This window comes from Ixodes scapularis, unplaced genomic scaffold (genome assembly GCF_016920785.2).
Source record: "Ixodes scapularis isolate PalLabHiFi unplaced genomic scaffold, ASM1692078v2 ptg000312l_1___fragment_3__unscaffolded, whole genome shotgun sequence".
NCBI classification, from domain to species: Eukaryota; Metazoa; Arthropoda; class Arachnida; order Ixodida; family Ixodidae; genus Ixodes; species Ixodes scapularis.
In genome coordinates this window covers 471,568-615,746 of record NW_024609958.1, presented here as the reverse complement: position 1 = coordinate 615,746, position 144,179 = coordinate 471,568, and the positions used below count along the sequence as shown (strand labels likewise).

At 46.3% G+C, this 144,179-nt stretch overlaps 3 protein-coding genes and 2 long non-coding RNA genes across 5 annotated transcripts in view; 2 read left to right on the top strand and 3 right to left on the bottom strand.

Moving 5' to 3' along the window:
• LOC115311866 overlaps positions 1-2,055 on the bottom strand; it is a 2,637-nt gene extending 582 nt beyond the window's left edge. The window contains exon 1 of the mRNA XM_029970730.3: positions 1,202-2,055. Coding sequence (XP_029826590.3) covers positions 1,202-1,992 — 791 coding nt within the window. The 5' untranslated portion in view covers positions 1,993-2,055. The remainder of the gene's footprint in view (positions 1-1,201) is intronic.
• A 44,746-nt stretch (positions 2,056-46,801) lies between these two features.
• Positions 46,802-47,796, top strand: LOC115329186. Its single transcript, XM_029990699.4, has 3 exons — positions 46,802-47,434; positions 47,498-47,604; positions 47,728-47,796. The coding sequence occupies exons 1-2, from the start codon at positions 46,989-46,991 to the stop codon at positions 47,595-47,597; spliced, it is 546 nt and encodes a 181-aa protein (XP_029846559.2). The 5' UTR covers positions 46,802-46,988; the 3' UTR covers positions 47,598-47,604; positions 47,728-47,796.
• A 2,523-nt stretch (positions 47,797-50,319) lies between these two features.
• Positions 50,320-51,981, bottom strand: LOC120850897. The gene is made up of 2 exons (XR_005718230.3): positions 51,935-51,981; positions 50,320-50,664 (listed from the first exon to the last, which is right to left on the bottom strand). It is a non-coding gene; the product is annotated as an uncharacterized LOC120850897 (long non-coding RNA).
• A 10,578-nt stretch (positions 51,982-62,559) lies between these two features.
• On the bottom strand, positions 62,560-111,858 carry LOC120850892. The gene is made up of 4 exons (XM_040223581.1): positions 111,789-111,858; positions 106,044-106,135; positions 85,862-85,957; positions 62,560-62,661 (listed from the first exon to the last, which is right to left on the bottom strand). Exons 1-4 carry the CDS (start codon positions 111,856-111,858, stop codon positions 62,560-62,562), a joined length of 360 nt encoding a protein of 119 aa, XP_040079515.1.
• LOC121834047 lies at positions 105,244-105,605 on the top strand. Its single transcript, XR_006077031.1, has 3 exons — positions 105,244-105,269; positions 105,391-105,447; positions 105,583-105,605. It is a non-coding gene; the product is annotated as an uncharacterized LOC121834047 (long non-coding RNA).
• Positions 111,859-144,179: the final 32,321 nt, after the last annotated feature.

Below are 144,179 nucleotides of genomic sequence, written 5' to 3'. Positions count from 1 at the left end.
TCTCGTGTCGGGCAAAAAAAAAAAACAAAAAAAACAACAACCGCATCTCCACGTGGTGAACGATGTTGATTGGGGCGAAGCTCTGGTGGTGCTTGTCTGCGTCGACGCTGAGCCGCAGGATGCCGAGCCTTCCGTTCGTTTTCATCCATGTCAGAAAGAGAATGTGTGGTATGGAACGTGGTTATATACGCATTTGAGCATTTGACCGCAGCGTGACATGGAGGAGAACGAACGAAAGGCTCGGCATGCTGCAGCTCAGCGTCTACGCAGACCAGCACCACCAGAGCTTCGCTCCAACCAACATCATTCACCACGTGGAGATGCGGTTGTTTTTTTTTTAGTGAAGAGCGTACCTATACTTCAAAGTGTCCGTTTTTTATGCCTTGTGTAGGTGCAATCTTCTAGATATTCTATCTAAAACTTTTGTTTTGGGGGTTTACGGCGACACCAGGGCCCGTTTGCTTGAAGCGCTAACCGCGGCTAAACTTAGCCGCAGTACCTAGGAGAGGGACTTTGAAATCACGTGACTGGCTTGGTCGGGATGGAGGAAACATGCATGGCGGTGCCCCAGTGAGTGAGCGCCGCTCGCTTTGGAACTAATACGTCGTTGTAGCTGCAATACTGAGCGCGTTAGTCAGCAACGAATGGTGCAGGAGGCTTGCGCTTTGCTTTACCTCACTTAAATCGCAAAGCATGAGCAATGACCTCGCCGCATTTTTTTAGATAGTCTTCTATTCTGGCCATTCCTAAGCCTAAATGAACGCGATAATTGTTGGCATGGCAACGTCTTTGGAAAGTGGATTGTCTTGACTCAGTCGGCCGGGTATTCATAGCACATAAAAGCAGACAGCGTCCCAAGAGACCTTTTTCTAAATTTCCCAAGCACCGAGGTGCATGCTACGAGTGTAGTTACACGCGTTGCACGTGCTGGCGTCTGCAGTAGTGATTGTTCTGAAGCAAAAATTATAAAACAAATTTTGCCTTCAAAGCGCGTTCGTCAAAGCCTTATTGTGATTATTTACTTCGAATCTTTTATAAGAGGAAGGCCAGCGCGCGCGGACCGTAGGATTACACTTCCAGCGTTCTCCTCGAGGAGGAGGAGGAGGAAACTTTATTATTCTTCCGGGATCAGGTATTGGGGGTGGCGGAGGCCCAGAGGGCCGCCGCGATCGCCAGGGCCCGGGAGGTGGTCAGGACTTGGGCTGACTCCTCCGGGTCGCGCAACATCTGCTCCCAGAGGTGAGGGGAGGGAAGAGGGGGGTATGGGTCTGCGGGGCATTCGCAAAGGGAATGGTAATGAGTGTCGAATGCCCCGCAGGCAGGACAGGCGGGGCTGGTAAAGAGGTGTGGGTGAGTGTGTATTAGTTGTGTTCGGGGGGGGAAAGTGTGTGTTTGTAAGAGGCGCAGCATGTGTGCTTCCTCTTGGGAGAGGTGGGGGTGCGGAGGTGGGTATTGGCGGCGGAGGAGGCGGTAGTGTAGGGTAATATCCCTGTATTGCAGGAGGGAGGTAGGCTTGCCTGCAGGGGCATCGCGTGTAGGCGCAGTTGAAATGGCGGCTCGGTCGATAAGTTCGCGAGCACGATCGTGCACCATCTCATTAGCGCCTACGCCTGTGTGGGCTGGTGTCCACAGCAGGGTCACGGTGTCGGATGGAGGGTTGTTGGTGAGAATTTGGAAGGCCATGGGGGAGATATTGCCGCGAATAAAATTGCGGATGGCCTGCTGAGAATCAGATAGGACGAATTGGGGGGTGGGGCTCTGGGCGAGCGCAAGGGCAATGGCCGCTTCCTCCGCCGTGGTTGTGTTTGTAGTGAGGATGGTGGCCGCCGTGACGTTTGGTGGTGGATGTTGGCCGAGAACAGCTACACAGTGTGCAGGTTTGTGAGGGTAGGGTGTGGCATCAGTGTATAGTGTGCATGGTGATGGTGGGTATAGTTTGGCGTGGATGTTGGCTCGTGCTAGTCGCCGGGCTTTATGGAAAGTTGGGTGCATGTGGCGAGGGATTGGGTGGACTCGAATGCGGTTACGTATGTGCGGTGGAATGGGGAGTGGGGGGATTGGGATGGTGGGGGCGAGTATGTTTATAGTGTTAAGAATGTAGTGCCCTGTGGGTGAGGATGCGAGGCGGGTGAGTTGGGACATGTGGTGGGCGTCTAGGTGTTCGCGTATTGTGTTGTGTATGCCGAGGTCGAGCAGGCGGTGCGTTGGGGCGTGAGGGGGGAGTAGGAGAGCATGTCTATATGTCTTCCTGAGGAGCGCATCAAGGGAGTCGAGTTGGGTGGGTGTAAGGTTAAGGTAGGGTAGCTGATATAGGATACGGTTGAGTAGAAAACTGTGGACGAGTCGGAGGCGGTCCTGTTCCTTGATGCCGTGGTGTTTAGTGGCGATCCTTCTAATGAGGTGTGAGGTTTGGGTAACTTATTTCTTTACGTATTGGAGGGTGGGTGCGGGTGATCTGTTGTGTGTGAGGGTGAGGCCTAAAAGTCGAACTTGTTGTGTGTGTGGTATTGGGTCAGAGTGTATAAAAAGTTGGATGGGGGGGGTTTTGGAGGGGTTTGTGACGAGGCGGCGTAAAGGTAAGGAGAGCGGATTTGTGTGGGGAGCATTGGAGCTCCAAAGGTTCGATGTGATGTAGGACTTGGTTGAGGCCATGTTGAAGTGTTGCTTCAATGTGTTGGTCGGAGCCAGAGTGGACCCAAAGGGCAACGTCGTCTGCGTACAGTGTGCTGCGTAGTGTGGGGATAGTGAGGAGAGTACGGGCAAGTGGGATTAGGGTGAGGTTAAAGAGCATGGGCGAGAGGACCGCTCCTTGTGGCGTTCCGCGGTCTGGCATGTGGAAAGAATCAGACTGGACATGGCCGAAACGGATGGTAGCGGTACGTTTTGCGAGAAAGTTATAGATATAGTGGTAGAAGTGTAGGCCTAGGTTTTGGGATGAGATTGCCTGAAGGATGCTATGGTGTGAGATATTGTCAAAGGCTTTTTGGAGGTCTAATGAGAGTATAGAGGTGTGATCTCGTTGCGGGGGGTGTTGGTGGAAATCATGATGATACTGTATAAGGGCGTCTTGCGTGGATAAGTTGGGTCGAAAGCCGATCATATTAGGTGGGTAGGTTTGTGTGTATTCAAGGTGCGCATTGACGCGATTCTGCAGGACGTGTTCGAGAAGTTTGCCGAGACAGGAGGTGAGTGAGATGGGGCGAAGGTTGTGTATGGAGGGTGTTTTTCCAGGTTTGGGGATAAGGGTGATGTCAGAGTGTTTCCAGGTGGAGGGAAGGGTGTGGTTAAGCCAATGTTGGTTGAAGAGCTGTACAAGGTGTTCTAGGACCTCCTCATTGAGGTGACGTAAGAGGGTGTTTGTGATGTTGTCATGTCCTGGTGTGGTGTTGCGTTTGAGGGCTTGCACCGCCGCTTGTAGTTCTGCAAAGGTGATGGGGGCGTCGAGCTCTGGGTTGGGGTTGCCAGTGTATTGTGGAGGACCAACAGGGTGTGATGATGGAGGTGGAATGTATATGGAGCGGAGGGTGTCGCATAGGGCGGTGGGTGAGAGCTGAGTTTTCGCTATAATTTGTGTGGTTTGGTGGCGAGATTGCGTCTTAGTAGTGCGCGGGTCGAGTAGGGCACGGAGGATGTGCCAAACCTTCATAGTGGAGAGCTGGCCTCGCATTTCGTCGCAAATATTGTTCCAGTTGTTTCTGGCTAATGTGAGTGCGTACGTCTCGATCTTAGTGCGGAGAGTTTGTAGTTTGAGGCGAAGGTTGCGTCGGTGTTTATGTTTCCGCCAGCGCTGCTCTAGGCTGGTGTAGGCCTCCCAGAGGTTACGGAGGTGGGTATCTACATATTCCGCTGGGGGAGGAGGATCGATAGTTTTGGTTGCAATCTGTTTAGCTGAGAGAAGGTGGGTCGTCCATTGTTCTAGGTCGGAATCACAGGTGGTGGTGGGTGGGAGTGGGCATTCGGTACGGAATAGATCCCAATCTGTGTGTGTTGGTGGTGGAAGTGGGGGGCTTGTGGAGATGCCTTTGAGGGTAAGACACGTGCTGATGATGTAGTGATCGCTGCCAAGTGTGTGTGGTGTTGTGGATGTGTGAAGGGTGAGTCGTCCGGTGCTAAAGGTGAGGTCGGGAGTGGTATCGCGCTGGGCACTGTTGCCAATGCGTGTGGGGGAGGAAGGGTCGGTGTGAAGGGTGAGGTTCAGGGAATGGGTGAGTTCAGAGAGTAGGCGGCCTTTGCGGGTGGTATAAGAGTAGCCCCACTCTATGTTAGGGGCGTTGAAGTCACCTACAATTAGGAGAGGGTCACGTTTAGTGAAAGCGAGTGCCTGCTGGAAGATGTATTTGAAGGATATGTGTTTGGATTTAGGGGGGCTATAGATATTAAGAACATGCAGGCGTGTGACAAGGGATTTGGGAAGGTGGAGTGTGGTGAGTATATGTGGGATCGGTGAGGCGAAAGTTACGTGCTGGGTGGCAATATTGCGATGTACAAGGGTGGCTATCTGGGGGAAATCCGATGGGGAGTGAGATGCATAGTCTTTGAGTTTGGGTGAGTGGTATGTTTCCTGTAGTGCTATGAGGATGGGGGGGTTGGGTATGGATGCAATGTGTGCTTGGAGGTTGGCTCTTTTAGTTCGAAAACCGCGGCAGTTCCATTGCCAGATGTATTGTGTGTTAGAGGTCCGGGTCATTTTCGTGGGTTATAGGTAAGGGTGTGGTAGCTGGGGCGGCAAGGTGCATCCATTGTAGGACTTCTTGATGTAGGGAATGTACCGATTCCTGGATTGCATTGATTTGGGCAGAGGTGTGTTGGCGGTGGTTATCGAAAGCCGTTTCTATTTCGGCGCGTAGGGTGGCTATTTCTGCGTTGCCTGAGGATGTGGGGGGAGGGTCAGTATTGGGGGGCAGTGCCCGTTTCTTATTCGGGGGGCAGGCGGTTAGCTGATCGGGTGACGGGGCTGGAGGGTTGTGGGAGGTTTGGAGTTGCTGTTTAAGGAGACGGTTTTCCGCTTATAGACGCTCATTGTCTGCGCGAAGGAGGGTGATAGTGTTACGCAGTTGCTGCATTTCTTGGCGCATTTGGCGCATTTCGTTTTGCCATGTGGAGGGCGGGGGTGGGGGTGGGTGAATTGGGGGATTTGGGAGCAGAGCTGCGCGCACCTGGCCCTGAGCGGCTTGGCTGTAGGTGAGTCCGGGTGTGGTGAAGGTCGTGGTGTTGCGGTCAGGTCCGGTCTCGGGGGTGAAGGGGGGTATGTTGGGTAGGGTTTTCGGTAGGGTGCGGCGAGGCTGGAAGCGTTTAGGGCATCCCGCTGCACCTGTCAGGTGATCTTGTCCACAGAGGATGCAGCGAGGCTGGCATGGGTGATTTTGTGTGGGGCCCGGTGTACCACAAATTGTACAGTGGGGTTTCGGTGAGGGTTTGGGGCAGACGTCTCGCCTGTGGCCAGCTGACCAACAGGCCATGCATGCTTCGGTTTTCCTCTTGTAGGGGTAGCAACGAAGAATAACCGCACGGTACCGCACCCAGAAGGGTACATGCGGCCCCAAAAAGAGGACTTGCACGATGCCCGTGTCTTTGATGCGACGGGCGTCGAGGACTGTTATGGTGGGGTTATGACGCGTAAGGCTTTCCATGATTAGTGGTTCGGAGTCTTCAGCTGGGATCTGGAATATTGCTCCTGGCGTGGTGGTGCTGGGTGGGGGTATGTGGCTTTGGACGGGGTAGTGGGTAGCGTTCCAAGTGATTGCATTGAGGTCCATGTATTGTTGGGCTCTGCGTTCATCGGGGGTACTTACTACGATGAAGTTTGAACGGGTGTTTATGCGTACTTGGTCTTGAGCAAAGTCTGTTATCTTGGCTTGGTGGAAGATGCAGTCGGCTAGCTGGGCTGCATTAGTTGTGCTGAGGTCCAGACCGCCCTGAGGACGAATGACAACCTTGAAGTCATCAGGGGGGAGCGGGTCTTCTGGGGGGGTGGTAGGTTTCTTGCGATGTTGTCGGCGTTTTTGTTGGGGCTTGGTGGGTTCAGCAGCGGATGTGGTGGTGGCTGAAGTAGCGGTTGTTGCTGCGATGCGGGAGCGAATTGTCTTCCATCCAGGTTCACGTAGGATGTCGGGATCGATTTCGTCCCCTTCAACCATGTATTCGACACGCGTTGGCGTGATTAGAATGGCGGTGTTAGTCGGAGAAGTTGGGAGCTGCTGCGGCGGCGAGTTGGTGGTAGGCGGCGGCGGAGAGTTTGAAGTTCCCGCGTCGGCAGCTGGTTGGGAGGCGCTCATGTCGGTGCGTTGAGTGGAGCGAACCGCACGTGCGCAGGTGGCTGCTGCCTCTGTCGCTAAGGGCTGACGTCAAGCCAAGGGCTGACGCACGTGAAGCCGGCGGCCGCCTCGCCAAGCGAAGGCGACGTTAGGCTTAGCGAAGAGTGCCGGCGTGGCTGGTCATAATTCGGTGGTGATTCACGTACCCGGTATCGATGGGCGAAGTTGTTGGTACCGATGTGGTCCTGGTGACGTTAGGAACACTTTGGTATCAATTCGACTGGTGTGCTTGCGATGATACAAAGCTATAACCAGGTGGAAGCGGAGCCCATGCGGAGTAACGTCCAGCCGGGGCGCGAATCTTTTCTTCTTTTCCTTCTCCTCGATGCTTGGGTAAATTAAAAAAAAGGCCTACTGACAACCTTACATACTTGTTTTCCTTGAGTTCCAAGCCAATCCGGACATTTCGGTCGAACTTGGTTTTATCAGAGGTTGTTTATTTGAGCTTTTTCTAAAATAAATATTCAGTTGAGATTCAGCGCTCGTCCTGTTTGCCTTCCTTTTGTATCCTTATCTATCGTTAGCCTTTTTAATTTTATAGGCACAAGAAACCTAAAAAACGAAGGCAACGTTACTAAAACACACAGTTGGGAAACTCGCCGTCAAAACCTGGGCCGCTGGCGTCCACCGAGGCCGAGCTGAATACGACAACAGCGCCACTCTTTATTATCTGTCTGCACTGTGCTCACCTTGAGCTTTTACAAAGCATGTTTTTGCGTAAAAACAAACCGAAAAGACACTTTTTGTATGAAATTCGTTACAGTTTAGTACAAAATGGAGGGCGCGTGATGTTTTTATAATCTTTAGTTGGCAAGGTTTAGCGGCACAATTAATATTGTTTTTATGTAACCATGCCTCAGCGGTGCTTTCAGGTAGCGCGTCCCAACCTAGGTGCATTTTAACTTCGGTAGTAAGACGCGGCGCGTCCGCTGGGGAGACGGGGTGGCACCCCTGTAACCCCTTCCGCTGTATTTGTTTGGGCGCCAAAATGGCCGATTAAAGCCAAAGAAACGTCACCTGCAGTTCCTCGAGTATCCGCTGCGGGAGAAATGGCGGCGTTGTGTTCGCCGTTAGCTCGGTGCTCGAGGACAGATCGGGGACACTTTTTCAGAGCAGTCTCTGTGGCAGTTTACCAACTGAGTGGTTCTAATAACGTTGACGAAGGTGACATCAGGGCTCAAGGTTGCTCGATAAGCAGCCGAACCGCTGAATGCCCTCGGAGAAGCTTGTGGTAGCATTTTTAATATCGGTTTTGGAGTGGATCCCGGTTTTTTATTAGTGTAACATTTTGGCAGTGGTCATATTTTGAATCCGTAAATCGATGCCATTCATCTAATTTGAATCGACGGTTGACCAGAGTTACGCCCTTTAATTTAGGAGGGGTGTTTCACAAACGTTTCTTCCTGGGCTGTCCTTTTTTATTCGGTGTTGGAATTGAGTGATGTTACACTCACATGCTAGTTTGGAATCTCCTCTTTTCCAGGAGTGCACAACCTTTCGATCAACTCTCAACCAGCGGCGATTCAGTTCCGTTGCCGGTGCACTAGTCTATTTATGCCGTTCTAGAAGAATGAGGTCGGCTGTGGGACGAGACCAACGACGCGCTGAAAGAGCTGCAGTTCCTAGGCGTTTTGCGTCACCAACTTTACGGCCAAAACTTCGCGCCATCAGACTATTCTTCAAGATGAGAAAACATTTGAAGAAAACACGGTTTTCGTCTGACGACGAGGTTACCGCGATGTAGTGCGCCATTGATGTCAAGAGCCGCTCCAGCTCCGGAGTTCTTGTTTACCTGGTCTTGCTTGTTGGCTTACCACGGTATAGGCTTCTTATTCTACATAAAACATGCCCCCCCCCCCCCCCCACCAAAAAATAAAATAATTACACGAATACACCTAAGACTGCTTACGTGTAGGAAGGCCAAAGGAATCATAGTTTCGCGTTTCGGAAATGTTTTCCAGTAATGCTTCTGCATGGTATTAAAGTTTAGGACGACCTCTAGGACCACGTCGAGGACGAACTCAAGGATGGCGTCTAGGACGACGTCTCGAACAACCTCAAAGGCGGCGTCTAGGACGACCTTAAGGAACGTCGAGGAAGACGTCGAGGACGACGCCTAGAGAACGACGTTTAGGACGATGTAGAGAACGACGCCTAGAAGACGACGTCTAGAACGACCTCTAGGACGACGTCAAGAATGACGTTTAGGACGACCTCTAGGATGACGTCAAGAACGACGTCTAAGACGACTTCTAGGACGACCTCAAGGACGGCCTTAAGGACGACGTCGAGAGCGATGCCTAGAGGACAACGTCTAGGACGGCGTCGAGAACGACGTCTAGAGGTGGATACTTAAGGAGGCCGCGGCGTATTTCCGTGACCGGCTGGCTACGTTTGCCTGCGGAAGCCGCCGTAGATGTAGAGGCTGCTGCTGATGTTGAGGCCGTGGATGTTGACGTAGTCGCCTTACAGTCCATCGCACGAAGCACACAACGAGCACAGATGAAGTCCGAAGCGCACATTTTGCACGCGGTGCTCTTGCGGTGTCATCACGCTCCCGCACTTGAGCGTGAGCGTGAGCGGCGTGTGCTTGATGAAGTCATTTTTATCCTTCGTGCACATCGGTGCAGCTTTATCGCGTAATGAGACAAGTAATGTCGTCCTAGAGGTCTAGGACAAGTGGAGGACCTCAAGGACGACGCCAGGAACAGCATCGTCCTAAGCATACGATTGAGCGGCGCGTAACGCTCAATCGTATTAGTGCCCAAAATAAGTGGCGCACGTTCTTTCCACGAGCCAGCAGCCGACGGTGTGCGCGAGCACGCGCAACAAAAATGACGTCAAAGACCTCCATTAAAATGTATGGGCTTCGGGCCAAAGGACAATAAAGACAGGTTTTTCATCTACACAGTGGTATCTGGTGTAAAAGGTCAGCGATTAATTGGTCTAACAAGCACGTAGCTTTCACTTGTGGAGATGAAAAGCTTGTCTTTATTCTCATTTGGGTCGAAGTCCGTGCATTTCACTGTCCTCTTAAGCGCGAATGGAGGTTTTTGACGTCATTTTCGTTGCGTGTGCTCGCGCACACCGGCGGCTGCTGGCTCGTGGAAAGAACGTGCGCCACTTATTTTGGGCACTAAATTCTTATGCAGTCCGAGACCTACATGGTCTGGACATCGCATACTGACCACATCCTACTTCTCCTTTTAATAAAGTTTTCACTCACTCACTCACTTGGTTCAGTATCCCTTTAATATTGCGTTGTATCAACGATGTATCCATATTTTGCAGAGAGTATTGTGCATGCGTCTACTTAATCTGACAAAAATGATCACATCAGACCTTAAGAACTCGCAATAGCATTGGTAATACATAAAAATACGTACCGCTGCAAAATGGATGAAACTAATCACGTCGCCGCGGCGTGCCGTGACTAGACGGTTAGACACCGGGCGATGGTCAAGGCGTATCATAGTTGGACTTGGACACTCGTATTTCTGGCCTTACTGGGTATGCGCAAACTTCCCTAGGCAGTGGCAAGGCTGAGAAGCATGTACAGAAAGCCGTGCGCTCCGTTGTTCGTATTTCAATGTATCGCTATTGTACTCTTTTGTACACAGAAAAGGAAATTCTGAAGAAAACTCTGTCATGTCTAAACGACCGACCATTTACGACGTCCAAAATATTAGCGGCCTGGGACCCTCCACTTAAAGAGGAAAAGGCCGCGCAAACGTTCTCCTATGTTTTTATTTGCAGCTCGCCTTAAGTTCTGTTTGAAAAGAAGTGTTACATTAGCCGTTATTCCTGCTCGAGTAGAAGACTGCCAGTTATATCATTCCGGAGGGGGGGGGGGGGGGGGGGGGGGCGCACACGAGAGCGTACGACACGAGAGCGTACGACACGAGAGCGCACGACAGCAGAGCTCCGCGATGCGAGATAGCGTGTCATTAAAGCGTGCGTCACGAGACCGCTGAAAAACAGCTGCGCTCCCTAAACTGCCTTTTCCCTTAGCAGTCAAGTACCGAATCCCCTTCTGTCGTAACTGGACTGTCATAGATTGAATTAACTGACACGCGACAGCCAGCACTGCACGATGTGTGACTGCAATTATATCTTATGCAATCTTGTACGCAGCAAGGACTAGGAAAAAAGAAGAGAACAGGACACAACAAGGCGCCTTGTTGTGCCCTGTTTTCTTCTTTTGTCCTGGTCCTTGCTGCGCACAAGATTGTATAAGGTGTCAAACCAACTCGCCCAAACAACCACTCTTCTTGCAATTTTATATTTCTTCATTAATAGTGTAAACGTACGGATCGATTTCTAGCGTGCTCCAAATTCGACGTTTTCTCGACGTACGCCAGCAATAAACATGGTAATGATGTGACATCTGAGCGCACAGTGCTTCTGCACCCTACCGTGCGCTCCTATGCATTCCAATATCTGGCGGATGTACTCCGTAGAGAGCCTCAAAGGAGCAGCAAGGCCACCTACGTCTGCGTAGCAAAGAATCTGAGCAATATAGTCGAAGGGTACGACGAAAGGTGCATGCTAGACATCCTCCACGGCGTTTCAGTCATTCAATGTTTTTTTTTCTTTATATATAATGAAACTAATAAAAGAACACTATATTTCGGAAACTCTGCTCTTAATTCTCCATTTCAAGTTTGCGACAATTTTATTTTTTAGGCTCCTCACAGGTCTGGGCCCTCATCCAATTAAATTAAATCAAGCGTTTGTTGTCAAAAATTAAGATCCACGATAAAATGTATTTTAAGATCCAAATATCGATCCTTCCCAAGGCGTGCAGACGCGCTCTCGTGACGCACGCTCTAATGACACGCGCTCTCAAGTCGCGGCGCTCACCTGTCGCGCTCTCTCCCTGGGAGCTCTAGTGTCGTGCGCTCTTGTGTTATACCCGTGTCCCACTAGAGCGACATACAGAAACAAAAGACAACAACAAGCCTCAAACCAGGGTCTTTCGCCATTTGAGAGGCTTTGTAGAGTAAAGGAGGCTATGCTCAAACACGAGCATCATGCACGTGAAGGTATCTTTGGCAGGCTTGGAATCGCTCGTGCGCACTTCGCGAGCACCGAACGACTGAACGCCTGCCAAAGGTGCCATTGCGAGCATGCTGCATGGTTTTGAGGCTTGTCGCTGTCTTTTGTCTCTTTCTGTCGCTCTAGTGGGACACGGGCATTACACAGCCAAATAATTATTTTAAGCACGTTAACTGAACTTCACGCTGGTGCAGATAGCTCTCGTACTTTAGACGAACATTTGTACCATGCAAACAACGTAGTTTCAGTGCTTTGAGTTTTTGTGCCATTTCGATAGTACGACTGTCATGATTCTTTGCCCACACGATACTGCGCTTATTGTTAACGCGTGTATTGGCTAGACCCAGTCATGTCTCCTCTCCTGTCTTCCTTTCCTCCTACTTTCATTTCTCCACCCCCTTCCCCACCTCAGAATAGCCAACCGAGGCAGACCTCGTAGCTTACTGTCTGTTTTCTCCTCCTGCTTTTATCTTCTTCTTCATTTTATTTAGGACGGCATTCGGAGACTAGTGCACCGGTAGTGGAAGTGCATCGCCGCAGGTGCCGATCTTTACTGAAAAGTTATGTGCTTCTGGAAAAAGGATTTTCCAATGTTTGGTTTAAATGTTATATATCAGATTTATCACTGAATAAAAAATTGTACAGCCTAGGAGGCAAAACTTGTGATCACTCTTAGTATATCTTTCGGACTATTTTAAGTAAAGTAGCAATTATCACCAGAGTGCCTCGACTGACCCCAGTGCGCGTTCAAAAAAAGGGTTACTCTATTTTATTATTATTTGCCTCCACGTTAACTATGATATGTAAAACGACATTTTGATGGGAATATAAACGTTCCTGTCAAGAATTCTGATTAACATGAGTTAACATTGACTTAGGGTGATAAAAACAAATATTTTAAACAGAAGATTTCCAAACTGGTACATCTGTATAAACTATCTGATGATGTCGATAAGTGTCATCGCTTCTTTCTGAAGTATCTCGGAAGTATCTGAAGTATCTTGAACTAGCAAGGACACACTAAAATGAGATTACTAGAGTTTTGCCTATCCGCTGATTACCCCCGAATCGTCCGTAGAAATCTGCAGTCAACTGGTGGATGCGGATAAAATTGAATCAGATTGGTCGGATTACGGATCGGATACGGGTACCAAAGGCTGTGGATGCTGATCGGATGTGGATATCCGCTAATCCGTATCAACATTTTTGCCAAGGCAGCCCATAAATACTGTGCAATCACAAAGTGTAGAGTGAATGAGTGAGTGATAGTAGGATGGGCATTCTCTAGTGTTGTGCAGGAGCAAGTTGATGTATTAGAAAAGAACGTACTAATCGGAGGGAAATTGTGTTTTGCGCCAAGACCTGGTCTCACCTAATTTGGCTTTAGAGCGTTCCATCTCGACAAAAGGGGTTTCCTTAAAAAAACTACCAATGCAGGGACATCGATCGTCCTGGCAAAGCATGTTCTTGTTTTGACGGGGAATGAGGGAAAAATGTTTTGGCGGCAACGAGAACCGCAAACGTACAAGCCACAAGGAAGTAGAAGCAGCCACTTTCCGCTTAGATTTCTTGATCTCATGGTGTAAACCGAATGTGCAAATTAAGGGTCAGATGTGGTTTCGAATTTTGAGGATGCGGTTCTGAAGCGGCTACAAAGACTGAGGATGCAGATTGGATCCGGATGATCAAACTGTTATGCGTGCGGTGATCTATAGAATTTCAAATACCCAACCTTCTAAAAAACCAAGCTCATATTATTGCCATTATAGGGATAAGTATGTCTGTACAAGTAGCAGAGACATAAAATTTGATTATTTTTTGGCGTTTTAAAAGGGACTGGTTAATTTCTTTCAATTTTTTTTGAGGCGCCACCCCTATTAACTTTTTTTTTTTGCGAGCTAAGAAAGAAGTAATTGTTTCTCTTTGTTTCATGGGCGAATGGCTGACTTTGAGTGTTATTCATTTGTAATCATTGTCCCGCGATTTCGCTTTCTCTGCCGTGTTTTACCGGTTGAAAGGAAGGAATGTGTGTTGTTTTGTCGCTTTGGGTGACTCTGGTTTTCATTTCCTTGATTTTGTCCATTTATTATTAGTTCTTTTATTGTGGATCTGAATTTATGATGTTTTGCTTGTCCGAGTCATCTGAGTTTCCTCTCTCTGTTGAACGTTCCTTTTGTCTAAGCTTGTTAGTTTTTGCCTGTTAGTTTTTCCTTGGTGTCTCTGGGTTAGGTTATGGCGTTTGTTAAACAACTAGCCTGCATAATTCGACGTGAGCGCGTTGAAGTTATATAAAAACAGAAAGAATAAACATAGGTGTTGTTCTGTTCGTCCCTGTTTATTATTTCTGTTTTTATTTAGCCTGCATACTTTTGTCTTTTGTATTTGTTCGATTTATATATATATATTTAAAATGAAACTTACCGCTTAGAAAAGACGGTAGAATAAGCACAACGGCGAGAACTACGAGCTGCATTTTGTTCAATGGCAACGTCCCACTGAAAGAGTAAAGATAATATATATATAGCCTCTAAACTCAACACCTTTTTTGCAAAGCGCTTAAGGTTGCTAAAGTAGTGCGTCGTATTACAAACGTATGCATAATTTGCGGAAAGCACGTGCATGCGTATACTTAATCTGACAAAAATGCCCATGTCATAAGCACTCGCAAAAACATTGCTAATGGATAAAATTAAGTACCATTGCAAAACGAATAAAACTTATTTGGGCAATTAAAACACTTGTAGAGTGCAGGGTGAAGCGAAAGTCAGGCGATACAATATTTCTATTGTGACACGGTATTCCTGGGTGAAAAAACACTTGTAGAGCTCAGGGTAGAGCGAAAGTCACGTGATACAAGATTTCTATTGTGACGCCGTATTCCCGGGTGAAAAAAAGTGAAAGCCGCTTACAACTCCCTGTAACGCCGAATTAGAGCGCAGCTCTTGAGGAGGAGGAGGGAAGGGCGCTGGGGGGGGGGGGTTAGACTAACCAGGGGGGGGGTCACGTGACCTTGGGGGTCACGTGACCTTGGGGGTCACGTGACCCCCAATGCCGATGATGTCATCACTGAGGTCACTGATGATGTCATCAGTGACGATGACGATGCGGGTACCGAAGACGTCATTAGTGACGTCACTGATGACTTCACTAGTGATGATGACGATGACGATGCGAATGTCGGTGACGTCATCAGTGACGTCGCTGACGACGTCATCAGTGATGATGACGATGACGATGCGGATGCCGGTGACGACATCAGTGACGTCACTGATGACGTCATCAGTGATGATGACGATGAAGATGCGGATGTCGCTAACGTCACCGGCATCCACATCGTCATCGTCATCATCACTGATGACGTCACCGGCATCCACATCGCCATCGTCATCATCACTGATGACGTCACCGGCATCCGCATCGTCATCGTCATCATCACTGATGACATCATCACTGATGACGTCACCGGCATCCACATCGTCATCGTCATCATCACTGATGACGTCACCGGCATCCACATCGTCATGGTCACTGATGACGTCATCATCATTGATGACGTCATCATCACTGATGACGTCACCGGCATCCACATCGTCATCGTCATCATCACTGATGACGTCACCGGCATCCACATCGTCATCGTCATCATCACTGATGACGTCATCACTGTCGATGACGTCATCGGGGGGTCACGCGACATCGGCGGGGGTCACGTGACCTCGAGGAGGGGGTCACGTGACCTGGGGGGGGTCACGTGCCCCCCCACGAAGTCACGTGACCCCGGTGGGGGGCTCGCGCGGTGCATTATCCTCCTGAGGCCCAGGACGATTTTACTGCAGCAGATTCTCATTAAACTTTCAAAATACCTTTTACATGGCCTAAGTACCACACTACAGCAGCTTTTACTTCCATTTGAATTGCCGGAATGGCTCAACACAGTGTCCAATATATTGGACATTGGGCCTACACATCTTGATTGTTTCAACGAGGCAATCTAGATTAAATAGATACTTGTGTGTATGGAAGCAAGCATTTGATTTGATCAAGTAAAATAAAGAAGCTTTTATTCATGCGAACTCAAAGATACATAAACATACAGATTATTCTTCCATACTCTGGACATCACAAATGTCGGCACTTAGTTTCTTTACTTCGTGTGAGCTTTCTCAAAGCACTGTCTTTCCTTGGTTATACAAAAGAACAACTTGCACTTGATGCAAAAAAATTTAGTTTTCATGTTACATCCCTCTAGCCTACAACGGGCCGCATTTGCTACATCCGCAAGTCTTGGCAGGTGCCCTAATGTTTTTGATCTAGCTTCGATTGGAGGCAACCTAGCCCGTTTTGCTGCAGGGGACCAATCTGTGTCACTGTCAGTGTCTGAAGGCTCCCTATGGCCTTCTGCGACAAGGGCCTCTCCTACTGACAGGCGAAACTCTAATGATTTGAGTACGCCCTTCTGTCGCCTCTGTTGGGCGCGCATGTCTTGGGTGTACAGAATCCAGGAATTGCTTAAGGCAATGTCAACAAGATGAAAGATACACAGTACAGTCCACTTTTTTACTCGCGCTTTCATCCGATAGTAGCTGATCATTCGATCAGCCATGTCAACCCCTCCCATGTTCGTGTTGTACAAGCGTACAATGTTTGGCCTGGGGACGTCTATGTGCCTCTTCTCTTTAGCTGACCATCTACGGCAGGTATCTTCTGGCTCTTTACCGTGAATTGACGAGAGGAATGTGATTGACTTGTTGTCGTACCAGCGAACTACTATTTGTTTGCTGTCATTCCTCACTTTCATCTCGGATGTTCCTCGCCCTTTGGCCTTAAGCTCTTTTTCAGTGGACAGTTTTGCACCCTTCGGGATGCGGTTATTCATTATCGTCCCTGTGCCGGCAATGCCCATCTCCGCAAGCTTATCGAGCAGCGCCCCAGAGGTGAAATACCTGTCAAAGAACAGCTTGGTTCCTGGAGTGAGTGTGTCTGTAAGCCTGAGCACAGCTGACTCGCCGATTCCAGAACTGCCTGGATGTAGGGTGGATTTCTTGCCTTGGTATATTTCGAAGTCAAGAATCAAGCCGCTTGGTGTCGCAAGTACAAAATTCTTAAGCCCTTCGGGGTTTGGTTTCCGTGGCACAAACTGCCTCAGCTGTGTTCTTCCGCTAAATGGTATCATTTGCTCATCAATACTTAGATACTCCTCGCGGGGAAGCTTCTGGCAACCTTTCAATACAGGCGACACCAGAGGTCTGATCCGCCAAAGCCTGTCTTGTTCTTTGACCTGCACGCTTACTTCCAGGTCATTCACAACTTTTAGTCGAGATCGCAGTTGAAAATATCGATTCCTAGAAATCCTGTTGGCAATGGAAGGCACCCTTGTACTATTCTGCCAGTACATCCTGATTTGTGGGTAGCCTAGGCAGGACATTGAAACCGAAATTCCAAAAAATACTTTCAACTCCTCCACAGATGTGTCAAGGCTTTTCCCGGTCTCAGCGACATGTTTCGTGTTCATTGCCAGTGCCATACTTTCGAAAACTTCATCAGTGATGTACTGCTGGAAGTACTCGTTGGGAGCCCAGCAAGTCCGTCCTTGCTGGCCGTCAGCGAAAGCAGAGAAATCTGCCATCCAAAACAAAATCGGCCTGCAAAAAAAAAAAAAAAAAAAAGAAGAGTAAAATAAGTCCTGCTTTTGGTTCAGATCTCGGAAAAGGCATGTAAGAATGGAAACATGTCCAGTCTTGATCCTTACCCTTGAGCGGCTTCCCATGACGGCATCCGTTTGGCTCTGCACGAGGTGGAAGGTTCTTCATCATCGCTGGGATCATCCTCGTCTGAACTAGGTGCATCAGGTAAAGCTGGTGCAGAAAAAGTGGCGTCTGCCACATCGTCATCACTGTCTGAGAGATCCATGTCCGACGTGTGGCCCCGCGCAATTCTTTCGAGGATTTCGTCAGCTGTTGCGTCACTGATACGCGGTCCGGCCCCTAAGGAAAATAAAACAATATAAAACTGAGTAAAAATGAAAAGCAAGCGGCCTCGCTTCATGAGGCGGCAACACGAAACAAAAAGTCGAACCAACTCGCGTAGCTTGGCAGGGTGAAGCGTAGAGTTCAGGGTACAGCGAAGGTCACGTTATAGAAAATGTCTATTGTGACACGGTATTCCCGGGTCAACAAACGCTTGTAGAGTGCAGGGTAGAGCGAAAGTCGCGTGATACAAGATTTCTATTGTGACACGGTATTCCCGGGTAAGCAAACACTTCTAGAGTTCAGGGTAGAGCGAAAGTCACTTGATACAAGATTTCTATTGTGACACTGTATTCTCGGGAGAAAAAACAGTTGTCGATTTCAGGGTAGAGCGAAAGTAACGTGATACAAGATGTCTATTGTGACACGGTATTCCCCGGTGAACAAACACTTGTAGAGTGCAGGGTAGAGCGAAAGACGCGTGATTCAAGATTTTTATTGTGACACGATATTTCCGGGTGACCAAACACTTGTAGAGTTCAGGGTAGAGCGAAAGTCACTTGATACAATATTTCTATTGTGACACGGTATTCCCGGGTGAACAAACACTTGTAGAGTGCAGGGCAGAGCGAAAGTCACTTGATACAAGACTTCTATTGTGACACGGTATTCCCGGGTGTACAAACACTTGTAGAGTTCAGGGTAGAGCGAAAGTCACTTGATACAATATTTCTATTGTGACACGGTATTCCCGGGTGAACAAACACTTGTAGAGTGCAGGGCAGAGCGAAAGTCGCGTGATACACGATTTCTATTGTGACACGGTATTCCCGGGTGTGCAAACACTTGTAGAGTTCAGGGTAGAGCGAAAGTCACTTGATACAAGATTTCTATTGTGACACGGTATTCCCGGGTGAACAAACACTTGTAGAGTGCAGGGCAGAGCCAAAGTCACTTGATACAAGATTTCTATTGTGACACGGTATTCCCGGGTGAACAAACACTTGTAGAGTGCAGGGCAGAGCGAAAGTCGCGTGATTCAAGATTTTTATTGTGACACGATATTTCCGGGTGACCCAACACTTGTAGAGTTCAGGGTAGAGCGAAAGTCACTTGATACAATATTTCTATTGTGACACGGTATTCCCGGGTGAACAAACACTTGTAGAGTGCAGGGCAGAGCGAAAGTCGCGTGACACACGATTTCTATTGTGACACGGTATTCCCGGGTGTACAAACACTTGTAGAGTTCAGGGTAGAGCGAAAGTCACTTGATACAAGATTTCTATTGTGACACGGTATTCCCGGGTGAACAAACACTTGTAAAGTGCAGGGCAGAGCGAAAGTCACTTGATACAAGATTTCTATTGTGACACGGTATTCCCGGGTGAACAAACACTTGTAGAGTGCAGGGTAGAGCGAAAGTCGCGTGATACAAGATTTCTATTGTGACACGGTATTCCCGGGTGAGCAAACACTTGTAGAGTTCAGGGTAGAGCGAAAGTCACTTGATACAAGATTTCTATTGTGACACGGTATTCCCGGGTGTACAAACACTTGTAGAGTGCAGGGTAGAGCGTAAGTCGCGTGATACACGATTTCTATTGTGACACGGTATTCCCGGGTGAACAAACACTTGTAGAGTGCAGGGTAGAGCGTAAGTCGCGTGATACAAGATTTGTATTGTGACACGGTATTCCCGGGTGAGCAAACACTTGTAGAGTGCAGGGCAGAGCGAAAGTCACTTGATACAAGATTTCTATTGTGACACGGTATTCCCGGATGAACAAACACTTGTAGAGTGCAGGGTAGAGCGAAAGTCGCGTGATACAAGATTTCTATTGTGACACGGTATTCCCGGGTGAGCAAACACTTGTAGAGTTCAGGGTAGAGCGAAAGTCACTTGATACAAGATTTCTATTGTGACACGGTATTCCCGGGTGAACAAACACTTGTAGAGTGCAGGGTAGAGCGAAAGTCACGTGATACAAGATTTCTATTGTGACACGGTATTCCCGGGTGTACAAACACTTGTAGAGTGCAGGGTAGAGCGAAAGTCGCGTGATACACGATTTCTATTGTGACACGGTATTCCCGGGTGAAAAAACGCTTGTAGAGTGCAGGGTACAGCGAAAGTCACGTGATACAAGATTTCTATTGTGACACGGTATTCCCGGATGAACAAACACTTGTAGAGTTCAAGGTAGAGCGAAAGTCACTTGATACAAGATTTCTATTGTGACACGGTATTCCCGGGTGAACAAACACTTGTAGAGTGCAGGGTAGAGCGAAAGTCACGTGATACAAGATTTCTATTGTGACACGGTATTCCCGGGTGAACAAACACTTGTAGAGTGCAGGGTAGAGCGAAAGTCGCGTGATACAAGATTTCTATTGTGACACGGTATTCCCGGGTGAACAAACACTTGTAGAGTGCAGGGTAGAGCGAAAGTCGCGTGATACAAGATTTCCATTGTGACACGGTATTCCCGGGTGAACAAACACTTGTAGAGTGCAGGGTAGAGCGAAAGTCACGTGATACAAGATTTCTATTGTGACACGGTATTCCCGGGTGAACAAACACTTGTAGAGTGCAGGGTAGAGCGAAAGTCACTTGATACAAGATTTCTATTGTGACACGGTATTCCCGGGTGAACAAACACTTGTAGAGTGCAGGGTAGAGCGAAAGTCACGTGATACAAGATTTCTATTGTGACACGGTATTCCCGGGTGAAAAAGCGCTTGTACAGTGCAGGGTACAGCGAAAGTCAGGTGATACAAGATTTCTATTGTGACACGGTATTCCCGGATGAACAAACACTTGTAGAGTTGAAGGTAGAGCGAAAATCACTTGATACAAGATTTCTATTGTGACACGGTATTCCCGGGTGAAAAAACGCTTGTAGAGTGCAGGGTACAGCGAAAGTCAGGTGATACAAGATTTCTATTGTGACACGGTATTCCCGGGTGAACAAACACTTGTAGAGTTCAGGGTAGAGCGAAAATCACGTGATACAAGATTTCTATTGTGACACGGTATTCCCGGTTGAACAAACACTTGTAGAGTTCAGGGTAGAGCGAAAATCACGTGATAGAAGATTTCTATTGTAACACGGTATTCCCGGGTGAACAAACACTTCTAGAGTTCAGGGTAGAGCGAAAGTCACGTGATACAAGATTTCTATTGTGACACGGTATTCTCGGGTGAACAAACACGTGTAGAGTGCAGGGTAGAGCGAAAGTCACGTGATACAAGATTTCTATTGTGACACGGTATTCTCGGGTGAACAAACACTTGTAGAGTTCAGGGTAGAGCGAAAGTCACGTGATACAAGATTTCTATTGTGACATGGTATTCCCGGGTGAACAAACACTTGTAGAGTTCAGGGTACAGCGAAAGTCGCGTGATACAAGATTTCTATTGTGACACGGTATTCCCGGGTGAACAAACACTTGTAGAGTTCAGGGTACAGCAAAGGTCACGTTATACAAGATTTCTATTGTGACACGGTATTCCCGGGTGAACAAACACTTGTGGAGTTCAGGGTAGAGCGAAAGTCACGTGATACAAGATTTCTATTGTGACACGGTATTCTCGGGTGAACAAACACGTGTAGAGTGCAGGGTAGAGCGAAAGTCACGTGATACAAGATTTCTATTGTGACACGGTATTCTCGGGTGAACAAACACTTGTAGAGTTCAGGGTAGAGCGAAAGTCACGTGATACAAGATTTCTATTGTGACATGGTATTCCCGGGTGAACAAACACTTGTAGAGTGCAGGGTAGAGCGAAAGTCGCGTGATACAAGATTTCTATTGTGACACGGTATTCCCGGGTAAGCAAACACTTGTAGAGTTCAGGGTAGAGCGAAAGTCACTTGATACAAGATTTCTATTGTGAGACGGTATTCCCGGGTGAACAAACACTTGTAGAGTTCAGGGTACAGCGAAGGTCACGTTATAGAAAATGTCTATTGTGACACGGTATTCCCGGGTCAACAAACGCTTGTAGAGTGCAGGGTAGAGCGAAAGTCGCGTGATACAAGATTTCTATTGTGACACGGTATTCCCGGGTAAGCAAACACTTCTAGAGTTCAGGGTAGAGCGAAAGTCACTTGATACAAGATTTCTATTGTGACACTGTATTCCCGGGTGAAAAAACAGTTGTCGATTTCAGGGTAGAGCGAAAGTAACGTGATACAAGATGTCTATTGTGACACGGTATTCCCCGGTGAACAAACACTTGTAGAGTGCAGGGTAGAGCGAAAGACGCGTGATTCAAGATTTTTATTGTGACACGATATTTCCGGGTGACCAAACACTTGTAGAGTTCAGGGTAGAGCGAAAGTCACTTGATACAATATTTCTATTGTGACACGGTATTCCCGGGTGAACAAACACTTGTAGAGTGCAGGGCAGAGCGAAAGTCACTTGATACAAGACTTCTATTGTGACACGGTATTCCCGGGTGTACAAACACTTGTAGAGTTCAGGGTAGAGCGAAAGTCACTTGATACAATATTTCTATTGTGACACGGTATTCCCGGGTGAACAAACACTTGTAGAGTGCAGGGCAGAGCGAAAGTCGCGTGATACACGATTTCTATTGTGACACGGTATTCCCGGGTGTGCAAACACTTGTAGAGTTCAGGGTAGAGCGAAAGTCACTTGATACAAGATTTCTATTGTGACACGGTATTCCCGGGTGAACAAACACTTGTAGAGTGCAGGGCAGAGCGAAAGTCACTTGATACAAGATTTCTATTGTGACACGGTATTCCCGGGTGAACAAACACTTGTAGAGTGCAGGGCAGAGCGAAAGTCGCGTGATTCAAGATTTTTATTGTGACACGATATTTCCGGGTGACCCAACACTTGTAGAGTTCAGGGTAGAGCGAAAGTCACTTGATACAATATTTCTATTGTGAAACGGTATTCCCGGGTGAACAAACACTTGTACAGTGCAGGGCAGAGCGAAAGTCGCGTGATACACGATTTCTATTGTGACACGGTATTCCCGGGTGTACAAACACTTGTAGAGTTCAGGGTAGAGCGAAAGTCACTTGATACAAGATTTCTATTGTGACACGGTATTCCCGGGTGAACAAACACTTGTAAAGTGCAGGGCAGAGCGAAAGTCACTTGATACAAGATTTCTATTGTGACACGGTATTCCCGGGTGAACAAACACTTGTAGAGTGCAGGGTAGAGCGAAAGTCGCGTGATACAAGATTTCTATTGTGACACGGTATTCCCGGGTGAGCAAACACTTGTAGAGTTCAGGGTAGAGCGAAAGTCACTTGATACAAGATTTCTATTGTGACACGGTATTCCCGGGTGTACAAACACTTGTAGAGTGCAGGGTAGAGCGTAAGTCGCGTGATACACGATTTCTATTGTGACACGGTATTCCCGGGTGAACAAACACTTGTAGAGTGCAGGGTAGAGCGTAAGTCGCGTGATACAAGATTTGTATTGTGACACGGTATTCCCGGGTGAGCAAACACTTGTAGAGTGCAGGGCAGAGCGAAAGTCACTTGATACAAGATTTCTATTGTGACACGGTATTCCCGGATGAACAAACACTTGTAGAGTGCAGGGTAGAGCGAAAGTCGCGTGATACAAGATTTCTATTGTGACACGGTATTCCCGGGTGAGCAAACACTTGTAGAGTTCAGGGTAGAGCGAAAGTCACTTGATACAAGATTTCTATTGTGACACGGTATTCCCGGGTGAACAAACACTTGTAGAGTGCAGGGTAGAGCGAAAGTCACGTGATACAAGATTTCTATTGTGACACGGTATTCCCGGGTGTACAAACACTTGTAGAGTGCAGGGTAGAGCGAAAGTCGCGTGATACACGATTTCTATTGTGACACGGTATTCCCGGGTGAAAAAACGCTTGTAGAGTGCAGGGTACAGCGAAAGTCACGTGATACAAGATTTCTATTGTGACACGGTATTCCCGGATGAACAAACACTTGTAGAGTTCAAGGTAGAGCGAAAGTCACTTGATACAAGATTTCTATTGTGACACGGTATTCCCGGGTGTACAAACACTTGTAGAGTTCAGGGTAGAGCGAAAGTCACGTGATACAAGATTTCTATTGCGACACGGTATTCTCGGGTGAACAAACACCTGTAGAGTGCAGGGTAGAGCGAAAGTCACTTGATACAAGATTTCTATTGTGACACGGTATTCCCGGGTGTACAAACACTTGTAGAGTGCAGGGTAGAGCGAAAGTCGCGTGATACAAGATTTCTATTGTGACACGGTATTCCCGGGTGAACAAACACTTGTAGAGTGCAGGGTAGAGCGAAAGTCACGTGATACAAGATTTCTATTGTGACACGGTATTCCCGGGTGAACAAACACTTGTAGAGTGCAGGGTAGAGCGAAAGTCGCGTGATACAAGATTTCTATTGTGACACGGTATTCCCGGGTGAACAAAAACTTGTAGAGTGCAGGGTAGAGCGAAAGTCGCGTGATACAAGATTTCTATTGTGACACTGTTTTCCCGGGTGAACAAACACTTGTAGAGTGCAGGGTAGAGCGAAAGTCGCGTGATACAAGATTTCTATTGTGACACGGTATTCCCGGGTGAACAAACACTTGTAGAGTGCAGGGTAGAGCGAAAGTCTCGTGATACAAGATTTCTATTGTGACACGGTATTCCCGGGTGAACAAACACTTGTAGAGTGCAGGGTAGAGCGAAAGTCACTTGATACAAGATTTCTATTGTGACACGGTATTCCCGGGTGTACAAACACTTGTAGAGTGCAGGGTAGAGCGTAAGTCGCGTGATACACGATTTCTATTGTGACACGGTATTCCCGGGTGAACAAACACTTGTAGAGTGCAGGGTAGAGCGTAAGTCGCGTGATACAAGATTTGTATTGTGACACGGTATTCCCGGGTGAGCAAACACTTGTAGAGTGCAGGGCAGAGCGAAAGTCACTTGATACAAGATTTCTATTGTGACACGGTATTCCCGGATGAACAAACACTTGTAGAGTGCAGGGTAGAGCGAAAGTCGCGTGATACAAGATTTCTATTGTGACACGGTATTCCCGGGTGAGCAAACACTTGTAGAGTTCAGGGTAGAGCGAAAGTCACTTGATACAAGATTTCTATTGTGACACGGTATTCCCGGGTGAACAAACACTTGTAGAGTGCAGGGTAGAGCGAAAGTCACGTGATACAAGATTTCTATTGTGACACGGTATTCCCGGGTGTACAAACACTTGTAGAGTGCAGGGTAGAGCGAAAGTCGCGTGATACACGATTTCTATTGTGACACGGTATTCCCGGGTGAAAAAACGCTTGTAGAGTGCAGGGTACAGCGAAAGTCACGTGATACAAGATTTCTATTGTGACACGGTATTCCCGGATGAACAAACACTTGTAGAGTTCAAGGTAGAGCGAAAGTCACTTGATACAAGATTTCTATTGTGACACGGTATTCCCGGGTGTACAAACACTTGTAGAGTTCAGGGTAGAGCGAAAGTCACGTGATACAAGATTTCTATTGCGACACGGTATTCTCGGGTGAACAAACACCTGTAGAGTGCAGGGTAGAGCGAAAGTCACTTGATACAAGATTTCTATTGTGACACGGTATTCCCGGGTGTACAAACACTTGTAGAGTGCAGGGTAGAGCGAAAGTCGCGTGATACAAGATTTCTATTGTGACACGGTATTCCCGGGTGAACAAACACTTGTAGAGTGCAGGGTAGAGCGAAAGTCACGTGATACAAGATTTCTATTGTGACACGGTATTCCCGGGTGAACAAACACTTGTAGAGTGCAGGGTAGAGCGAAAGTCGCGTGATACAAGATTTCTATTGTGACACGGTATTCCCGGGTGAACAAAAACTTGTAGAGTGCAGGGTAGAGCGAAAGTCGCGTGATACAAGATTTCTATTGTGACACTGTTTTCCCGGGTGAACAAACACTTGTAGAGTGCAGGGTAGAGCGAAAGTCGCGTGATACAAGATTTCTATTGTGACACGGTATTCCCGGGTGAACAAACACTTGTAGAGTGCAGGGTAGAGCGAAAGTCTCGTGATACAAGATTTCTATTGTGACACGGTATTCCCGGGTGAACAAACACTTGTAGAGTGCAGGGTAGAGCGAAAGTCACTTGATACAAGATTTCTATTGTGACACGGTATTCCCGGGTGTACAAACACTTGTAGAGTTCAGGGTAGAGCGAAAGTCACGTGATACAAGATTTCTATTGTGACACGGTATTCCCGGGTGAACAAACACTTGTAGAGTGCAGGGTAGAGCGAAAGTCGCGTGATACAAGATTTCTATTGTGACACGGTATTCCCGGGTGAACAAACACTTGTAGAGTGCAGGGTAGAGCGAAAGTCACGTGATACAAGATTTCTATTGTGACACGGTATTCCCGGGTGAAAAAAGCGCTTGTACAGTGCAGGGTACAGCGAAAGTCAGGTGATACAAGATTTCTATTGTGACACGGTATTCCCGGATGAACAAACACTTGTAGAGTTCAAGGTAGAGCGAAAGTCACTTGATACAAGATTTCTATTGTGACACGGTATTCCCGGGTGAAAAAACGCTTGTAGAGTGCAGGGTACAGCGAAAGTCAGGTGATACAAGATTTCTATTGTGACACGGTATTCCCGGGTGAACAAACACTTGTAGAGTTCAGGGTAGAGCGAAAATCACGTGATACAAGATTTCTATTGTGACACGGTATTGCCGGTTGAACAAACACTTGTAGAGTTCAGGGTAGAGCGAAAATCACGTGATAGAAGATTTCTATTGTAACACGGTATTCCCGGGTGAACAAACACTTGTAGAGTTCAGGGTAGAGCGAAAGTCACGTGATACAAGATTTCTATTGTGACACGGTATTCCCGGGTGAACAAACACGTGCAGAGTGCAGGGTAGAGCGAAAGTCACGTGATACAAGATTTCTATTGTGACAGGGTATTCCCGGGTGAACAGAAATGCAAGGCAGAAAAACGAAAATGTGCAATTTTTAACGCAGAATATTTCCTAGAATTGTAACCGCAATATGCAATCGATTGTTTTTTTACGTCAGAAAGAAAATAGTGAAATAATGAGCTGGGCCCAGTAAAATAAACATCGACAGATATTCCTGCCTTCAACGCGGAGTTTCCGCGGTTTCCAGATATTACTATCGTAATTATTTGTTCTTCAAGGGGTACACTGTAACATATATATCACATTTTGTATTTTCTCAAATATTTTAGAGAAAAAAAATAAAGAGATCTGGGGTGCAAGTAAGCAAACTTCTGTAGTAATCTTAAGTTATAATTATTATTTTTTTAGACTGTCCCAGCGAAACGGCGGTAATAATATTGCAACATATTTCCCTAGGCCCACCTTCACCAGTCCGTTATTTAAGAAAAGTTATTAGGAATACAATTTCGCGAACAGATTGTACTCTAGGCGCTTCTAAGAGAAGGGCATTGCAACAAAAACTGCGTTGCAATTCTATAGACAACTTACGTAGCGCTTTCTTGCTTCAAGAATCTTGAAGTGGCGATTGCCAGTGCGAGGTCTGGAAAGGTTGGTGGCTTATTTATATCCCCGATTGTAGGCGTATTATTCATATCGGGCGATTGCATCAGACATTTCCCGCCATATGGTAGCTTTGGAAGCCGGCGGGAGGAGACAAAAACTGCGCCTGCACACGTGGCACTCGATTCAAAGAGCATTGTGCCGAACTTAAGAGAAAAAATACAGCAATGGGCATCTGAAATTTTTTAAATATATTTTTACTGCATTTTGCAATCGCGGGAAGTTCTTGGACTGCGTTTAGTTCTTCAAATATTTTTCCGAATAAGCGTACTATGCACCTCTAAAACATAACAATCTAAGCTGTGGGCACCATGTAAAGGCGCCGACTATGCAAGGCTTTGTCTTACAGGGGCCCTAATCTGGACACTTGGCGGAAAAGTCTGCGAGAAATTCAGCGGCTATGCTTGGCAGGCGCCAAGGTCAAGTGTGGCGTTGGCCAATCGCGGCCGCCAATTTTCTCGCCGTCGTTCTCCCCAAGCGTCCAGCTTAGGGCCCCAGGACTGTGTCTCACACCCAGAAATGCCCAGGGTGGTCTTAAGATTAAACAGGGCAGTGTAGTCCGTTTCACTAAAAGTGCATCGTCACGGTGCTTACCCTTCGTACGGGTTTCTTATAACCAAAAAAAGCAATCAAGTAAATGCGCCGCATTGCTGCGTTTTTTTTTTTTTGCGCATGATTGATTTAGCCATTGATAGCAAACCCACGAAGACAACGAGCTCACGAGCTCAGTGTTCGTGCCCTTTTGTCGTTGCTTAATTGGCTACAATACTGTGGAAGGTTAGACGAGAAATAAAACGAAGGAAAACTAGATGAGGTACACACTCGAAGAGCTGGAACACATAAAAGAGCCCAGTGTAGAAGAAAGGAACTGCAATATGGCGGAATCGTAGCATTCGCTGCAGCCGAACTTAAAGTGAAATGGATATAGTGAACCCCACAATGACAAACAGTTTTGTGCTGCTGCCCGAAAGCTCCAAGCGGTGGGTGGAGCATGATCTGGAAGGGAAACAATTTGAGTTTCCTAGGAAGACGATACAAACGATTCCTTGGAGTGGTTACTCCGCCAGCTAAAAATTAATTTTTCACCCATGCACGCAGCTGCAAAGCTGTGCCTAAATTAATGTCGTGAAGGCTCGTAAAAGTTCGATTCAGCTCCGGGAAAAGTCCTTATTTTCATATAAATACATACGAGATATGCCGGGTCCGTGTAGTTTAGAAGCAATTTGTAACGATACTGCCGGTAGACATTTTGTGAAACAAAAATCGAAGAAGATTACTATTGAAAGGTTATGTCTGATGAAGTGATGTATCAGACGTATTATACCCTTAAAACCATTTACGGGTTTGCTGAGCCATTAAACGAGTGTAACATCGTCTAAAACACGAAAGCTACAGGTTTCATTTTGATCGAAACCGGGTTCTAATATAAATTATTGTTTTTCCTTTTACAATAGTTTTATGATGCACTCTTGCAATTTTTACACTATAGACCCCTTTTAAAAGACTGGCCTCTGTTGGCACCTGTAAAACCCCTGCACAATGGCGGACTGAAATCGCAACGTCACGGTACACTTTACGCGTTTAGTTGGAGTAGAAAAAAAAACATTAACAAAAAAGGCGATGAGCGCAGTGAAGTTGCACTTTCGACGCTGTTCGATTGGTTCCTCTGCTCCTAGCGTTGGCCACGCTGCGACGTTCACTATCTTATGGATTGACTTGGACCTTTCACGATGTCAGTTGTTCCGCCATTGGGCAGTGGTTCCGACCTTCTAATAGTCTGCCTGGGAATTTCGAAAGGGGTCTTTCGCGTTTTTAAACACGTTTGTTGGTTTATTCCTCGTCGCTCTCTCACCGACATAACGCTGACTTCTTGATATGCGTCAAAGAGGGCTGGTCAGAATGCGTATCTCTTCCGCTTGTTTTAGGAATAAAACGCGAGCCAGTAAATTGCCTCGGTAAGAAGCTATACTTATTCTCATAAAGATGCCGCACCCCCCCCCCCCTCCCCCGCAAAAACAAGAACAACAACAACATAAAACCCTACACAAGATTTGTAATAATTCAATCGTAACAGAGTTGAAAAAAAAAGTTCAATGTTCAATTTGTATCTTTTAAATTTTATTTTGCAGCTATGATAGGGCATAATAACAATAACAAATTACTAGAATTGCTAATGATTCAATCGTAACTGAGTTGCCAGAAACAGTTCAAAAGCTATTCTGCTTCTTTTTTTTCTTTTATATCACATTTACAATACAATCATCACAAATCTACTTGATTTTATCATAAGTGTATTTACACGACGATAAGTGTCTTTTCGTAACTGCCATTATATTCACTTGTTTCTATTCGCAAACCAAGCGGAAGATGTCTCCAGATTAGCATCCTTTTACGCCAGTCAAGCCACAGGCGTTTCTTTCGGTGGAGAAGCCATGGGTAGTGAACTGAAATCTTCGTTAAAGGCCCGGCAGCACCTAAAGTAAAAAAACAAAGTCTCAGTTTCTATGTGAATATGAATTAGAGCTTTCAGGACCGGTGAAAAGCTTGGCGCATCGCACCACTCGGCCGGAGGTTGCCAAATTACTTTTGCTTTCTAAATAAATAACAGTACTAATTACCTTGCCTGACACAACTAAAATGTAATTAAGTTATATTAAAAATTACCACAACAAACTGTGCTTCATCAGAATTACAAATTTCTCCCAAAGTAATTATTTGCATTCGACTTACTTTTTTTAAATTTCTTATACAAGAAACAATTATTACTTTCTTGCTACACTTTTATTTGTTTCATGAACACTTTATATATTTGTATAAGCCGCTGTTTTGCAGTCTGACACACCAGGCTCGAAGCATGGCTAAGCTTGTCGTAATAAATGTAGATATGTAATAAATGTCCTATCACCCTGTCTGACCTAAATTTTTTATCTGTTTGCTGCTCGGGGTATTTCCAGAAAATATGCAGATAGCTAAGGTCAGCGTTTTGTATAAAAAGGGTGACAAGAACAACATGACAAACTACAGGCCTATTTCTATGTTACCCGTGTTTTATTTCGGGATTTTGTTTTTGTTGTATGTTGAGTTATACAAAGAGTTCACAGCTCTACCCTTGCGCTCACCCGTCCAACGTATCGGTTATTTTTGTGAGCTATACTGTTGTAAGACTGTTAAGCACCAAGTCTATATAAGGACTCATTCCTACGCTTTTCGTACAAAACGTTAAGTCGAGTTCTGCATCTTTTCCGAGTTAAGGTAGAGACCCTGAAAGGGAAGTGGTCGAATTCAACGTGGAGTTAACTTTTCGCCCTTATATATGCGACAACGAACCGAGGCAGTACTTGCCAACTAGAGTTTTTGTGATGTACTTATTAGAGGCGGTTCAACAGGAAGATTATTAATAGTAAAACTTAAATGTTCACGCTTCCAGCCCAGTACTACCTTCATCGTTTAAGCTGTTGGGTGAAGCGCTAAAACACGAGCAATGATTATAGCAAAAACAATTACGGGTCCAAACACACAGAGTAGTAGATGCCAAACATTAAGTGACGTAAGCCTTGACGTAGATGCAGCCTACCGCATGTCATTGTTGCCTGCTATCTGACTTTCTTGGCCTGTCTTTTATTTCATATTGAAATAAAGGTTCTGAACACGACAAAATAATTTTTCAGCGGGAACTGTATTGCTCTTGAATAGATAAAATAACGCCTGTTTTCGCATCTTCATGGGAAACTCTACTCCTAGACCTCGCCGAGTGTTAGCTCGCTAGCATAAGATACTCAAATTATTGTACGCAGTCTACTGCGAAACTTTCTCTCTTCTATTGTGTTTTCGTTGCATAGTCACCTACTGCACTTTGAAAAGTAGACAGTTTTAATATAACAAAAATCAACTTTGGTTAACCGCTCTTTTGCTTGGCCAGAAGGGACGGGCTCTTGCTAAAGTTGCGTTGCGCAAATGTCTCACAGATGTGCCTGCCGAGGTTGCGTTAACTGTTCAAGCGCTGCGTAAGCTGACTCCCCCCATCTCCGTTTCTCCGTCCGTTCCGCTCCGTCTCCGTTTTCCACCGATGTGGCCAGCGGCAGCAAAAAAGGGGGCCGACACCTGTTATTGAGGATTCTCATGAACAGAACATTCAACACGCGTAGTCCACGAATCAGACGAAAGCGTGTGTTCCTCATTAAGCCACACATAAAATGTTTAATTTTTGCAGTCTCAATTTCATTACATGTAGAGTGATGCAAAGAGTTAACAACTCCACCCTTGATGTCTCTCTTACAACGTATCGGTAGATTTTGTGAGGTATACTGTTGTAAGACTGTTAAGCACAAGGTCTATTTATGACTCATTCCTATGCTTTCCCTGCACAACATTGGCTCGAGTACTGCAACCTTTGCTAGTTAAGCTAGAGCCCCTGAAACAAAAATGGCGTCGCCATCGACGTGGAGTTAAATTTTTCTCTTTTATATACGACTACAGACATTCGCAGTACTTGCCAACTAGATTTTTTGTGATCTTTTTTATTAGAGGAGGTTCAGGCAGGAACTTTATTATTAGTAAATCCTAAATGTTTGCGTTTTCTGCCCAGTACCACCTTGATTGTAAAAGCTCTCGGGCAAGGCGCCAAAACATGACGAATGATTATAACAAAAATATTTCCGGTACAAAAAAACACCGAGTAGCAGCTGCCAAACATGAAGTGCCGTAAGCATTGACGTAAATGCGGTGTACCGCATGACGTTGTTGCCTGCAATGAGTCTCTCATGGTCTGTCTATTATTTTATCTTGAAATAAGTTTTCTGCACAAAAACAAAATATTTTTTCAGCGGGACATGTATTGCTCTTTAATAGAAGAACCATGACTGTTTTCGAATCTTGTAGGGAAGATATTCAGAGTATCGTACGCAGTCTACTGCGAAACTTTCTTTCTTTCATCGTGTTCTTGTTGGATACTTTTATTGTACTTTGAAAGGTAGGCACTTTTAATATAACGAAAATCAACTTTGGTCAACTGTTATTTTGCTTAGCCAGAAGAGGAGGGCTTTAATGGCGCATTCACACCGGAAGCGGATCCGCGATCACTTCGTCCAAGGGGCACTCCAGCGCAAACACTTTTTTTCCAAACAGCCTCAATACAAAGCGCTGGTGAAAATATATTTTTCACGAAAATGTAAAGTATTTTGGAGCAATATTTACGGCGCGGAACGCAGTTTTAACGGGCGATCCTCCTCTCCACTTTTCTCTCTCGCATCTGTCTGCAGCAGCGGAGGACCTATGGTAATTGCAACTCGGAACCAATTGCACCGCGTACTAAAATGCGTCTTGCGCCGAAATTATTGCCCGAATTACAATATTTGTTTGTGGAAAATCCGCCTTTTGACTCGTGCTTCCTATCCAAGCTGCTCGTAAAAAAGTTTTTATGCTGGTGTGGCTTTGTAATTAAACGAGATCTCACATATGTGGGTTTGGAATGCGCTCACGCTGACCGTGTGATAATTTTAGAACCAGGGCAAGAATTGCGAGATTTTGCTGTGCAGGTAACCTTTTATGTGACGAAAATATTCGCAACTCCAACGCCCTATAGGTGGCGGGGCGGTAGTTCCAAGATGGCGGAAGAGACGGGGATAGATTCGCCAGGATATCCCGTGCGCCTACTCGCTGGCACTGTTCAGCGCACTAAAAATTATTCATTTGCCTACAAATGCGAAGCGGTTAAGGGGGGGGGGGGGGGGTCTATTACAGGGGACGGAGATGCTGATGCACGTTAGGAAAACGAGCATGCTGTTATTTAAAAGTTGCAGAAACCTCAAAGTGCGAAGCTTTGTTGTGAGCGAGCGCGTTTTAGGCACCGGCCATGTTACGGTTTGTGGCAGAATATTTTGGGGGGTAATAATATATTTGTGCTTTGCCTGGCCATTAGTGCTCTAAAAAGAGAGCCGCGAACGGTGACTGTCAAACTTCGGAACAGCAGCGTTCACAGTATTGGTGTCTTCGCGTCACAGCCTCACAACTCGCTGCTCACCGCCTCGGTTTTAGTGTATTCCAACACGTAATCAAACTGTTCTATGGTTATTGATAGAAAGTTTGTTACCGCGGGCTACCGTGCGGTGTAGCATTACAGCTGCAGGCATTGCACTGCGCCATTGAAGCACAATTTTCAGTGCGCGCCAGGAGCGTTCCCGTCCTCATCAATCTAAAAAAAAATATGTTGTTGTCCTTACACCTCTTGTCACACATACGACACTCCAAAACTTTATTCCGCCGTGCAGCCCTCCAACGTCAAACTGACGGCCCCAACGTTTACGAGAGGCTTGATGACGGCGCAATATAAGATATTAAACAGCTAAAGTACACATCAAAGAATACCGAAAAACAAAACAAAAAACACCGATTTTTTGCAGTAAAGCCAAGAAAACCCCGATTACTTTTTTTTACAGCCATTTACACTTACTTAAGCTATTTTAATAAGTTGTGCAACTCGGCTATCAAGCCGCTCGTGAAAGTTGGTAGCGCCGGTTGAACGTCAGTTCGCTGTACGTCCAACTGAAGTTCAGGAGTGTCGTACGCTATGAAAAAACTGCCTTTTAACATAATTGGCGTGTTTAGAGGTTTTATTTATTGCTCTATTAAGAATACATATTTTAATATACCGTACATTTGCTGTACCGTGTTATTTGCAACATTGCGGTCCCTCTGGCCAAAACTGCGCGTTCTAAGCTCTCGTCACAAACGGCTGGCTAACACAGACGCGCTTAAAATACTTCGAGTATTTCTTTATTTGCTTTTTAATTACCTGTAAGCAAGTGCGGGTATTCTGTATTTTTAAACTGCTTGGAATAAATGGTCATGTTCCTTGTAACGGCCTTAAAACGCGAACCCATTCCCGATTTGTATTGCTCGACATACCTTTGCGCGACGAGTTTGCTCCTACTTATGGCAAAGAATAGACTTTCCGTAGACCGTACTATAGAGCTCTACATTATTAGTGGGAGCTTTTGCCGCCGTCACGTTGAGCACAGATTGAGCTGGCGGCCAGGCACAATACCAGAAATCCGCAGCGTATGCGATACACGAAAAGTGCCTGATGAAATTAGACATCCTGGTCCTTCGTGCAAGGCTGTTGCATGGCGGAGCGCAAGAATTTCTTTTTTTAACGCGCCTACTTTTTCGTTAAAACGGCTTCACGCATCAAGGCCGACAGTCCCTGCCACCGCCGCTGCCGTCCCCGCTCCTCTGGTTCTCCGTTCGTCCGCGGGAGGGCGAGCGGCGCGCTGGAGTTGCGAATACATAATTCGCTCAATAACTGATTAGCATTTTATTATACAGTTCGGGAGCTCTGAGTGTTTGATTGTGGTCTTTATCATGCACCCTCCCCCTGGCTGCAGTAGACGCCAACATTAAATTTTTTTTTTGTGTGTTGACAAACTGACCTGGTTGAAAAACAACTACTTTCAACATTTAAGTTTTGTTTCTTTTTTAATCATCTCATTTAAGGTAATTAAGAAAGCGCTTGTTTCTTAATTTTTTGTTTTAAGTGTAAACTCTGTACACACCTTTTAGTTTACATAAGTGGTTGAGTGTGTTGTTTTTGTTAGTATGGAGTAGGTCAAGTCGAACACTGGGTTTAATTTAATAAATAGGCTTGTAACTATCTGAGTCGTTCTTGTTCTTCCTTGCGCGTGGGTGCTGGAAAGTGTAGAAACAGCCGGCTGAAGATAGGCTGCTTGTAGTGACTTGACATGTCACAACTATAAAGCCGTGAGAAAATGGATCTGGTGTCATGGCTGCATTGCCGTGACATTATGTCACGGCAATGCAGCCGTGACAGAAGATCCAACCTGTCACAGCTATGGACAATAATGTTACGGCAATACAGCCGTGACACCGAGATCAAACTTGTCATGGCTACATAGCCGTGACATAATGTCATGGCAATAAAGTCGTGACACAAGATCCAACTTGTCACAGTTATGGAGCCGTGACATGCTGTCATAGCTATACAGCCGTGACAAGTTGGCTCTCCCTTCTCACGGCTATAGGTGGCCCAATAGCCGGCCCCAGACTAAGAGTGGTCATAGGCGCTGCGAGCGAACGTTCTCCGCGCCTCCCTTTGTCTGACGCAGACGGCGGCAGCGCTTCGAGAGTTTCGGGTCTTCTCTCTCGCCGAACTGTCGGCCGGCGCTCGCCCGACGGTGACATTCGTGCTGCAGGCGCAAGCGTACTAACGCGCCCATCATTGCCCTACATGGGTACCCACTAACCTCGGCTTTGAATCTTCATATAATATAAAGCTGCTGACCCATTGCACTTTGGCTCGGCATCTGGATGCGCTTTGCACTGGTGTGCTTGCTGACAATACTTGGACAACTCGGATACGGCTTGCCCGCCGGAACTTTCCGATGCGCTCAACACTGGATGCTGTGCTTAAGCGTGCTGTGCGTGTGTTCCGTGCACCGTGTTTGGTGACGACGTCTGGACGATCGAGTGCGCCTCCGGAATTTCCTTTGCGCTCACCACTGGATTCTACAAAAGTATTTCGCGCGATGTTCTTAGCCGTTAAAAGCGAGAGATCGTCTTGATTTCAGACCCGGGATCTTCCACCCTGGTCTGAAATCGCGTCGATCTCGCTTGCAAGAGCTAAGGGCATCGCACGAAATACTTTTATAGGGTCCAGTGGTGAGCGCAGTGGGAATTCCGGCGGCGCACCACCTGGGTCTGAAATTGGGGCACCGGTTGGTACCACGCGGTACCAGTGGCTCTGCAGAACCACTGGAACCACCCGATTCCGCCTGGATCTAAAATTGGTGCACCAGTTTGGATCCTGTCTTTAAGTACGGTGTCTGGAACTGCGCGGTTCCAGGCTGGATACAGACTGGTGCCCCAATTTCGGGTCCAGGCGGAACCGGCATCTTCCATTTCGGTCTGTATCTGACATTTTCGTACGGGTCATCCCTCTGACTACGTCACAGCGCGCTTTCGTGCGCGTTCAGAAAGAAGTTGAAATTATTCAACTTTCTTATGCGCGCCCGGAAGGAGCAAAGAATCGGTGCGACGTCACGAAGTACGTCACATCCGGGGCGCGCATTACCTACACCCGCAAAAAGACGCGTTGGTTCGCATCGCGCTTTAGCGAGAGGCTGTCGCCGCCGTCCCCCATGTCCCAACGGCTTGGATTGACTCGAGTAGTGGCTGCTGAAGTGACTTCAGGTTAGTTTCGTTCTTTCATTAATTTTTTTCCCACTGGCCTTCTCTCCCAATTTGGAAGTGACGACACCGGATACAGTCTGGCGCCTGCTCGGCCGGCCGTTAGCAGCTCGGGCGGAAAAAGCGCCGGAAAGTTGCCGTTGCTTGCCGTAGAACCACCACCCGAACGGTGAGCGCCGGCCGGAAACTGACCACGCGAACACTATCACCGGCTTTCCGGCAAAATAAGTTGCCGGCGATTGACCACCTGAACCATAAAGTCATCATGCGCGCCAACTATGACTATTGCAGGAAACCAGGATAGTGGACAATAAGGAGTTTTCGTAGATCGCTCTAGCCGTGCCGCAACGCCCTCCGCAATCCGTTACGATACCCGGAACTCAGCAGCCAGGCCATTGGCGCGCAGGCACAGTAAGAAGTTCGTTGCGGAGGGCTTAGTGGAGGGGGAAACGCGGTCAACGAAAACTCCCTAATATTTTGTATTATTAAAGGGGCACTGACACCCCAAAGGTCGTATTTATTTTTATTGTCTAAAACGATGCACGTTGCAGTCATGGACACGCAAAAAAAACCGCATCGCGAAAAAAAATTTTCCCGCGCGCGCGGGCGCCTTTTTATTTTTGGCGTTTAATTTTCCCGCGTCTCGCCTCCTCGCTTCTTTTGATCGGTGACGTCAAAAATCAGGAAATTTAGAAGCTTTGTAGGCGACATTTCTATAACATTTAATTACGGCAATCCTAAAACATGTTTTTTAACGCAATTGCGAACGCACTACGGCCCTTCTTTTTGAAATACCAAAAATCGGGAGTTCGTTGTGGTGCCGCCTCCTGGATTTGTATCCTCCAACGGAAAACAGGGGACACCGCTCAAAACCGGTCCGCCGCAACGCCGGGCGCTCGCTCCTTTCCTCCTCGCTCTGGGTCGCCATGGCAACAGCAGGGAGTGGTGAAAGGAAGTCGACTCTCAGGTCTCCGCGATTTTTGACGTCAAGGCACCGGCGCCGATCGCGCGGGAACTTCGAATTCGGCATTTGGAAATTGTTTTTTTACTTCACGAATACTGAATTCCCAAATCTCAAATTTTGAGGGTAATGTCCCGGCATCGTTTTCAATCGTTTCGGATAATAAAAAAAAAATATGATTTTGATATGTCAGTGCCCCTTTAAGCGGGAGCGTGTGGCTTAAGCGGGAGCTGCATTAAGCGGGAGCGTGTGGCGTTTTTCGACGATCGCTTGACTGAGGGCATTCGCGGAAGAAAATCTCGTTACGTGGGGCAACTTAAAACAGACTGCCCGAGGGACTTGTTTTGCCCTCTCTATAGACCGGCGTGTGCTCTGTTCCGGGATATGGTCCATTCGTCACGTGCGCACTCGTCACATGACGATTGGTCACAGGACGATTCGTCACACAGGAACATTCGTCATGGGATGACTCGCCACGCGGCGAACCGGTCCTACAATAGTTCGTCCCCCCGAAAATCGATTGTTCAATTTCGTTCAGGCGGACAACGTGCCTCACCTCATATCTTAGTATGTCTTTGGCTTCTGAAAGGCGAACAATTTGTAACAAACGTTTTAGCTTCTGGTTCGGCCCAAACATTGAATGTTGGTTCGGCCTGACAATTTGTCTCACAAAGTGGGTCACCTCTTATCTTAGCATGTCGTTCGCTTCTCAAGGTCGAAGAATTTGTAACAGACGTTTTAGCTTCTGGGTTCGTCCCGAACGGTGAATGCGGACCCTACTGAAAAAAACCATTTGGCGCCCATATGAAAATAAACGGGTCCATACCGGTAACCGTTTAACCATACTGGTCACCAGTTTGTCAAAGGGGTCCCCCGTATGAGCCATAACGGTCACCTATTTGGCAAACGGGTCGCTCGTCTGGGCAAATGGGCGACTCGTTTGGGCAAAGTTGTCGCACGTTTGCTCAAACCGGCGACCATGTTGCAAACTGCACCGGTTTAATCAAACGGCTCTCCGGAGCCCGTTTGATATTGAACGTACAGATCGGCGGCGTGGGCACGCCTAGCGTTTCAGCCGTGGCAGTCAATGTTTTCCGGAAGGCTGGGAGCGCCGGGTCATCGATTTCAGATCGTCCGCGTAATGCAAGTAATTATATTTATATTTCAATAGCGCTGATTTTCGATTATACTGCAACTAAAACTAACACCTTTTTTTTTTGTTTTACGTAAACGCGCGACGTTGGTGAGCCGATATTTTTGACAGACCTTTAATACTTTGTCCATCTTTGTTGCCTCAATTTACTTATTCAGCTCGAATCTCTCTCGCAGAACACGCGACCGCGTGAAAGAATGTACGTCTAGACTCCGTTTCACTTTAATTCAAGACGCAGCGAAGGTAGCACGCGTACACGCGGCTGCAAGAACATCGAGCATTGCGAGAGCACGCCCGCCGTTGCAGCACTCAAACTACGAGCTTGCGCTGAGTACTTTCTTCGCTCGGGCGCAAGCCGAGCTTCTGGCTGCCCCGCCACCATTTCCAAAGTTCGAGCGCGCGCGTTTGTTCTTCGGGACTACAAAAACGCATCTCCCTGGAATGCCTGGGGAGAGGGAGAGGGGCTGTCCCGGTGGTCCCAGCGCCTTGACCTCGCCCCCTCCCTCCCCTCTTGTCACCCCTGTCACGTGACCCACAGCAGCGCGCGAGCTACACCGCTACACGCTGATAAGCATCGAGATCCGGAAGGGCGCGCCTTGCAGCCGCTTTTTTCTTTGTCTGCTTGTTGTCAGTTGCTGCTCGAAGTTCGCTCGTCCTACCTGCTTCAATCTGTCGCCTAACCCTGCGGTCTTATTGGGAAGTCTCTCGACAACGTATTGGATGTGCACCAAAGCTATCAGTGTTCGAAAAGACCCACGTGTATGTCGGCAACGAGCGATTCTTCAAAGAAGTCGCAAATTCTCGCGGTTTGGTTGGGTTCGGCAAATGACAGCTTGTGCGCCGCATCGTGTTGAAACTTCCAAGGAGCCGTTCCCTCTCGTTTGTGTTTGTGTGGTTGTCCTGCTTTGACCGTGTCGACAAATATCACGGATTACATCTTTCAAGTCCGCTATTGTTATGGTAAGTGCACTGCAACCTACGTGTTGGCAACGATTGACCGTTCTTCTACGCGTACTCTTCTAGATTATCTAAAGAATTATGCAGCGCCTATTCGCGCGGCCGCCAGGAGAATAATTTCCCCGAAAGTCTACCTGTATAGTGTTCACAGATTGCTTGCACGTTTGTACTTGTCTACAGAAGAGGTAATAAACTTCGAGGAGAATTGAAAACAATCTTTTGTGTCGGTTTTCCTGTCCACTTACAAGCACCTACGCGAGTGCATTTGTTCTACGTGTTTTCTCCATGTTATAAATACGTTTATGAGTTTCGGGACGTCTTAAATATGTTTAAGATAACCAACCTCCCAGACGATACCCATTTAGGGCTAGCGCATAATTTGCCAATTCGAATGGCACGTTCAAACGTGTGGTCACGTGCCATGTCGAGCGGGTACTCGTACCATACGGCACCCGTATCAAACGGGCACCTGTATCAAACGGTACCGTTTCGAACGGGTACCGTTTCCAAACGGGTACCCGTATCCCATAATCACGTTTGATCCAAACGGATCGACAAGTTTGATTCAAACGGGCGACCAGTTTGCCACCCGTTTGAATTTCAAATGGTTTTTTTCAGTAGGGGAGGCCATATAAAAGCGACTATTTTTGAACTCAGGCTACATTCAAAAGGATGGAGGTGATCGCAAAATAGAGAGGTGAGCCATGCAGCCGCACAAGGGATACTCGTACACATGCAGCAGAAAGACGGCAGCGACGCCGGGAAGTCACTGGTAGTGGGAGGTCCGTGCTTGCAGGGCATGTTCAATGTTTGTCGCTTCCGCGACGAATCCTTCGACTGTGATAGGCGGGGCTCGCAGAAGGCCTCCGAGGATGCTTCCCTGGACTCCTCGCGTCAAGATTCTCAGCTTCTTTGCTTTGGAGGCTTAAGATTCAGTGCGGTTGCTGAGTCGCGGGACATCTTCCACAAAGCTAACGACGCTCTCGTTAGGGCCTTGGATCTTCGCTTGAAAAAGCTCTTCGGCGCGTTCTCTCCGCTATTGGCTGGTGAAGGTACCTCGGAGCTCAGCCTTCAGTTGCTTCCAGGAGGTCATCGACGTTTCGTAGTTTTCAAGCCAATTCTGTGAGTTGCCTCCAAAGCGAAGTAAACGTTCTGAAGGCTCTGCTCCGGTGTCCATCCGCTCTGGCGGGTCACTCGTTCGTAGTGTTGCAGCCAACCTTCAATGTCCTCGTGAACCTCCCCGTGGGAAGGCGACGGAGTCCGGGGTGCTACGGGCAGGTATACGACGGCGGCGGCGGCGGCCGGGGTCTGCGACGACTGGTTGTCCATCGTCGGCCACGTTGATTGCATGGTCTTCGAAGTGCCGGGGGTAGCCCTTGGTTGCGGCGTCTTGATCGGGTCTTGGTAGTGTCTTCGTTGGGTCTTCGCTGGCTTGGTGTAACACTTGCACTGGAGGCCGTCCAGGGGCGGGTCCAGGACCTTTTTTGTTGTTTTTTTTGGGGGGGGAGGAGGGGCGGAAAATTTAAAACGATACTATTCTCCTATTCTTTCTTGTGCACCGGGGGGTTCACCCATGTCAAATTGTTTTCCAAGAAGGGAGGAGGGGAGGGGGAAAACTCTGTTTGTGAGGACGGCCGCCCCCGTCGCCCCCCCCCCCCCCCTTGGATCCTCTCCTGAGGGGTACGGTGCAGCAACAAGCGTTATCCCGCACCTCCACCAAAATGTCACGAATGACGAGGTGATGAAACAAAGAATAACTGAGAAAACTGAAACGTTTAATGGGGCGAAGTTGTGCCCAAAACTGAAAAGGAAACGTAGGATTACAACAGAGTGTCGCGGGCGTCGAAGTCAGCATAATAGTAGAATCGAACTGGGGCGATACTGGCAGCGGCTTGCCACGCGGAGCCCCCTTCGTACACGCGTGGGGTTCTAGAACAATCGAGAAGGTTCGGCGCGTAGAACATTCTCATTTCATTTCATTTCATTTATTCAACCCTTAAAGGCCCACTGGGCATTACATAAGGGGGGGCAAGGAATATAAAATCAAAAATACAGAACACCGCACGAAGCGAAAAAAAAAACAACAAAAAAACACATCAATTATACATTTGTACACGCTATAAAAATAGCAGGGAAAATCCACACAGAAACAAATGAGGTCAAAAATCACCAACATATCGTCTATGTAAGCACTCGACAAAAAAAAAAAAAAAATATATTAAAATAATAAACAAAATAAGAAATATATAATAAAATTTAAAAATAAGGTAGCCAACTATATGAAAACAATGTAGAAATCGCCTCACGGAACAGGCCGGTGTCACTAATGTCGACTATGGTGTTGGGAAGGTCGTTCCAATCGCGGATGCCTCGCGGGACAACGGAGTTAATAAACGCATTAGTTTTACCGGTTAGGTGCTTGAAACTTTTGCTATTAGTGGTTCGATGGGAAGATCTGTTAGGAGGCTCAAGAAAAGGTATATTATTGTCGTGATAGTAGAGCTTATGGATGAGGCACAGAAGAGCAATTTTACGGCGGTTTTCGAGTAGAGGGAGCGAACACTGATCTTTTAGAGTAGAAACACTTATGTTATACAAACAACTCGATGTTATAAAACGTGCCGCTCGATTTTGGACGGCTTCAATACGTTTGGTTAATTAGACTTGATGGGGGTTCCAGATTGGTGAAGCATAATCAAGTTTTGGGCGAACGTAAGTTTCGTAGGCTAGTTTACGGAGTTGAGGATGTGCTGCCTTGAGGTTACGCTTAATGTATCCGAGGGTTCGAGAAGCATTAGCAATTACATTGTTAACGTGGGTGATCCATGAGAGGTTAGAAGTGAGGTGAACTCCCAGATATTTGTAAGAAGAAGCAACGCTAACAGGCGTGTTACCAAGAGAATAGGGGAATGAGAGAATCTAGAATCAGCAACGCGGTTCTCAAATTTACCAGAACATCGCATTACAGAGTCAACAAAAATGTGTACCCGCGGCAATGAACCGAACCTTGGCTTTTTGCGTGGAAGGCAAAAGCGATAACCGTTCGGCCACGAGCGCGCTGCCCGCTTGGCCAGCTGCGCGCGCGGCAATATCACGAAAGATGACAATAATTATACTCAATGGCATGTCGAAAATAATAAATGGCTGAAAGAGCAGTTCACTATAGATAGGTAATTTGATTAAACATATGTTAGATTAACAAAATAGCATCTTTCTTCTGGTACATAGTCCTCAAAACCGCACGTGAACGTGTGCTGTATATTAGCCTAATAGTTCGCATTAAGAAAGTTTTCGTTCCCATAACGTTTTGTGTTCATCACTCTTGGAAGCTTGGTGGGTGGCTCCAGTCCGAACAAAATTTAAGAAACACAATGGGGCGTATTTGGTTTGCATGCTGGTTTACCTCGTCATGTTTTTGCCTCCGAAGTCGTCCCGGCAGATGACTGCCGGAGGGATTCATTTCTCGCGCATTAGTTTATCAAGGAATACTTGACTTGCATTGACGTTACGTCAGCCGCCATTGCTATGTACCCTGCTCCTGTTCCTCTTCCTTCTGTAGCATACATTTTGGCATCAGCACATCTGTTCTTCTTGGGAAGGCTTGTCAAAAACAAATTCAGTGGTATCTAATATATGCTGCAGAAGGTGCAGGCGCAGGAAAATGGTATGGTGCCATATGACATCGCATGCAAGGCATTTATAACAGCTGATATTTAGAATTTTAATACTATCCGTAGCTCTTTAATGTTGCTGACTGCTCCAGCTTTCGTCATCGACTACAACGCAAAATCAAGTAGTTAGAGCACATTGCTTCCACGCAATGCAAAGCAGGGTTTGGAGTCACCAGTATGGATTTCCGCTTTATTCTGAGCCAGATTTGTGACGTCTGCAGTTTACTATATCTACAATATTGTTTTATATTGCTTTTTTTTTCTAGGAGGAAGAAAAAACCCTCACGGGTATTGTGACATGTACGCCGGCCCCAGTTTCAAGGAGACTGACGCGCTTTTTTTTTTTTATAAGTGCGTTGGGAGGACACGGCTACTTTGGGTCATCGACACAAGGGAAGAAACTATATCACACAGCCGATTGACATCTTAACTCTAGGTACACAATAATGTAATTTAATATTTGCAAAATATTCGGACATCTTTTTTTAGGTGTTACTATTTCAAGACCTAAGTATATCGCAGCACGTTTTATTGAAACATACAAGGCATGATTTACAGCCAAAGTGCTGCATGTGCAGGAAGCAAAAATTAAATGAGGTCCAACTCTGTACTCCATTTCTGTGTTATATGCATGAGTGGACGCCGGCATGCAGCAACCACTTCGCGCACGTTTATTTTTTTATTTTTAAATATTCTCAAGAGCAAAAAAATATTTTTATTACTGGCATTACGATCGATACAGAAAAGCGTGGCTCATTCGCACATTTTCAGTTGACTTTGACCGACTACGTTACAACAGCTTTTTGCTGCTTATGATGAGACTGACACAGAATTCGCGCCATCTTTTGAGAAGTATTGGTACACTCGCGATCTGCATATCTTTGCTAATTACTCCGGGGGCATGAAATAAATTTTAAAATGTTACAAGAGACCTTCGCAGATTTGATCTTTTAAATACTACAAAACCTCCAGTCTGGTTATACGCGGGTCGGAAGTGTTCTAAGACTTTTTGATTGATGGCGTCAGTGCTTCTATCATAAGCAATCACAAGCGGTCCTAACACAGTCGTTCACAGCCAAACTTAACCAGCAGAGATATTCTTCAGCCTGGCGGAAAGTCCTCCTCGCCATCTTTTTTTCCCTTTCTCTCCTGTCTTGCAGCACGGCGAGGCGGGGGGAAGGGTCCCTTTTTGCGCCGGCTTCTTCTGAGAGGATAAGCCGAGAAAATCCTCATTCTGACCGACGGGCGATAGGTGTGGCAGCAGCGACTTCGTGACTTACGGGTACCTACAGCTCCTATAGCGTACTCTGACCTATTTTTTGGCGCTCGCCAAGCCTAGCCCCTCGGGGGCAGGTTTCACGGAGCTGCAAGGCTGCACCCTCCCAGTCACCGATTTTCAGCTGTCAAATTTTTTTGGCTGTAGCCCGTGTCAAAATAAACGCATACTTGGGAGCTGCGGTGCATCAACACACCCATTGAAGGTACGTTTCATAGATATTCTTGGTTGATCAAGGAGCTCAGAACACATGCGCGAGATGTGGTGACTTCAATATGTGAGGATAACTTACATATTCACAAAACATTCCATCTTCAAAAAACCGGCTTATTACGCTCAAACCTGCCGCAAATTGCTATGTACCAGGCGCGGGCATCTTGTAGCGGATCTCTATTTTCGTACAGCGGGCACAAATTATTGGAGAACTTTAGTATGTTTTCAGGCCACGCTATATTTAGCGAAAACTCGCGCTGCCACTTCGATGCATTCTCTGAAGCGCGCGTCTAAAGTGGTAGTGGGCCTTTGAAAACGATTTACTAGAATCTCCTGTTGTGTGTCTAACTCGCAGAACATGATGGCCTGCAAAATATATGAAATTCATATTTACACATTCTAACAACCATCTGAGGTGAGAGGGCATTTCTGGTGTGGATGTCAATATCAAAGTTTTAGTGGATCGCTTTTAGCACTTCGATGACCGTACGGCCCGTACCCCACAACGATATGTAAGCTAGACTCGCTGTGAACATCCTTTATCGAGTGCGGCTATGGAGTGGGAAACGCAATATTGGCGAGTCTAGCGGGTCGTATTATGGTTCAACTTTGCTTGTATTGGTACTATAGCACGGGCCGCGCGCCGCTTTGAAGTATTTGTTGTGTCTCAAATAAAGACTAAAGCAAAAGCAGACAATTTTTTTTAATGTGGCACAGAATTGTAATTTAACATTATAAAAACATTTTAGGCGCCTTACACCATACAGTTAGCACGAACAAACTATCGCCGGTCTTTCTCCTCCCCCCTATTTTTTTTTTTTTTTTGTTCTTAGAAAGGAATGATGTTTAGAAAGCTGTTAATACGAGTATCCAACCTAAGCGGTAGATTTTAGTGCGAGCCAATACATTGCTGTGGAAAATAGCAAAAAGCGCCGATGTTGTTCGCGCGAACAGTGTCGCGTAATGTACGCGTACCGCTACACAATCAACGGAAACGGAGTAAATCAGCAAAGTTAGGGAAAAAAAAGTGGTGTTAATTTTTTATAGTTGAAAAGTTGTTATTTTTATATAATCAATTCGGTAAGGAGTGCTTCCATTGGGCACCAACCTACGAGGCATCAGTTTGTTCTTGTATACTAAATTCTGCATGGCCCTTGAGTAGAAATGGCAATATTGTGTTCGTGCTTAGCGTGTCACGCACAAAAATAAGACCAGTTCATTGCTTGAACATTTAAACAAGGCCTTTTTTACATCAAATAGACATTTTGCGAGTACGCTCTATTACTGGTGGTTCATGAAATAATCTACGTTGTTTATTTAGAGGAAAGGAAGTGGGGTGGTGAGGGGAGGGGGAATTGAATACAAAAGGCTGCTCAGGGAACCTCAAATTTTGTAAATAGTTCGCTCAACCTATAATCTTCAGTTAATTAAATCACCTTTGCTTTGTTTGTTTCAGAACTTTAAACAGTCGCGCCAAAGGCCAAGATGAGCGAAAAGTCAGATTCCCCTGTTTACTTGAGCAAGAAGCGTATGCGAGATGGAACTGAAAAAGTATACGTGTGTAACCGTAGCAATCTCCGACGAAGCCTGAACCTCACTTTTTCTGAAACCTCGGAGATGACTGCTTTTGACGACTTGATAAAGCAAGCCAAAGCCGTTAATAGGTGTGACTCGTTGTCAGCTGTGATAATCAAGGCGCTGCGACGATTTCTTGAAACACGGAATTCAGAAGAACGATCGTCGAATGCTGTGTGCAACACACCGAAGCCGCTGCATCAAGAAGCGGAATCGCGGGCGATCACGCCTGACCCTGTAGGGGATCCATGCCTAGTTGTTTGCGACAAAGCCGCGCTATGGAATGTCATTCAGACATAGTTCAGAGTGCAAGGAAAGTCTTATTTTGGAGAAAGTGACCGCCTGGGGTTTTGCATCACCAATACATTGTAAGTGTATTAACCATTCACTGGTGCTCAACACAAGCACGGTTGTCGGTTCCGTCAGGGCTGTAGACTGTTTGCTGACGGTGGCGTATGCCTCCTCTGGAGTTCTGGCGACGCAGTTTGAAAAGTTTTGCAATTTTAGCAAATTGCCATACTCCCCTCGCACTGTGGAGAAATTGCTTGTAGATATCGAAGGTGCTGTAGAGTTGCTCAAGCTTGAAAGCCTGGCAGCCGCGCAAGAGGGCGAATCAAGGGCCACCGAGCAACATGACCCCACTTCGACAGCAATTAGTGTCGAGACTGATGCTCGGCACGCTTGCCGGAAGAAATCCACTCACACAGATGTCGTCGCGCTTGGCCAAATGACCCACAAAGTTGTAGGGATTGTTCACGTAAACAAAAAGGATGAACTATCTTCCCAAAAGCACGAAGCGTTCGGTACCAAAAAGCTGTACGAGTACTTCGATTCTAAAAAGATCTCCGTGCTAGATCACGCACACAACCGCAACACCACAGTCAATAAAATAATCAGAGAAAAAAACGGGCCATCCAACTCCAACGACCGCTGGCACGCTGCGAAGAGCCTCAAGAAAGGATTTCTTGCAATTTCATCTGGACCGAAGAGGAACGAGGGCAAGACATGGCACGTGGAGCTGTCCGACAAGTGCCAAGCGGTCCGTAACCACGCGTACTATGCTATGGCCGCTTGTGAGGGGAATCCAACCAAGCTAAGAGATATTTTCATAAACTGCGTAAACCATTTTGAAGGTAAACACGAGAAATGCAGCGAGGAATCAATTTGCAAAGAAAATGGACATGTCCCGACAACGCTGCTCGTGAAAGACCCGCTAGCGTCGGAACTTCTAACAAAGTTTCTGAAATCAACAACCATCTACAAGAACGCGGAAGATTACGTAAAGTCGAAGGATACATTCTATGTAGAGTCATTCAATAATACTATGCTAATTTACCTCCAGAAGAGGATTCATTACCAGGACAGAAGCTACAAACTGAGGCAGAGCTTGGCACACCTAGACTGGAATGAGCATGTTGGGCGAGGCTACACTTCACGTTACTCTATTGAGGACTGTCGTCATCCAGACCGGCAAGGCGGGAAAAGGAAGTACTTCAGGAAGACATACAGGTAGAATATTTTGAAGTGTACAGTGTTGCCATGGAATACTAATCCTCTATTCTTTTCCTCCAGCTTCGTTCAAAAGATTCGGGAGTTGGTGCTTCGGTCTGCTGCCCTGGGAGATGCCAGCACGGTGAATGACGACTCCCTTGTGAATGACGAGAGTGTATAACTTATAGGTATGCCTAATGTAAATTTAAACTAGTACCATTGACGTATAATAACAAGCAAGCTTATTTCATTAGAACAGTTGGGCAATTGTTGTGTGTACTTCTACATGTTTGTTTGTTTTTATTTCCAAGCTCGGGACATCACTGGACAAGGGACAGAAAAAGCCATTCCGCGGACTCAAAGATGTACCTGTAATTATTATGCAAATATACAATTTTCATGACAATCTTTTATCGTTGCCAAATACAGATGACACACAAGAGAAAGTGAACGCTAACCGGTACATACGATTGCGACAGAGCTTCAACCAGGGTGTGATCTTCCGAAGTACAAATTCCGAATAAACGCCCGTCGAGGGGTTTCAGAGTATATAAAGTGCTCACCCTTTTACACTTAGCGCATAAATAGATCAGAGCTCAGCATAATGTACATCACCTCTTGGCTGTGCCTCTCGTGAGTCTTGAACGAGATATTAATAATTTCGATAAAAAAATAGATTAGCTGAAGAGAAAAATTAATTTGATTGCAGTCGAGACTCACAAGAAAAACACAGCCTTTTACGCACAGTATATTGCGAGTATTTTCTGACGCACCGCGCGTGTTCTGGCATTGGCAATATTTGTTTCGGTGTTATACGTATATTTATCTAAGTTAGGCTCGATATCTGTCTGCTAGTGAGTGATACACTGTTTTTCCGTTCTCGTTTTTTCCAATTTTTTTTTAACAAACTAAGCTAGCAATTCCTCTGCGCACCATGCCTTATTTATTTTGAAAATAAATGTGCAATATAATTTTGCAATTTATGCACTTGCCTAAGAGGATTGAATATTTGTAGAATTATGCGGCTGGGTTCAAGACGGATCCGCACCAGAAATCGCGCTCTTGCACCGCGGTACCATAACCATGGCTTCTTCAGTTTTGGTTTTTAGTTTGCGTTGTATATATTGTCGTCGGCATTTTGCAAACGTTATTTACGTTTCGGGGCTGTCGTGTTGCGATTTTTTGAGATGAGGAAATTCTGTTCGCATTTGAGGCGGACCAGGAAGTCCGTAATTTTCCCGACGGTACGAGCCTTACTCGGGACCGTGTGTGGTGTTATTTCGCTGCTGACGTCACGTATCCACGCCAACTGTATGACGGGAAAATTATCAGCGCACGGAAAGTGAAAGAAAAGCTTTTCTCCGAATCCGGCCAATAGTAATTTAGGCAGCCGATTGCTGGGAGGGTACCTTTAGAACGCGCGACACTAGAGCGCCGACGTTAGAGCGCGCGACGCGAAGGCTCTGCGACAGTAGCGCGCTTGATACCAGAGCGCATGTCACGAGAGCGCACCCCAGTTGAGCGAACACTGCAAATTGGGGGATGTACCCGCGGCTCCACAGACAGAACTAAATTGTGCGACTCATTGAATCGGAGCATTGGCGATTTTCGATTTATTAAAGATGCCTTTAATAAAGAAATAAAAATAAAAAGGGTACGACTCCTTCTAACCAATTGTTTGCTGACATAGAAGAGAGAAGGGGGCAAGGGTGTGGCCATATAGGTACCGGTGTGTCTCTCGGATATACAATAAATGTTTGCTTTTTGCTATATTTGGTCTATTTTTGACAGGCATTTGGACCCCTATCATTTTGGCGGTTAGTGGGACGTTTCTCGCATAACTTTAATAGTATTTTGACGTCCATGACCGTAATGGAAAAAGCTCACCGCTAAAAAAGTTCAGTAAAACACTCATCGAAGGAAAGCTCAGCGCAGTTTTATCGGATGCAAAGCTTTCCAGTCTTTTGACGGATACAGGAAAACCTCCCCTTCAAATCTGTGAGATATAACATCAGAAAACTAATGGAGCTATATAGATCAGCTGCATTTTTTTTTTCTGCGGAAATATGCGCTACAGATAATCCTTTTTTTTTTTTTTTTTTTTGCTGTCAGTTTTTTTAAACATTTCTTGGTTTGTTACACGAAAACAATTCGTCGACTCATTTCGCAATGTCCTTGCCGAATGCCACGGCGTAAATCCCCGCCAATTTTACATAAAGCACGCGATGCCCGAAGAAGTGGTTGGGCCACTCGCGCTTGACTGGTTGTGCGCTCTCGATGTGCTCTCGAGTCGCACGCGCTAACGTCGCAGCGCTTTCGAGTCGTGCGCTCTAACGTTGCGGCGCTCTCATGTCGCGCGAGCTAACGTCGTGGCGCTCTACTGTCGGCGGTCTAATGTCGGCCCTTCTTCTAACGTGCGCTCTAGTGTTGTACAGCCCCATTGCTACCTATACCACCGGCTGTTGAAAACGCTCGAGGTCGTGCTCCCTTATTGAACTTTACGCGAAGTTATAATAATAATAGTACCTCTATTTTTTTCCAACAAAACCAATGTTGAAAAGGTGACACGGAAAGAAAGCTGTAAAAACAGCTTGACGAAACGCGGGTCACCTAAACCAGCAGTCGCGATGCAGGCACCGACTTGTGACTCGGTGGCGAGAGCCTGCTAAGAGCTACACGAGTCAGCGTTACTCACGCGGCTCGCCCCTCACCAGAGTGGAACAAACAATATGGCGAATTTGGTGGGGCAAAACGCTTTCCCGAACCCACGCAGGGACGATGGATAGAGGGCATGCGCACTAGGTGTTTCAAGAAAAAAAGGTGGACTACAGATTTGAGACATTTAACGTGCTAACACTGCACTAATAACTAGGCACAGAAAGAAAGGCGCTGAATCCAGAGACTTTATACACAAATAGTTTACTCCCACATGTGCCCCATGTAGGGAACACCAGGTGGGTTTGGATACAGGCACCGGACGTGTGCAACTACGCACACTGGCATCAATTCACGCTTAGTATATACTCCTTGGCCGGCTTGTCTCTTCTTCTCCAAGTACCTGGGGTCACGCCAAGCGGCCAGATTTGCCAGGCAGGCCCAGTACATTCTGTAATACTTTTTGCGAACCCCAGGATTTTTGGACGACGGTGCCTGGCCCATCCCCACCCTCACGTGGCCTTGGGTCAGTATACACGGAGCGCAAAAACATTCGGTGCACTCCATCTGGCCGTCCGCTGAACGTTATACACCTACAGGGAGTATAGAGAAACCACGTTAGTTATACAGGCATATAATTCGATTGAAACAAAACTAATTGAGAAAAAAGTTTGCATTGATCGAAGTCATCTGTCTGTCTCCCTACAGCGCTCTGTTGAGCTTGATAAAAAAGTAGGTGCGACTCAATAAACAGTGTACGCAAAGTTGTGGCATGCGGTTTAGGGAGGCTCATTTTAACGAACGCCGTCTCAGCGACAACAGATTGTCGAATCGCCTCAAAACTCCGCTTAGAGAAAATGGCGACTGCCGGCATGCTGCTCTCATTGTTCCCGATTCATTAGCCCAGCTTGCCGAACCGTTGGCGGCGCCCAATAGAAGCATTCTTTTTCGAATTGCTTGCATAAGAATGGCAACCTTTCACCTATTAAAACAAATTCTGTAATAAATCCATTCCCATAATATGCTTACGCTGATCTTGTAGCGGTATTCGTACATTACGTGGCAGTGTTAGCCCGAACGCGACATTGGCGCTTTTTACTATTTCTGCCCAGCAACATGTATTGTCTAGCACTAAGCTCTGCCACTTAGGTTGAATACTCACATTAACAGTTTTCTAAACATCATTCACTTCTAAGAAAACAAAACGAGAAAAACCAGCGATAGTTTGTCCTTGCTAACTGTGTGGCAGTATACCTAAAATCTGTTTGCAATGAAAAATTACAAACGCGTTTCATGTTAAAAAAAATCGCCTACGTTTAGTTTATTCTTTTATTTTAATGGCTCAAAAATACTTTAAAGCGGCAGCACGTGCTATAGCACCGATTTAGCAACGTTGAACTATAACACGACACGCTTCGATAGCCGCACTCGAGAAATAATGCTCACAGAAAGGGTATAGCTTATATATTGATGTAGGATACGGTTATCCAAGAGCTAAAACGATCCACTAAAACTTTTTTTAATATCGACACACACAACTGCTGCCTTCTCACCTCATGCGGTTGTTGGGATGTGTAAATATAAATGTCATCTACATTTGTTGGCCATCATATAGTGTGAGTTACGCACACAATAATTTGTGCTCGCTGCTAGAAAACAGAGATCCGCTACAAGATGCCCGCGCCTGGTACATAGTTCTGTCTTCCAGCGATCCCAATTGAGGCAGGTTTGAGCGTAATAAGCCTGTCTCTTGAAGATGGAATGTTTTGTGAATATGTCAGTCAACCTCACATATTGAAGTCACCACATCTCGCGCATGTGTTCTAAGCTTCTTGATCAACCGAGAATATCTATGAAACGTACCTTCAATGGGTGTGGGGATGCACCGCAGCTCCGAAGTATGTTTCCTTTGCCACAGGCTACAGCCAAACAACCTCGACAGCTCAAATTCGGTGTCTGGAAGGGCGCAGCCTTGCAGCTCAGTGAACCGTACGCCCGAGGGGCTTGCCGAGAGCCAAAAAATAGGGCAGATTACGCGATAAGAGCTGAAGATACCCGTAAGTCACGAGGTCGCTGCTGCCAAACCCATCGGCCGTCTCTCACAATGGGGATTTTCTCGGCTTATCCTCTCAGAAGAAGCCGGCGCAAAAAGGGACCCTTCCCCCCGCCTCGCCGTGCTCCAAGACAGGAGAGAAAGGGAAAAAAAGAGGGCGAGGAGGACTTTCCGCCAGGCTGAAGAATATCTCTGCTGGTCCTCCTTTAAGTCTAAAACCAGTACACCCTTACACTCTCGCACGCTTCAGTGGGGTGTAATTCTGGCTTGAACACCCATTACATGGGTGTTATTGCGTCTAAAACGCTCTTTGTATGGGTGTTATGGTTTGAGCTATAGACACTGCAAAACACCTTTAAGGGTGTACATTAATTTACAGTGCGTCTGTTCGAAACTTGGGCGAAAAAAAGCGCCGGAAAGTGGCCAGTGCTTGTCGGAGTATCACCACCCGAACGGTGCTCACCGGACGGAAGCTTACCACGCGAGCACTATTGCCGGTTTTCCAGTAAAATAAGGTGCCGGCGATTGACCGCCCGAATTCGCCATTACACTAAAAAAGAGACATACTTTTAACTCAAAATGTGTTAAAGAAATGAGATACTTTTAACACAAGATGTGTTAAAGAAGAGATATAATTTTAACACCAGATGTTCCGAACTCCATTTTCCCTCTCAACACTTGGCAGCTCTCTACGAGAACGAGCATCATGAAGGAGCGACACGCTGGGAGCGCTACACAATCCAGTTTTCCCACTAGATTAAACGGTGATATTAGGGAGTTTTCGCAAACCGTTTCCCCACCTCTGCTATGCTCTCCGGAACGAAGACTCCACTACTGCGCATGCGCCGCACTAGCTTTGCCTGCAGAGTCCAGCATCTCGTAGCGGGTTGCGAAAATCGTTGCGGGACAGCAGAAACGATCTACGAAAACTCCCTATTGACGTCGTGACTTGGCATCACGTGGCCTTGTTGATGTAGGGATGGGGAGAAAGGAAGGGATAATGCTGCGAAAGGCCTCAGGAGACGATCTTGCAGTTCCATACCGACCGGCACGGGTGAACGCCCTGGAGCATCGTCGCCAGGTGGCTACGGTCAGCTGCGCCCGGAGACAGAGCGAGGGGCGCCTTGAAATCGCCAACACACCTTGATACACGGGGACGACGTGACCTTCTCCGAAGGATCATCGGGTTGGCCTACGCCAGTGTCTTCAGGTCGTCTTCGCCGTCCGGCCCCCCTCTTTGCTTCTCCTGCCTGACCTCGACGCACGGCGAGACGACAGCCTTGGGACGTCCGCGACAAAGGAGGGAGCTTAACTCAATTCCCCCGCTTACATCGCCCATGGGATTATCCCCTACCACGCGGAAGCCAGGACGCCTGCAATTACGAATGACTTCCGCCTTCCTCGACTTCGATGGCACCATTGTCCGCCGACATTGACCGGCGACACCGCGGCTGTTGGGACCGAGGGGGTTTTTGGGTAGCGTCACGCAGGGCCAGGCCAGGAAAGGAGCAGCGGGCAGACTCCCGTCCAGGAACATGACGAGACGGGAGGGTCTCTCGCAACGAAACTTTGTTTAATACATATGTACAAAGTATTTACAACGTCCGAGAGCACCGATGCGACATTCTGTTTGCCCCCTTTATAGGGTCGCTCTTCGGTACTCTCGCGGCTGGCAGCCAATGGTGGCCGAGCTGCCAACAAATCATGTTCAGGCCCCGCCTCCACTCATCCCCTGAGCACGCACACACCCACATGCACACACTGCAGCTGTGGCCGGACTTTATACTCCGGCGCCGAGGCACCCTTGCCCTCGAAAGCTGCGCCGAGGAGGCGACAGCAAGGGGTCCAGTGTTTGCCCGGGTGACGACGTTGGCCGTGGTAGTGCTGACCCCTCCATCAGGCGGCGTTGAGGCACGGGAAAGGGCTTGGCCGGATCATCCGCAGGTGGCGTCCGGGGATAATCCCACCCTCACGGAGGTCCCGCAGCTGGCGCGTCGTTACCCGGAATCCTGGCCCGGTAATCCTCTCGGTTCTTGAGTCGGCTGACCCCGTTTCGGACCAGCGTTAACGCAGCCAGAAAGAAGGGTCCGGCTTAGCTCCGCGCCTAGGTGGGGCGACGCCAACACGGTGGTCCCACGGCACCCCCTTGTCGCATCTCGCCTCGTTTCCGGGCAAGCCGACCGGAGCCATGTGGCGATGCTACTCAATGAGTTCACCGTTGCCGGACGGATTAGATAGGTAGGGTCTGGTCCGGGGCTTTTCCGTTTTCACAACAGCTCCTCCGCCGCTGGGAAGAGTGTCTTGAAGGGGAGCAGTCCACACTGGTCCCTTGAAAGACGCGGTCTCACGGCAAGGCTGGCGACTGAGGTCCAGGCTGGAGTCAACTCTGGGAAGTGACAGTAACGCAACCCACAACACCGAACCAGACTCCGCGCAGCCGAGCGCCCAGCCCTCCATACCTTCAATCCGCCAGACCACTCTCAAACAACAATAAAAATGCCACTTGAAAGTTCCGTGCTATTCTATCAACGAAAGACACACAGAAACTTATTTCCTACGACAGGTTGCTTTAGCGAAAGAAACTTTTGTAGACCAATAAAAGCCCTCTAACGCTCAACCCAAAATAAAACGGACTCCCGTGAATGGTCTGGAGTCCGGGCTCCGCAGCCGCACCAGGCAGGTGTGCTTCACCTCGTCGAAGGAAATCCCGACCACCTCCCTCCTGGTGGGCCGCTTGGACTCCTGTGACGGCGCCGTGGGCTTGTCCTCAAAGCCGCACGGGTGCCGATCAGAGCAGTCAGGATCCTGGCTTGATTGCTGGACCGCTTTCTCCGGCATCTCGGCGCTGCTTTCCATGAGCTGGATGAACTTCCCCGGCGTCGTCTCTGTCTTGGCGTCGCCTTCGTCATCCGGGAAGCCGCCGCTGGACGCCCGAAGAGCCTTCTCTCCTTTCCCGTGATCCCGATCACTCTCAGCTTCCCGCAGCTCGGCTGTTGGGTAGATCTTGTGCGGAACGGCGTCGGTCTTCCGTGGAACAGAGTCGGTCGCGTCGGAGGAAACATGCTGGTTTGCGGTCACCTCGGTGACCCCAGCTTCCATTTTCCTCTTTTCCTGACACACCACTTCTGTTGCTGCTTCCACGTCACTCTCATCGTCCCGCCGCTCGGAGTTCGGGTCGGGCTTGCGATGAACGGTGACGGCCGTGTCGGGAGAAAGACGCTGGTCTCCGGTCAGCTCAGAGTCCCCAGCTCCCACTTTCTCCTTTCCCTGACACGCCTTTCCTGTCACCCCTTCAACGCCTGGTGTTTGCCGACGAAGACACTCAACCTCCCGCGCTTTTTTCGCGAGCTCTAGCTGCTCGAACTCGTAGTCGAGCCGCTCCATTTCGCGCTTATACTCGCTCTTCTCGAGCTCCCATCTCGCCGTCTTGAGAGCCTTCTCGTCGGCCCGCTTTCTGCGTTCCTCCTCGCGAACCTCCTGTTCCCTTTCGCGAGCCTCCTGTTCCCTGCCGCGAATTTCCTCCAGAGCCTCTGCGAACTCCTCAACACTGACGTCTTCGGCCTGAAGGAGTTTGATGATGTGCGGTTTTCTTTTTGTCTGCCCCAAATAGATTCCTAATTCGGTACAGACCTGTACCAGCTCATGCCAACGGAACGCCTCTAGACTCATGATCTAGCTTGTCTTGGCCCCCTTTCTCATAAAATGCTCGCGTTAGAACGGTCACACAGTCCTTCTAACAACGATTATCTCCAACCCCCATAGGCAAAACTTTGAGCTAATGGGTCTGGCAGATTGAGAAAGAAAGGGCCGGGCACTCACCCACACAAGAAGTCATGGTCCGGCGAAGTCGATCCCGCCGCTGCCATCCAGTTGTTGGGACCGAGGGGGTTTTCCGGGTAGCGTCACGCAGGGCCAGGCCAGGAAAGGAGCAGCGGGCAGACTCCCGTCCAGGAACATGACGAGACGGGAGGGTCTCTCGCAACGAAACTTTGTTTAATACATATGTACAAAGTATTTACAACGTCCGAGAGCACCGATGCGACATTCTGTTTGCCCCCTTTATAGGGTCGCTCTTCGGTACTCTCGCGGCTGGCAGCCAATGGTGGCCGAGCTGCCAACAAATCATGTTCAGGCCCCGCCTCGTTTGCAAGTCCGGCTTCAGGGCGCTGCCATCTTGCCTGTCTGGGGTGCGCTTGGACCAGTCATAATCCGATTACGAAGCCTTGCTAAGGCGTCGTAATCGGATTATGGCCGCTCCCGAGAGCGCACCCCACTGAGGAAGATGGCGGCGCCCTGAGACCGGACTTGCAAACGTGTATACTCCGGCGCCGAGGCACCCTTGCCCTCGAAAGCTGCGCCGAGGAGGCGACAGCAAGGGGTCCAGTGTTTGCCCGGGTGACGACGTTGGCCGTGGTAGTGCTGACCCCTCCATCAGGCGGCGTTGAGGCACGGGAAAGGGCTTGGCCGGATCATCCGCAGGTGGCGTCCGGGGATAATCCCACCCTCACGGAGGTCCCGCAGCTGGCGCGTCGTTACCCGGAATCCTGGCCCGGTAATCCTCTCGGTTCTTGAGTCGGCTGACCCCGTTTCGGACCAGCGTTAACGCAGCCAGAAAGAAGGGTCCGGCTTAGCGCCGCGCCTAGGTGGGGCGACGCCAACACGGTGGTCCCACGGCACCCCCTTGTCGCCTCTCGCCTCATTTCCGGGCAAGCCGACCGGAGCCATGTGGCGATGCTACTCAATGAGTTCACCGTTGCCGGACGGATTAGATAGGGAGGGTCTGGTCCGGGGCTTTTCCGTTTTCACAACACGGCCAAGGATGTCTGGCCCTTCTGTGTGTGTGTCGCGTGTGGCAGTGTGAGAGAGAGAGGAAGGGCATACCTGAATCTTAGGGACACTGGCCCCACAGTCTTGGTGAAGGCCTGAACCCTGGGGATTCCCTACTAGGGATGTGGGGAAAGGTGACCTTCTAAAATGAGCAGCAGGCCGCTGCTAGCGTGTGTTCTCAAGCGCTCTCAAGCGCTCTCCCGTCAAATGATGTAACCTGTTAATATGTATACATAAAGAGTTACCTTTACAAGACACCCTCCTGCCCCATGGTCCTTCCCGAGTCCGGCTACCTCATGAGTTCCTGCCCTGGCTCGGCTCCTGGCCGTACCCAGAGTCCCCGGACAACCGCTCGGTCCCAACAAGGGGTAAGAAGTGGGTGAGAGATGAGGGAGAGAAGGGGAGGGAGGCAGCTTTGGAGAGGAAGGTCACAGTAGGAGGGCAAACAAAAATTATAAAAAAAGGAAATAAAAAAAATTGTGGGGGGATCGGTGGCCGAGTGCGCTAACACGTCTGAGCTCGGAGCGTGGAGCGGCAGCTTGCGCTGCAGAACCTCTTGGGCTCGATCACGGTGATAGAAATACTTCAGTGGCGTAAAGCGCGAAACACATGTACGACGAAACCTTCCGATCTGACGTGCGGACTGCCGGAATAAACTTGGGGGGAGAGTGTGTTCGTAGCATCGCAGAGTACTGAAAGCCCTCGCCTCCGACCGTCGTATTGCGCGGTCGGACGTCGGATCGGACGGTTTCGTCGTACATATGTTTCGCGCTTAACGGTGCGCCTCCGCAGAAGAGCCGTGGCGTCCAGGATCGGCACGCGATTCTCTCCCTTTCCGCCAGGGCGCGCCACCGACATGGAGGGCTTTACATGGAGGTCGGTCGTCGCCGTCCTTGGTGAGCGAGGAGTACTTCTAACCCCGGGCCGCCGGGCTACACCGTCGCGCAGTTTATCGCTTTGTTTCCGGTCGGTCTCGCGGCTGCCGAAAGTTGACGGCAATGGGAAAAACGTGTTTCGTGCCACGGTGCAACGCGGGATATAAAACATGCTCGGAAAAGCTGTCCCTTTTTGCTGCTCCCAAAGAAGACGACCGCCTGAGGGTATGGCGTCACGCGATCCCGCGCAAAAACCGCCTGCTGCAGCCGACAGACTTCGTCTGCGAGAGACATTTTGAAACAAAATTTGTGAGCAAATCATGGGAAGCCGTCTACAACGGCCACGTTCTCTTAATTGCGCCACGGAAAGCTGCTCTGGCAAAATATGCAGTGCCAACTAAGTTCCCGGGGTGCCCCAGCTACATGATAAAGAACGAGAAAAAAAGAAAAGGACCCGCGAACCGTCATTGCCCACCGGCCACCAAGCGGCACCGTGTCACAGAGGAGTCCTCAGAGAGCTCGCGTGCTGCCCACAAAGACGATTTGTCACCTGAAGCCTTGCAAGAGTGCACCATGGTCAGTGAAAGTGCATCTGCAAGTTGTGCCGAAGTTGCCAAACCGACTACCACCATGCCAGTCACAAAACCGTTCGAGAACATCTTCGAAAAGACAGACAGCGTACCCCTCCCAACCGGTGCCTGGGCGTGTCATCAGGTTGAGGTCGACGGCTTCCAAACTATTGTGTTCTCCGTGTTTCATCCGAGCGAGCAAGCAACACTCGAATTCCTAAATCTTTCTGGTGATGTCAGCTGTGTCGAAGATGTTGAAAAGTTGGTTGCGGATTTGCACCAGGCTCGTTCGTGTGCCGGTGGATCAAGCGTTAAGTCGTATCCAAATGTCGACCCAGCAAGTGCTTTTGTTGATGTCCCAGGTCGGTGGCGACACAAGCAATGTGCCTTATTGCTCAAAGACAGTGAAAGTGCGTGCTCACACTGCCAGTGCCTTGTGACTACACTTCGGATTCATGAAAAACGCATGCTGGATAAGACCAGGGATAAGAGACATCTTCGATATATCCGCCTGACCACTACCCGGAACAGCAACGTGCTTGCTTTCAGAAGAGCCCAGTATGCATTGAAGAAATCGGATGATCGTCTAGCGAAGAGAGTGCAGTCACTTAACTGCCAGCTGAAGGACACTCAAGCGAAGTTGTCCAGAATTTCTGATGAAGCTCTGGAGGAAACACTGAGTGGTTTGCATCTCCCCGAAGCGGCAAGCAACAGCTGTAAAAGAGTGCATTGCAGCTGCCAACTGCACAAACAAGAAAAACAGACGTTGCACTGAGCATTGCCTCCTGCTCTGTCTGCTCTTGTACATCTGCAGCACGTCGGCATATTCCTTCTTAAGAGACAACAACATCCTGCCGCTTCCTTGTGTATCAAATGTAAGGAAGTACTTATCTATGGTTCGTGTCAAGTGTGGCTTTAACACTCGCTTTTTCTCTGCTTTCGAGAAAAAGCTAGCAACAAAAGATACTTTCAGGAGGCATGGGATTCTTATGTTTGATGAGATCCACGTCCGAAAGGAGATGAGGGTAAATGCAAAAACTATGACCTATTCAGGCCATGCAGACTTTGGAAAGGAAGTGAAAGCACCGAACCAACTAGCAGACCATGGACTAGTGTTTACATTTCGCTCTTTTGGCGAGAGTTACTTGCAGCCTGTTGCGGTTTTTGCCAGCCGTGGCCCAACCAAAGGAACTGTGTTGGCACAGCTCATCCTGAAGGCTGTTCTCCTCCTCGAGGATGCCGGCGCATTTTTGGATGCAATTGTTTGTGACGGTGCTGCGACAAACTGGTCCATGTGGAAACAGTTTGGTGTGACAGGAGCGTTAGGGGGTGCAAAGAACAGCTTTGTCAATCCTGCATGTGAAGACCGAAAGGTTTTTGTTTTCTCGGAGGCACCGCACCTTATCAAGTGTGTACGGAATCGCCTTGTGAAGCAGAAAGTGCTTTCTGTTAACGGTGCTTGTGTCTTTTGGTCGCACTATGACAAACTTTATGTAGAAGATACGAAAGCTGAAGGCAAGGCGAGGGCTTGTCCGAAGCTGACGTTTTCTTATTTATACCCTTCGAACACTGAAAAAATGCGCGTCACGCTTGCAACTCAGGTGTTCAGCCTCAGTGTTGCAAAAGGTCTGGAGTTTTACTCTTAAAGAGGAACCGCTGGACTTGGAAATGTCCAAGGTACAATTGACTTTACAGTGCGGATGAATAAACTTTATGATGCGCTAAATCGTAGGCAGCCAAAGGAAGGTCTAAAGCTAGGTGGAAAAGATATTGAAGTACTCGAATCCTTTTTGAAATGGCTCAATGACTGGGAGAAAGAACTGAAGGCAGGAAAAATTAGTCCTTACAACTTTTTATCACAATCGACTGCTGAGTGGCTGCCCGAGTGTTCATTCTCTCAAGGATTCACCTTTGGGAGTATCTGTTGACGAAATGCAATTTCAAGTTTGTGTTAACACCAAAGTTTAATCAGGATGTTCTCGAAAACGCTTTAGGAGTGATACGTCAAGCAGGTGGATAGAACGAGCATCCCTGCATGCCTACGTTTTTGCAACTGTATAACATGCTTTGTATTTGCAGTCTTGTGAAGCCGCCTAAGTACGGAAGCTGTCAAGTTCATGCCAATGAAGAGCTGCGTCTCCTAAGCTTGTCTGATCTAACCACAACATTTAAGGAAGATGTTCCGTGCGAGTCACGACTAGAAGAGCTCAAGAGGAAACTTGACGGTTGTGTTGATGATGAGGTTGAATGTGAGGATGTATTTGATGGCGCTCCTGCATCAGCCACTGTCATCGAATGCATAATTTATTATGTAGCCGGGTTTCTGTGCAAGAAACTGCTAAAAAACACAAGCTGTTCAGTGTGCAAGACTGGACTAACGGCCACAACTAGCGCTGCATCATCTACAAGACTCGAACCAGCTCTAGTAGTTTGCAAGACGCGAGGGGGACTGCTGCATCCCAATGCAGGTTTGTTTGGACTTTTATATGAAACAGAGAAAATATTTCAGAAGCATGCAAGGAAGAAACACGCGTACGACATAATCATTGAGCATGTCCTGGACAATTTCCACTTGTCATTTCCTTGCCATGAACACAAAGTGGAGGTCATGGCGCACGTTTTGCACTACTATGTTGGGATGCGAATGCGTCAGTACTGCAAACAGCTCAAAATTAACCAGGCAAACAAAACTCAAAATTTGCGCAAGCTCTCAAAAGTAGTTCAGTAGACCGCTTCTCCTGGAACGATCCATAAAGTTTGAAGAGCAGGAATGGCTTAATATGGCAGACATTTCAGAGAAAAAAGAACAAAAGCTTACGAAAAGACTGCCTTAATAAATCTCTTCAGCTCTTCAAACTTCTTTTATCATTATGTATATTTACTTTATAAGTATTTTTTTAAATAGAATCAGTGTTACTTTACCTGAAAGTGCACGAGTAGTGCAGTGTTGCCTTTTGTTTGTCAAATGCTGCTTTTTCCTAAAATGAAAGGCAGTGTAACTTCTCTAATAAACAACATTTATAAATCGAAGCATATCTCCGCCTCGTTTCGTTTCTGTGACAGAACTAAGGTTCGATGAGTCCTCACTGTCAGTAGGCCAGCTGCATCAAAGAATTTTAGTTGATCGTTTTGGCGTAATGTTGAAATAAAAAAAATAAAAAAAATTTGCATGCTGCCGAAAGGCACTTTTTATATATTAGTTGTAGCTGGAGGCTCATGAACATAGACATCTTTTAAAACGTGCCGTTTTTATTTTAAAGTAGACTTGTTTTTGCAAACGAGAGAAAACCGTTTTGCCGGCGCTGATCGGAGCGTACTTAATAAGGAAATAGCGTGCCGTCGCCACGACAGCACTTCAGCGTCCCGTTTTTTAATATCGACTATGAGCCACTTGCATGCCGACAGGGCGCTTGGGTCCGCGTTCTTCGCTTCAGAAAGGAAGTACGCGCCATACGCACAACCGCTGGAAATGACGCCATCAAAAACCCCTTTTTGGAATGGTTAATAGCCTTATATAATATCAGAAATATCCACCGCCGCTTAAAAGTACCATGGTGAACTTTTTCCTACAGTTAAGTCGTGTAAAGCTTCGCTGCAGTTGCTGAACGCTTCACTCCGCGCGTAGCAGGCGGCCTCGCAGCCTCGCGTAGACCTTGATGTATGTGGCGCCATCTGGTGGCGCGTATGAGAACCAGAACGCAAGTTCGACGCCTCCGAATAGGGCGTTACGCCCACCTGACCGGCTCGATCCCCATCACCTGCTCGTTTCGATAGCGATGAATTTTGTACCGGCACACGCTTGTGTAATCCCTACTGCGTGGTGCACGCTAAAGACCCCAGGTTAGCGGTTGTACTGCACCGGCTAAATTTCTCATCTATAACTAAAAGACAAGTTTCCCGTCGAGGCGAACTAGCCTTTTTATACTAACACAATTGTTATTATAAAAATAAGTTACAATAAAACTATAATATAAATAAAAATAATACAAATATACAAAAAATAACCTTAAAAAGTTTTTAAAAAGTGTGTGAGCTTCGTGTGGCACACATTCCGAGCTGCCTGGTTTTTGTCAGCATGATGAAGCTTATGTACCTTCTTTACAAATTATAGATTTAGAGGAACCACAATCGTTATTTTTTATTGGTCAGTCACCCTAGCCAAAATTATTTCTTTCCGGAAGAAAAGCTCAATGTTTTCAGTTTCTCTTTTTTTTTTGTAATCGATAACCATTGGTGAAGCGTTTTATTCACTTCTTGAGTGCAGACCTGTAAAAAAAAAAGAGAATGAGACCTTATTACAATCGGAACACATATATTAACGTTCTAATACAGCTTCCTTTTGGTAATAGGGATGTTTTTGTAATTGGGCAGCACTTTATAATCATAAAATATGCTACAAAGCATCCTCCTTGAAACACGCTTTTGAATGTGCTTTCTACAAATAAGATTAAGGTGCGTGAGTGAAACCTATAATTAAAAAGGCGAGAGAAATTTTTGTTTCCGTACTCACACTAAGATCATCCTTTTTGCTTCTAAACTGTCATACTAAGAAGGCAGTGCCAATATTCTTTTATATACCAAATTGACTTAATTATTGGTGTTCATTACTAGCTTTTTTTCAACGCATGGCAGTCACCGAAAAAAACAAACAATATCAACGGTGTTCATACCCTCAACTCAAACACAGAACTTTCGACCACGCGATCTGAAGTCCATTATATGCCGCCTGTGTTTAACATATAGTCATATGCTGGTGTTGGAAAAGCACGGGGCCTGCTTTGAGTTCCACACATTGTTAAGACTGGCTCGCAGTTGAGCCTGACTAGGACCGACTGCGCCACAATCAGTGTTCAAGCCTGTTGTGACTGTTCACAATCGACTGCAGAGCAGCGCAAATTCTTCTAAGCAGTCACAAGAGGTTTAAAAGCTCGCATTTAGCCTTCCCTTTAGTAAACAATTACAAGTCTGTGAACTATCCTTCAGGGTTCGGTTGCTCCCGTCACTGCGGTGATTTGACGCGAGTCACCACCTCTATACTTTTTAAAGCACCGATTGTCCCGAGTCTGTGCCGTCCGTTCCTTTGCCTAGTCTTCGTTCTTGTGCAATGTTACACTTACGTCATGTTTGCTATTTCCAAGCAAGTGCACGTGTTTATAGAAACGCAGGTTTCTCGCTGCCTGATACTGCGACGCTAAAAAAATTGTGCATTTATATACTGTCGCCATTTTTTTTCACGGGATTTGGAGGCGGAGCTTCTCCTACAGATATGTTGCAACTAGCGATGTCACAAACTTCCAGCAAACCGGATTTTTACATCGAACCTCAAGGTTCCACTGCTTAGACGACCCTTCGACGTGTTAACCTGGTTCTAGAAGGTTGGGCCATTGATCTCTATGAGAACTGCTGGATCGCGCGTCCCGCTCCCGCGAGTGAAGCCATTGGACGGTCATCTTGCTAGTAGTATAATCGCGTTTTTGCTAGCATTGCAGAGGCAGGCGGCAGCCTGCCGAAGACACGTTTTCCACTCGCTCGTCGTCATTCGCCGAAGAATTTTTTTAAAACCCTTTGTTAGCGGTGAGACCCCATTGAGAATACGTGTAAATTGTTTTCGAAAGTGCAATGCCGCAGAAAAAGAAAGAACAACTCGTCGAAAACAAGTTTCGCCGGTCTCGAGGCGTGATCAAAGCTTTCTTGGCAGGCCGAAGTGCTGCGTCTTTGTGCCATCGCACGCTTGGATACCGATCAAGAATCGAGTCTGCGGCAAAGGTTTGGAGGTGTGTCGCGCGCGGATGTCTTAGCATCATATATCGGTCACGGAGCTCGTCCGGCTGTTCCGGCGAGTTGCTATTAATAAAGAGGTAAAAAAATGTTTACAGTTTTTCTTATGCACTATTAACCATGGCTATGTTCCAAATCTACTCTAATGGATCACACTGCAACACAAATAGAGCAACGCTATGGAGCAAGGATGGTTTTTGAAGGCAAAATACAAGACGGTGAGATTGAAAATCTTTGAAGCGCGGCCCATACAGTCAGTCGTGTGCGATCGGTTGACCAATCACAATTAGGCGAGACGCGCTCAAACTTGATGTCACGTGCAATTGTTGATAATGAGCCAGACCACTGATCCGGGATGAGGAGCTGTTGCGCGGTATTCTGTAAACCGCCTAACGTCGAATAAAAAGAGAAACACCCCCTCTTCCCCCCCCCCCCCCCGCCCCCTCGTCCGTCGCCACTGGACAATGGATCAAGCTCGTTTGCTGGACTGCTAGAGCCGCAAGAAAAGAAAACAGTCGTCAGAGTAAAGCAAAACGCTACTCCAGAGGCACATACGGCTTCACGCACATTGCACTCGCAAAACACAGGAACACTACTTCGAATCTTGATTGGTATTCAAGCGTGCGAAGGGCTAGAGACGCAGCACTTTGACGTGCCAAGGAAGCTTTGATCACGCCGCGAGACAGCCAAAACTTGCTTTCGACAAGTTCTGCCTTCTTCCTGTGGCACTGCGCTTTCGTAAAATTTGTTAACACCTCAACGCTCACACAGGGTCTTAAAAACTTGTTCGGCGAATGACGACGAACAAGTAGAAAACGTGTCTTCAGCACGCTGCCGCCAGCCTCTGCAACGCTAGCAAAAGCGCAATTTCGCCAAGTGCAAGATGGCCGCCCGGTGGCTCCACACGCGCGGTGCAACGACCAAGCTGGGAAGCGCAACCCAGCAATTATCATAGAGATCAGTGGGTTGGACTTTGTGTACAGTGTGGCTAAACTTCGATACAATCAAGTTAAGGTTTGTAGAAAACGTTCTTACGGAATAGGTTGCTTTATTTTATAAGCAGGTACAATCAACAGAACATAATTCGAATAACGTAAATGTGAATTACATAACTTATTCTCGCTATATAATAAACAACCAAACAGTGCTGCCATTTTTAAAAGTCGACGTTATTAAAACACTCAGTTGGGAAATTTGCCCTTGAAACCGGGCAGCTCGCGTCGACCGAGACCGAACTAAATACGATAACATACCGCCCTTTAGTGACGAGTAAAAAAAATTAAAGTTCATTTACATAGCTACTGAGAAATGGCACTGCGAGATGGCACCACCGGCCCTTGCGTGACTCGATCTAAACCAATGCGTGCAGCCGTTCAGTTCCCGGAGTGGCCGCTGCGGGGTAAATCGAGGCGTTGCGACCGCCTTTAGTTCGGTCTCGAGTACGGACTGACTTCCTCTCCGGCAGCCGAACGGAGCGGACGTTTTTCTCACCGAGGTACCTCGGCGTTAGGCCTAAACCTAGGCCTAGTGCTCCGCGCCTCTCGTCAACCATGGAACCGAGCGTGCAGCGACAAGCAGAAGAATGGCGCAATGAAAGCAGGATACACCAGTATCTCAACGAGCTACAAGAGAAGGCACGCAAAGAAGGTTTTGTGGAAGACATACGCTCCTCCCACAAAGAAGGGAAATGGCATGTGGTGGGCCTGAAGAAGCGGCAGAAGAAACTCATGAGGGAGTACAATGCTACCACTACAAAAGGAGGAAGAAAGACGTACGTGATCGTCGTTCGAGTGCGAAACACCGACCTGAGAAGAATGACGTACGACTCACTCGCAAACGCGATCTACCGCGCCGCGAAGGTTCAGACAGCGACCGCCTGCAACGAAGATGAAATCAGCATCAACGCCAAGAGCAATACCGTCTCCATGCACACTGACAGTATGGCGAGGGCAGAGCTATCCAACAAGATTCAGCAACTCAGCTTTCAAGAGAAGGCAGTGGAGGCCAAGGGGCACAGCACAACGCCGGACAATCTCAGGCGAGTTGTATCCAAACTCATCGCTCCCGAAAGGGAAACCAAAGACGAGGAAATTCCAGAACATTTTATTCAGCATAATCCGCAGGTTAAAATTGTGGATGCGAGGAGAATGGGAAGATCAACATCAGTGCTCGTGACACTGGGATCTTTCGATCCACCCGGATACCTCAAATTTATGGGGGGCAGACACCGCTTCCACGACTACATGGAGAAGAAGCAAGCGTGCACAAAATGCTGGACGTTAGGACACAGACCGGACACGTGCATCTCATCGATCGAGGGGAGGTGCCCCAACTGCGGGGAGTTTCATGAACACCCACCCAAGAGACTAGGAGTTCGCACGGAATACACGTGCACTCCAAAGTGCCTAATATGCGGCAAGCAGCACTATACAGGCAGCAGGGACTGCATGGAGAGATTCAAGCCGCTCAGAATTTGGCAGGAATCCAGAACGGAGAAGAGGACCTCTCTCCCCAAAGAAGAGGACTTTGTCAGTCTCACTCTCACCCCTGGCATAGTAGACGAACCCAAGTCAGTGCAAGGGAAGAGCTACGTGCAAGCCCTGCAAAAGACACAAGCTCCGCCGCAAGGACAGGACACGAGAACTGGAAACGAGACCTTCGAGAAAGCATTGAAACAACACCGGGAGGAATTAAAACAGCTCCGGGAATAGCGGCAAGATGAGCGCGTAGCTCTTGAGAAACAGCTCCGAGCGGAACGAGCCAAGTACGAGAAGGAAATCAACGAGCTCCGAAGGAAACCCAATAGTGCAGAGGTTGGAGACAAGCGAGATCCCCGCCGGGCCGCTCCCTCGGCGCCAGAGGCGTCAATACCGACCGAGGAGATGGCGCATGACGTAACACCGGAGAGCTCCCAAGCAACTACCTCGCTTCGAAAAAGAAGACAAAGGTCGGAATTGGAGGCATCAGAGGTCTCCCTGGCCGACACGGAATCTGTTAAAGTACGGCGCATATGCAGCCAAGGGGACTGTGACTCCAAGTTTGCCATGATAATGCAACAGCAGAAGGAGATGCAAGAAATGCTTCGCGCCTTCATGTATTCAGTTGAAACAAAATTCCAATGTATGGAATCTCGAATTGGAAACATTGAAGCTCGACTCGAAAACACAATCATGCATCAAAATGGACAAAGACAATAATTCCTTTCAAGTATGGCAGTGGAATAGCTGTGGCCTCAGCACCAAGATAAATGCAGTAAAGATGCTCATTCTCAATGCAGAGAGACAACCAGATATAATTGGAATACAAGAATCGAGCGAAAACTGCAACATACCCGGCTACGACAGGTACGACTAGAGCAATGCACCCTTGGCAAAAAGAGGCCGTACTTGAAACGAAGTTGAAATGTATTGAATATGAATAATCATTTTGTATTCATTCTGTATTATTTTGTCCCCATTCGAAATACGTGCGTAAAGTATTCAAAATATATCGTAAATATGAGTCAGAAAATATTTTAGATATACCCAAAATATAATTCCTTCCCCCTCAAGATGCCGTTTGCGTATTAAAATCCAACTACAACTATTTTTTTTTATTTTGGATTTTGTCAGTAAATGGTGTCCCTGTGGTATTTGAAGGCACTTCTAAATACATCCCACAATTACACATTAAAAACGAACATAAACACAAACACCATACACGCACTGAACACCTGAATCACAGTCCGGTTGACTGCTCTAGAGCCTTATAAAGCCTACATATTGAAGGTAATCATTTGGCCGGTGACCAGCTCTGCACTTATTAAGGTTCCAAGTACTCGATCTTCTCCTCGGGAGTCTTTCAAAAGGAAAACAGTGTTTCGAAGTTCGTGGACGATATCGCTTACTTTTAGAAAAGCATTGGTAGAACTATAATAATAATTCGGCGGCAGTCGCTAAAACAATACCCACAAAAAACGTCTCCTAGAAGAAATGTTATTCCCTCTCTCCATAGCACCACTTAGGACGAAGCGAGTCAAGGCAGTTTCTTCACTTTAAAATAGTTATTTTTCTTTTCATTACTAATTGACTATTTAAAATGGTCATTAACGTCACTATATTAGTCCCTCATATCACGTAGAATAATGAGTATACACATTCAGAGAACTAACATTGTGCTAACACAAGCACGCCAAACATATCTGCTCACAGCACTTGCTGAAGCTTTCCAGCATCAGCAAGTGTTGTAGTTTTAGTTCCCGAACCCCGTTTTTGATTGGTGTGCAAGAAACTCATCAGGTGTGTTCTTGATATAAAAAAAGAAAACATAAACTGAGTTGATTTATCAGTGCGATGCTGCAGAACTCAATCGACAAACTAATCAAATGTTGTATTTAGGCACTTCAGTGTACTCCATATCTTCTTGAAGTGAAGTTCTGATAGGCGAGCTTTTTCAATACTTTGGCAGTTTAAGTCAAACTACCAAAGTATTGCAGTCAAAAGATACTTAGAGTAAAACACAACAGCATTCACGATTTCCAGATATTTTAAGAGTATTCTGCACATATATTTGATCGCGGCATTTTTATTAGGGTTGGAGTATACTTTGCATGAATTAAATACATATTTTAAGAAATCTATGTGAAAGGTAATTTGTGCCTACTAATTTAGTATTTACATATTTCAGAACACATGAAGGGAACTTCAAATGTAGTTTAAATAGAGGTATTATAAAGATATTTTTAGAAATATATTTTAGTACTAAGTAAACAAAAAAAGGGTGTATTTTCGGTCTATTTTTTGTGTACTTACAATTATGAAGTGTACTGCAAATACACTGAAATTAGAATGTGGTATATTTCAAACGTATTAGTTTTCGCTAAGGGCAAGCAGTGGTAAAATTGTGCACACCTTCGTCAGGAGATCACTCGCCGTGAAACTACACAATATCTCCCTGGACCAAGGAAGCAAAGCAATTATAACAGAAATCATTCCGAAAAAGAAGAATCAGCGGAGTCTATTTGTGTGCCATGTATACTCACCTCCAAAAGACACATCGGATTCCATTGCCACTATTTTACAGGAAGCAGAGACAATAGCCGGACACAACCATATTCTCGTTATTGGAGACTTTAATGCCGAAAACGCGTCATGGGGATACCAACGGGATTCGCGCAAGGTCAAGAAGATCGAAGAACGGGCAGACATGTACAACGCCATCTTAATAAACGGCATTACGGCAAAGACAATAATCGGAAACAGCGTACAACGAGATACCAATCCGGACCTTGCTTTCGGCATCAACATCGAAGATTACTGCTGGGCAAACAGCAGAGAAAATCTCGGAAGGGATCATTATATAATACAAATTGCACTTAAACTGGATGGACACCGCGGCCGAAACATTCCAAAACAGACATACACCAACTGGGACGCCTTCCGCAACCTCAGAAATAAAGGAAACAGACCAATCCAAGACATCGAAGGATGGGCAGCCAAATTGGTAGAAGACCACCAATCTGTCACCTGTAAAATAGAGAACCCCACACAAGCAAGATCTATGGATGAAAAGCTGAAGAACATGCTCGACGCCTACAAGTCCATCTACGAAAGATGGCTCCATACTGGCAAAAGATACCCCAAACTACGAAGGTGAGCGGCTAGACTATGTAAGGATATTGAAGTATACGCACAGCAACTCAATCAACAGCTGTGGCAGCAAAACTGCGATGAACTCCAGGGACAGCTACACACGAAAAATCCATGGCCGCTGTTCAGAAGACTCTTAGCCCGGGAGGAAACAAAGACCGAAAAGAAGAAACTCCTTGCCAAGATTGTAAGAGACCATCAAGGTAGCATGGACAACATTTTCGAGGAACTCAGGGAAATTTACCTCAAGTCCCCATCAAGGAATCCCATCCACTCCAAGCAATACGCTGGAGACAGGAATGTGGAATTGGACGCTCCCATTACCGAGCAAGAAACGAGAAAAGCCATATCGAGGCTCAAGACGTCTTCAGCACCTGGCGAAGACAGAGTGACAAACATGTATGTATATATGTATGTATGTATGTATCCTTTATTTCAGACACAAAAAAGGGTCTGGGGGGCTGGGGCAAAAGAAGACGAGTTGTCTTCTGACGAGGTTCCAGCCCCTTTTTTACAGCACTCGGAGGAGACACAGGAAAATAAACAGAATAAATATACAAAGATACAGCAATTTTAAAATCCACAACAAACACAACAACACACACAACTGTCAACTTCGTCCTAACTGCAGATCATGAGTGATTTAGTACATATTCTACAATCCTTTTTTTAAAATAGAAAAACGAAATGTGTGCTTGGGCCATTTCTGCTATGTTTGGGTGTTTGTTTAGTAGATCTGGTACGAGATATGTAAGGTGCTGTGTACCGTAATTAGTTCGAACCCTGGGTTTCGTATACTGTGCATTTCTAAGACTGTAATTTGCCGAGGTTTGATTGAAGATATAAAGAAAGGGCGCTTCGTTTTTTCTAGTTTTATTAAAAATAAATATAGATAATTTGAGAAGCAGGATTTGATCTATATTTAATATTTTATACTTTTGAAATGCTGGGAATGAGTGTTCGTACCTTTTAAGGTTCTCAATAAATCGAACAGCCTTCTTTTGCAAAATAAATAGTTTTTCCTTATTCGTTTGTGTAGTGGTTCCCCATACTAACATACAGTACTGTAAGCGTGAGTAGACCAGCGAATAATATAATTGCAGTTTCACCCTTTTTGGTAGTAATTCTCGGAATTTGTTTGATATTCCTATTGCTCTCGCAATATCAACCCTCATTTTTTTTATGTGTACAGTCCAACTGAGTGTTTCTTCAAACCATACACCAAGGAACTTGTGATATTTAACGCCTTCAATTTTTTCCCCGTCAAAAAAGATGTTCAATGTACGCGAAATAGGTGTGTTTTTTGATCTGAACAACACATATTTTGTTTTACTAGTGTTAAGATTAAGCTGGTTGCGCTTTAGCCACAATAATAATTTACTGAGCCAACTATTTGCAAATTCCTCGAGCTGATCCAGATTTCCACTAGAAAAAAAGACATTGGTATCGTCAGCATATAAAATAATATCACGCGATTCAGGTATATATACAATATCGTTTATATAAATTAGAAATAATAGAGGCCCCAGTATGGAACCTTGCGGAACGCCATATATTATCGGTGCGAGTTTAGATTGAAATCCATTAAGTACCGTATATTGAGAACGCGAATATAAATAGCTGCGAATTAAATCTAGTGCATTACCTCTAATTCCGTACACCGATAGTTTCTCCAGTAAAATTTCATGTTTTATTGAATCAAACGCTTTTCTGAAATCCAGGAAAATCCCAATGGTATATGCATGATTTTCTATATTAGTAATTATTTTATCTTTTATATATATTGGGGCTGATTCGGTTGATTTCCCTTTCTGAAAACCAAACTGTTTGTCAGTTATAACATTATTAATAGTAAAAACCTGTAAAATCTTGAATTAATTATTTTTTCTACAACCTTGGAAAAAAGTGGTAGTACAGATATAGGCCTGTAATTATTAAGGTTCTCATATGTACCTCCTTTGTGGATAACACTGACTTTAGCAATTTTCATTTTTTCTGGGAATATACCAGAAACCAATATTTTATTACAAAGATCAACAAGAGGAGGCAACACTAACTCCGTTACTGCTTTAATAGCGGCAACCTTGATATCATCAACACCACTTGCGCAGTTATTTTTTAGGGACATTAGTATGTTGCGAACTTCTGTTTCATCTGTTGGTTCTAAAAATATTGAGCTTAATACCGGAACAGATGAGTAATGGTTATCATATACGGTCGCTGATTCACATGCACCAGATGACAGAAAATGTGTATTAAATTTATCTGCCAATAAAGCTTGCGTATATAGAGTACCATCTATTTTAAGTTCTTCAGGGATGAAAACCAGATTTATTGACATTAATTTTCTCATAGCATTCCACAGCTTAGCTGGGTCTTTATAAATTTCAGAGAACGTAGATTTATAAAAGTTTATCTTCGCCTTTTTAATGTCAAGGGAAAGTTTGTTTCTGAATTTTTTATATTCCACAAGTAAACTCTTATCTTTAGTTTTGATAACCGTTGCAAACATCTGATCACGTACTTTGATTCGGTTGTAAAGTTCCAGCGTTACCCATGGCTTCCTTGACTTTTTATGTTTCTTAATCTCCGCTTTTGGGAAAGCTTTATTATAATATTCTTGAAGCTTTGATATAAAAATATCGTAAGATTTTGTCGGGTTAGGTTCCTTAAAAACATCATCCCAGTTTTCTGTCAAAACGAGATTATAGAAATCTTCCAAAGTGGTTGCGTTTATGAGTCTGGAAAATACTGGGTTATTGCGCAGGAGCTTGTGTTGTGAATTGTGTTGGGGGAAGAAGCAAAAAAAACGGTAAGTGATCGCTCAGATCTGCAGTTAGAACTCCAGAAAACACATCCGTTTTTTGGTAATTCGTTAAACAAATATCGATTAGTGATTCCGTACCTTCAGTTTTGCGAGTGGGAACGCTGATTATATTTTCACATCCGCTTGTTGGTCAACAGATCAATGTTCATGTCTCCAACTAAAACTATTTTCTGATTTATTGACATAACATACTCAAGTAATTCTTCAAGAAAATTGAAAAAAACATTTAAGGCACCTGAGGGTGGACGGTAAACTGCAGCTATTATACAACCTCCGTAACTCACAACCAAAGATTCAAAATCATTATTCATACACGTGAAATCATGCAGTACATGGTAGTTTAGTTTGTTTTGAATGTACAAGGCAACACCGCCCCCACGACGAGATTCGCGGCAGATAACTTCACATTTATAATCTTGGAATCGCACAATGTCCGATTCTCCTGAGTACCACGTTTCGGTAAATGCAAGAACATCAAACGGAGTAGAAAGTGAATCTAGGAAAAGATATACTTCATCAGATTTATTCCGCAGACTCCGTGCGTTTAGGTGAAACAATTTCAGTGTTTTTGCAGTGACAGCTTTATCAGTGATGCACCGATTGAATAATGCGCTGTCATAGTACGAAGGCTCATTATAATCGCGCGCCATTGTTGTGTCTATTTATTTACTGGCTTTATACTTCCGGAATGTTTACTCAATTTTAGCTAGATCATTGTCATTGTCAATTCGGATAGGGCGATCGCCGGGTTGCTTCCTGACGAAAATCCTTCCGCCCTTCTGCCAGACAAACTGATAACGTCTTTCCGCTGCCTTCGTCTTTGCCTGCCAAAGCAATCTTTTTGTTTGCGCTGTTAGGTTGTCCATTAACCAGATACCCGACGCGTTATCTTTGAGAACAGCCCTTGCCTGGTACCATCGATCTCTAGTAAGTCGGGACGTGAAACGAACGAGAATCGGAGGCACCTTATCTGGCTTTCCGGGCATCCTGTGCAACGCTTCTACATCGTTTTCAGTCAGTTCAGCAACGCCTAGCTGGTCTGATACTTCTTTCAGTTTGTGCCACAGGTTTTCGTTTGGGAGACATGGAAACCCATGCACCCCAAGGTTCTTTCTGCGGCTGTATTGTTGAAGCTCATTTACTTCCCGTTTTAAAGCTTCGACTTCTCTTTGGGTTCCGCTATTTTCCAGTCTTTCAACACGTTCCCCGAGTTCTTTAATATCTTGGTTTTGCTTTTTCATTTCCACAAGTATCTCATCATATTGATCTGACATGTGCTGCACAGACAGCTCGATTTTGTCTACTGTTTCTTTTATGGAGAAAGCGCGTCAACTTTCGCTCCGATCGACATCAAGACATTCAGTTTTCTTGTTATTTCGGCCAACTGGTTCTCGGTTTTCTCTACCGGATCTTTTGATGAGGTTTGTTCCTTTGCTTTTGCAATGGTGCATGTTGAACATTGCCAGGACTCTCTTGTTTCATCAGTCATTTTTTTTAGAGCACTTTTTGTCACACCCGAACATTTGCCCATGTGATAGCTAGAACCACACTCTGAACAAGTCATGCACGCCCCCACTGGCAAGACTTCATGGCAGGACAAACATTCTTCTGCCTCTGCCATTTTTAGCTTCTTTCCAATATCAACTAATAGACAAAAGCAACAGCGGCAGCAGCGATAGCAACACCCAAAAGATCAAGCGTATGTACCAACCTGTAACGTGGAGGGCAGCAAAACTTTAGGCGTCTGCGAAGCAACCTGCCATCGCTGCTGCCGAGTGCTTGTGAAGCGTGTCGTTGAGCGTCGTGGCTTTTTCTTTGGTGTCCTGCGATGCCGTCACTGCCACGTATTTCGTCGCAGCCAATCAGATGGTTCCCTTGACTTGCCGCGATGACTCCGCTTGATCTTGGCGCGTGTGCAGCGATCAGGTCGGCGAAGCAGGGTAGATGAATCGCCTGTAACGTGGAGGGCAGCAAAACTTAAGGCGTCTGCGAAGCAACCTGCCATCGCTGCTGCCGAGTGCTTGTGAAGCCTGTCGTTGAGCGTCGTGGTTTTTTCTTTGGTGTCCTGCGATGCCGTCACTGCCACGTAGTTCGTCGCAGCCAATCAGATGGTTCCCTTGATTTGCCGCGATGACTCCGCTTGATCTTGGCGCGTGTGCAGCGATCAGGTCGGTGAAGCAGGGTAGATGAATCGCCTGTAACGTGGAGGGCAGCAAAACTTTAGGCGTCTGCGAAGCAACCTGCCATCGCTGCTGCCGAGTGCTTGTGAATCCTGTCGTTGAGCGTCGTGGCTTTTTCTTTGGTGTCCTGCGATGCCGTCACTGCCACGTAGTTCGTCGCAGCCAATCAGATGGTTCCCTTGACTTGCCGCGATGACTCCGCTTGATCTTGGCGCGTGTGCAGCGATCAGGTCGGCGAAGCAGGGTAGATGAATCGCCTGTAACGTGGAGGGCAGCAAAACTTTAGGCGTCTGCGAAGCAACCTGCCATCGCTGCTGTCGAGTGCTTGTGCTTAGGAACCTCGATAACGAATCTATTCGACTTTTACAGAATACTTTAAGCAGATATGGAACGCGAGTAAGCTTCTTGGGAGTTTCAAACATACTATTGTATGCTTTATACCTTAGCCCGGAAAACCCCTCGAACTTAAAGGTCTCCGGCCCATTTCCCTTACTTCCTGTATTGGAAAACTACTCGAACGAATCATCCAAACCAGGGTACAAGACTATATGGAAGAGCACAGGCTATTCACGGACCAAATGTTTGGATTCAGGAGAAACTTATCCATGCAAGACATCTTTATTGAGCTCAAGGAAGGCAGTTGCACCGAAAAGTGGAAGGCCTTGGCAGCACTAGACTTAAGAAAAGCCTTTGATCGCGTCTCACTTGAAGCCATACTGGATCAGGTGGAAACGCTTGACCTTCCTGTATTTCAAAGACTTTCTCACTGGAAGAACGACAACGATGCAAGTCGAAGGGGAATCATCTGCCGTGTTTGGAATTAACGAAGAAAGCGGTACTCCTCAAGGGGTCGGTCCTCTCCCCGCTTCTATTCAATATCGCCATGATCCCTCTATCCAAGAGACTACAGAAAATAGGAAGTTTATGTCACGCAATATATGCGGATGACATTACACTATGGACACCGCTCCCATCTCCACAGATGGGCAACGTCATTAGCGCTGGCGTTAGTATCGTCAAGGAGGAAGCCAGCAAGATGGGACTGGAATGTGCCGCTGACAAATCGGCTCTGTTTCTAAGAATGCCAAAGAGTCCCACACAGGCAAAGGATATGGAATTTTACCTCCCACTCCAGAAAATCAACATTCAAAGAGTTAAGCATACGAGGGTACTTGGATTGGAAGTCTCCATAGGTAACAGACAAAACGAAATCATCAAGAGCATAACAGCCAAAGCGGGTATCACTGCGCGGCTCATAAGAAGGGTGTCAAACCGCAACTATAGTCTCAAAGAAGATGACTCATGCAAGCTCATACATGCCTTGACACTCAGTAGGATCGTGTATGCTGCTCCCTACATGAATCTCAGCGAATCCTCCAAGGGATCCATCGATGCAACCATACGCAAGTCGTTCAAGACAGCACTAAGTATCCGACAAACCACATCAAATGAAGTGTTAGAGAATTTAGGAATCCACAATAACTTTGATGAAATGGTACTCGCGCAACGTGAGGCGCAAATTGCAAGACTATCCAAGACTGCAACAGGCAGGACAGTGCTTAGACTCATTGGTGAAGCAGAAAGAAAAATTGAAGACGGGAAGACAGACGTAGCGAGAGTATGGCTCAACACCACGTACAGCACACCCTTACCCAAGAATATGAATACAGAAAGAAACCAGGGCAGGAGGAGAGCTCGCGCAAAGGCTCTGAATAAATTCCAAGCGAACCTGGACCACATCTTTCACGCGGATGCAGGACCGTACCCAGGGAGACCTGGAACCTTTGTCATTGTGGTTCACAATGTTAAGCAAGATGCAACGGCCATGATCAAGGCCAGCAATATCAACGAAGCTGAAGAAGCGGCCGTTGCGCTTGCCAGAATACAAGCCCATCGGTTGCAACAGAAAATAGCAACCATCACCACGGACTCGACGACCGCCATATTAAACATGTGCAGAGGAAGAGTCGGAGCGGCCGCAGCCAAACTACTCGGCAAGACGACCCCAGACCAGGAGGCAAGAGACACACTGACCTGGGTCTCGGGACACTCGGGGCACCTGGGTAATGAGGCGGCCCACTCCCTCATAGCCCGAGCTCTTAATTACCGGGCAACGAGGGGAGTGGGCCTCCCGACAACCCAGGGCGATCACAGCTACGGGCCTTCTCCGTACCTACAAGGTCCCTTAACATACGGGGAAGCTCTCAGGAAATCAACATATCAACGCAAGTCATTTGTTATGCCACATAAGAAGCTCTCCAGAGCTCAAGAGTACACCTGGAAAAGGCTCCAATCCAGAAACACGCTTACCCCAAGAATTCTAAGAAGATCCTGGCCGGATCCTTTCTCCGGACAATGCGAAGAATGCAGCCTGGGAGAGGGTACCTGGTCTCACGTCTACTGGACGTGTCCCAGGAACCCACTACCATCTGCTCTAACCACCCCCGAGGAGGACTTGGACTTGCCTGCCTTGGAATCATTCCTAGCCTTTGAAGACTACGAGACTCAATTACAGATCATTGAGCACACCCAAGCCATAGAAAAACGGCTACGGATGCAGCTGAAAACGAGAAGACCACTCCCACCTCCCCTGCCCCCTTAATCACCCGAACCATTACGCGTGAATAATTTGGTTCAATAAAGTTGACTGACTGACTGATTGACTGACTCGAGTACGGATCGGAGCCACGTTTTCAAAGCAGGCTATATGGCAGTTTGCCAACTGAGTTGTTCTAGTAATGTTGCTAAAAGTAGGATGTTTGAGTTGATCATTTGGTCATCACCACCCAATCCAAAGCCAACTCAGCCTTTACATCGCGCATACGCATAGCAGTCGATCCCTAATCGTACTTTCTCGACCTTTTCACTCAAAGTTCGAAAATGTCAAACCTGGCGGAACTCGAACCTCAACCTGTTTGCGACATACTTAGTTGCAGGTCAGGAACATCTGCGGTTTTCAAAGAACCAAGTTGTTGAACATCTCGGAATTCTAACTTATATTAGAACACGTACTGAATGCATGCAGCGATTTTGGGAGTGAGTCATATTTAGAAATATAGACCTTTAATAATAGGCTCGACCACTGATTCCAACTAAGTATCCTTAGTCCGGAGTTTAGATTGAACGGACGCGTATTAGCAGATGCACCATTCGCTGACGGAAAGTCTGTCAAATGGCGATATTCCAACATCCTTTCTCAACGTCATTCTTCAGAGAAACTAATTTTTTCATTTTTCGGTTGATATCGGTTAATGTCAGTTACCGGTAAATAATTTACGGTTACGGTTACGGTTTTCATAAATTACAAATAACGGTTTCGTTTCGGTTACGGCCACTGAAAAAATTTCGTTCCTAAACAGTTTCCGTTTTCGGTTACGGTTTAGAGTCCCTGAGAAGAACCTTGACGAGCTAAAAGGCAAATCCCTTTTGTCAGTCGTTCGAGATTTCAAACGAAACGGAAGCGGTATTTCCTCAGGACCACTGACCTTGTGCTCTCATGGAGGTTACTTGCAAAACCGCCTTCGTTTTTCGTGTACTTTTTGTTGTGACCTAGAATTTGAATTTTTCGGAGATATCTGATTTGATGGAATATTTACCGGCAAGTGTTTTTTGGATATTTATGAATTTACTCGAAAACACGGAAGCCCACTCATAAGTTACTTCCAGGGTCTACAACAACAATGCGATACCCATTACTAGGGCATTTCATTTCATTTAATTTATTTAACCCTTAAATTCCCAGAGGGGGCTTTACATAAATGGGGGGGGGGGATTTAAACGCTCAAAATAATACAAACAAACAAAAAAAGACTAGGATATTTATGTACACGTGCGAACAGGACGCTATGTGGTGACAAGAGAGGAAATGACAGATCTGAAGCTATTGCATTCTGTGATGCTTACAATAGGTTCCGGGAAGTTGTTCCAATCAGTAATAACCAATTGTAAGAGAGAAAATTTGAATAGGTTAGTCCTAGGCGTAGTCAGTTGAATTTTGAGTGGATGGTCAGTGCTGGGGGAGATGTGGGTGGCCGGTGGGCAGTATTCATCTTTTTTTTAAAGGAACATTATAATGATATTTTGTGCAGGTGGGTAAGACGTGATACCTTTCTCCCGTGTTTTAAAAGAGGGAGGTTTAATTTTGCTTTAATTTCGGTAACACTTGTAGGCTGATAATTGTGGAGAATGAAACGTGTAGCCCGCTTCTGCACAGCTTCCAATTTTTCTTCCAGGTACAAATGATGGGGGTTCCAGACATTGGATGCACGCTCGAGTTGAGGACGGATGAGAGAACTGTATGCGATAAACTTTGTTTCTTGTGTGGCCTTATAAAGATGGCGCTTAAAAAATCCGAAACTTCCGTTTGCTTTCGCAGATGTGTAGTTTACATGAGGTTACCATGATAAATTATGGTTATAGTTGATGCCAAGATACTTGTTGGACGTTACGGATTCAATTGGTATGGTAGAAAGTGAATAGTCAATCTAAGTAATGTTTTTTTTGTAGTGAAGTTAAGAAATTTAGTTTTGTCAACATTGATCTCCATTTGCCATTCTCGACAGAATGCTTGAATTTGTAACAAGCCATTTCGCAAAAGGGTACAGTCGGTTACACCCATTATTTTTCTGTAAGTCACGCAGTCGTCCACGTATAATGTAATAGTGGAATTCAGAAGATCCGGCAGCTCATTTATGTAAATTAGAAACAACAATGGACCCAGGATGGTTCCCTGCGGTACTCCCGATTTAACAAGTTTTTTGTGACGAACAATCGTTGTCTCCAACAACGTTATGTGTTCTTTTGAAAGGAAATTTTCAATCCAGTTTTTAACAGACGTTTCTACTTTAAGTGTTTTTAATTTTTAGACAAGACGACAATGTGGGACTTTATCGAACTTTTTTTTTCATCAATGAAGATAGCATGAGTTTCATTTTTTTTATATAGCTAGGTTATGGTGGATGTCCGTTAAAAATTCAAAAAGCTGAGATTCACAGGAGTGCGACCGCCAGAAACCGTGCTGGTTTGTAAAGAGTATATTGTTTAGACAGAAATAGTTTATTACATTAGAATAAACGACATATTCAATCAATTTACTTACAGCAGAGGTTAGAGATATGGGTCAGAAATTGGGAGGGACATCTTTTGCGCCATCTTTAAAAATCGGGACAATCATTGCAGATTTCCAGTCAGCCCGAACAACACCAAAGTCAAGGGATTTTTGAAATATGCGGGATGAAAACCAGACTTGTGCCTATCTTAAATCCTCTAGTGAAACTGCACGTATTTCAAATGCTTTTGTCAGTATTTGGTGCCTTGCAAATACATTTTGTCTGGAGTATTTGCTACTCTATTTTAAATGCAATTGTCACTATCTTGTACTCACTATCTCAGACACATTTTTCAACATTGGACAATTATTTGTCGCCGGAACGAGCAACGGGTCTAGGGATTCTCAGACTCCAGAGCAAAGCTGAACATATTGCAAACTTGGAGCCAAGCGACCAAACACAGAACAGGAAACAAGGCACGAGCAAAACGCAGTCTCCAAATTCCAACAAAGGACCATTTGGAAAGCCCCAAGTATGCCCATCTATATACATAGGTTGCACTGACGTCACGTCGCATATTTTTGGCCTCCATGTAAGAGGAGGAGAGGGAAGCTGCTTTTGTAAGAATTTTGAGTGACGGGCTAATCTTCTATAATCTTCTGGGGGGAGAATAGCGACGCCTGGGCAAATCCGGGAGGCACAAAAGGGGGCCCTGATAAGAGCCGAGCTTCTTCTTGCCCTCCTCTCTGGTGGTCATCGGAGCGCCCTTTGAATGACGTCAGGTGCAAGCCATGTATACATGAGTTGCACTGACGTCACATCGTATATTTTTCACCAAAATATAAGAGGAGGAGAGGGAAGCTGCTTTTGTAAGAATTTTGAGTGACGGGTTTATCTTCTATAATCTTCTGGGGGGAGAATAGCGACGCCTGTACAAATCCGGGAGGCACAATGGAGGCTCCTGATAAGAGGGGAGCTCCTTCTTCCCCTCTTCTCTGATTATCATTGGAGCGCTTTTTGATTGACGTCACGTGCAACCCATGTATACTCAGTGTCACTTGTTAAATGCAGTGCAGGCGAAGGCAATGCCAGGCGAAAAGAGGAAGGGCGAGCACTATGAAGGCGGAACGAGAGTAGGGAACTGGAGGGTGAGGGGAGAAATGGAGTGCACTCGGAACGTTAGAGAGGAGGGTATAGTTTCTCGCTTCTGCACCAGCCTTTCTAGTGCTTGCTCTTTCTCCCCTCGCCTGGCGTTGCCTTCGCCGGTACTACACGCAACTAGTGACACGAAGTATTGTCTCCTCTCGACCTTTTTTTTTTAAGTTGTTTTATAATGGAACGTCAGGCTTAGAGCTAGAAAAGTGCTACGGACGTCGCCGGGATTTTACACCAAGACCCCACCTTTTGTCTGCAACTCCTTCAGCAGACGATTGGGAAGCCAACGCTCAGTACGATCATATAGGGAGTTTTCGTATATCGCTTCCGCTGTCCCACAATGTTCTCCGCAACCCGCTACGAGATCTGGGACTTTGCAGGCTATACTTCCTTCACCCATAAGCTGAGACTGCGGTGGAAGCTACGTCCTCGTTGGACTAGTCATAGGCCTCTCTTTCGCCACATCATCACGCTCTCGCACGTACGAACACGCAGAGAACCGAGTCAGATGATAGGGAGTTTTCGTAGATAATTTTCGCCATCCCGCAGCGCTCTCCGCAATCCACTACGATACCCTGAACTCCACAGTCAAGGCCATCGGCGCACAGGCGCGGCTTCTTCGTTGCGAAGGGCTTAGCGGAGGGGTAAACGCGGCCTACGAAAACTCCCCTATAAGAGGGAGGCGACTGATTGGACCGGCGGGCGTGTAGGCCCCACTGCAGTCTCCGTTTAAGGGTGAACTGGGTATAGACCTTTCCAGCGGCAGTCTCGAACGAAGTGATTTTTAGCGAGCTTCTCTGGTTTTGAGAGTGTACGTCACTGTGGTCCGGTTGCGCTGGGCTGGGGGTTATCTCGTCAGTGGAATTTGGCTGCCTGAGTAGGCCCAATCCCGGTCGCTGGGGGCAGCTAAATTGCCGCGTTTTCTTTTATTTCTTGTGTTCTACGGCGAATATAATTTCTCTAGGTTCTTAAAAAAGCATTTGACTATTTTTAGGAAAAACAAAATCAAATAAAAGTTATTTTTGGTGAGCTCGTACGCGACAGAGCAAGTTCAACTGGAATGTTTGTTTTGTTTTGTGTTGATTTTTGTACAGCACCATATGCACAGCCATTTCAATCTACAAAGGTCTTAGTAGTCGAAAACATCTGAAGACACAAGATAGTGGAACTGCATGGGTCACAATCTCACTCTCACAATATCAAATTCAACCATCTCACCAACCAAAGAACCGATTGATACGTAGTATCCCACGGTTCCTCGCGATCCGAACAGGATTTGAGAAAGGTCTAAAAAAACACAAAATATCCAATATACAGTGTCGATGATAGTACTTCATGCCGATCTGACGGAATCCGGCTTGTTTTGGAGCACGTTTTGAAGAGAGCTGCTTTGCTGCTTTATTTGCACAGTACCAAAACAAATGAACAAAAATGTCTATTCCGTCCCCATACCCCGGACCCGAGCTATCACATATTTTTCGTGAAGGTAAGGAATATAGCCGGGCAGGCTTTTCGGAGCTTATCTCAACGGAAATAATTCTCGAAGAACGTCGCGCCCGCTGATTGTTCGCTCTCTTCGTTCGTTTTCTGCGAAGGCCGAGCAGGCTAAGAGCCCTGCAGTATTCCCTAGTTCTAACAATAAACGATAACAGAAAAAGGGTAAGCATCCTGAACAGGCAAATGATGTAAAGACTTTGAAGAAAAGCCGGCGAGCTCCGAATACAAAATGCAGGTGGGAAGAAGTTTGCTGACCGGGTTTCCGGAGCTCAGGTGGTTGACAGACATTTCTGACTGATAGGGGTCGCACGAGTCGCAAAAGGGCGGCGGCCAGAGAGCTATTTTTGCAAAGGGCGTCTTCGTCCCGGGGAGCTTCAAGGAGGTAAGAAAACGGTCTTCGAAAGCTCCCTTATGAACCATTGTCAAAAATCGCCAGTTCAAGAAATTCTAGTATAAAAATGTGTGAGCTGGTTTTCAAGCGAGCGCACACACTCCCTTGGACAAGGAAGTTGGATCCTGCTGTCTTTATTAAGCTCCAGTGACCTAGATTAGGCTTCCCCAAAGCCCCCCGTGCAATCCTTGTGGTTTAACCTGTGCTCCCAAGCTCGTTTGAGAGCCTTTCTTTAACTTGATTATTTAATCCTGACCTTGATGAATGAATGCAGTTTCGGTGCGGTTTCGTGTACATTTTTTCGCGTTAGCTGTGTTTTCTTCTCGACTTTTTTTTTAAAATTTGTTTGCCAGTTTCAAGGTAGAGGTGTTGTTCCTCGCCTTTGACTGGGAGCACAAAGTACTAGCCCTTGGTTGTTGACCAGCGACCGATGCTGCCGTCCTCGAGTCGATGTTTTTCTTAAGCGCTTGCCGTTCACTCGCGTTCTCATCCAAAAGTGTGGTTGCCTGAACTATTTATACTTCGGCTGTCAGGGATATGCAACACCTAACTACATCTGAGGTTTCCCTGATGGCCGTAAGGCATATCAAGAACTTACAGCGGAGTGCGTCATGAGCCGAACCTGCTGCCAAACTAAAGAACTACATTTGAGGTTTCCCTGATGGCGGCAAGGCATATTGAGAACTTGTGACGGAGTGCGTCATGAGCCGAGCCTGCCGCCAAACTAAAGAACCGCAGTCGATATGTCTACAATACTTCAGCCCCTATTGTACCTGGAATCTTTTGCATCCATTAGGTTGCGTATCCCAAATTATTTCATAGAAACCTTTTCCAGCAGCTGAGGCTCATTTTGAAAGTCATGGAGCTCATTGCAGATTGCGATTTTCAGCGAAGTCTTCACAAGTAGAGTATCCCGGTTTTACTTTCTATTCTTTTATAACCAACATGCAACGTGCTTGGAACATACCTTCGAAAGTAATTCGCATACTGCTTTCACAGTATTTGTACTCTACCCGAGATGGTCCGCGGTAAAGACAACATGAATGCTACTCTAATTACATTTTAAATTGGTATCTAGTATTTTATCTTAAATACTTTTGTTGCGTATTTCGCATAACACAAACACCCAGTGCCAAAAGCGCAACGTCACGGCGCTCGTTGTCACATTAGCATCGGCTAAACCAATCAAGCGCAGGTATGCACCGTGAGCTTGTGGTTTTAGTCTGTGTTTGTGCTTGTGTTTATTCCAGTTTTGGGTTTGCGCGTTCAGTGCTGTCGGTTGCTCCGCCATTGCTGAGCGGTTCCGACTTTCTAACAACCGGCACGTGACTTTCAAAGAGGGTCTATTACACCGCGACAAAGACCCTTGTTTGTCAGTGCCGTTGCATGCTAGTGTAGCTAAGGTAGAACATGGGCCATCAAGCTTGCGTAAAGGGGGAAAGGTTCCAACCCATACAACCGTTGTTTTGGAGTTGAGCGCGTTCGGATAGCGGAAGAGCTTCAAAAATAACTAAACATAAATAACGAGAGAGCACTCTGACAGCATATATTACTACATATATGCTGTTCCTGTTCTCTCCTTATATGTTCATTTATTTCTGATATTTTGCAAATAATATTGCACAACAACTTTGCATGCTACTGTAGCAAATGTGGGTACTACTGGTAACCTTCTTTTTCTTAATCTTGCTCCTAATTTTGATAAAACGGCAATTACCTTTTGTACTGATATAAAAACAAAAAATATTTTTGTTATATTATGTATGTAGCTCTCGAGTCTGGGCAGCGCCTTTATCAAGCTTATCATATTCTTTACAGTCGCGTTTCGGTTGTGCAACAATACGCTTCCTCGTGTTGCTCGTGGAGAGTAATCTGGCAAATATACATTGGTGGTTATAAATTTGTGAGAGTTAACAAGGACACAAAACTTGCAATGGGAAGGAGCTGAGCTAGTTGGTTGTACATACTTAGATTGTGGAAACCAGCTGAACTTACAGAAAAACACAAACTAGAAGAGAATAATTCTTACCATTTTTAAAAGACAGAACACACAATTTTTTTCCTTTATTTTTTTTTCTAAACGCGCTAGTACCGCGCCTAATCGGATGTTTACTCACGCTTATAGATGACCTTGGCTCGTGCAAGATAAAATACTGCAGTGCTGCTTTATCCTTGATACAAACATTACATGGTCGCGTCTTACGGACTAGCTCCCGGCCCCTGGTCGAGAGATACAGTACCATTCTAGCAAACCACTTGGCAAGACATGGCTGACCTTTGAGAAGAAATTTGCCTTATCAATAGGCTTAAGAACAGACGGTATTACACGTGGTAATTGTCATTCAATCTTTGCCTACCAGTCCTTGACAAGATGGTCATAGAACGATTCTAAACACTCAGAGGATTAAGGAATTGTGACCGAAATATTAGGTTCGGGGTACGTTGGTGGTGATTCATTCTGCTAGCTGAAGTGCATATTGTAGCCACCGTGATCATATAGATATAGGTGAAATATAAGAGGTGTTTTTGTTCTCGTGAAACAGCTGGCATGGAAGTTGAAAAGTAGCTACACATTTGAATAATTTTTATACTATCTCTCCACCGACTATTTACTGTTATATAGGCAAATATGGGTTCATCTGCATGCACAAAAGAAAAAAAAAAGATGATGGAGAGTATCTTAACAAGTGAGTCCGATGGAAATAAATATGGTCTGTCAGATATTAAAATCATAGTTCGCGTGTAGACTCTGCACAGAATTATAAGAGAACCAACCAGTTTTACATCTGTTAGGGCCAAACACATGACAATGCCAAACAACGTCTGATACTGATCTGCCATGCTGTCTTCAGAAAAGTAAAAGTGAATTATCAACAACTTTATTTTTATATAAAATAGCCGGGGTGTCGCGCCTGGGAGAAAAAGAAGCTCCCAAGCAGCGGAAAGCTTTTCTGGTGACTTACCACGTTACCGCTCGAGCAAACCCCTTCTGGAAACTTCCGCCATTGTCCATTTTCGCATAACATGGTGCATGTTTTTGGATCAAAGGTTTTGTATTCCTAAAATACATTTACATAATGTCACAAATTAAAATGTGTAGTATAAATATGTAAGTAAAAAATAAATCTTCAACATGTTGAACTTGTGAAAAAAAGCGAAAATACGAAGGGCATTAACTAGCATCGCTTACGTCAATCTTGTTGTAGCAACGGGATCTAGCTTTGGGACAATGCTGGCTGCAGCGGTTCCCTCTCTTAAACACAGCGCTAGCTTTTTGTACTGTAGTTGAGGAGACGCGTCTAATCGCTTCGGGTTTCTGAACCAGCGGGTAAGTATCCCCAACTAATATTTGTACAAGATTTGACCGGCTCCGTGGGTAGAAGGTACAGAGCGCGACACTGTTAGCGCGAACTAGCGATCGCCGGTATTTCCAGTTTTTCTCTTTGAAACGAAGGAATGTCATCTAAGTTATTATTGCTACAGAAAGAGCTAATTTATTTCTATAATGTAACCGATAAAATTTCACGCTCGCTAATACTATTTAGAAGTAAAATGCGAAAATGCGCCAATGTCGTGTTCGCGCTAACAGTGTCGCGATGTGTACATGGCCTTCCAGCCAATTCCCTTGTCAACACGTCAGCCTCGCCTGTCGCTTTATTTAACTTTCTCTCAACAGAGTACAGTATTCCCCAGAAGTAGACACGTACACGTTCTTGAGCAATATTCACTAGATTCCCTTACTCGTTACTCACCCAAAAAGTAACTGAGAACTGTGCTAACCAAACTAGTCGGGAACACGAGAACGGCGTCCCATCTCATAAGAGCACTATTCAGGCGGCAGTCGAAGAGCAGTGCTATGACGTAGCGCTCAGTGAAACAACCCGGGAAGTTGGAACCAATGGGGCCCTAAACTCGTCAAACATAATGTTGGAGCTGAAAGTTCGCGGTGTGCCTCGATTGGACGTCGGCGAAAAACGTGCGAAGTCACCGTCATGATAGGCCAATCGGTGCGCACCCTCAAATTTGGCCCCTTGTGCTTGACGGGTTTAGAGGCCCTGGATAAAGGTTGAAATCGCCACTGAACCGCAGAAAATACACAAATTTTGCATGTGTGGCAATCTACGCTTTAACCCACCCCCTCACTTACAGTGTATACGGTGACTACTTAGTCGTCAGTTTATATATTGCTCGATCATAGTAGAAACTTTAAATACTTACTGGATAATTCAATTAATAATAGTTTCGACCGGCACATATGCTTCTTCGTGCAAAAAGGAGGCGATAAGCAGAGAACGGCCGGTCGAAAAAAAACTGCTAGCTCTGGTCACGGTAAAGCCGCGATCTTGACCTTGAGCGAACGGCCTCGCTTCCTTGAAGTGTTCCATTGAGCTAAACATTACAGAGTACTTCTACAGCTGCCATTAGGATTGTAATACCATGAGATAAGACACCGCTCGCGTGTTCCGGAAAGCATGGTGACCGGTATGCGAGACTCGGTACAGATTCAAAAGAATCGCGTTACTTTCTCGCTGTTCTGGATGTGTCTTTTTTTTTTTTTTTTTGAAGCAGTAGTTGCCTTCCATGTTTTTGTCAAAAATAATTCGTCACTTTTTGAACCACTGCTGCACATTAGAAATCCACAAAACAATTTTACTTTATAGAACGTTTACTTCGTTCAACCTCGTAAAACTACTTGCCCCACGTGACACCAGTAAAAACAAGGTTATAAAAATGAGCGCAGTATATTTTTTTTGTTGTTGAAAATATGGTTGCGCTTATAGCGAAAAGAGGGAAGAACAGACACCACAATGTGCTAAAATCAACTGTATATAATCTTCGGAACTCCGCGCGAATATATGCTCTGCGCCATCACGCCACTGAACTAATCGCGTAACCCGCTGCTGATCGCAAGTAGTTCTCTTTATCTGCCATATCAATTGAAGCCATGCTGACGCATTTCTCGTCGTAACTTTCGGTTTAGTCCGTTTCAATAATTTCACTTACCGTTTTAGTTTTATGCACGCTGATAATCGTGCATGTAGTGAACATATGTTTGCATTTGCACTCATGACAATGCAATGACAGATTGCATTGTCACAGATTTCCCTGTGGCTGCTCACGTTCTGGTTATGTTCGCGTAATTTCTATTAACACATCTTTCTCTATGACCTACATATTTCCTGCCACACGTCAACGGGATCTGATACAGGAATCTTCACATAAAATTTCAAACCGGTTCCGGTGCTTCCCTTCCTCAAACAGCTTACCGGGACTTTTGAGAACAATATATTTTTTTCTTAATTGCCCCTATGTTTATGCGATGTGTCACTAAGGCGCTTGTATTGTGTAGGTTACCTAACGGATTGTGAGTTTTCACACATAACGCAAGATTTTGATAGAAATCGCTTTTAAACAATGTGGGAACCACGTGTTTCCGGTCTCGCTATCTATACACAGTTTCCGCTTTCGATGGACCGCAAAGGACGCTACGAAGCCACCGGAGTCAGTGAATAGCTCTGAGGGTTTTACGTCTCTTTGCGACACGTGACGACGACACCGTTTTAGGGCAATAAAGTCTGACGCACAGGAGGCCAACGAAAGAGATTGTATAAGACAAATTTGTGTGGCTGGGTTGTCTTACCAACATATGTACAAATCATCATCACCACCATACGACCTATACATGATCGTTGTCTTTGTTGATGAATGGACAGTCTGACTTGGAACGTTGACTGGACTGGTCTGGTCCCTCTTCTCTGCCGTGTCCCTGAAGACACCACAGTTTTGGCGACGAGATGCTGGGCCCATTACGGCCATACTAACGTCAGCCATGGCGTTCTTCTCTGCTGCATCGCCGCCCCCGTTCCTGCATACGCCGGGACAGCCTGGAATTCCATGGGAGCAGTGGAAGCGGGTGTTCCTGAAGTTTCTGGAAGCTGCCGGTGGCGACGAAATGTAGCCGAATCGTCGGAAAGCAATTCTTCTCAATTCCAGGGGCATTGAAGGACAGCGCGTGTTCTACAGCATCGCCGGGGCACGGACCGGTAAGTCACCTTCTACTGAAAAGCCTCTCGGGGCAGCGACAAAGCATCGAAGGATGGCAAGTCGAAGGTGTAATAACCACGACGAAGCACGACGATTCAAACCAGAGGAACCTTTATGGCGTTCAACTCGTTCTGAGAGCTTACAAAAAAGGTAATGTCTCATGCGCGAGAGGAACGCGGCCCATGTCACGAGCTTGAGTGTCAAAGCCACTTGCGCTACTAGCTCATCGCTTGGCTCTCGCGCTACAACAATCCTCCCCCCTTAATGCGCGACCTGCTGATCACTTTCTAAAATCTGAATGTTTGAACCAGTCGGGTGGATGACGCACACGCGCACTTCGTCGTAACTCAACGTCCGGCTGGTATTGACTTTCAGTTGACGGTGACGAGCCTGCAGGCGGCGTCGCATCAGGCGAAGACGTCACCGAATCAGTCCTCGAAGGTGTTGCACATGTCGCGATATCGGACATCGGTTCGTTGTCTAGGTCATGTGTTCTTGTCATCACAGGTGGCTGCTCATTCTGTTGAGACGGGTCCGATTGACCGTGTCGCGGAAGCAAGGATGAAGATTCATCTGATCGTGTCGAAGAACGGTGCAACTGGTCAGCGTGCACAAATCGCGTTTCACCGGCCACACGCACAATATATGTCACCGGACTCACAATTTGTGTCACTTCACCGTCCTCCCAGGGAACGTTCTCACCTCGCACACATTTTACCCACACCCTTTCCCCCAGATCAAATGCACGGTCTGCGCCCCTGTGCTTGTCGCATTCCTGTTTCATGCTCAGCTGTTTTTCAGTTATGTCTTTTACAAAGTCGGGCTTGAGGAAAAACAACTTCACTCTTGTTGTCGTTTCAAGAAGTGTTCAGCTGGAGTCTTTCCAGTCACGGAATAACGGGTGTTTCTATAGCTCACCAAGAAGCTGTCTAGCCCTTCTTGCACTGATTCTTTTTTCTCCGACTCAGCGTGAGACAGCACTTGCTTTAACAGTGCCCGCTGTGTTGTCTGCACAAGACGTTCGGCAGCCCCATTTGAAATTGGGTAGTAGGGCGGCGTCTTTGTAAGAGTAATGTTATTTTTTTTCAAGAAACGTTCCAGATCCTGAGATACAAACTGTGGCCCGTTATCACTCTCAATTTCTTCGGGGAAACCGAAGGCAGCGAAGGCACTGCGAAGTTTGGTGATTGTTTGAGTTGCAGTGGTAGTGCTCATCAACCAAACTTCAACCCATTTGGAATACGCGTCCACTAAGGCAAGAAAGGTATGTGGACCCTTTGCCGCGAAATCAATATGGACCCTCTGCCAACACCTCGAAGGGTATGGCCAAGGGTACAGTGGCGTAGCCTGCGCCGCCGGCTGTACGACCTGACACACTGTGCATTCTTCACGTACTCTTCGACAGCTTTGTCTAATCCAGGCCACCAAATAAAGCTTCTAGCTAACATCTTCATTCGGCTGGTGCTGGGGTGGTCCTCATAAAGCAACGTCAGAACTGGTGGTCTCAAGCTCTCTGGTACGATAACCCGCGATCCCCAAGTGAGACAGCTCTGCTCAATGGAAAGTTCGAGACGTCGGACGTGGTACGGTTGTAGTTCGTCTGCGACGTCTCCTGGCCAGCCAGATCTGGTGTACTCTAGAACTTTGCAAAGTGTGGCATCGCGTGCCGTGGCTTTTGCCACATCTCGAGCTGTCAGGGGAGTGCACTCAAACACCGAGAGACATTCGGCTGCCTCTTCTCTGGACCTCGAACAGATAGGTAGCCTAGACAAGGCATCAGTCACTTCTGTTTCAGTGCCATTACGGTATTTAAGAGTGTAATGGTACGCTGACATAATAAAGGACCACCTTTGCATCCTAGCAGCTGCTAGGGAAGGAGTTGCTTTGTTTGGCCCCAAAATCCCTAGAAGTGGCTGATGGTCCGTGTACAAAACGAACTGTCGACCAAACAGAAACTTGTGGAATTTCTTTAGGCCGAATATAAGAGCGAGAGCCTCCCTTTTTCTCTGCGTGTAATTCTTTTCTGCAGGTGTCAGTGTTCGCGAAGCGAATGCAATCGGACGCTCCTCGCCATTCGGCAGCACGTGTCAGCGGCTTGCGAACGTCGTAATATGTGAGCGCGCGGCTGTTGATCAGCAGGTGCTCCGTGGCGTCGAACCCATCGCTGCACTGCTTGGCCCAAATCCATCTTTCGCCCTTCTTCAGTAACCGGTACAATGGCTCTGCCACTGACGCCACATTTTTCAAGAATTTTCCGTAATAGTTTAACAGTCCTAGGTAGGCTTTTAGCTCTGTGGTGTTTGTGGGCTCTGGTACCTGGATGATTGCCTTCACTTTTCCTTCTGTTGGTTAGATACCCTCTGAGCTCAGTTTGTGTCCGAGATACGACACCGAGTTTTGGAAGTATTTACACTTTTCTTGCTTGAGAGTGATGTTGTGCTCGTTCAATCGTTCCAAGACGCGCTCAAGTGTGCGTTGGCAATCGTCTATGTCTCGACCTGTGACAATTACGTCGTGAACGTAGCAACCTACATTGCTTAGGCCCATCAACACCTTTTATCCATTAAGGACTGGAACAAAGCTGGGGCGCTGGCGACACCAAAGGAAAGTCTATTGTACTGATAGGGTCCCTTATGGGTGTTCACCGTCAGGATGGGTTTGGATTCTGGGCTTAGAAACACTTGCTGGTATGCCGAGGATAAACCCAGCACGCAAAACACTTTGCCATCACAAACCGCAGTGAACACATCTTCTGGCAGTGGAAGCGGATAGTGGTCAACTTTTAGTACTGGATTAACTGTGACCTTGAAGTCACCACACAGCCTCAGTTTGTTACCTTCTTTTTTTGGCACCACTACCAGCGGAGTTGCCCAGTCACTTTGACTCACTGGCTGGATTATGCCTTGCGTTTCGCGCTCAGACAACTGCTTTTCAACCGCGTCACGTAACGCGAAAGGTACTGGCTTGGCTTTACATAACACAGGTGAGCATCCAGCTTGCAAGACTATTTTTGCTTCGAAGTCTTTGATAGCTCCAAGCGTAGAAGAAAAAACGCACGGGAACTTGCTGCCTAGTTTAGCTACCCTGTCTTCTGCGCTTAAGCTGAAAATAGAATTCCAGTTCAGCTGCGACTTGTCTAACCAGCTCCGTCCTAGAAGCACAGGAAGCTTCCGTTCACACTCCTGAACCACGATAAGGATGAACTTAGCAGATTGCCCTTCATAGCATGCAGTAACGTCACACTGTCCTAAGACCTGCATTCTCTGTCCCGTGTAAGTTTTTAACACGAGTGGCGTTGACTCACATTTGACGTGTAAAAACTTGGACTTGTACACGCTTTCCGGCATTACGGTGACAGCGGCCCCCGTGTCGACCTGCATCGGCAAGTCCTGTCCTTCGACGTTCACAGTCACCATGTAGCCCTCTTTATCGTCGAATGCGCTGTGCAGTCGTGCAAAATGTACTCGTTTTCCTCTGATGGCTCAGATACTAGATGTGTCGTCAGTGGTTCTTGGTTTACTAGACACATCTTCTGAAGATGGCCCACTTTTGAGCATCGCTTACAGGTGTAGGTCTTGTACCAGCAACTATCTGACGCATGTGCCTTGCCTCAGCGCTCATATTTTTGTTTTGTGTCTTTTCGGCACGTCGAACTCCTTGTCTTGGGTTTCGACCTCACTTCCGTTTTAACGGTGTTGACAGAGGTGTTCACAGCATCGCTTCGGCTCCCTATTTGTAAGGCAGCGCTTTGCTTGGTGGCCAACTTCCTGTCACGAGCGATCTTGCAGGCGCCTTCAAACGTTAAGTCATCCGCCGCAAACAGAGCTCCTTGAATTTCCTCACACTTGATACCTGCCACTAATCTGTCAAGCAGCGAATCCTGAAGGAATACTCCAAAATTGCACTTTCGAGCGAGGTGTTTAACTCGACAATGAAGTCCTCCACACTCTTGTGGTATAATTGGATTCGGCGGTTGAATTTGCACCTCTCGGCTATGACTGAAGTCTTCGGGCTGTAGTGGTTCTTTAAAAAGGCCTTGACTTCTTCGCACGTCTTTTCCCCTGGAAGTGCGGGAACTACCAAGTTCTTCAGAACTTCGTATGCTCCTGCCCCAATTAGTGTTAAAAACACCGCTAGTTTTTTTGCTGCAGCTACTTCGTTTGCGCTGACGAAAATTCAAAGCGTTCCAGGTAAGATTCAAAGTCCTGGATCTTTGGGTCGTACTCGCCGAGTCTGCCTAGTCCCGACATGACTTCAATGGGCACAAGAAACGTCCAAGCAGGTACTTATCTTGTCGCTGCTTTTCCCGACGTGCGTTCGAATTCCACTGCTGACGCCTGGTCCCCGGCCACCTTCTCTGAATGTTGACGGCTTCCCATTACTTGCTGTCGCTTTCCTTACCCGACGCTTGGCAGACCAGTGCAGGCGAAGCTGATCCTCGTCGCCAATGTAATAACCACGACGAAGCACGACGATCCACACCAGAAGAACCTTTATGGCGTCCAACTCGTTCTGAGAGCTTACAAAAAAGGTAATATCTCATGCGCGAGAGGAACGCGGCCCATGTCACGAGCTTGAGTGTCAAAGCCGCTTGCGCTACTAGCTCATCGCTTGGTTCTCGCGCTACAACAGGAGGGAACGCCATAAGCTGAAGATGGGTTCCAATCTGCAATGACGGTGCTGGACGCTCGTTTTGGCACGACTACGAATGTGCTCGTAGTCCGTCACCGGTTCCAACAAAGACGTCAGGCGCCTAATGAGGCGTTTGCGGTCTATGCAGAATATCTGCGGGAACTTGCTTTTTCTTGTGACTACGGTGACGACATCGACAACGTCATTCGAGATCAACTCCTCGAGGGCACTACTCGTCAAGTCCGAGAACGCCTGCTCTACGAAGGTTCTACCCTCCCACTCCAGAGAGCGATCGATATGGGCAGGCAGATTGAAAAGATTCAACGGGAGATCCACGAGTCTGATGGTGACGCTTCTGTGCAGCGCGTGGCACCGAAGAAAAATGAGAGATCTACTTCGGCAAAAGCATGTTGCTACCGCTGCGGGTCAAGAGCTCTCAAGACAAACTACGACAAATGCCCGGCAAAGAACAAGCCTTGTCGCCGATGCAAGAATATTGCCCACTTCGAAGGAGTGTGCAAGTCGAGCGAGATGTCCAGTGTTCAAGCCGTCAAGGATACGAAGTCGGCGGAAGCTAACGTCGTCACGGTTCTTCAGATCGACGACAGCTACAGACGTGCACGGGAAATACGTACGGAGTTGCTCATAGGCAACGTGCCCATTCGCTTTCTTTTGGGTCCATAGCCACTAAATTGATTCCATTTTACTTCGTTCAGGAAAAACTGTCGGTGGTTGACAAGCTTGTACTGCGGGAGGATGAAGTGGTCATACCTGAAGCCCTTACGCCGTTGATGATACGCAATGCACATGAAGACCACACTGGTATCGTGCAAACAAGGCAAAGCTCAGGGACCGGTTTTGGTGGCCTCTCATAGGTCGTCAAGTGGAGTTAGAAGTCAGAAGCTGCCGCATTTTCCAGGAAGCAGACAAGTCTGCAAAGCCTGTGCCCGCTCCGCTGCAGCCGGTTGCTTTACCGAATCGTTCATGGCAGAAGTTGGCCATGGATGTTGTCGGACCACTGGCTTGAGCACCACCAGAAAAACAGTTTGTAATAACACTGATAGACTATCACTCGAAATGGCCTGAGCTCTGCTTTACAAGCCATGTGACCTCGCAAACGGTCATCGAGTTTCTTCGCTCAGTGTTCAGTAGGAAAAGGTGCCCCGAGGGGATTGTAACAGATAATGGGACGCAATTGAAATCCCAAAACTTCGAGGATTTTCTTTAAGAAAGGGGATTCCGGCACTGCCTGTCTTCAGTATACTATCCGCAAGCGAATAAATTGATTGAGAGATTCAAGCGGGTTTTAAAGGACTTCATCCAGCTTGCTATCTTTGAGAGTCGCCCTCTGCAGTCTACGGTTACCAACTATCTGGGCGTTTACAGATGCAGCCCACACGGCACGACCGGAATCTGCCTTGCCATTCTACTACATGGTCGGCAGCCAAGAACAAGGTTAGATATAGTAAGGCTGCCATTCAAGGACTTCTTACGACGACCAGAGGCCGAAATTAAATCTCTTCGGAAGAGAGTCGAGGACAGGAAGAGCATAAGCAAGGCCTACACTGACGAAGAACGTGGTGTAAGAGCTGCAAAGTTCAAGCAAGGCGACCTTGCCAGAGTACGCAAGCCGCCTGGTGGCAGGAAAGGAGACCTTCCGTATACGAGACCGTTGAAAATCCTAAAAAGAAAAGTACCAGGCATGTTTCAGCTGGAGGACGTACGTACGTGGAACGTTTCGAAATTAGTTCTCGTCCCTCAAGCGGGAAAAGAAAAAGAATCAGGTTCGCCAGGATGGTTTCCGCTGAATTCAGGGGCACCGATGAAACCTTGGTCACTTCTATCCTATCAGAGGTCGTTGCCAGACGAACAGCCGCCTGAACTTGCTGTGGCAGGGCAGAAGACACCGCCTGGACGGGAAGAGTCTACCTCCGCACCTCTCCCAGCTTCCCTCAAATGCCGCAACCGGACATTAACGTGCGGCAGCCCTTAACAAAATCACGTAAACCACCAAGCTGGTCTAGGGATTATGTTGCATAACATGTGAAGTAATGAAGGGCACGCATCAGACACTGATACTTTGTCTCGCTGGGTATTACTGAAATAATGTTGATTTTTAGAGCGCAGCCTTAAGCGCCCGTTTCCGGCTAGAGCGGCGTCGGCGCTGCCGTCGGCGTAGGCGTAACCGTGAGGTCACGTGACCCCCTTGACGTGACGGGGGTCACCGCTAAGCACCGCTACCGAAAAGGCAAGAAAGACCACGAAAGTCGTGAACGATATCCCGAAACCCGACATGCACCTCGAGCTCATCTTCGTATTATTGCAAATACTAAAAATTATTACTTCTTAAGACAACCGGACTCAAAGTGGGGATGGTTAGGCTGTTTTTGCGCATTCGTTCATCTTTTGAAATTTCAACATAGGCGCCTCGCCAGGGAAATTTTTTAGAACGCAGTTCCAAACTACAGCTGGAATATAAAACGTAGAGCCCTCAACCCATTCTGGTATTATGGCAACTACTAAAATTGAATAATTTTCGAAACAACGTGTTTCAAGGTGGGGATCGTTCGGCTGCTTTTACGCATTTGCGTTCATCTTTTAAAATTTGGGCACCCGCGCCTCACCAGGTAAATTTTTGAGTAGAACTAAGTTACGAACTAAAGCTGGAATGTAAAACGTAGAGCCCTTGAGCCCATACTGATATTATGGCAAGTACTAAAAACATTTTACCTTTTGAGACAACCGGTCACAAATTGGGGATGGTTCGACTGTTTTTACCCATTCGTTCATCTTTTGAAATTTGGGCACCCGCGCCTCGTCAGGAAACTTTTGGAGAAGAACGCAGTACCCAACTAGAGCGCGAATATAAAATTCATAGCCCTCGAGCCCATCCTGGTATCATGGCAAATACTTCAAATTCAGTTCTTTTGATAAAGCTGTCTCAAAGTACGGATGTTTCGACTGTTTTTGTGCATTCGTTCATATCTTGAAATTTGGGGACACGCGCTTCGCCAGGGAACTTTTTGAGCAGAAATCAGTTCCCAACTAAAGATGGAATATAAAATGTAGAGCCCTCGAGCCCATCCTGCTACTAAGGCAAGTGCTCAAAAATGAGATCCTTCTGAGAACACCGGTATCAAAGTGGGGATGGTTCGCGCGTTTTAACGCATTCGTTCATATTTTAAAATTCCGGCACAAGCACTTCATCTAAGAACTTTTTGAGGTTGACCGAGGGTTTTGCTGGTTATGATATATACAACTTAGGACCCTCTACTGTACGCTGCTGCTACTACAAATCCTTTAGAATAGGACATTTTTAAGTAAACTTGCCTCGAAATGGACATGGTTTAACTATTTCCAAGCATTCGTTGATCATTTCACATCCGGTCACACGTGCCTCTTCAAGAAACCTTCTGAGATAGGCAGAGTTCTTCACTGGTGACGGAATACAAACTTTATGGCCCTCAACTACAAGCTGCTGCCATAGTGAACCACACCATCACAATGAAAGACCATTGGAGAGTCTTCAACTCGATGAGTACAATGAAAAAGAGCGCCAGCGCCGTTCCCGTTATCGCGTTACGCGCGGACATGGAAACGGAAGAAATTATTGAGGAAAGGAGGAACATCTTTTTTTCCCCAACCGAATCAACAACCAGACCAGGATATCTACACCCCTAAACACTTCGGGACGGTGAGAGAACAACGAGATTCCCCCTTTAACGCATATGAACTAGATATCGCCATTGGCCAGTGCAGAACGAGCAGTGCGACATACCGGGACGGCATCACGGCGGCCATGCTGAGAAACGTGCCTAAAATGGTCAAACACAAAACACTGAAGACTTTCATCATAATCTGGGAGACCGCAGATTTTCAGACGAGTAGAGAATGTCCGTGGTATTGCCTATCCCGAAGCCAGGCAAATCGGCCACGGACGCAAAGAACATCAGGTCCACCTTCCTGACGTCGAGCCTGGGAAAACTCATGGGGAATGCATGATCTCGGCACAGAAACAGCACACTGCAACGAACAATGGGACATTTCACTCAACTCAAACGGGGTTCAGGGCGAACCTTAGTACCAGGGACAGTCTCGCCATGATCTACAAAAACGTTGTGGGCAGACCTAGAGGCAGCAAGAAGATGAGGGTCTTCGTGTGGATAGTCATAAAGAATGCGTAGGATTTGGTGCAGCATAAAACTATTATCGAATTGATGGATGAGTTAAATCTGAATGGGAGGTGCTCGACTTTGTCCTTGCCTTTTTGGCATTCAGAATATACGGCATAAGAGCCGGCTTCGGCACAAAAGCTAAACACGGACGAACCAGAAACAACAGGGTCGGGGTCCCGAAAAAGGCAGTTCTATCCCCGACGTTATTCATCATAGTACTGGCCCCACTTCTTTGGAAACTACACAATATACAAGGACTGGGATTGATGACGTACGCTGATGACATCACGATCTGGAACAAAGGCGGAGCGCCAGAAGCGCAGAAAGAGACATTACAGAAAGGACTCGACACAATAGCGAAGTTCCTGGACTAAACAAACATGCAACTTACGACCAAGAAGACTATAGGTTCTCGGTCTTTGAGAAAGAACGCAAGCACACTGACCTGGGTATCACCTTTAACGGCAGCCCTATCGACAGAGAACCGCACGTTAGAGTTCTCGCGGTTAACGTGGGGCACAGAAAGCAAGTTTCCAACAGCTGGGTCAGCGAAATGTCTAAGAAATGGAAACAGGGACTGAATCTCGTGCGAAGGATATCTCAGAAAAAAGGGGGAGCTTGGGAAAAGGTCGCTAAGAAGCTTCTCATGGCGGTTCTCTCCTCCCCCCCCCCCCCCCCCCAAAGTGAATTACGCCTCCAGTTTCTACACACTGAGATCGCCGAGCTAAATGAGGCACTCTACTTGCCGGACTTTGCAGACACCGATAAGCAGCAAACTGAGGCACACCTTGCAAAGCTGCAACACACGAAAGAAGGGAGGGAAATTGCCCCGACCAAGAAACATGAACTCCAAAATAAAGAGGGATCGCAAAATACATCAAGTCAGGATCACGAGCGAGAATCCCTGACCTTGATTCACGATGTTGGCTCTCTGCTGGTTTACACAGATGCCGTACTGAAGCCAGACACTGGAAAAGGATCCGTGGCGGTCGCCGTGTATCGAGGATTTCTCGAGGTACCAACAACCAAAGCGCTAATGCTATGCCCCGCGGAGGCCAGGAGCAAAGGCCAGAAACGCTAGAGACCAAAGCGGTTCATCTGGGAATTCACACCGCCGCACAAGCGGCAGCACAAAACTGCAAAGTAATCATCTACACGAACTCACAATCAACACTCAGAGACGTCACAAACACGGGATGACGTGCATTCCCACCATTAACGCGCCGTACGTCTCGGCCATGCAGTTGCAGAGGTCCCACGGACTGACTTTCGCAATCAGGTGGGTTCTCGCCCATAAAGGGCTCTCTGGGAACGAGACCGACCACGGGGCGGCAAAGAGAGTCTGTGCTATGCAGTTCAAAACCGACCAATTCTCAGCCACCACCCCAGAGGCCACCCCGATCATCATCATCATCAATGTTTATTCACGTAAAGATGTACAAAGAAATGTCTGATTAGTCATCTGGATCCATAGCCAACATGGCTAGTAATGGATCCATTAAAAAAACATTCACATTTAAAACAATCCTATAGGCATTCACACAATCTATACCTAGCTGCACAAATAATATAACTACTAGTACGGAGTTAACAGGGTGAGTTGTACACTTCAGATGAAATAAATCGTTTTAATGAGAGTACAAAATTTGTTGCTAGTTTTATATTACATGAAATGTTATTCCATATCTTCAAACCACGTCGACACCGGCAGACGTAACGTTCTTGAAGAATACGACCCAAGGGAAAAAGTGGAAGGGAACGGCTCCAAAGGCCGCGGGAATCACAAGACTCCTGGCAGCCAACGTACGATCCGATCCCAGACAACACTTTCCGGCGGCGGGAAACCGTCACCCTTCACCGGATCCGGACGGGTGGGGCGATCACCCCTCGAGTGATCTACGATATGTGAATTATCACTCTCAAGAAGAAAGCCTTACGCCGTCCCGCCTGATCCGGACTGTCAGCGTTGTACGGCGCCAGGAGCCATCCCTAGGCTATCGCACGAAGATTGGGAGGGCGAAGCCCTGGCAGCACTTCGACGGACCGTCAGCGAGCGACTGCCAGTAACGGTCAGACTAAGGTTTATGCGGAGTGAACCCGCCCAACCGACGACGCGAAAAAGAGGGCCGGGATTCTCATAAATCTCTTGAACTACTTGAACCTTCAGCTTCCCAGGTCATGCAGGTAGAAGAGGATAATCTAATTATCGTGTGTATTTCTCATTGAATACATTACCAAAACAACTGCCTCATTTGTTTTATTGTGCGAAGTCACGAGACAGGTTCCGGAGAATACCGTCACCATCAGGGACGGCACCTTATTTCGGAGCGCTATATGTAATCGCCTTACTAACCCCCACTCCCCTCTGTAATGCCTCTAACCTTGAGGGTATTCGAAACAAAAAGAAAAAAAAAATAACTAAGCCGTAGTGCTGACAGAGATGTCGTCATCAGCGACGGCCAACCCTGACCACGGGTTGGGCGCGACAATTGCATCAATATTCGGCTCAAACTGGACTCGAATCCAAGCGCTGACACAGCGATCGTTTCCGATCTGTGTCCAGTGTTGGCCTTATAGTGACGCAAAAATGTGAGCACTACGGCTTTGTACTCTAGGCAGTGTTGACCAGGGGTAGCTCAGGATCTAGACTACCACTCCCCTCCGACACCTTGAGCCTGCCGCGCTGCATCTTTCCTCATGGGCTTCACAATTGCCATCAGAACCATCGCCACTAACAAGAGTCCTTTGAAGTTCGCCCAGGCTCCCAGCTACCGGCGGCGCACGAGCAGATAATTTGAATGTTAAGATGTAAACTCACGTAGGGCTCTTGATTTCCAATACACGCCAATTGCTTCCTTCTACACTCTCAGAAAAAAAGGGTGTATGTGGGTGTATCGCGCACCCTTACACCCCCCTTCGACTGGAGACACCCGGCGAGCGTAATCGCACTCCCATCATGCGAATCCTCCTCTCCCAAAGGAAACGGCGGGCGAGGCGAGGGTGTTGCCAGGTGCACCATTACACCCCCCCCCCTTTCCTTTTTCAAAAAGGGGAGAGGGAGTGCTATCAGGAGAGCGCAAGAAAACAAACAAAATGCGCGCGGTAATAGAGTAGAGCGCGCGTCCTGACTAGCAGTCACTGGTTACACGTCATCCGACTGACAACCTATCGCGATAGCGATCGCGTTTCGCGCGTTATCTGGCCTTCGTGTTGCTAGGAGACTTGACCTCCTCACCTCCTGCATTCCATCTCGGCGTGCTTCGGCTGGTGGGGGACATCGCCTTTGTTCATTCGCGCTATTTTGAATTGCGTGTTTTTTTAGAAGGTGGTTGGACAAAGCGGATCGTGTTCACGAAGCGATGCTTGGCACGTAGCTGCAGTCACAAACCAAGATGTGCCCGCCCGAAAAAAGTAAGTCTGCCGTTTACATGCACTCGTTGGATGCTGCGTTTTGCGAGGCATGGGGCCTGCTAGCTGGGGACGTGCTTTCCTTTTTCTCCTGTTTATGTCAGAGTTTCCTCGCTTTTGTATTTGTGGCATGTGTGCGTGGTGGCGGTGCCCGGTTCTCTGAGTGCACAAACGAGCACGACATCGCAGCTTCGAGACATTATTCTTGCGTGAATAGCTGGCATCATTCAGAGCAACGGGTCTCTATCGTTTCGCCAAAAAACACGTTTTGTGGACAGATGTTTCATGGACTCTCGTACGTCGACACTACCGTTCCATCGACAGTCGTTACGCGGATTTAGCGTTGAAGGGACATTTCGTCGCGGGTGTATCCTACACGTACTATCCGCTTCGTGGCAACAGTGTGAGGCGGCTCCTTACAGAAAAAAAGGTAGTTTGTGCTGTCGATGAAGCATTGTGGCGATGAATCATCACGTATCTATAAAACGATCTGTCGGTGAAACGTAGTTCGATTGCAGAGCAACATGCTTGCGCTTGTTACCGGCTTCGCTCGCACGTATGGTTATTAGGGCTGGGCATTTGATCGATTAACCTACCGATTAATCGATTAATGCTTTAATCGCAATTAATTTTTTTCACCGGTTAATCGGTAATATTTTAACGAGTCAAAATAAAGTAAAAAGTAAACGCTTTCACCACGCAGACGTGGACGAGAACACCTCTATGAAGGGGCAACTTAAGGTCAGATTTTAGCCTAAAGTAAACTGTAGGGGGAAGATTTGTAACTCCTGACAAGGTGCAGAAGGTTACACGTCTCCCGGCCGCTTCAATAGCGTTTGAGTGTCCGTTTAGCGCAGCAGAGAGGGACTATAGTGTGAACAATCAAAGGGGGTCGCTCTTGCCGGATAATATCAACGAACCTTTCACCTCATGCAGCTGAAGTAATAATGTGTGAGTGCCTCCGAGCTGTTCTTAACTACACATCAAGGTTGATTCGTAATAAAACTTGTGTATTAGGCCCTTCACCTTATGTTCAGCAAAGGTAAAAACATAAAACACATATTAATTTTTGATTTTTTAAAAAAATATTATGCATGGAAATAAACGAGACCAATTAATCGATTAAAGGGTGGCGATTAATCGGGTTAAAGCTTTTAATCGACGCCCAGCCCTACATTTGGTTATGCAATGCGATTTTCAGTGGGGATGATGGAACTAAGGTGGCGCTTCGGGACAAGGCACTTAAGAGTTCTTTTATAGGTTCCCTACGGAGTCAGAGTAGCGCGTTCATCTTCGTCGCGCCGTCTTTTCTGCACGGCATGTTGATCCAGCTCCTCACGCGCGACTTTTGGACCTCTTGGCGAATATGTGCTGCCACCTCGACACGATGCTAAGTGTCGAGAAGACAACGCGCGCGCAAGGCCTCTCCCAAACGTTCCACACCCAAAACGTCAGCTACATCCTGTTCAACCATTGAGGCGCTGTGACCTAGATACTGCTCCCCCAAACTCGCCTTTGTCCCCATCGTCCTTAATCTTCCGCCCCCGAGGTCGACACAACGAAACCATATTCCCTCCCTGCTCGGCCAGAAGGAAGAGAGAGAGGGTACTGGATCCATTGACTCTCGAACCGACGAGGCGCGCGGCGCGCTCAAAGGCAGGGGTGCGTACGGCGGGGCGCGTGCAACGTTACTTTCTTGCACGGTCCGTGGTCGGATCTCGGCAAATAGCGGCGCGGCGGCACGTAGAAAATAGACGCGCAACTCTGGCTCCCGTAGGGAGCCTATACAGGAACTGGTACTCTAGTGCAGCATTGAGATTATAGGCTCCAGCCAGAGTTGCGCGTCTGGTTTCCCCGTGCCGCCGCGCCGCTATTTGCCGATATCCGATCACGTGAGGAGCAGACTCCAAATGCTGTGCAAGAAAGCCACCGGTACGGCGGCTTCGCCGACGGTGCAAGCGCCTCGGTGTGCATACCCCCGCTTTTGCCTTCTCCTATCCTGTTTTCCAAGAAATGAGGAGGTAGAGCGCGGCGGCCGCTATTCCCCGAATTCAGTCACGTGAGGAGCAGACTTGAAGTGCAGGAAAGCCGGAGCTACTGAGATGAACGCGCAACTCCTGACTCCCGTAGGCTGCCTCTGCAGGAACTCTAGGGCAGCATAGAGTTCCTGCGTAGGCCCCCTACGGTAGCCAGAGCAGGGTTGCCAGGTATTTGCAGATTAACCCGTCAAAATTTCCTGATATTGTGCCCAAGAATTGCCAAATGTCGGGCTATAGCAATAGCCCAACACATAAAATTTCATACAAGGTATTTACATCTCTTTGGAACACGGGTAACATGAAACATGACATAAGACAATTATTTACAGAAGAAGGCAATAAGAGGATAAAGCGTCCCCATGTATATTTTAGTGCAGCGAAAGAAGGGGATTCTCAAACATCTGTTAAGCTGCCCCCACTCCTCTTCCTTTCTCCTTCTGGAAACACGTGCCTCCACCCCTCCCTGCGGTATTAAATCGTGCCAAAAAACTTCAGAAAAAAGATATTGCACTTCCGCAACCAACACCAATGAGGGTCCACATATAACATATTGTATTTTCACGCTTGTGATTTGAATATTTTCCTTTCCTAACCTCTTGAGTTAATTGTTTTTCTCTACCCGGCGCAGAAATATCATGTTTAAGGCTTTGAAAATTGTTGAATATCGGGTATGAAATAGCTTAATAGCCAACCACCAGATTTTCCCGCCTATTACAAAACTGAGTAGCCCAATTGGGCTGTTTGTAGCCCAACCTGCCAAACCTGAGCCAGAGCTGCGCGTTCACCCCGGAGCACTGGCTTTCCTGTAAGGGACGAAATTCTGCTCCTCATCTCACTGGATTGGGCGAATAGCAACGTGCTCCTTCTCCTTTCCTGGAAAACAGGAAAGGAGGAGGAGACAAAAGCAGGGGAACGTACGCTGAGGAGATTGCAACGTCGGCGAAACGGCCGTATCGGCTGCTTTCCTGCACAGTATTTGGATTTTGCTCCTCACATGATCGGATCTAGGTGAATAGCGGCGTGTCAGCGTGTGGATAACAGACGCGCAACTCTGACTCCCGTAGAGAGCCTATGCAGGAACTCTAGGCCAGCATTCACCAGCTTCGGTGTGTGTGGTGCTCAGTTTGGCGTTACTTTGAGAGCTCTATTCGGAAACATATGCAGTGGCTGTACTCGCGGATGCTAACTTTTGCGAAGCTCGAGTTTGGCTAACTTTGAATTGTCATGTTGGTACCCTACTTGTCAGTCCCTTTATTGGGCAAAATTTGTAAAATTAGACTACACGTTTTATTGCATTTTTCATTTGTGAAGCATACACTTTGTCACACTACAGCAACAATTAGGTGTCGAAGTGTTGATGGTTCAAGAACGCGAGTGTCTCCTTGTGCTTGTAGTATGCAAGTCATCTCACGCACCTGTGAAGTGTGAGATAACATAAGATGCTTGGTTAGATCGCGTGTACTAATGACTCGAATCTCTAACGCACAGGAGTGAAGCTCTGCTGCTAGCACAGATGTCGCCATAGTCCCGAGGCACCGTCAGGCAAGGTAAGCAATCAACTAGCCTGCTGATTTTTGTTTTCTTGTCAGATTGTCAAGCATATAATGTGAAATTAGGCTAAGTGCTTGCTTAGATCACGTGTACTAATGACTTTCATCTCTACTGCACAGGCGAGAGGCTCTCCTTGTAGCACAGTCGCTACCATAGTCCCGATGCCCTTTCTAGGTAGGTAAGCAACCTATTATCCTGCACTGTTTTTTTTTTTAGTTTGTAATGCATGTATTTTGAAATTGGGCTTGGTGCCTAGCTAGGTCACGTTTACTAATGACTATTTGCACCTAGCAGTGATGCCATCATTGTCCCGAGGCACGTTCTGGCAAGGTAAGCAATTCACTACCCTGCGGACCCTACTTTCTTTTTTTCTCTTCTTTACTGGTCAGGCTGCTAAGTAAAATTGTGTGACTAGGCTAGGTGCTTGTCTAGATCACATATGCTAATGAGTAATGTAATGCACAGGCGAGAGGCTTTGCTTGTAGCACAGACGCTATAGTCCCGAGGCTCTGTCTGGCAAGGTAAGCAATCAACTATGCTGCAGACTGTTTTTCTTTTTCTCAGGTTGTTAGCGTATCTTGTGAAACTAGGCTTGGTGCTTGGATAGATCATGTTTGCTAATGCCTATTCTCTGATGCACAGACCAGAAGCTCTGCACCTAGCAGATGCCGCCATAGTCCCGAGGCACCGTCTGGCAAGGTGAGCAATTGACTATCCGGTGGACCCTGTTTTCTTTTTTTCTTTACTTGTCAGACTGCTAGGCTTATATTGTGTGATTAGGCTTGGTACTTTGTTAGATTACATGTACTGATGACTCAAATCTCTGATGCACAGGCTGCCCTCAACGCAAAACAGGTTTAATTTTGGCAAACGCCTTTCGTCAAGCGTGGTACGCAGTCTTTACCATTTTGTAACTATTTGATTCAATGGGGGCAACATGTTTTCTTTAGCGACATTAATGATAAATAAAGAGTTTGAAGTAAGAAGGACAGCATATAAAATGGCACAAAAGGAGCAAAGCATAGATACCATTCACATGGGCGTACCAACCGGGGGGGGGGGGGGGGGAGGGGGGGGGCGGGGCAAGGGTGGCGGAAAGGATCTGCGGTCCAACACAGATCCTTTGTTTCTACGTAATACCCCCCCCCCCTCAAAAAAATAAAAAAAAAATAAAGGGGAAACTTACAACAATTATATATATATATTTTTTTTTGTAAAAGTAAGGAAGTCATTTTGGATTATTAAAAAAAAATCTACTTTGTATTTAATTATTTTCTATGCCTTTAACGACTCACAGTTCCTAGCGCAGAGCACTCACGGTCTCCGCCTTCTTGAATATAGAACCCGCATGCGTCGGACACTTCGGTGATATAAGAGGAGGATTCCCCTGAAATAAAAGATTGTGAATGAAGGTACTAGAGCAAAGGATCATGTCTACAGCTTCCTTTAAGCTAAAAACGCAAACAATTTAATTAAACTTTTTAAAACTTAATGTTCCTTTCAGCTTCGCAGTTCACATCCCAGGTACAAGAGGCTCGTCATATTATCGGGCGTATGTTTGATTGAATACACTAACAAAACCATTGCATTATTTTTTTATTAGAAGTGTATAGACATTGATTAGTTAAAACCGTTGTTGTGCTTTGATCACCAATATTACTGATACTATTTTATATTAAAGATGCCCTCGCTAGTGCGTGCACTTCGTAGTTGTTTCTAAAAGCTCATACGCGTTGTTAAAAGGTAACTCCGGGATATTTAATGGATTTTAGGGTTACGACGATTTTTAGTGACGAAGTGTACGTGCATTCTAAAATGTCTGTTTTTTATGCCTTGTGTAGGTGTAGTTCTCTAGATATTCGATCTAAATATCTTGTTTCGGGGGTTTACGGCGAAACCAGTACTGCCGGCTTGAGCATGATGGCAACATATGTGATCAGCTGTGTCGTGTGGCGCAAAGTTCGTAACGAGGTAGCGTAAGATGTACAACTAGCCTAGTAGTCGCAAGAGCAGTTCCAATCATGCAGGTAAGACCTGCAACTCTTTTACAGCTTTGCTTTGTCGATATAAAACATCTGTAGCAAATATTAATACATATTCATAAAGTTGCCGGCCGAAAAGCAAGTTTACAACGATCAACGTACTGTAGTTCTAAGAACTATAATTTTGGTGGTGTGGAATGCTCGTTGCAGGAGCGTTTTGGAAGCTCATGGTAAGCTGGCGCTGAGCAGAAACGGACGAAACTATGGCCGCCAGTGAAAGCCACCTTCGGTACAGCCTTCGGCACCACGACGCGCTTTAGCTAGCAGTAAGTCAATAACCTTTGTGAGCGATTGCCCGAGGAGTACTTAAAAACTACGAACGCTAAAACACAAGGTAAGAAGCAGAAATAGAAACGCTGGGACGTCTCAAAACCCAGCAGAAACCACGGCGAAAGATGTGCCAGTACGCACAAAAAGTGAACTGAGCGAAAGTGGCGAAGCGGGCGAGTTGGTTTATGACCTATCAAATTAAAAACGCTAACAATATAAGGACACAAGAGGAAGGCGAGCAGGATGAGCGCTTAATCTCAACTGAACATTTATTTTAAAAACGTGATGATTCTTTGCCCGCAGAATACTGCGCTTATTGTTAACGCGTGTATTGTTAAAGGGACCATGAAATGATTTTAAAATCGAGTTTCATCCACCGCACGTCGTAAAAGGTGTGAAAAGAAACACAAAAACACAAAAATAGGGAGCCCAAAAAAATTATTTGCTATAGAACTTTTAAAAGAAAAGTGGACTCTTTTGCGCCTTCCTTCCTTCGCCTGTTCACTACGATGCATACGCAGAATCGGTGCACGTCAGCCGAATCCACATCGCCTATTGGGTAAGAGCCTACCTCACCAGCACCGCGATCGTAAACAATAAATAGCCGGCGAATGTTTCCTAAAAGTTTTGTTAAATAATATTCAGATCCACATTTTGTAGCATAATTAGAGATGTGTGGCGAAAATTGCCAAATTTGATAATGCTGAGAGCCAGCGCCATCTATCGTGTGGTAAACGAAGCAACTACTGCGCGTGCGCAGTAGGGCAGGGCCGCCAGTTACTTGGGTGACGGCGACCGACGAACATTTATTTTCTTTGTTTTCCTCCCTCTCAAAACTCTGACTGACTGAACGTTTATTTTTCTACGTGTTCTTCCCGCGCGTGCCGACTTCAAGCAGCAAGAAAACAGTACTTAAAACAGACCACGACGAACAAGAACGCTGGATTCACCGACTCCGACGAAGCGTATAGGCCTAGCAGGCATTCCGACTCGGCGCTGCGTTGCTTCGTCGCAAGACCGTCTGCCTACGACCGGCTGGCGTGCTAAATGGAATATGCCCGCGCGACCCTTGTGGACCCTTCCCGTATTATAGTTTGATCACTGACCTCAATTCTAGATTAAGAGGTGAGGAGGTCAATCTCTTCCCCTTGTTTTCCGAGGCAGTGTTGACGAACACTCGTCGAAAAGGGACTCTCGTCGATTCTATCTTCTTGTTTTGTGTGATATAGAGCTGAAATAAACGCCGTATGGATTGCCTTCGTAACACGGTATGTACACTTTGTTATTGGTATGCCATTTTTATTCTGACAGACTGCACGTCACTGTCGACCCCGGTCCAACCTTTCTTTGCCGAGTGTCGCGTCAGTATCGAGTTGCAATCGTAAAAGAACGGTCCCAAAGCGCTTACCAACAGCGCGAATACAAGACTTCCATCAAGCGCGCGCGTCCGCTCCGAGTGTAAGCAGGTACATACTTACGTGGCTCTTGCTGACACTCGTAGTTCAAACGCATCTTTTTTAACGTCGGCTCGCTCCTGCATCTCCGAGGCCGCGAAAAACGCCATCTGCGTCGCTTTGCAAACGACTGACACGGGCCGGCCCTTCTGCCAACAATGACGGGGTGGTGACAAGACTCGCTGCACTTCCCAACAGGCATACCGGCGTATGGGTCTAGTCCCATGCTGTCGCTGTAGCGCAACATATCTCATTGAATTTCGCTCAGCTGCGATGCGGCGATGAGAGGCGCCGATTCAGGAAATACGTCGGTGACATCAGCGCAGTAAAACCTACCGGCGCACCCCAACTCGTTGCCGCTAACACTCCCATTCTCCTACTGCCGAGAGAACTTCCGGTTCCGGAAACGGTCTACGTCACGGCTTCTTTTGCGGTCAGTTGGAGAGAATGAAAAAGTCGATATTTCAATAATTTTTTGTGTAAAAGTTAATAAACCGAGACGAAAACGGATGCCTGTTCGACATTCAGTGAACATTGACGGTTTAATGTAAAAGTTATCTGGAAAAAGTAAAAAGGTCATTTCATGGTCCCTTTAACGCGTGTCTCCTCTCCTCTCTTTCTTTCCTCCTACTTTCATTTCTCCACCCCCTTCCCCAACTCTGAATAGCCAACCAAGGCAGACCGCGTTGTTTACTCTGTTTTCTCCTCCTGCTTTCACCTTGTTCTTCATTTTGTTTACGACGGCATGCGGAGACTATTGCACCGGTAGTGGAAGTGCATCGCCGTAGATGCGGGACTCAACTGAAATGTTATGTGTTTCTAGAAAAAGGATTTTCTAATGTTTAATTTAAATGTAATATATCAGATTCATCACTGAATAAAAAAATTTACAGCCTAGGAGGCAAAACTTGTGATCACTTTTCGTATATCTTTCGGATTATTTTAAGTAAAATAGCAATTATCACCAGAGTGCCTCGACTGACCCCAGTGCGCGTAAAAAAAAAGGTTTACTCTATTCTTTTATTATTTGCCTCCACGTTAACTATGATATGTAACACGACATTTTGAAGGGAATATAAACGTTCTTGTCAAGAATTCTTATTAACACAAAATAACATTCACTTTAGGTGATCAAAACAAATACTTTAAACAGAAGATTTCCAAATTGGTACAGCTGTATAAAATATCTGATGATGTCGATAAGTGTCATCGCTTCTTTCTGAAGTATCTAGGAATATGAACTAGCAAGGACACACAAAAATTAGATTATTAGAGTTTTGCCTATCCGCTGATTACCCGCGAATCGTCCGTAGGAATCTGCAGTCAACTGGTGGATGCGGACAATTGAATCAGATTTGTCGGATTACGGATAGGATACACGTGCCAAAGGCTGCGGATGCTCATCGGATGGGGATATCCGCTAATCCGTATCAACATTTTAGCCAAGGCAGCCCATAATTGCTGTGCGATCGCAAAATGTAGAGTGAATGAGTGAGTGATAGTATGATGGGCATTCTCCAGTGTTGTGCAGGAGCAAATTGATATATTAGAAAAAAAGATACTAATCGGAGGGAAATTGTGTTTTACGCCAAGACCTGGCCTCACCTAATTTGGCTTTAGACCGTTCCATCTTGACAAAAGGGTCTTCCCTAAAAAAAGTACGAATGCAGGGACATCAATCGTCCTGACAAAGCATGTTCTCGTTTTGAGAGGGAATGAGGGGAAAATATTCTGGGGGCAAAGAGAACCACAAACGTACAAGCCACAAGGAAGTAGAAGCAGCCTCCTTCCGTTTGGATTTCTTGATCTCATGATGTAAACCCAACGTGCAAATTAAGGGTCAGATGTGGTTTCAAATTTTGAGGATACGGTTCTGAAGCGGCTACAAAAACTGCGGATGCAGATTGGATCCGGATGATCAGACTGTTATGCGTGCGAAGATCTATAGAATATAAAATACCCAAGCTTCTAAAGAACCAACCTGGTATTATTTCCATTATAGGGATAAGTATGTCTGTGCAAGCACTAAAGAGACACATAATTTGATTATGTTTGGGCGTTTTAGAAGTGACTAATTAATTTCTTTTATTCTTCTTTTTTTTTTTGTGGGGTGCCACTCCTATGAAGCTTTCTTTGTGAGCTGAGCAAGAAGTAATTGCTTCTCTTTGTTTCATGAGCGAATGGTTGACTTTGGGCGTTATTTTTTCGTGCTCGTTGTCCCGTGATTCCACTTTCTCTGCCGTATATTACCGGTTGAAAGGGATGAATGTGTGTTGTTTTGTCGCTTCGGGTGACTCTGGTTTTCATTTCTTTGATTTTCGTCCTTTTATTAATCGTTCGTTTATTGTGGATCTGCATTTATGATGTTTTGCTTGTCCAAATCATCTGAGTTTCCTCTCTCTGTTGAACGTTCCTTTTGTCTAAGCTTGATGAACAGTGTTACCACGAAGGGGGTGGAGCAGGGGCGGTTGTCGCCTCGTCAGGAATGCCGTTGCTTATTGTGACGGCCCCCAGACTGCCGCGCTACTTGCCGGTTGTCTGAATAAAACTTCGATTCTGTTTATTATTTGCGACACCAGCCATGATCAGTATTCTTTAAAATTACTTTGTTCATTGTTTGGTCCAGATTCCTATACAGCAATACACTGGAGAGTCGGAACCCCCTTTCTGCGGCTTCAAGCTAATGCACTTTCTCGAACTAATAAATTAGACGAAGGATAAACACTTTAACAGTGTAGCCTGCGTGAGACTGTTGAATGTTATTGCTACACTGAGGTATTTTATATTATTACAATATTAACGATATTTGACAACCTAGCCAGACGCGTGACGTTCTAAAGCCTTGCTCGAAAAGACTGACGTGGTTAAAAAAAAGCGGTGGCCTCACTCAAAAAGGTTTTGAAAAATTGTATAGGAATAAAATGGACAAAATGCATCTCGAGAAAATACAAATGAAAATATATTTCACAATATAAACACCAACACACGAAAAAATAAAATAACGGATAAGACGACCCAAATTCTTCTCTAGGCTGTTAGTTTTTCCTTGGTGTCTTTGAGTTAGGTTATGGTGTTTCTTAAACAACTAGCCTGCATAGTTCGACGTGAGCGCGTTGGCGAAGTTCAATAAAAAATAAAAAAAAAGAAAGAAAAAACATAGGTGTTGTTCTGTCCGTCCCTATGTTTATTCTTTCTGATTTTATTTAGCCTGCCTACTTTTGTTTTTTTTGTATTTGTTCGATTTATATATACATATATTTAAAATGAAACTTACCGCTTAGAAAAGACGGTAGAATAAGCACAACGGCGAGAACTACAAGCTGCATTTTGCTCAATGGCAACATCCCACTGAAAGAGTAAAGATAATATATATATAGCCTCTAAACTCAAAACCTTTTTTGCAAAGCGCTTAAGGTTGCTAAAGTAGTGCGTCGTATTACAAACGTATACATAATTTACTGAAAGCACGTGCATGCGTATACTTAATCTGGCAAAAATGCCCAAGTCAGAGGTACTCGCAAAAACATTGCTAATAGATAAAATTAAGTACCGTTGCAAAACGAATAAAACTCATTTGGGCAATTAAATCACTTGTAGAGTGCAGGGTACCACGAAAGTCAGGCGATACAAGATTTCTATTGTGACACGGTATTCCCGAGTAAAAAAACAGTTGTCGAGTTCAGGGTAGAGCGAAAGCCACGTGATACAAGATTTCTATTGTGACACGGTATTCCCGGTGAACAAACACTTGTAGAGTGCAGGGTAGAGCGAAAGTCACGTGATACAAGATTTCTATTGTGACACGGTATTCCAGGGCGAACAAACACTTGTAGAGTGCAGGGTAGAGCGAAAGTCACGTGATACAAGATTTCTATTGTGACACGGTATTCCCGGGTGAACAAACACTTGTAGAGTGCAGGGTACAGCGAAAGTCAGGTGATACAAGATTTCCATTGTGACACGGTATTCCCGGGTGAACAAACACTTGTAGAGTTCAGGGTAGAGCGAAAGTCACGTGATACAAGAGTTCTATTGTGACACGGTATTCCCGGGTGAAAAAAACACTTGTAGAGTTCAGGGTAGAGCGAAAGTCACGTAATACAAGATTTCTATTGTGACACGGTATTCCAGGGTGAACAAACACTTGTAGAGTGCAGGGTAGAGCGAAAGTCACGTGATACAAGATTTCTATCGTGACACGGTATTCCCGGGTGAACAAACACTTGTAGAGTGCAGGGTACAGCGAAACTCATGTGATACAAGATTTCCATTGTGACACGGTATTCCCGGGTGAACAAACACTTGTAGAGTTCAGGGTAGAGCGAAAGTCACGTGATACAAGAGTTCTATTGTGACACGGTATTCCCGGGTGAAAAAAACACTTGTAGAGTTCAGGGTAGAGCGAAAGTCACGTGACACAAGATTTCTATTATGACGCGGTATTCTCGGGTAAACAAACACTTGTAGAGTGCAGGGTAGGGCGAAAGTCACGTGATACAAGATTTCTATTGTGACACGGTATTCCCAGGTGAACAAACACTTGTAGAGTGCAGGGTATAGCGAAAGTCAGGTGATACAAGATTTCCATTGTGACACGGTATTCCCGGGTGAACAAACATTTGTATAGTTCCGGGTAGAGCGAAAATCACGTGGTACAAGAGTTCTATTGTGACACGGTATTTCCGGGTGAACACACGCTTGTAGAGTGCAGGGTAGAGCGAAAGTCACGTGACACAAGATTTTTATTGTGACGTGGTATTCTCGGGTAAACAAACACTTGTAGAGTGCAGGGTAGAGCGAAAGTCACGTGATACAAGATTTCTATTGTGACACGGTATTCCCAGGCGAACAAACACTTGTAGAGTGCAGGGTAGAGTGAAAGTCACGTGATACAAGATTTCTATTGTGACACAGTATTCCCGGGTGAACAAACACTTCTAGGGTTCAGGGTAGAGCAAAAGTCACGTGATACAAGATTTATATTGTGACACGGTATTCCCGGGTGAACAAACACGTGTAGAGTGCAGGGTAGAGCAAAAGTCACGTGATACAAGGTTTCTATTGTGACACGGTATTCCTGGGTGAACAAACACTTCTAGAGTTCAAGGTAGAGCGAAAGTCACGTGATACAAGATTTCTATTGTGACACGGTATTCCCGGGTGAAAAACACTTGTCGAGTTCAGGGTAGAGCGACAGTCACGTGATACAAGATTTCTATTGTGACACGGTATTCCAGGGCGAACAAACACTTGTAGAGTGCAGGGTAGAGCGAAAGTCACGTGATACAAGATTTCTATTGTGACACGGTATTCCCGGGTGAACAAACACTTGTAGAGTGCAGGGTAGAGCGAAAGTCAGGTGATACAAGATTTCCATTATGACACGGTATTCCCGGGTGAACAAACACTTGTAGAGTTCAGGGTAGAGCGAAAGTCACGTGATACAAGAGTTCTATTGTGACACGGTATTCCCGGGTGAAAAAACACTTGTAGAGTTCAGGGTAGAGCGAAAGTTACGTGATACAAGATTTCTATTGTCACACGGTATTCCCGGGTGAACAAACCCTTGCAAAGTGCAGGGTAGAGCGAAAGTCACGTGATACAAGAGTTCTATTGTGACACGGTAGTCCCGGGAGAGAAACGCTTGTAGAGTTAAGGGTAGAGCGAAAGTCACGTGATACAAGATTTATATTGTGACACGGTATTCCCGGGTGAACAAACACGTGTAGAGTGCAGGGTAGAGCGAAAGTCACGTGATACAAGATTTCTATTGTGACACGGTATTCCCGGGTGAACAAACACTTGTAGAGTTCAGGGTAGAGCGAAAGTCACGTGATACAAGAGTTCTATTGTGACACGGTAGTCCCGGGAGGAGAAACGCTTGTAGAGTTAAGGGTAGAGCGAAAGTTACGTGATACAAGATTTCTATTGTCACACGGTATTCCCGGGTGAACAAACACTTGCAAAGTGCAGGGTAGAGCGAAAGTCACGTGATACAAGAGTTCTATTGTGACACGGTAGTCCCGGGAGGAGAAACGCTTGTAGAGTTAAGGGTAGAGCGAAAGTCACGTGATACAAGATTTATATTGTGACACGGTATTCCCGGGTGAACAAACACTTGTAGAGTGCAGGGTAGAGCGAAAGTCACGTGATACAAGATTTCTATTGTGACACGGTATTCCCAGGTGAACAAACACTTGTAGAGTGCAGGGTAGAGTGAAAGCCACGTGATACAACAGTTCTATTGTGACACGGTATTCCCGGGTGAAAAAACACTTGTAGAGTTCAGGGTAGAGCGAAAGTTACGTGATACAAGATTTCTATTGTCACACTGTATTCCCGGGTGAACAAACACTTGCAAAGTGCAGGGTAGAGCGAAAGTCACGTGATACAAGAGTTATATTGTGACACCGTATTTCCGGGTGAACAAACGCTTGTAGAGTGCAGGGTAGAGCGAAAGTCACGTGACACAAGATTTTTATTGTGACGTGGTATTCTCGGGTAAACAAACACTTGTAGAGTGCAGGGTAGAGCGAAAGTCACGTGATACAAGATTTCTATTGTGACACGGTATTCCCGGGTGAACAAACACTTGTAGAGTGCAGGGTAGAGCGAAAGTCACGTGATACAACAGTTCTATTGTGACACGGTATTCCCGGGTGAAAAAACACTTGTAGAGTTCAGGGTAGAGCGAAAGTTACGTGATACAAGATTTCTATTGTCACACGGTATTCCCGGGTGAACAAACACTTGCAAAGTGCAGGGTAGAGCGAAAGTCACGTGATACAAGAGTTATATTGTGACACCGTATTTCCGGGTGAACAAACGCTTGTAGAGTGCAGGGTAGAGCGAAAGTCACGTGACACAAGATTTTTATTGTGACGTAGTATTCTCGGGTAAACAAACACTTGTAGAGTGCAGGGTAGAGCGAAAGTCACGTGATACAAGATTTCTATTGTGACACGGTATTTCCAGGTGAACAAACACTTGTAGAGTGCAGGGTAGAGTGAAAGTCACGTGATACAAGATTTCTATTGTGTCACAGTATTCCCGGGTGAACAAACACTTCTAGGGTTCAGGGTAGAGCAAAAGTCACGTGATACAAGATATATATTGTGACACGGTATTCCCGGGTGAACAAACACGTGTAGAGTGCAGGGTAGAGCAAAAGTCACGTGATACAAGGTTTCTATTGTGACACGGTATTCCTGGGTGAACAAACACTTCTAGAGTTCAAGGTAAAGCGAAAGTCACGTGATACAAGATTTCTATTGTGACACGGTATTCCCGGGTGAAAAACACTTGTCGAGTTCAGGGTAGAGCGACAGTCACGTGATACAAGATTTTTATTGTGACACGGTATTCCAGGGCGAACAAACACTTGTAGAGTGCAGGGTAGAGCGAAAGTCACGTGATACAAGATTTCTATTGTGACACGGTATTCCCGGGTGAACAAACACTTGTAGAGTGCAGGGTACAGCGAAAGTTAGGTGATACAAGATTTCCATTATGACACGGTATTCCCGGGTGAACAAACACTTGTAGAGTTCAGGGTAGAGCGAAAGTCACGTGATACAAGAGTTCTATTGTGACACGGTATTCCCGGGTGAAAAAACACTTGTAGAGTTCAGGGTAGAGCGAAAGTTACGTGATACAAGATTTCTATTGTCACACGGTATTCCCGGGTGAACAAACACTTGCAAAGTGCAGGGTAGAGCGAAAGTCACGTGATACAAGAGTTCTATTGTGACACGGTAGTCCCGGGAGGAGAAACGCTTGTAGAGTTAAGGGTAGAGCGAAAGTCACGTGATACAAGATTTATATTGTGACACGGTATTCCCGGGTGAACAAACACGTGTAGAGTGCAGGGTAGAGCGAAAGTCACGTGACACAAGATTTCTTTTGTGACACGGTATTCCCAGGTGAACAAACACTTGTAGAGGGAGTTCAGGGTAGAGCGAAAGTCACGTGATACAAGAGTCCTAATGTGACACGGTATTCCCGGGTGAAAAAACACTTGTAGAGTTCAGGGTAGAGCGAAAGTTACGTGATACAAGATTTATATTGTGACACGGTATTCCCGGGTGAACAAACACGTGTAGAGTGCAGGGTAGAGCGAAAGTCACGTGATACAAGAGTTCTATTGTGACACGGTATTCCCGGGTGAAATAAACACTTGTAGAGTTCAGGGTAGAGCGAAAGTCACGTTACACAAGATTTCTATTATGACGCGGTATTCTCGGGTAAACAAACACTTGTAGAGTGCAGGGTAGGGCGAAAGTCACGTGACACAAGATTTCAATTGTGACACGGTATTCCCAGGTGAACAAACACTTGTAGAGTGCAGGGTATAGCGAAAGTCAGGTGATACAAGATTTCCATTGTGACACGGTATTCCCGGGTGAACAAACATTTGTATAGTTCCGGGTAGAGCGAAAATCACGTGGTACAAGAGTTCTATTGTGACACGGTATTTCCGGGTGAACAAACGCTTGTAGAGTGCAGGGTAGAGCGAAAGTCACGTGACACAAGATTTTTATTGTGACGTGGTATTCTCGGGTAAACAAACACTTGTAGAGTGCAGGGTAGAGCGAAAGTCACGTGATATAAGATTTCTATTGTGACACGGTATTCCCAGGTGAACAAACACTTGTAGAGTGCAGGGTAGAGTGAAAGTCACGTGATACAAGATTTCTATTGTGACACAGTATTCCCGGGTGAACAAACACTTCTAGGGTTCAGGGTAGAGCAAAAGTCACGTGATACAAGATTTATATTGTGACACGGTATTCCCGGGTGAAAAAACACGTGTAGAGTGCAGGGTAGAGCAAAAGTCACGTGATACAAGGTTTCTATTGTGACACGGTATTCCTGGGTGAACAAACACTTCTAGAGTTCAAGGTAGAGCGAAAGTCACGTGATACAAGATTTCTATTGTGACACGGTATTCCCGGGTGAAAAACACTTGTCGAGTTCAGGGTAGAGCGACAGTCACGTGATACAAGATTTCTATTGTGACACGGTATTCCAGGGCGAACAAACACTTGTAGAGTGCAGGGTAGAGCGAAAGTCACGTGATACAAGATTTCTATTGTGACACGGTATTCCCGGGTGAACAAACACTTGTAGAGTGCAGGGTACAGCGAAAGTCAGGTGATACAAGATTTCCATTATGACACGGTATTCCCGGGTGAACAAACACTTGTAGAGTTCAGGGTAGAGCGAAAGTCACGTGATACAAGAGTTCTATTGTGACACGGTATTCCCGGGTGAAAAAAACACTTGTAGAGTTCAGGGTAGAGCGAAAGTTACGTGATACAAGATTTCTATTGTCACACGGTATTCCCGGGTGAACAAACACATGCAAAGTGCAGGGTAGAGCGAAAGTCACGTGATACAAGAGTTCTATTGTGACACGGTAGTACCGGGAGGAGAAACGCTTGTAGAGTTAAGGGTAGAGCGAAAGTCACGTGATACAAGATTTATATTGTGACACGGTATTCCCGGGTGAACAAACACGTGTAGAGTGCAGGGTAGAGCGAAAGTCATGTGATACAAGATTTCTATTGTGACACGGTATTCCCAGGTGAACAAACACTTGTAGAGTTCAGGGTAGAGCGAAAGTCACGTGATACAAGAGTTCTATTGTGACAAGGTATTCCCGGGTGAAAAAACACTTGTAGAGTTCAGGGTAGAGCGAAAGTTACGTGATACAAGATTTATATTGTGACACGGTATTCCCGGGTGAACAAACACGTGTAGAGTGCAGGGTAGAGCGAAAGTCATGTGATACAAGAGTTCTATTGTGACACGGTATTCCCGGGTGAACAAACACTTGTAGAGTTCAGGGTAGAGCGAAAGTCACGTGATACAAGAGTTCTATTGTGACAGGGTAGTCCCGGGAGGAGAAACGTTTGTAGAGTTAAGGGTAGAGCGAAAGTCACGTGATACAAGATTTATATTGTGACACGGTATTCCCGGGTGAACAAACACGTGTAGAGTGCAGGGTAGAGTGAAAGTCACGTGATACAAGATTTCTATTGTGACACGGTATTCCCGGGTGAACAAACACTTGTAGAGTTCAGGGTAGAGCGAAAGTCACGTGATACAAGAGTTCTATTGTGACACGGTAGTCTCGGGAGGAGAAACGCTTGTAGAGTTAAGGGTAGAGCGAAAGTTACGTGATACAAGATTTCTATTGTCACACGGTATTCCCGGGTGAACAAACACTTGCAAAGTGCAGGGTAGAGCGAAACTCACGTGATACAAGAGTTCTATTGTGACACGGTAGTCACGGGAGGAGAAACGCTTGTAGAGTTAAGGGTAGAGCGAAAGTCACGTGATACAAGATTTATATTGTGACACGGTATTCCCGGGTGAACAAACACTTGTAGAGTGCAGGGTGGAGCGAAAGTCACGTGATACAAGATTTCTATTGTGACACGGTATTCCCAGGTGAACAAACACTTGTAGAGTGCAGGGTAGAGTGAAAGTAACGTGATACAAGAGTTCTATTGTGACACGGTATTCCCGGGTGAAAAAACACTTGTAGAGTTCAGGGTAGAGCGGAAGTTACGTGATACAAGATTTCTATTGTCACACGGTATTCCCGGGTGAACAAACACTTGCAAAGTGCAGGGTAGAGCGAAAGTCACGTGGTACAATAGTTCTATTGTGACACGGTATTTCCGGGTGAACAAACGCTTGTAGAGTGCAGGGTAGAGCGAAAGTCACGTGACACAAGATTTTTATTGTGACGTGGTATTCTCGGGTAAACAAACACTTGTAGAGTGCAGGGTAGAGCGAAAGTCACGTGATACAAGATTTCTATTGTGACACGGTATTCCCAGGTGAACAAACACTTGTAGAGTGCAGGGTAGAGTGAAAGTCACGTGATACAAGATTTCTGTTGTGACACAGTATTCCCGGGTGAACAAACACTTCCAGGGATCAGGGTAGAGCAAAAGTCACGTGATACAAGATTTATATTGTGACACGGTATTCCCGGGTGAACAAACACGTGTAGAGTGCAGGGTAGAGCAAAAGTCACGTGATACAAGGTTTCTATTGTGACACGGTATTCCTGGGTGAACAAACACTTCTAGAGTTCAAGGTAGAGCGAAAGTCACGTGATACAAGATTTCTATTGTGACACGGTATTCCCGGGTGAAAACCACTTGTCGAGTTCAGGGTAGAGCGACAGTCACGTGATACAAGATTTCTATTGTGACACGGTATTCCAGGGCGAACAAACACTTGTAGAGTGCAGGGTAGAGCGAAAGTCACGTGATACAAGATTTCTATTGTGACACGGTATTCCCGGGTGAACAAACACTTGTAGAGTGCAGGGTACAGCGAAAGTCAGGTGATACAAGATTTCCATTATGACACGGTATTCCCGGGTGAACAAACACTTGTAGAGTTCAGGGTAGAGCGAAAGTCACGTGATACAAGAGTTCTATTGTGACACGGTATTCCCGGGTGAAAAAACACTTGTAGAGTTCAGGGTAGAGCGAAAGTTACGTGATACAAGATCTCTATTGTCACACGGTATTCCCGGGTGAACAAACACTTGCAAAGTGCAGGGTAGAGCGAAAGTCACGTGATACAAGAGTTCTATTGTGACACGGTAGTCCCGGGAGGAGAAACGCTTGTAGAGTTAAGGGTAGAGCGAAAGTCACGTGATACAAGATTTATATTGTGACAAGGTATTCCCGGGTGAACAAACACGTGTAGAGTGCAGGGTAGAGCGAAAGTCACGTGATACAAGATTTCTATTGTGACACGGTATTCCCAGGTGAACAAACACTTGTAGAGTTCAGGGTAGAGCGAAAGTCACGTGATACAAGAGTTCTATTGTGACACGGTATTCCCGGGTGAAAAAACACTTGTAGAGTTCAGGGTAGAGCGAAAGTCACGTGACACAAGATTTTTATTGTGACGTGGTATTCTCGGGTAAACAAACACTTGTAGAGTGCAGGGTAGAGCGAAAGTCACGTGATACAAGATTTCTATTGTGACACGGTATTCCCAGGTGAACAAACACTTGTAGAGTGCAGGGTAGAGTGAAAGTCACGTGATACAAGATTTCTATTGTGTCACAGTATTCCCGGGTGAACAAACACTTCTAGGGTTCAGGGTAGAGCAAAAGTCACGTGATAAAAGATATATATTGTGACACGGTATTCCCGGGTGAACAAACACGTGTAGAGTGCAGGGTAGAGCAAAAGTCACGTGATACAAGGTTTCTATTGTGACACGGTATTCCTGGGTGAACAAACACTTCTAGAGTTTAAGGTAGAGCGAAAGTCACGTGATACAAGATTTCTATTGTGACACGGTATTCCCGGGTGAAAAACACTTGTCGAGTTCAGGGTAGAGCGACAGTCACGTGATACAAGATTTCTATTGTGACACGGTATTCCAGGGCGAACAAACACTTGTAGAGTGCAGGGTAGAGCGAAAGTCACGTGATACAAGATTTCTATTGTGACACGGTATTCCCGGGTGAACAAACACTTGTAGAGTGCAGGGTAAAGCGAAAGTTAGGTGACAGAAGATTTCCGTTATGACACGGTATTCCCGTGTGAACAAACACTTGTAGAGTTCAGGGTAGAGCGAAAGTCACGTGATACAAGAGTTCTATTGTGACACGGTAGTCCCGGGAGGAGAAACGCTTGTAGAGTTAAGGGTAGAGCGAAAGTCACGTGATACAAGATTTATATTGTGACACGGTATTCCCGGGTGAACAAACACGTGTAGAGTGCAGGGTAGAGCGAAAGTCACGTGATACAAGATTTCTATTGTGACACGGTATTCCCGGGTGAACAAACACTTGTAGAGTTCAGGGTAGAGCGAAAGCCACGTGATACAAGAGTTCTATTGTGACACGGTAGTCCCGGGAGGAGAAACGCTTGTAGAGTTAAGGGTAGAGCGAAAGTTACGTGATACAAGATTTCTATTGTCACACGGTATTCCCGGGTGAACAAACACTTGCAAAGTGCAGGGTAGAGCGAAAGTCACGTGATACAAGAGTTCTATTGTGACACGGTAGTCCCGGGAGGAGAAACGCTTGTAGAGTTAAGGGTAGAGCGAAAGTCACGTGATACAAGATTTATATTGTGACACGGTATTCCCGGGTGAACAAACACTTGTAGAGTGCAGGGTGGAGCGAAAGTCACGTGATACAAGATTTCTATTGTGACACGGTATTCCCAGGTGAACAAACACTTGTAGAGTGCAGGGTAGAGTGAAAGTCACGTGATACAAGAGTTCTATTGTGACACGGTATTCCCGGGTGAAAAAACACTTGTAGAGTTCAGGGTAGAGCGAAAGTTACGTGATACAAGATTTCTATTGTCACACGGTATTCCCGGGTGAACAAACACTTGCAAAGTGCAGGGTAGAGCGAAAGTCACGTGGTACAAGAGTTCTATTGTGACACGGTATTTCCGGGTGAACAAACGCTTGTAGAGTGCAGGGTAGAGCGAAAGTCACGTGACACAAGATTTTTATTGTGACGTGGTATTCTCGGGTAAACAAACACTTGTAGAGTGCAGGGTAGAGCGAAAGTCACGTGATACAAGATTTCTATTGTGACACAGTATTCCCGGGTGAACAAACACTTCTAGGGTTCAGGGTAGAGCAAATGTCACGTGATACAAGATTTATATTGTGACACGGTATTCCCGGGTGAACAAACACGTGTAGAGTGCAGGGTAGAGCAAAAGTCACGTGATACAAGGTTTCTATTGTGACACGGTATTCCTGGGTGAACAAACACTTCTAGAGTTCAAGGTAGAGCGAAAGTCACGTGATACAAGATTTCTATTGTGACACGGTATTCCCGGGTGAAAAACACTTGTCGAGTTCAGGGTAGAGCGACAGTCACGTGATACAAGATTTCTATTGTGACACGGTATTCCAGGGCGAACAAACACTTGTAGAGTGCAGGGTAGAGCGAAAGTCACGTGATACAAGATTTCTATTGTGACACGGTATTCCCGGGTGAACAAACACTTGTAGAGTGCAGGGTAGAGCGAAAGTCAGGTGATACAAGATTTCCATTATGACACGGTATTCCCGGGTGAACAAACACTTGTAGAGTTCAGGGTAGAGCGAAAGTCACGTGATACAAGAGTTCTATTGTGACACGGTATTCCCGGGTGAAAAAACACTTGTAGAGTTCAGGGTAGAGCGAAAGTTACGTGATACAAGATTTCTATTGTCACACGGTATTCCCGGGTGAACAAACCCTTGCAAAGTGCAGGGTAGAGCGAAAGTCACGTGATACAAGAGTTCTATTGTGACACGGTAGTCCCGGGAGAGAAACGCTTGTAGAGTTAAGGGTAGAGCGAAAGTCACGTGATACAAGATTTATATTGTGACACGGTATTCCCGGGTGAACAAACACGTGTAGAGTGCAGGGTAGAGCGAGTCACGTGATACAAGATTTCTATTGTGACACGGTATTCCCAGGTGAACAAACACTTGTAGAGTTCAGGGTAGAGCGAAAGTCACGTGATACAAGAGTTATATTGTGACACGGTATTCCCGGGTGAAAAAACACTTGTAGAGTTCAGGGTAGAGCGAAAGTCACGTGACACAAGATTTTTATTGTGACGTGGTATTCTCGGGTAAACAAACACTTGTAGAGTGTAGGGTAGAGCGAAAGTCAGGTGATACAAGATTTCTATTGTGACACGGTATTCCCAGGTGAACAAACACTTGTAGAGTGCAGGGTAGAGTGAAAGTCAAGTGATACAAGATTTCTATTGTGTCACAGTATTCCCGGGTGAACAAACACTTCTAGGGTTCAGGGTAGAGCAAAAGTCACGTGATACAAGATATATATTGTGACACGGTATTCCCGGGTGAACAAACACGTGTAGAGTGCAGGGTAGAGCAAAAGTCACGTGATACAAGGTTTCTATTGTGACACGGTATTCCTGGGTGAACAAACACTTCTAGAGTTCAAAGTAGAGCGAAAGTCACGTGATACAAGATTTCTATTGCGACACGTTATTCCCGGGTGAAAAACACTTGTCGAGTTCAGGGTAGAGCGACAGTCACGTGATACAAGATTTCTATTGTGACACGGTATTCCAGGGCGAACAAACACTTGTAGAGTGCAGGGTGGAGCGAAAGTCACGTGATACAAGATTTCAATTGTGACACGGTATTCCCAGGTGAACAAACACTTGTAGAGTGCAGGGTAGAGTAAAAGTCACGTGATACAAGAGTTCTATTGTGACACGGTATTCCCGGGTGAAAAAACACTTGTAGAGTTCAGAGTAGAGCGAAAGTTACGTGATACAAGATTTCTATTGTCACACGGTATTCCCGGGTGAACAAACACTTGCAAAGTGCAGGGTAGAGCGAAAGTCACGTGGTACAAGAGTTCTATTGTGACACGGTATTTCCGGGTGAACAAACGCTTGTAGAGTGCAGGGTAGAGCGAAAGTCGCGTGACACAAGATTTTTATTGTGACGTGGTATTCTCGGGTAAACAAACACTTGTAGAGTGCAGGGTAGAGCGAAAGTCACGTGATACAAGATTTCTATTGTGACACGGTATTCCCGGGTGAACAAACACTTGTAGAGTGCAGGGTACAGCGAAAGTTAGGTGACACAAGATTTATATTGTGACACGGTATTCCTGGGTGAACAAACACTTCTAGAGTTCAAGGTAGAGCGAAAGTCACGTGATACAAGATTTCTGCTGTGACACGGTATTCCCGGGTGAAAAACACTTGTCGAGTTCAGGGTAGAGTGACAGTCACGTGATACAAGATTTCTATTGCGACGCGGTATTCCAGGGCGAACAAACACTTGTAGAGTGCAGGGTACAGCGAAAGTCACGTGATACAAGATTTCTATTGTGACACGGTATTCCCGGGTGAACAAACACTTGTAGAGTGCAGGGTACAGCGAAAGTCAGGTGATACAAGATTTCCATTATGACACGGTATTCCCGGGTGAACAAACACTTGTAGAGTTCAGGGTAGAGCGAAAGTCACGTGATACAAGAGTTCTATTGTGACACGGTATTCCCGGGTGAAAAAACACTTGTAGAGTTCAGGGTAGAGCGAAAGTCACGTGACACAAGATTTTTATTGTGACGTGGTATTCTCGGGTAAACAAACACTTGTAGAGTGTAGGGTAGAGCGAAAGTCAGGTGATACAAGATTTCTATTGTGACACGGTATTCCCAGGTGAACAAACACTTGTAGAGTGCAGGGTAGAGTGAAAGTCAAGTGATACAAGATTTCTATTGTGTCACAGTATTCCCGGGTGAACAAACACTTCTAGGGTTCAGGGTAGAGCAAAAGTCACGTGATACAAGATATATATTGTGACACGGTATTCCCGGGTGAACAAACACGTGTAGAGTGCAGGGTAGAGCAAAAGTCACGTGATACAAGGTTTCTATTGTGACACGGTATTCCAGGGCGAACAAACACTTGTAGAGTGCAGGGTAGAGCGAAAGTCACGTGATACAAGATTTCTATTGTGACACGGTATTCCCGGGTGAACAAACACTTGTAGAGTGCAGGGTAGAGCGAAAGTCAGGTGATACAAGATTTCCATTATGACACGGTATTCCCGGGTGAACAAACACTTGTAGAGTTCAGGGTAGAGCGAAAGTCACGTGATACAAGAGTTCTATTGTGACACGGTATTCCCGGGTGAAAAAACACTTGTAGAGTTCAGGGTAGAGCGAAAGTTACGTGATACAAGATTTCTATTGTCACACGGTATTCCCGGGTGAACAAACCCTTGCAAAGTACAGGGTAGAGCGAAAGTCACGTGATACAAGAGTTCTATTGTGACACGGTAGTCCCGGGAGAGAAACGCTTGTAGAGTTAAGGGTAGAGCGAAAGTCACGTGATACAAGATTTATATTGTGACACGGTATTCCCGGGTGAACAAACACGTGTAGAGTGCAGGGTAGAGCGAGTCACGTGATACAAGATTTCTATTGTGACACGGTATTCCCAGGTGAACAAACACTTGTAGAGTTCAGGGTAGAGCGAAAGTCACGTGATACAAGAGTTATATTGTGACACGGTATTCCCGGGTGAAAAAACACTTGTAGAGTTCAGGGTAGAGCGAAAGTCACGTGACACAAGATTTTTATTGTGACGTGGTATTCTCGGGTAAACAAACACTTGTAGAGTGTAGGGTAGAGCGAAAGTCAGGTGATACAAGATTTCTATTGTGACACGGTATTCCCAGGTGAACAAACACTTGTAGAGTGCAGGGTAGAGTGAAAGTCAAGTGATACAAGATTTCTATTGTGTCACAGTATTCCCGGGTGAACAAACACTTCTAGGGTTCAGGGTAGAGCAAAAGTCACGTGATACAAGATATATATTGTGACACGGTATTCCCGGGTGAACAAACACGTGTAGAGTGCAGGGTAGAGCAAAAGTCACGTGATACAAGGTTTCTATTGTGACACGGTATTCCTGGGTGAACAAACACTTCTAGAGTTCAAAGTAGAGCGAAAGTCACGTGATACAAGATTTCTATTGCGACACGTTATTCCCGGGTGAAAAACACTTGTCGAGTTCAGGGTAGAGCGACAGTCACGTGATACAAGATTTCTATTGTGACACGGTATTCCAGGGCGAACAAACACTTGTAGAGTGCAGGGTGGAGCGAAAGTCACGTGATACAAGATTTCAATTGTGACACGGTATTCCCAGGTGAACAAACACTTGTAGAGTGCAGGGTAGAGTAAAAGTCACGTGATACAAGAGTTCTATTGTGACACGGTATTCCCGGGTGAAAAAACACTTGTAGAGTTCAGAGTAGAGCGAAAGTTACGTGATACAAGATTTCTATTGTCACACGGTATTCCCGGGTGAACAAACACTTGCAAAGTGCAGGGTAGAGCGAAAGTCACGTGGTACAAGAGTTCTATTGTGACACGGTATTTCCGGGTGAACAAACGCTTGTAGAGTGCAGGGTAGAGCGAAAGTCGCGTGACACAAGATTTTTATTGTGACGTGGTATTCTCGGGTAAACAAACACTTGTAGAGTGCAGGGTAGAGCGAAAGTCACGTGATACAAGATTTCTATTGTGACACGGTATTCCCGGGTGAACAAACACTTGTAGAGTGCAGGGTACAGCGAAAGTTAGGTGACACAAGATTTATATTGTGACACGGTATTCCTGGGTGAACAAACACTTCTAGAGTTCAAGGTAGAGCGAAAGTCACGTGATACAAGATTTCTGCTGTGACACGGTATTCCCGGGTGAAAAACACTTGTCGAGTTCAGGGTAGAGTGACAGTCACGTGATACAAGATTTCTATTGCGACGCGGTATTCCAGGGCGAACAAACACTTGTAGAGTGCAGGGTACAGCGAAAGTCACGTGATACAAGATTTCTATTGTGACACGGTATTCCCGGGTGAACAAACACTTGTAGAGTGCAGGGTACAGCGAAAGTCAGGTGATACAAGATTTCCATTATGACACGGTATTCCCGGGTGAACAAACACTTGTAGAGTTCAGGGTAGAGCGAAAGTCACGTGATACAAGAGTTCTATTGTGACACGGTATTCCCGGGTGAAAAAACACTTGTAGAGTTCAGGGTAGAGCGAAAGTTACGTGATACAAGATTTCTATTGTCACACGGTATTCCCGGGTGAACAAACACTTGCAAAGTGCAGGGTAGAGCGAAAGTCACGTGATACAAGATTCCTATTGTGACACGGTAGTCCCGGGAGGAGAAACGCTTGTAGAGTTAAGGGTAGAGCGAAAGTCACGTGATACAAGATTTATATTGTGACACGGTATTCCCGGGTGAACAAACACGTGTAGAGTGCAGGGTAGAGCAAAAGTCACGTGATACAAGATTTCTATTGTGACAGGGTATTCCCGGTTGAACAGAAAAGCAAGGGAGAAAATCGAAAATGTATAATTTTTAACGCAGAATATTTCCTAGAATTGTAACCGCAATATGCAATCGATTATTTTTTTTTTACGTCAGAAAGAAAATAGTGAAATAATGAGCTGGGCCCACTAAAATAAACATCGACAGATATTCCTGCCTTCAACACGGAGTTTCTGTGGTTTCCAGATATTACTATCGTATTTTTTTTTGTTCTTCAAGGGGCACAATGTAGCATATATATCACATTTTGCATTTTCTCGAATATTTGAGAGAAAAAAAAGAAAATAAAGAGATCTGGGGTGCAAGTAAGTAAACTTCTGTAGTAATCTTAAGTTATAATTATTATTTGTTTAGACTGTCCCAGCGAAACGGCGGGAATAATATTGCAACATAGTTCCCTATGCCCACCTTCACCAGTCCGTTATTTAAGAAAAGTTATTATGAATACAATTTCGCGAACAAAATGTACTCTAGGCGCTTCTAAGAGAAGGGCATTGCAACAAAAACTGCGTTGCAATTCTATAAACAACTTACGTAGCGCTTTCCTGCTTCAAGAATCTTGAAGTGGCGATTGCCAGTGCGAGGTCTGGGAAGGTTGGTGGCTTATTTATATCCCCGATTGTAGGCGTATTACTCATGTCGGGCGATTGCATCAGACATTTCCCGCCATATGGTAGCTTTGGAAGCCGGCGGGAGGAGAGAAAAACTGCACCTATACACGTGGCACTCGATTCAAAGAGCATTGTGCCGAACTTTAGAGAAAAACTACAGCAATGGGCATCTGAAATTTTTTTGTAAATATTTTTTTACTGCATTTTGCATTCGCGTGAAGTTTTTGGACCGTGTTTAGTTCTTCGAATATTTGTCGGAATAAGCGTACCATACACCTCTAAAATATAACATTCTATGCTGTGTGCACCATGTAAAGTCGCCGACTGTGCAAGGCTTTGTCTTGCAGGGGCCCTAATCTGGACACTTGGCGTAAAAGTCGGCGAAAAATTCGGCGGCTATGATTGGCCGGCGCCAAGGTCAAGCGGGGCGTTGGCCAATCGCGGCCGCCAAATTTCTCGCCGTCGTTTTCGCCAAGCGTCCAGCTTAGGGCCCCAGGACTGCGTCTTATGCCCAGAAATGCCCAGGGTGGTCTTTAAGATAAAGCAGGGCAGTATAGTCCGTTTCACTAAAAGTGCATCGTCACGGCGCTTACCCTTCCTACGGGTTTCTTATAACCAAAAAAAGCAATCAAGTAAATGCGCCGCATTGCTGCGTCCTTTTTTTTTTGCGCATGATTGATTTAGCCATTGATAGCAAACCCAGGAAGACAACGAGCTCACGAGCTCAGTGGTCGTGCACTTTTGTCGTTGCTCGATTGGCTACATTACGGTGGAAGGTTGGACGAGTGCGTGGTACATGTTAAAGGGATACTACAAGGAAATTTCGGCGCTCATTTTTTTATCTATATGTGTTCAAAGGAGCAGCATCACATCGAACATACCAATATCTTGTTAAAAAAGTCACGAAAAGGAATTTTAAAACGAATTAAATGATTAGCAAAGAGCACCTGGTGGATGTCGCTAACGCCTCGCTTGTAATGTCCGTCTAGGAACCTTGACAGCTAGTGACGGAGGTTGTCTCGCCTCCGGCCACGACGAGAGAAGAGGGGTAGGAGGAACTCCCCTCTTCCCGAGAATGCCTTTTGTGTGTCGCAGAAGTCGCTATTGTCCCCCTAGAAGATTATAGAAGATTAACCCGTCACTCAAAATTCGTACAAAAGCAGCCGCTTCGGTGGCTGGAACGACTAGGCCATCCTCTCGACGTCAGCCTCGCCGTAGCTTTGCTCGTCTTGAGACGACCTACGTCACGATTGCGTTGGGTGTCACTTGGTCTCCGCTGGGCCTTCTCCGAGCGCCTGCCAGAGTGGGCCGTTTATAACGAAAAATACAGCCACCGGGCTCAAAATACAAACGTGCGATTGTCATTTACCTATATTGTGGATCATATTCAACCTATTTTTTAACACGACGGGAATATTTCAAATTTCGTTGAAGTATCCTTTTAACGGTCAAATAAAGAGCGCCAGAAAAAAACGAAAGACAACTAGATGATGCACACACTTGAAGCGATGGAACACATAAAAGAGCCCAGTGTATAAGAAAGGAACTGCATTATGGTGGAATCGTAGCATCCGCGGCAGTCGAACTTAGAGTGAAACGAATATAGTGAACCCCACAATGACAAACAGTTTTGTGCTGCTGCCCCAAAGCTCCAAGCGGTGGGTGGAGCAACATCTAGAAGGGGAACAATTTGAGTTTCCGAGGAAGAGGATACAAACGATTCCATGGTCTGGTTACTCCCCCAGCTAAAAATTAACTTTTCACCCACGTAGCTGCAAAGCTGTGCCTAAATGAGTGCCGTGAATGCTCGCAAAAGTTCGATTCAGCTCCGGGAAAAGTGCTTATATATATATATATATATAAACAGTGACGAATGTTGACAAATGCTTCCGTTTATATATGGGCAAAAGTAATGTGCGCAGACACAGCAGCCGTAGGATGATAAAAACACAATTCTAATTTAATGGCGAAAAAAGTCACGCAAGAAAAAAGGGTGAAGTGCCGAAAAAAAGTTGTATGAGTTTACGGGAATAATGAAGACTAGGCACAAGAACGCTAATTACACGGGAAATAAACTTCTAAACAGGACGGAGTAAAAGTCAAAGTTAACACACAAGAACTTACAAAATAAATTGTTAAATGAAAAATAAAATAAAGAATTGAAAGTAAAAAAAATGGATAAAAATAAGAAAGGGGCCTGACGTCCGTCGATGTTTCGGCAGTGGCTCTGCCTTCTTCAGGACGGGAGCCCAAATGGCGTGACTTTTTCGGCGATGAACGCAAAGGCGATGAACGCAGTGACGTAGCACTTTCGACGCTGTTCGGTTGGTTCCTGCAACTAAAATGTAATTAAGTTACATTAAATATTACCACAACAAACTGTGCTTCATCACAGTTACAAATTTCTCCCAAAGTAATTATTGGTTTTCGTCTGACTTTTTTTCATTTCTTATACGAAAAACAATTATTACTTTCTTGCTACATATACTTTTATTTGTTTCATGAACACTTTGTATATTTGCATAAGCCGCTGTTTTGCAATCTGACACACCAGGCTGGCTTAGCTTGTCGTAATAAATGTAGATATGGAATAAGTGTCCTATCACCCTGTCTCACCAACATTTTTAATCTGTTTGCTGCTCGGGGTGTTTCCAGAAAATATGCAGATAGCTAAGGTCAGTGTTTAGTATAAAAAGGGTGACAAGAACAACATGGCAAACTATAGGCCTATTTCTATGTTACCCGTGTTTTAATTCGTCAATTTTGTTTTTGTTGTATGTTGAGTTATGCAAAGAGTTCACACTTCCACCCTTGAGCTCACCCGTCAGCGTATCAGTTATTTTTGTGAGCTATACTGTTTTAAGACGGTTAAGCACCGGGTCTATTTAATGACTCAGTCCTACGCTTCCCGTACGAAACATTAGTTCGAGTTCTGCATCTTTTCCGAGTTAAGGTAGAAACCCTGAAGGAGAAGTGATCGAATTCGACGTGGAGCTAACTTTTTGCCCTTATATACACGACTTTTAACCTTCAGGGTGCATGTCAACTAGAGTTTTTGTGATGTACTTTATTAGAGGCGGTTCAACAGGAAGATTATTAATAGTAAAACCTAAATGTTCACGCTTCCATCCCAGTACTACCGTCATCGTTTAAGCTGTTGGGTGAAGCGCCGAAACGCGAGCAATGATTATAGCAAAAACAATTACGGGTCCAAATACACAAAGGAATAGATGCCAAACATTAAGTGACGTAAGCATTGACGTAGATGCAGCCTACCGCATGACATTGTTGCCTGCCATCTGACTTTCTTGGCCTATCTTTTATTTTATATTGAAATAAAGGTTCTGAACACGACAAAATAATTTTTCAGCGGGAACTGTATTGCTCTTGAATAGATAAAATAACGCCTGTTTTCGCATCTTCATGGGAAACTCTACTCCTAGACCTCGCCGAGTGTTAGCTCGCTAGCATAAGACACTCAAGTTATTGTGCGCAGTCTACTGCGGAACGTTCTTTCTTCTATTGTGTTCTCGTTACATAGTCACCTACTGCACTTTGAAAAGTAGACGGTTTTAATATAACAAAAATCAACTTTGGTTAACCGCTCTTTTGCTTGGCCAGAAGGGACGGGCTCTTGCTAAAGTTGCGTTGCGCAAATGTCTCACAGGTGTGCCTGCCGAGGTTGCGTTAACTGTTCAAGCGCTGCGTAAGCTGACTCCCCCCATCTCCGTTTCTCCGTTCGTTCCGCTCCGTCTCTGTTTTCCGCCGATGTGGCCAGCGGCAGCAAAAAAGGTGGCCGACACCTGTTATTGAGGATTCTCATGAACAGAACATTCAACAGGCGTAGTCCACGAATCAGACGAAAGCGTGTGTTCCTCATTAAGCCACACATAAATTGTTTAATTTTTGCAGTTTCGATTTCGTTACATCTAGAGTGATGCAAAGAGTTAACAACTCCACCCTTGATGTCTCTCTTACAACGTATCGGTTGATTTTGTGAGGTATACTGTTGTAAAGCTGTTAATTCCTATGCTTTCCCTGCACAACATTGGTTCGAGTACTGCAACCTTCGCTAGTTAAGCTAGAGCCCTTGAAACAAAAATGGCGTCGCCATCGACGTGGAGTTACATTTTTCTCTTTTACATACGACAACAGACATTCGCAGTACTTGCCAACTAGATTTTTTGTGATCTTTTTTATTAGAGGAGGTTCAGGCAGAAACTTTATGAGTAAATCTTGAATGTTAGCGTTTTCTGCCCAGTACCACCGTGATTGTGGAAGCTCTCGGGCGAAGCGCTAAAACATGACGAATGATTATAACAAAAATATTTCCGGTACAAAAAAACACCGAGTAGCAGCTGCGAAACATGAAGTGCCGTAAGCATTGACGTATATGCGGTGTACCGCATGAAGTTGTTGCCAGCAATGAGTCTTTCATGGTCTGTCTATTATTTTTTTCTTAAAATAAGTTTTCTGCACAAAAACAAAATAATTTTTCAGCGGGACATGTATTGCTCTTTAATAGAAGAACCATGCCTGTTTTCGAATCTTGTAGGGAAGATATTCAGAGTATCGTACGCAGTCTACTGCGAAACTTTCTTTCTTTCATCGTGTTCTTGTTGGATACTTTTATTGTACTTTGAAAGGTAGGCACTTTTAATATAACGAAAATCAACTTTGGTCAACTGTTATTTTGCTTAGCCAGAAGAGGAGGGCTTTAATGGCGCATTCACACCGGAAGCGGATCCGCGATCACCTCGCCCAAGGGGCACTCCAGCGCAAACACTTTTTTTCCAAACAGCCTCAATACAAAACGCTGGTCAAAATATATTTTTCACGAAAATGTAAAGTATTTTGGAGCAATATTTACGGCGCGGAACGCAGTTTTAACGGGCGATCCTCCTCTCCACTTTTCTCTCTCGCACCTGTCTGCAGCAGCGGAGGACCTATGGTAATTGCAACTCGGAACCAATTGCACCGCGTACTAAAATGCGTCTTGCGCCGAAATTATTGCCCGAATTACATTATTTGTTTGTGGAAAATCCGCCTTTTGACTCGTGCTTCCTATCCAAGCTGCTCGTAAAAAAAAGTTTTATGCTGGTGCGGCTTTTTAATTAAACGAGATCTCACATATGTGGGGTTGGAATGCGCTCACGCTGATCGTGTGATAATTTTAGAACCAGTGCAAGAATTGCGAGATTTTGCTGTGCAGGTAACTTTTATGTGACGAGAATATATACAATTCGCTCAATAACTGATTAGCATTTTATTACACAGTTCTGGAGCTCTGAGTGTTTGATTGTGGTCTTTATCATGCACCATCCCCCTGGCTGCAGTAGACACCAACATTATTTTTTTTTTGTGTTGACAAACTGACCTGTTGAAAAACAACTACTTTTAACAAATAAGTTTTTGTTTCTTTTTTAATCATCTCATTTAAGGTAAGAAAGGGCTTGTTCTCTAGTTTTTTGTTTTAAGTGTAAACTCTGTACACACATTTTAGTTTACATAAGTGGTTGAGTCTGTTGTTTTTGTTAGTATGTAGGTCAAGTCGAACACTGGGTTTAATTTAATAAATAGGCTTGTAACTCTCTGAGTTGTTCTTGTTCTTCCTTGCGCGTGGGTGCTGGAAAGTGTAGAAACAGCCGGCTTAAGATGGACCGCCTGTATTGACTTGACATGTCACAACTATAAAACCGTGAGAAAATAGATCTGGTGTCACGGCTGCATTGCCGTGACATTATGTCACGGCAATATAGCCATGACACGAGATCCAACTTGTCACAGCTACGGGCAATAATGTTACGGCAATACAGCTGTGATACCGAGATCAAACTGGTCACGGCTACATAGCCGTGACATAATGTCAAGGCAGTACAGCCGTGACACAAGATCCAACTTGTCACAGCTATGGAGCCGTGACATGCTGTCACAGCTATACAGCCGTGACAAGTTGGATCTCGCTTCTCACGGCTATAGGGGGCCGAATAGCCGGCCCAAGACTAAGAGTGTTCATAGGCGCTGCGAGCGAACGTTCTCCGCGCCTCGCTTTGTCTGACGCAGACGGCGGCAGCGCTCCGAGAGTTTCGGGTCTTCTCTGTCGCCGAACTGTCGGCCGGCGCTCGCCCGACGGCGACGTTCGCGCTGCGGGCGCACGGGTACTAACGCGCCCATCGTTGCCCTACATGGGTACCCGCTAACCTCGGCTTTGAATCTTCATATAGTATAAAGCTGCTGACCCATTGCACTTTGGCTCGGCATCTGGATGCGCTTTGCGCTGGTGTGCTTGATGACATGTACTTGGACAACTCGGATACCGCTTGCCCGCCGAAACTTCCCGATGCGCTCAACACTGGATGCTGTGCTTAAGCGTGATTTGTGTGTGTTCTGTGCACCGTGTTTGGTGACGACGTCTGGACGATTGTGTGCGCCTCCGGAATTTACTTTGTGCTCACCACTGGACTCTACAAAAGTATTTCGCGCGATGTTCTTAGCCGTTAAAAGCGAGAGATCGTCTTGATTTCAGACCCGGGATCTTCCACCCTGGTCTGAAATCGCGTCGATCTCGCTTGCAAGAGCTAAGGGCATCGCACGAAATACTTTTATAGGGTCCAGTGGTGAGCGCAATGGGAATTCCGGTGGCGCACTACCTGGGTCTGAAATTGGGGCACCGGTTGGTACCACGCACTACCAGTGGCTCTGCAGAACCACTGGAACCACCCGATTCCGCCTGGATCTAAAATTGGTGCACCAGTTTGGATCCTGTCTTTAAGTACGGTGTCTGGAACTGCGCGGTTCCAGGCTGGATACAGACTGGTGCCCCAATTTCGGGTCCAGGCGGAACCGGCATCTTTCATTTCGGTCTGTATCTGACATTTTCGTACGGGTCATCCCTCTGACTACGTCACAGCGCGCTTTCGTGTTATCCAACTTTCTTATGCGCGCCCGGAAGGAGCAAAGAATCGGTGCGGCGTCAAGAAATACGTCACATCCGGGGCGCGCACCACCTACACCCGCAAAAAGACGCGTTCGTTTGGATAGCGCTTTAGCGAGAGGCTGTCGCCGCCGTCCCCCATGTCCCAACGGCTTGGATTGACTCGAGTAGTGGCTACTGAAGTGACTTCAGGTTAGTTTCGTTCTTTCATTAATTTTTTTCAGACTGGCCTTCTCTTCCAATTTGGAAGTGACGACACCGGATACAGTCTGGTGCCTGCTCGCCCGGCCGTTAGCAGCTCGGGCGGAAAAAGCGCCGGAAAGTTGCCGTTGCTTGCCGTGGAACCACCACCCGAACGGTGAGCGCCGGCCGGAAACTGACCACGCGAACACTATCACCGGCTTTCCGGCAAAATAAGTTGCCGGCGATTGACCACCTGAACCATAAAGTCATCATGCGCGCCAACTATGACTATTGCAGGAAACCAGGGTAGTGGGCAATAAGGAGTTTTCGGAGATCGTTCTAGCCGTGCCGCAACTGCCCTCCGCAATCCGTTACGATACCCGGAACTCAGCAGCCAGGCCATTGGCGCGCAGGCACAGTAGGAACTTCGTTGCGGAGGGCTTAGTGGAGGGGGAAACGCGGTCAACGAGAACTCCCTAATATTTCGTATTATTAAGCGGGAGCGTGTGGCTTAAAGGGGTACTCCGCCGATTTTTTCATGGTCCCCGATTTGCTTGAAATTTTGCTAAACTCGCCAAACAACATCGCCAAAATAGTATCCGGAATATTAGCTCAAAATAATTTTTTTTCGCGAAGTTATTGAATTTACAATTTTGGTTCTCACCGTGTTTTTCAAACTGAAAGTCTCTACTGGCAACAATGAAAAAGTGACGTCATTGGAAGTGCAGAGGTTCACTCTTTGGACTGTAGAATTTGTTCCCAACTGATTTGAAGCAGTTTCATGGTGTCAAATGAATGCCTTGGAAGCTCGCTCCAGTCCCCGCGCTCCAGCACGGAACAAATGATTGGCATATTCTATTTTTTAGACTGCTCGCCCGACTGGCAAGCTGAACTTCCACTGACGTCACGGCCCTAAAAAGGGCGGGTATATTTGAATGTCTGTTTTTGCATCATTTTCATTTGCCGATTTCGCAATAACTATTATGAATTTCACGACACTAAATAGCATACCAGAAAGGGTAAAAGCCTGGGAGTCAGAAAATATAGTTAGTTAAGGTAGCTCAAAAATCGGCGGAGTACCGCTTTAAGCGGGAGCTGCATTAAGCGGGAGCGTGCGGCGTTTTTCGACGATCGCTTGACTGAGGGAATTCGCGGAAGAAAATCTCGTTACGTGGGGCAACTTAAAACAGTCTGCCCGAGGGACTTGTTTTGCCCTCTCTATAGACCGGCGTGTGCTCTGTTCCGGGATACGGTCCATTCGTCACGTGCGCACTCGTCACATGACGATTGGTCACAGGACGATTCGTCACACAGGAACATTCGTCATGGGATGACTCGTCACGCGGCGAACCGGTCCTACAATAGTTCGTCCCCCCGAAAATCGATTGTTCAATTTCGTTCAGGCGGACAACGTGCCTCACCTCATATCTTAGTATGTCTTTGGCTTCTCAAAGGCGAACAATTTGTAACAAACGTTTTAGCTTCTGGTTCGGTCCCGAACATTGAATGTTGGTTCGGCCTGACAATGTGTCTCACAAAGTGGGGCACCTCTTATCTTAGCATGTCGTTCGCTTCTCAAGGTCGAAGAATTTGTAACAGACGTTTTAGCTTCTGGGTTCGTCCCGAACGGTGAATGCGGAGGCCATATAAAAGCGACTATTTTTGAACTCAGACTACATTCAAAAGGATGGAGGTGATCGCAAAATAGAGAGGTGAGCCATGCAGCCGCACAAGGGATACTCGTACACATGCAGCAGAAAGACGGCAGCGACGCCGGGAAGTCACTGGTAGTGGGAGGTCCGTGCTTGCAGGGCATGTTCAATGTTTGTAGCTTCCGCGACGAATCCTTCGACTGTGATAGGCGGGGCTCGCACAAGGCCTCCGAGGATGCTTCCGTGGACTCCTCGCGTCAAGATTCTCAGCTTCTTTGCTTTGGAGGCTTAAGAATCAGTGCGGTTGCTGAGTCGCGGGACATCTTCCACAAAGCTAACGACGCTCTCGTTAGGGCCTTGGATCTTCGCTTGAAAAAGCTCTTCGGCGCGTTCTCTCCGCTGTTGGCTGGTGAAGGTACCTCGGAGCTCAGCCTTCAGTTGCTTCCAGGAGGTCATCGACGTTTCGTAGTTTTCAAGCCAATTCTGTGAGTTGCCTCCAAAGCGAAGTAAACGTTCTGAAGGCTCTGCTCCGGTGTCCATCCGCTCTGGCGGGTCACTCGTTCATAGTGTTGCAGCCAACCTTCAATGTCCCCGTGAACCTCCCCGTGGGAAGGCGACGGAGTCCGGGGTGCTACGGGCAGGTATACGACGGCGGCGGCGGCGGCCGGGGTCTGCGACGACTGGTTGTCCATCGTCGGCCACGTTGATTGCATGGTCTTCGAAGTGCCGGGGGTAGCCCTTGGTTGCGGCGTCTTGATCGGGTCTTGGTAGTGTCTTCGTTGGGTCTTCGTTGGCTTGGTGTAACACTTGCACTGGAGGCCGTCCAGGGGCGGGTCCAGGACCTTTTTTGTTTGTTTTTTTTTGGGGGGGGGGGGGAGGAGGGGCGGAAAATTTAAAACGATACTATTCTCCTATTCTTTCTTGTGCACCGGGGGGTTCACCCATGTCAAATTGCTCTCCAAGAAGGGAGGAGGGGAGGGGGAAAACTCTGTTTGTGAGGGCGGCTGCCCCCGTCGCCCCCCCTTGGATCCTCTCCTGAGGCCGTCGGAGGGGTACGGTGCAGCAACAAGCGTTATCCCGCACCTCCACCAAAATGTCACGAATGACGAGGTGACGAAACAAAGAATAACTGAGAAAACTGAAACGTTTAATGGGGCGAAGTTGTGGCCAAAACTGAAAAGGAAACGTAGGATAACAACAGAGTGTCGGGGGCGTCGAAGTCAGCATAATAGTAGAATCGAACTGGGGCGAAACTGGCAGCGGCTTGCCACGCGGAGCCCCCTTCGTTCTAGCACAATCGAGAAGGTTCGGCGCGTAGAACATTCAAATCTAGAATCAGCAACGCGGTTCTCAAATTTACCAGAACATCGCATTACAGAGTGAACAAAAATGTGTACCCGCGGCAATGAACCGAACCTTGGTTTTTTGCGTGGAAGGCAAAAGCGATAACCGTTCGGCCACGAGCGCGCTGCCTGCTTGGCCAGCTGCGCGCGCGGCAATATCACGAAAGATGACAATAATTATACTCAATGGCATGTCGAAAATAATAAATGGCTGAAAGAGCAGTTCACTATAGATAGGTAATTTGATTAAACATATGTTAGATTAACAAAATAGCATCTTTCTTCTGGTACATAGTCCTCAAAACCGCACGTGAACGCGTGCTGTATATTAGCCTAATAGTTCGCATTAAGAAAGTTTTCGTTCCCATAACGTTTTGTGTTCATCAATCTTGGAAGCTTGGTGGGTGGCTCCAGTCCGAACAAAATTTAAGAAGCACAATGGGGCGTATTTGATTTGCATGCTGGTTTACCTCGTCATGTTTTTGCCTCCAAAGTCATCCCGGCAGATGACTGCCGGAGGGATCCATTTCTCGCGCATTAGTTTATCAAGGAATACTTGGCTTGCATTGACGTCACGTCAGCCGCCATTGCTATGTACCATGCTCCTGTTCCTCTTCCTACTGTAGCATACATTTGGGCATCATCACATCTGTTCTTCTTGGGAAGGCTTGTCAAAAACAAATTCAGTGGTATCTAATATATGCTGCAGAAGGTGCAGGCGCAGGAAAATGGTACGGTGCCATATGACATCGCATGCAAGGCATTTATAACAGCTGATATTTAGAATTTTAATACTATCTGTAGCTCTTTAATGTTGCCGACTGCTCCAGCTTTCGTCATCGACTACAACGCAAAATCAAGTAGTTAGAGCACATTGCTTCCACGCAATGCAAAGCAGGGTTTGGATTCACCAGTATGGATTTCCGCTTTATTCTGAGCCAGATTTGTGACGTCTGCATTTTACTATATCTAAAATATTGTTTTATATTGCTTTTTTTTTCTAGGAGGAAGAAAAAACCCTCACGGGTATTGTGACATGTACGCCGGCCCCAGTTTCAAGGAGACTGACGCGCTTTTTTTTTTTTTTATAAGTGCGTTGGGAGGACACGGCTACTTTGGGTCATCGACACAAGGGAAGAAACTATATATCACACAGCCGAATGACATCTTAACTCTAGGTACAAAATAATGTAATTTAATATTTGCAAAATATTCGGACATCTTTTTTTAGGTGTTACTATTTCAAGACCTAAGTATATCGCAGCACGTTTTATTGAAACATACAAGGCATGATTTACAGCCAAAGCGCTGCATGTGCAGGAAGCAAAAATTAAATGAGGTCCAACTTTGTACTCCATTTCTGTGTTATATGCATGAGTGGACGCCGGCATGCAGCAACCACTTCGCGCACATTTATTTTTTTATTTTTAAATATTCTCAAGAGCAAAAAATATTTTTATTACTGGCATTACGATCGATACAGAAAAGCGTGGCTCATTCGCACATTTTCAGTTGACTTTGACCGACTACGTTACAACAGCTTTTTGCTGCTTATGATGAGACTGACACAGAATTCGCGCCATCTTTTGAGAAGTATTGGTACACTCGCGATCTGCATATCTTTGCTAATTACTCCGGGGGCATGAAACAAATTTGAAAATGTTACAAGAGACCTTCGTAGATTTGATCTTTTAAATACTACAAAACCTCCAGTCTGGTTATACGCGGGTCGGAAGTGTTCTAAGACTTTTTGATTGATGGCGTCAGTGCTTCTATCATAAGCAATCACAAGCGGTCCTAACACAGTCGTTCACAGCCAAACTTAAGTCTAAAACCAGTACACCCTTACACTCTCGCACGCTTCAGTGGGGTGTAATTCTGGCTTGAACACCCATTACATGGGTGTTATTGCGTCTAAAACGCTCTTTGTATGGGTGTTATGGTTTGAGTTATAGAAACTGCAAAACACCTTTAAGGGTGTAAATTAATTTACAGTGCGTCCGTTCGAAACTTGGGCGAAAAAAAGCGCCGAAAAGTGGCCAGTGCTTGTCGGAGTATCACCACCCGAACGGTGCTCACCGGACGGAAGCTAACCACGCGAGCACTATTGCCGGTTTTCCAGCAAAATAAGGTGCCGGCGATTGACCGCCCGAATTCGCCATTACACTAAAAAAGAGACATACTTTTAACTCAAAATGTGTTAAAGAAATGAGATACTTTTAACACAAGATGTGTTAAAGAAGAGATATACTTTTAACACCAGATGTTCCGAACTCCATTTTCCCTCTCAACACTGGGTCGCTCTCTACGAGAACGAGCATCATGAAGGAGCGACACGCTGGGAGCGCTACACAATCCAGTTTCCCCCCTAGATTAAACGGTGATATTAGGGAGTTTTCGCAGACCGTTTGCCCACCTCTGCTATGCTCTCCGGAACGAAGACTCCACTACTGCGCATGCGCCGCACTAGCTTTGCCTGCAGAGTCCAGCATCTCGTAGCGGGTTGCGAAAATCGTTGCGGGACAGCAGAAACGATCTACGAAAACTCCCTATTGACGTCGTGACTTGACATCACGTGGCCTTTGTTGATGTAGGGATGGGGAGAAAGGAAGGGATAATGCTGCGAAAGGCCTCAGGAGACGACCTTGCAGTTCCATACCGACCGGCACGGGTGAACGCCCTGGAGCATCGTCGCCAGGTGGCTACGGTCAGCTGCGCCCGGAGACAGAGCGAGAGGCGCCTTGAAATCGCCAACACACCTTGATACACGGGGACGACGTGACCTTCTCCGAAGGATCATCGGGTTGACCTACGCCAGTGTCATCTGGTAGTCTTCGCCGTCCGGTCCCCCTCTTTGCTTCTCCTGCCTGACCTCGACGCACGGCGACACGACAGCCTTGGGACGTCCGCGACAAAGGAGGAAGCTTAACTCAATTTCCCCAGCTTACATCGCCCATGGGATTATCCCCTACCACGCGGAAGCCAGGACGCCTGCAATTACGAATGTCTTCCGCCTTCCTCGACTTCGATGGCACCATTGTCCGCCGACATTGACCGGCGACACCGCGGCCAAGGATGTCTGGCCCTTCTGTGTGTGTGTCGCGTGTGGCAGTGTGAGAGAGAGAGGAAGGGCATACCTGAATCTTAGGGACACTGGCCCCACAGTCTTGGTGAAGGCCTGAACCCTGGGGATTCCCTACTAGGGATGTGGGGAAAGGTGACCTTCTAAAATGAGCAGCAGGCCGCTGCTAGCGTGTGTTCTCAAGCGCTCTCAAGCGCTCTCCCGTCAAATGATATAACCTGTTAATATGTATATATAAAGAGTTACCTTTACGAGACACCCTCCTGCCCCATGGTCCTTCCCGAGTCCGGCTACCTCATGAGTTCCTGCCCTGGCTCGGATCCCGGCCGAACCCAGAGTCCCCGGACAACCGCTCGGTCCCAACAAGGGGTAAGAAGTGGGTGAGAGATGAGGGAGAGAGGGGGAGGGAGGCAGCTTTGGAGAGGAAGGTCACAGTAGGAGGGTAAACAAAAATTATAAAAAAAGGAAATAAAAAAAATTGTGGGGGGATCGGTGGCCGAGTGCGCTAACACGTCTGAGCTCGGAGCGTGGAGCGGCAGCTTGCGCTGCAGAACCTCTTGGGCTTGATCACGGTGATAGAAATACTTCAGTGGCGTAAAGCGCGAAACACATGTACGACGAAACCTTCCGATCCGACGTGCGGACTGCCATAATAAACTTGGGGGGAGAGTGTGTTCGTAGCATCGGAGAGCGTTGAAAACCCTCGCCTCCGACCGTCGTATTGCGCGGTCGGACGTCGGATCGGACGGTTTCGTCGTACATGTGTTTCGCGCTTAACGGTGCGCCTCCGCAGAAGAGCCGTGGCGTCCAGGATCGGCACGCGATTCTCTCCCCTTCCGCCAGGGCGCGCCACCGACATGGAGGGCTTTACATGGAGGTCGGTCGTCGCCGTCCTTGGTGAGCGAGGAGTACTTCTAACCTCCTTGTTGGTGAGCAATAGCGTGCGCCGGGCCGCCGGGCTACACCGTTGCGCAGTTTATCGCTTTGTTTCCGGTCGGTCTCGCGGCTGCCGAAAGTTGACGGCAATGGGAAAAACGTGTTTCGTGCCACGGTGCAACGCGGGATATAAAACATGCACGGAAAAGCTGTCCCTTTTTGCTGCTCCCAAAGAAGACGACCGCCTGAAGGTATGGCGTCACGCGATCCCGAGCAAAAACCGCCTGCTGCAGCCGACAGACTTCGTCTGCGAGAGACATTTTGAAACAAAATTTGTGAGCAAATCATGGGAAGCCGTTTACAACGGCCACGTTCTCTTAATTGCGCCACGGAAAGCTGCTCTGGCAAAATATACAGTGCCTACAAAGTTCCCGGGGTGCCGTGGCTACATGTTAAAGAACGAGAAAAAAAGAAAAGGACCCGCGAACCGTCATTGCCCACCGGCCACCAAGCGGCACCGTGTCACAGAGGAGTCCTCAAAGAGCTCGCGTGCTGCCCACAAAGACGATTTGTCACCTGAAGCCTTGCAAGAGTGCACCATGGTCAGTGAAAGTGCATCTGCAAGTTGTGCCGAAGTTGCCAAACCGACTACCACCATGCCAGTCACAAAACCGTTCGAGAACATCTTCGAAAAGACAGACAGCGTACCCCTCCCAACCGGTGCCTGGGCGTGTCATCAGGTTGAGGTCGACGGCTTCCAAACTATTGTGTTCTCCGTGTTTCATCCGAGCGAGCGAGCAACACTCGAATTCCTAAATCTTTCTGGTGATGTCAGCTGTGTCGAAGATGTTGAAAAGTTGGTTGCGGATTTGCACCAGGCCCGTTCGTGTGCCGGTGGACCAAGCGTTAAGTCGTATCCAAATGTCCACCCAGCAAGTGCTTTTGTTGATGTCCCAGGTCGGTGGCGACACAAGCATTGTGCTTTATTGCTCAAAGACAGTGAAAGTGCGTGCTCACACTGCCAGTGACTTGTGACTACACTTCGGATTCATGAAAAACGCATGCTGGATAAGACCAGGGATAAGAGACATCTTCGATATATCCGCCTGACCACTACCCGGAACAGCAACGTGCTTGCTTTCAGAAGAGCCCAGTTTGCATTGAAGAAATCGGATGATCGTCTAGCGAAGAGAGTGCAGTCACTTAACTGCCAGCTGAAGGACACTCAAGCGAAGTTGTCCAGAATTTCTGATGAAGCTCTGGAGGAAACACTGAGTGGTTTGCATCTCCCCGAAGCGGCAAGCAACAGCTATAAAACAGTGCATTGCAGCTGCCAACTGCACAAACAAGAAAAACAGACGTTGCAATGAGCATTGCCTCCTGCTCTGTCTGCTCTTGCACATGTGCAGCATGTCGGCATATTCCTTCTTAAGAGACAACAACATCCTGCCGCTTCCTTGTGTATCAACTGTAAGGAAGTACTTATCTATGGTTCGTGTCAAGTGCGGCTTTGACACTCGCTTTTCTCTGCTTTCGAGAAAAAGCTGGCAACAAAAGATACTTTCAAGAGGCATGGGATTCTTATGTTTGATGAGATCCACGTCCGAGAGGAGATGAGGGTGAATGCAAAAACTATGACCTATTCAGGTCATGCAGACTTTGGAAAGGAAGTGGAAGCACCGAACCAACTAGCAGACCATGGACTAGTGTTTACATTTCGCTCTTTTGGCGAGAGTTACTCGCAGCCTGTTGCGGTTTTTGCCAGCCGTGGCCCAACCAAAGGAACTGTGTTGGCACAGCTCATCCTGAAGGCTGTTCTCCTCCTCGAGGATGCCGGCGCATTTTTGGATGCAATTGTTTGTGACGGTGCTGCGACAAACCGGTCCATGTGAAAACAGTTTGGTGTGACAGGAGCGTTAGGGGGTGCAAAGAACAGCTTTGTCAATCCTGCATGTGAAGACCGAAAGGTTTTTGTTTTCTCGGAGGCACCGCACCTTATCAAGTGTGTACGGAATCGCCTTGTGAAGCAGAAAGTGCTTTCTGTTAACGGTGCTTGTGTCTTTTGGTCGCACTATGA

Bases quoted from the DNA above. Each gene is read 5' to 3' on its own strand.
- LOC115329186 (XM_029990699.4), top strand. From the start codon at position 46,989: ATGGCCGCTTGTGAGGGGAATCCAACCAAGCTAAGAGATATTTTCATA. The intron at 47,435-47,497 runs GTAGAATATTTT...CTTTTCCTCCAG, and splicing joins TACTTCAGGAAGACATACAG to CTTCGTTCAAAAGATTCGGG.
- LOC120850892 (XM_040223581.1), bottom strand. From the start codon at position 111,858: ATGTTGCCATTGAGCAAAATGCAGCTTGTAGTTCTCGCCGTTGTGCTT. The intron at 106,136-111,788 runs GTAAGTTTCATT...CTTTTATTTCAG, and splicing joins TCTACCGTCTTTTCTAAGCG to GGGAATCCTCCTCTTATATC. The intron at 85,958-106,043 runs GTGAGTCGTTAA...AATGTATTTTAG, and splicing joins AGTGCTCTGCGCTAGGAACT to GAATACAAAACCTTTGATCC.